Genomic DNA, 140534 nt, shown 5'->3' with positions numbered 1-140534 from the left:
CCTATTGTCAGTGATATCAACTTTAATAACAACGTCTCTCTTTTTTGCAATATTTTTCAAGCAACCTATATTTGACAACAGCATAATAAAACTGGAAATTCTGTTTTTTGTGCGCAATCCCCAATATTTTTAGTGGTGCCTATATTGGCCACCCCTATGAAAAAAAATCTGGAGGCGCCACTGATAGATAAGCGGAAGAAAATGGATGGATACTTAGGATAATACAGAGCCAGTACTTGGCACTCCCAAAGCTTTACAGACGTTTTTCCAGAATCCTGTTTCTCTTTCAACACGTTCTTCTTCCACCTGGTTCTGAGAGAGTTTTATGCGTGAGAAACGAAGAAGACGGACCATCTTTAAAGAAATAAACCTCGCTTTAAACAAACGGGATTGCTTGCCAAGGTAACACAGTTGGGCACGTGCGCGCACACCTGCCGCAGTTTGAGTTTAATTAAACTCTCTTTGCCCGTCTCCTCAGTTCAAACCAAACCAGACTCCGGTGTGCTGTCGCTGGGATGGCTGAACCCCGGAGAGTTCAGCTGTTTACTCTCAGCAGTGATGCGCCCTCTTCTAACTCGCCTTCGACCCACAGGTGTCCGTCAGGGGTTCCGCAGATGGAAGAATCCCGCTCAGATCGACCCGCTGACACTGAAACAGTCCGGCTCGTCCTCACATTATTTGAGCCCGACGAGCGGAGCTTCCCGGAGTTCAGCTATAGGCAGCTTGTTGATGACAAGGTGGGATTAAGTCACGACCTCCACCCTCCTAACCTGTAACCAGTTAAGATACAAACAGACCCGTGACTGTAGTTAGTCTGGGTTAAGTAGGCTAAATATTTTTTAGGCTTTTGGCTAACCACATGAAATTGTAAACCATTTAAGGTATTACACACACAAAAAGCAGTTCAGTTTTAATTCAGTTGGAACTGCATTGCTAATTCAGCAGCAGCCTTTGCTTAGTTTCAAAAGTGGGTTAAAAAACTAACTTTTTAAAGCCAGAGCTGGGTTTAAAAGTTAGATAATAGTCAAAGTGGGACAAAGATCTGCTTTAACACTCACAGTGGGAGTAAATTGCTATTCTGAATGACTTGATTTGTTAATCTCATGAAAAACTAATAAACATGCTGGTTGCATTGGAGCCAGACATGTGTTCAATTTCCTGTAAAACAATGGCTGGCATGGCATTTAATGGGTTTCAGATAAGTCAGTCAAAAATTGAAGGACCACTGAGCAGACTAGAGGAGGAAGAAAAGAGGGAGAACGATGAAGTCGCTGCCATTGCAAGGAAGTTGGAAGAAAAATATGTGAGTAGCCTTTTACTCTTGTAAACATGTAAACAGATTTTGTTTGGGGGGGGGGGTTTCGGTGTTTTTTGTGAGGGTTGATGGGTGCTTGTCTACAGCTGGGTGGCCCAGAGGTCAGCCTGGACACGATAACCTGAGAATCCAATACAATGTGATAAAGAGAACGTTCATATATTAAGGCTTAATAAATTATGTTCACTTTTGGTAACACAGGTTGTGCCTCCGAAAGCAGCCTGTTACTCCCTTTGTTATTTAAAAAACAAATTACCTTATTAACCTATAAGATTAAACTGATGTGTGAACAGAAGGTGGCAATCACTATGATAAATATTTGTAAATGGTGCAGTAATGTTATGCTTCCTCTCAATACAGGGTGCCAAACCTAAGAAAAAAAAGGACCGCATCCAGGACTTGATCGACATCGGATTTGGTTATGATGACGAGGATTCTTTCATTGACAACTCTGAGGCTGTGAGTCGGTGTTAGAACACCTTTTGAAATTTCTCACAGCTGGTATAAACTCGTCCTTGCCTGCTGTGCTGCACAAAAAGACGGTTTGATTTCTAGATTATGACAATGACCTCACTCACCACTGAGTAAATGTTCTTTCTGCTTAAGCATTAGCTCGCTGCTGCACGTGAAAGCTCTCAACAGCCATCATGTGTACTGCTTGTGGTTATACAGTCCCTCAATAGTTTCTGTAATTGTATTACATACTGCTTTTAGTATGACGAGTTCGTGCCATGCTCCATCACCACCAAATTTGGTGGGTTCTATGTGAATTCGGGCGTGCTGCAGTTCCGCCAGGCCTCTGACACCGAAGACGATGACCTCACAGCCGAAGAGGAAACGATTGAGATGACAAAAGTAAGCAGTAAGAGTACATGACTGGCTGCGCTGAATATTTTGGCAAATCTGCTAAATAGATTTAAAAGGAAATTTTGCACCAACATTTTGGTTCTTTATAACGTTTTTGAGTTGTTTAACATGCCTTTGAACAATTTCCCAGAAACGTAAACTGAATAATGATCAGGAGAAGCCAGGGAAGAAGCTGTGCAGAGCAGATGGAGCGATAAAAAGCAACATGGATCATAAGTTAAGGTGAGGCTGACCAAAGTTAGATACTGATGCTGTAAAGCTGACTTAACAACACTAAATTGTTCCCTTGTAATTTTCTTGTTTTGTAGCTCTATGTCTGAAATTGGGCAGACTGATGAGATGGAGATCAAAAAGAAGAAAAAGGCTGTTAGGACTCTGAGCGTCACCAGCATGCTGAAAAAGTTTCAAAAAGAAAAGGAGAGAGAGAGACAGAAGAGAGCGAGGGACAAGGCAGCTGCAAATCTGGGTGCAACAGTAACCCCTCTGTTTCCTGCAGATGCAGGTGGGGGTGGAGGCATGGGGCTAACTGACCCTCTTCTCAGTTTAATTGGTTCAACCAATGACCAAGCTCTGATTCAAGCAGCCAGCACAGTAGATTTTGATATTGATCTGGACTCTCTGTTAGAAGTCAGTGAAGAGATCTCATCGCCTAAATCACTTCCTCAACCAGCATTAGAGATGCAGCTGATCCAAAGCAAAACGGATGATTCCGTGCAGCTCGACACCTTTTCTGATCCCAAAACCCGAACTTCAACTTCAAAGAATAATTTTCTGGAGAAATGTGAACCAGAGCAAACCCAGCTTGTGTCAGATTCCAGTTCTACATCACAGAGCGCCCCGCTGCCAGAGGGACTTCCTCCAGCACTGAAAGACAGCATTAGAAACCTCACAGTGGTGAGATGTTATGTATTTCTGCTGAAAGGAAATGCCTGTGCACACTGTATAGGTTGACAAACTGATTGCAGTTTAATGAGCAATGTTTACACTGATTTTTAGGCGGCCAAGATATCAGAGGGAGAGTCAAAACTCAAGTTCTTCAGTCCAGATATCAACTCAATCCTGCTAGAGTGAGTTCTCCCAAGTGAACATATTCAAATGTAAAACCATTAACAGTGAACAGAACATATTTCTCTTTGCAAGTTTAAGCGAAAGTCCTTCAGCACAGACATGCACAGCATACAAACTGCTGCTATTATTATTATTATTATTATTATTATTATTATTTTAAAGAATGATGCTGAATTTAAGGGCAAAGAATTAAAAACAAAAAGAAATGAGGAATAATAATCTTGTCATGGAGATGGTGCGTCTATATAAGGCCAGGCTGAGTGTGTGTATGTATGTAGATATAGTGATAGATATACCTCAATGACTCATTCTTTCAGAAACTACTAGGAAGTGGTATTTATTTATATTAGGTGATCACGTTTTGTGGAACTTGAATGCTCGTGTAAGAAAAAGTTGGACAGTGCCTGCTTCAAGTTCAGGTATTGACCTGCAAACCTTGATCTTGACCTTAAATTTGCTACACACGTGATTATCTGATCAAAAATCTTGTTATACCTATACTCATGCCTAAGATTTCAAATAATCTCCTTCGCAAATTTTAACCGGTTTACACACAGATTAGCATGGCATACAAAGATAGTAGCTATGTAGGTGCAGCGTCACAAAGCCGCTTTTATGGCTGCATGCTCAAAGGTATACAAAGCAGTATATAACTCACTAACCCTTTAACTAAATGTGTACCTGTTCCACCTGAGATATTGAGTGTGGTGTTTAAATGCATGTTTCTGCTCTTGGTGTTTCGGCACAGCATTGAGTTACAGTGTCGGGAGCAGAGTGGGTCACTGCGCTCCAAGGTGTACACACACCTGTCGTCTTTCCTGCCCTGTAGCAGAGATACGCTTCTCAAACGTGTAAAGAAACTGCTAATCGCACAAGTGGTGAGTGTGCTCATGTGTTCAGCTGCATTTCTATTACAGAGTTGTAAATTATTTATACTTGTGTGACCTGCTTTTTATGCCCTCTTGATAAGGGGGAGCCCCCTGGGGTGGAAAATCCCATGCAGAAACTTAAAGATGCCATTGGAAGATCTATGCCTGAGCAGATTTCATGTTTCAATGAAGAATGTCAGGCGTATGAACAAGTCAAGACTTCAAAGTAAGTTCATTTATTCTTGGAAAATGGAGGTGAGACTATCAGCTACTAGTGTCTATAATTTTATTTAACAAAATAAAATCTCCTTTCCTACTTACCACGTTGTCTCATCTCCCATTCTTAGCCACAGTTGTGGCTGTATTTAAATATTACAATCTTTTCTTATGGCTGACACAACCAAATTGTACAATTTCAAAAAGGCAGATGCGACATGAGCATTACTCTACAGCATGTACATGCAACTGCTAGGCTGGGATCAGCATTTACTCAGCTTGAACAGCACTCTGGCTTCTAGGCTAGCTTAGCATTAGCATGTTGGCTGTGCAGGTGCTTGCAAAGAGAATTGGACTACTGGAAACCATCCCTAGCCCTCTGTGATAATGGCATTTTCTGTTTATCTAAAGAGCAACAGAGGACAATGATGAGGAGAAAACTGGGAGAAAAGCAGGTCCTAAGAAAGTGTTCAAGTGGAATGAGGAGATCAGGTAAGCTGTAAAGATCAATCACGTGTTAACATGTTTTATTTCAGTAAGATCTTTTAAAACTGTGCTTTAGTCCATGAAAACGGACACTTTGACCTGTTCTGTCATTTAGAGAGTGTTTGGGCCAAGTGCTGAAAGCAAAAGCAGACAATTATAAAAAGGAAAGGAAGGGGGAACAGGAGGTTGAAGAGCATCTCAAGATCTTTCTTGACAATGAGGTCAAACCGCTTTGGCCAAAAGGGTGGATGCAATCAAGGTAAACTATAATGGTGCAGTTTCAGTCCTGAAACTTTATTTTCATACTTTTAACTATACACATGTTACGACTTAAATGTCTTTTTTCTCTCTCAGGGTTCTGATGAAGGAGAGCAGGAAATTGTTACATCTCTCGTCATTACTGTGAGTGCAGCGATGGGCGGAATTAAATGCTGTTACTTGTATGAATTTCTACATAAAATGTTTAAAGTTATTTACCAAAAATGCAAGCATTGTTTCACATGTTTAGAACGAAGAAGGCCAAGTGTGAGAAGAAGCAGTCATGTTCATTCTCAGATGACTGTAATGACGATTGGGGAAATTCACCACTGACAGAAATGTCCAGAGGAGCAGCTTCTGCCTTCACCGAAGGCTCCGATAGACTCAGTTCTGTTGTTCACGAGGGTGCTGCCACGAAGAAGGGCGAGGTCAAAAAAGTGGAAATGAATGTCAGAGCCACCTCAAATGCAGAGTCGGAGAAATCTCAAGTTGATGAGACTCCCACTCATTCCCTCCTGGATCTCCTTGCTGAACAAGCCCTGGCTCAGGAGCAACACCTCCCAGGGCTCCAGGAGCTCCTAGCAGAAGTTGCAAAAACCAAGTGTTTTGTTCATCACTGGAGCTTCTCGGAGACACAGAGTTCTCCCCTACTCCCTCCTCCTCCTCCTCAGTCCAGCCCAGTTGGTTTCCCAGCACAGAGTATATGTGGTGACATTTTGCCTCAGATGCTTCAGGTTGGAGGCACCAAACATGCAGATGCTGTTCAGGTGCACAGAGTCTCTGAAGGTGATGGTGCTACAAAATGACAACCTTCAACAAAGACATGCAGTAAGTTGTATATTTTCTTTTTACTCTAACATTACAACAACTCTGAATTTAGAGTAGTGCTCCTCATGTTCAGTTTTCTTTCTGTCTTAATAAAAGGGGATGAAAAGGGGACACTCCAATGATTTAGGGAATTAATTGGATAGCAGTTTTATAGAACTGAACTAAAATGATCAGAAATGCTCAAAATGACAAAAATCAACAACCGAAGGGACATGTTTGTACTTGAAACAAAATTAATTTCAAATTCAAATCTCATATTTAGACAAAATAAAAGATGGCTGTAGCTCCAAGGTTCAAAATTGGCTCCAAAATCCTGAAACCTGCATTCTGTCTTCTAAGAGTGAGAGGATTATCCAGGATGTGTGTTAGCTAATGGTTTCTAAACGACAATGGCAGCAAAAACTTCATTGTGGGACCAAACCAGTGTGTGACATCATGGTTTAGTAGTTTACGTTTTTATCAAACGCAACACATCAATTGCTACAAGATGCTTTATGTATTCCAATAAGTTTCAATGTCAAAATAAAAGCTTTATAATCAACATTTTGTCAAGTAGATAAAATGTTTTTCTTTTTAGATGGAGCAGAATCGTTGAAGATGAACTGGGCACATGAGGTTCTAATGGAGTAGTTCTTATACTAAAATCAACAAAGTTAATGTCTTAAACTACACACTTTCACTTAATACATAATAAAGAGAGCATGTCATAGCTGTTTATTTGGTGCTTTATTTTCTTAACATTTTGTACAGCAACTGAAGGTTTTAGTAATGATTCATGTTACCAACTTGACTGAGGCTAGTAACAAATGACTCAAAACAACAAAGTTCAACTGCCTAGTCAGCTTATTTAAGCTGAAATTTATTGTGCAATGAAAGTATTGCAAGGAGTAATGCAGGAGCTATGAATAAGGATGTAAAAATAAAATGTCTCAACGAGCCTAAAGGACGATGAGGAAGTCTAAAGTTACCCAACTAAAGAGCAGGCTGTTAGCCTCTTGTACCATTTGGGTGCAGCTTTTGCTTTGACAGCTAACCCAGACAGTTTCCAAAAGGGGGTGGAGCAGGACACTTGGACAGTGGGTTGACACATACATTATGCCCAATGATTTATTTAAATTTTTTACCCTCACCCACATCAACACATTGATCCAGTTTTCCAAATCCAAAGAAAATCCTTCCAAAAACTCTTGGATTCTTTACATGGCAGGATGGGGGCGTAACTCAGCATTTCTTCAGATATCAAATAGTAATGAAACACCATTGTGATGTTCAAAAGAAAATTAAGACAACCAGATATCTTTCTGGATGCCTTTGCTGGACTGTCTCGCCTTATTTCCAGTTTCAGCTCTTTAAAAGTAAATTGTTTTTAACTAAATCATACTGCTTTCACATACCCATGAACACTGAGTGATTAAGGACTAAAATGTGAATTTCTTTCTAGAGAAGCTTTCAGTCTGGAAGATGTGAACTTTGCCTTTTGGGCAGATAACAAAGGCAGCTTACGGTAGTTACATAAGAATATGTACCTGGACAGAAGTTCAGCAACAAAACGATTAAAAAGAACAACTAGAGAGCATAATCTGCTTTTAGTGAGACTCCACTGTCTTTGAAATGCACATAAAGACATTCAAATTCAAAGCTGAGCCTTAAGGACACAAGGAATGACACAGCAATGAACATTTCTCTGCATTTTCTACAGCAGGAGCACTTTTATCCAAGTAACGTGGAAAGAGGAACTTTTAAGGTTTTACACGTGAGTTATCATCTGGGTAAGAAGAACAAGCAGCAAGAAATGTCCACAACAGCTGTTTGCAGTTCCTGGAAAGCAGAAGAAACAGTTTTCAGCACAAGATTACTCCAAACCTTCAGTTTAGGATTCTTCTCATTTACATGATCATATATCAGAACAAAAGCTTTCTCAAACTCCAGGAAGGATGATTTGGAACAATGAAAGTAGAAATGTTAACAGGGAGCATTAATTGTGTTCAGTAGTAATGCAGACAACCCTACCTCTGGCAGGAAGGATTTTCACTTCCACTGTGAAGTTTTTTGAAAATAATCCTTTAGCTTGGATTGTGTAATTTCCAGCATCCTTTTTATTTAAATGAGAGGGTGGGGCAACTATCTGCCCATTTCTGAACCAGGTCACTGATGGCTGAGGGTTTCCTGTCACCTCACATGGGAATCTCTCGCCCTCTGTCACCTTAAGTTTTACAGGACAGCTAAGCTGTGGTGCAACTGAAACAAGGAAAAACAATCAGTGGAAGAAAAGACACCTAATACATTTTATCTAACGAAAGAAGCTCTGTTTGTTCACTTTTCTAGTAAGAAGAAAAATATGGTTTAAGCAGTTCTATGTAACACTTTACAGCTGACGGTATATGACTGGAGAACAAAGAGTGCAGTTTCATTTGAAGTAGTTTATATATGTGATTCTTGAAATTGCAGGAGGAAACATTACACAACAGCTTTATATTGCCTCATTAAAATGCTTCTTGAGTGATAAACTGGTTTGTAGAGCAGAAAGTCTTCAGTCATGTTATTAACAGTGCATATATTGTGACTATGGCAGAAGCTCTGGTGGTCATTTTCCACAGTCAATAAGTAAATAAATATTAGGATTATCCATCACCTGAACTGTGTTGATATGTTCTTTGCTGTGTTTTCTGCACGGTTGTCACTCCCATGTAAAAAAGCAATTTTGGAAATGCTGTTGTGGCTTTACCATAATATTGCATCCTGCGCACTGAGCAGATCAGGTTATACTTACAGAGCTGTTATGCTGTTTTAAGCTTTGATAACCATATGCACATTAAATGTAGCCTGGGTAAGTAGTTGTTCAGTGATGCTGGGAAAGCTCCAGGTGGCAGAACTGGAGCTCAAAATGTACGTGTTTTAAATGGATGCTGCAGTGTTTGAAGCAAATAGCTTGCATCTACCCTTTTGGCCTTACAGAAAAAGCAAAGAGGGATCCTAAAGATGTGGAGAGGGGAAAAAGAACTAAAGGGGAAATTAAAAAACAGAATCCACATAAATTCCAAAAATTTGTAGCGCAGATCACTGGTTTCACTTACAGAGTCTTTGTGACGCCATCACTGGAAGGTGCTGTGGTCCTTCAGGTCCCAGCTCAAGTTTGGCTTCACACCAGTACTGAGCTTCAGTGTCTTCTTTACTGGATACGATGTTCAGAGTGAAGCTCTGAGTCACTGGTTTCTTCTCACTGGATGTATTCGAGTGCATCTGAGCCAGCATTTTCTCCCCTCTGTAGAAGGTCACGAGGACATTTTCAGCAGGCGCAACCTCTGTAACGTGGCACTGTAGAGTATACCGATCACCCTCAAACGGTGACTCACTGTGATTTAGAAATGTGATGGATACTCTGTCTGGAGGCTCTGTGGAGAGAGGTTGGCATATCAGCCATGTAAAGTGCTTCATGCATGTCAGAAGGATAATGCTGTTGACTTACTGTAGACTATTAGGGTGAGTTTACTGTAACACTGTCCTCCCTGTTCAGATAGGGCAAAACACACAGGCTTGATGGTCCAGTCAGTCATCTTCTCAACACTCCAGATCAGAAAACCTTGTGATGTAAAGTTAGGACGGTTCTGGAGTGGCAAAGGGTAACAAATCGCAAAGCTATTCAGATTTTTTTCTTTTTTCCTCAAGTGAAGGCAATGAACAATAAACACAATTTTTTTTGTGTGTGTGTGTGTGTGTGTGTGTGTGTGTGTGTGTGTGTGTGTGTGTGTGTGTGTGTGTGTGTTCATCACACTCAAGTGTCAGCCCATTAAACTAATTTTAATATTAACAAGTAAACAAAATGCTGTTTCTAAATGGTGTTTATTATTAAGGGGAAATTAACTGTGGTGTATCACGTCTTTGAAAAGCGGAGTTCAACGTCTGTAGCCATACACAGGTCTGATTACTGCCACACCTGTGCTCGATCAAATCTCTTAAATAGGACCTGCCTGACAAAGTAGAGTAGACCAAAAAGTCCTCCAAAACTAGAAATCATGCTGCGATCGAAGGAAATTCGGGTACAAGTGAGAAACGATGTAACTCAGATCTCAGTCTGGATAAGGTTATAAAGCCATTTCTAAAGCTATGGGACTCCAGCGAGCCACAGTGAAAGACATTATCCACAAATGGCGAAAACATGGAACAGTGGTGAACTTTCACTGGCTGAACAAAGTTACCCCAGAACGGTAGGCCTCTCTTGCTTCAGTTCAGTGTTCATGACATCACCATAAGGTAGAGACTGGGCAAAAATGTCCCCAAATGGTTCCAAGATGAAAACCACTGCTGAGCAAAAGGAACATAAAGGCGTAGTTCAGTTTTCCAGAAAACATCGTGATGATCTCCAAGCCTTGAAAAATGGTCAGACTGGGTGTGTCCCATTACTTGTGGCATAAAAGTAACTCAGCATTTCAGAAAAGGAACGACATACCAACAGTAAAACGTTGTGGCAGTAATGTGATGGTTCAGTGCTGCTTTGTTGCCTAGGGATCTGGGAGACTTGATCTGGTAAATGGAACCATGGATCTACCAAAACATCTTGAAGGAGAATATCCAGCCATCTGTTTGTGTCCTCAAGCTGAAGAGCACTTGGTTTTTGCAGAAAGACAGTGATCCAAAACACTCCAGCAAGTCCACCTCTAACTTAAGAAAAAGAGCAGGACTGCTTTGGAGTCCTGACCTGAATCAGATTAAGATGCTGTGGCATGACCTTAAAAAGGTAATTCATGCTTGAAAACCCTTGATTTTGGCTGAATTACAACAATTCTGCAAAGACAAGTGGTCCAAAATTCCTCCAAAGTGCTGTAAAAGACTCATTGCCAGTGATCACAAATGTTTGATTGCAGTTGTTGCTGCTTAGGGTTGCCCAACCAGTTATTAGGTTTAGGGGGCAATCACTTTTTTACAAAGAACAATGTAGGTGGACCTCCAAAACTAGTTCATGCATTTATTACATCTAGGCTCGATGACGGTAATTCATTATTATAAGGATGCCTTAAAAACTCCCTGAAATGCCTTTACTTGAGGTGAAATGCTGCAGCAAGAATACTGACATAGACTAGTAAGAGAGTACATATTTCTTCTATATTGTCTTCTCTTCATTGGCTCCCTGTTAAATCCAGAATCAGATTCAAAATCATCATTCCAAAATACGTCTTTTAAGAATTTTTAGTACTGTATCACCCCATCAGATCACTTCACAGTCAGACTGAGTTCACATGTGGTTCCTAGAGTATTAAAAAGTAGAATGGGAGACAGTCTCCAGCTTTCGGGCTCCTCTTTGGTGGAACCAGTTCCTAGTTTGAATTTAGGAGACAGATTCCTTCTTTACTTTTAAGTTTACTCTTAAGACTTTCCTTATTGACAATTATGCTGAAATTATGCTCTCTTCCACAGTGTCTTTTTTTTCCTGTGTCCTTCTCTTCACCCCCAACCAATCTCAACAATTGCCTGCCCCTCCCTGGGCATGGTTCTTCCATGGGTTTCTTCTCGTTAAAAAGTTTTTCCTATATAAATAATATTGAATTGAATTTACCTTCACCACTTCTGCTGCTTCCATGGTAACCTTTTCATCTGTCTTCCTCTGATTTACACATCTATCCTGTTTTGGTTGTACTTTCATTCCTCTTCTCCTCTGAGCATACCTCCACGTCTCCAGGTTCTTTTCCACCTACTCCATACTCTCACTACTGATCACAATTTCATTAGTGAGCATCATAGTCCATGCAGACTCCAGCCTCGCCTCATCTGTCAGACTATCAATCACTACTGTCAACAAGAAGTGGCTCACAGCCGATCCCTGATGTACTCACACCTCACCAATGTCTCGCTGTCCTCAGACATTTCTGGCACCATCCTTGCATCTTCTGCCATTCCTGACTTCTTCAGGCAGTACCCCAGTTCCTATCTTGGCACCCTATCATGTCCTTTAGATCCACAAACACAGTGCAACTCTCAATACTTCTCAGTCAACGCCCTCAAAGCAAATACTGCATCTGCAGTGCTCTTTCTTTATTTCCCAATACACTTCACACTTATCATAACTCTCTTTGCATTGGATATGAAGTTGTGAAGACTGTGTGATGAAAATATACAGCTCTCTTATATAAAACTACAAAGTGAGGATATAAGCCTTATATTTAGTTTAGTTAGTGGGTGTTGTTTGGTTCTCAACATATAAAACACTGTGTATAATCAAACACTGATTAACCTACCAGTGGGACTTCCCAACCAATGCCAAAATACCCCATTCTTTGTATGGAGCAGTTAGCTTTGACTGGATCTCCAAACCTGTTAAAGGAGATACACAATTAATTCCCTCAGACACGCAGATGATTCTGTTAATTTGGTGACATTTTCTTGACGTTGCCTCTTACATTTCAATACAAGTCATGACAGCAACTGAAATATTTAATAGTTGGAAATTGATCCAAGATAAAAATCAGAGTGCTGATCTTTGCACCATAGATTTCAGAAGCTCAACACAAGGTCAAAACCTCGTGAACCTTTCTGAACAATGAAATACCACAAGGTCACCATGTCTGAGTGACACCAAGCTATCATTTTACTGTCCAAAAAGGCTTTAAACTGCACAGATGAGTGAACAGCAAGTTAGTGCACACAGACTCTTATCACTGACCACCTACGTCAGCCTGAAATAATCACTCACTCTTTTTTGCCATACCTGACCACCACAGTGGAGGGTGATATCTTTAGAGGGCAGAGGACACTTTGTGTTGATTCTCCAGGTGTGATGGGAGAAGCGACAAGGCTGACATTTGGAAAGGGAAGTGCGAATTCTGGTGGAAGAGATGGTGTGCTAGTGAAAACAGGGTATGAAGTACCTGAGGTTAAGGGAGTGGGAGAAAGAGCAAGATATAATAAGTCATGAAAGTAAACACTGTGTACTGTATCTTTAAGGTCTGTGCAAAATCATTTTGCACTTTTATTTTTATCAGAAATCCACACAACATGTTTTAACTAAGAAATAAAAAAGATCTAATTTTCCTCGCTTTACTATAATAATCCAAGTCTTTAGTTGCTAAAGCTTTCCTTACGAATGTCAGCTTATGCAACTTTAGACTGCATGTTGTACCTTTCTGTCTAAGTTCAATCTGTGGGGCAGCAATACTGTAAAACCTTGTGTTACGTGTACTTTTTTTTTAATAAACTGGAAGAAAACCTCAAAATACTATAAAATATTTCATGCAGGCTCAATCATCCAGGTAAGGAAATCCCAAAATGTTGATTCTGTTCATCTGGATGTAGAGTTTTCAGTGGGAGAAACTCTAGCAACTTCTTCAGTTGAGACTGAATGAGGAACAAACGTTTCTCCCACTGAAAACGCTACATCCAGATGAACAGAATCAACTTTTTGGGGTTTATCCATTGTGCTTGTTAAAAAAAAAAAAAAAAAAACTGTTAAAAATTCATTGTGAGCTTTCTGAAAATGAAAGTAGCTACAAAAACACTGCAGACAGTGACTTTTTAAATGTACTTTTTTTTAAAAATGTTTATTTATTTATATTATTTATTATTTTGCCTCTGTACACCACCACAATGGATTTTTAAATGTATTTAAATAAAGTGTTCTTAATACTTGGAGGAAAATCCTTTAATCACTCCCTGGATTTTCGAACCCATGGACAATTACTGTGTTCCCTCCCTTGAGATGCTTTGCCAGGCCGTTTCTGCAACCACTCGCACCCCATTTGTGCGTCTCTCTGCATTCAGTTTTATCTTCAGTCACTGAAAAGCTGCTCTGCTGGGAGTTGCGGTATGCTTTGAGTCAAAATCTATTTACGCTGTGAAGCACTGTCTTATAAAATTTGGCTGAACTTGGGCAGAGAGCCCTTTACGCTTCAGGATTCATCCTGCTGCTTTTATCAGCAGTCAGTTAGCGGTATGGATCCTGATGTCACACAGTGGAAATTTGTATTTATCTTGTATATTGTTTTTATTCTGATTTTTAGTGTTTATTTATGAGTGTTGTTTTGTTTGCATGGTTTTATTCTGTTTCTATTGCATGGTTTTTAGTGTTTTATGTGACATGGTTTTTATCCACTGTGGACTGGCTGCACATGGGACAAATTAGCTGATAGGGACCACCTTCTGAGGCAGGGGTGTGTCCAGAGGTGGCCTATCAGCTGTGTAAAGACCTTTTAAATACAGGCTAGCTGAGCACTGAAGGAGAGAGGCTGGAAGGTTAATGCGAGATGGCCAGTGTGATGCGGCGACCAAGTCCTGACCTCATGGAACGGCAACAGTAAGAGACAACGCGTGTGATTGGCAGCAGGGCAGAGGTTTACCTCTGCCTGCATTTGTGAGTAGGGTCTCTACTGTTGTTTACTGGGTGCAGCTGGATTGGGAGAGGGTCACCATGGCCATGAGCCAGGGCCGCTTCTGGGACCATTGTTCTGGCCCCTATTTGTTATGTTGCAGGACACCGACGCAAGGGGAGCTGTGGCGGTGGTCACATTATGGTTTCGGGTGCAGAACGCAAGCCGGGCTGGGAAGTGATGGGCCAGCGGAAGGACAAGAAGATGGGTGGCTCTTTCTTGTCTGCTGAAGACGGGGCTGGCGTGGACTCTGCTCTAAAGGAGGAATTCCTGGCCTGCTGATGGACCCATAATGAACATGTGGCCTAATTATAGCAGGGGGGTTTTAGTGAATGTAGAAAATGGTAGTTTTACAGGTTTTAGAATTGTTTTTAGTAGAGAGCAAACATTTTATTACATACATTTTAAGGGTGTTTTTATTTGTGCTCCCTGGCCTAGTAATAAACTGTTTCTGATCAGACCTGCTTCCTCTCTGTGCCCGTGGTATCTGACTCGCTTGCTCCCCCTTGTATTTTAAAGAATCTTTCTTTTTAGCGTGACATTCTGGCGCGACCGCTTTAGTGTTCGCCACGCGCTACACTTACACTGGATCCATACCGTGCCATAACAGTAAACGGCTTATGAAATGAAACACATTACATCATCTGTAAAACATGGTGGAGAGAATGCCATAAGATGGAAAAACAGAACATTAAGGAGGATACTGTACATGTAGACCTAACACACTGAATACCTGTGATGTTAAACCCAATACTATAAATAAAAACATGAATAAAAGGATGGGTCTCCTCCTATGTTTGTCCTGGCACTGTAACTCACATGATCTCATGAGTATTTTTTTTTCTCGGTCTTAACACAATACATGCAAGGGTCAATTAAATTTTGCCATCTCATGAAATAATACTCATTTTAGCTGATCTATTGTGAACTATTGTTTCATAGCATGCTGAATACACCCAGTGTGTTCCTCTGAGGAAGGAAGGACACCCTGCCCAAATCGTAAGAACTCGCTCCTCTTTTCAATTGACCATTGTTCCATCGAGTCCTGGGGTTGTTCTCCTGCCTATCAGATGATCTCACTGGCAGTAGGCGTGCCGGCTGTCAAAATTTATAGTTGTGTTTCCCATGTGCCACTCTGCAACGTGAACAATGCAGTACAACTGCCAGCTGGGTCAGCTTACAGAGAGCGTAGTCTCCGGACCAAACCAGGATCACAAGTCTCAAAACCTGAAGGATCAATGACGTCTTTTTTTTCCTGATTTGCAGATCTTTGGGGATGCTTCCATCCCCAAAGATGGGATGGAAATCTTTAAGGAAAAGCCTGCGTTCAAAATGTGAATGGGAAGTACTGTCAGCTAAGTCTGTCTAAGAATCACAAATTCAAATTTCTTCAGATGCAGAATGGAGCTTTACATGTGTAGATAATGTTTTGTGTTATGTTTTCAAATGTCTCATGTTTGATATGATCATGTGTAACCGCTTTGAATCCTCTCTAACAGCATATTACGTTTTTTTAAAGTTAAATAGTTTCCTACAATTTTGGAAAAACCTGAGCTGAAATGCTTGGATTGGGTTAGCAGAGTAAAAAAAGTAACTTTACCCTCAGAAAAGTGATCACATGTCATTTTTAACTACAAATCAATTTGCCTCAGGGGTTCTTACAAGCGCAGCCACCACACTCTGCCCAGTCATCTTCAGTCCCAGTTATCTCTCTTGTCACACTCTTTAACCTTACTTTTTAACCTTATCTGCTTCTATCGCCCAATTGGCTTCTACACTGAACAGGTTCTTCTCATCAGAGCTGCCCACTGCACCCACTCAGCCATCAGTTCACTCACCTGAGTGGAAGAGCTGAAACAGCATGAGCGCAACGGCCCATCCAGGAGAAGCCATCCTTCTTCTATGTCACGTTAACAGCTGATCGATGCTGACGGTGCCACAGCCTGAGACTTATGAGGTAGCAGTGGGTTCTTTTAGTTTATGTGGAACTGTGGGGTGTGTGAGTGTGTGTGTATGTGTGTGTGAGTGAGTGAGTGAGTGAGTGAGTGCACATGTGGGTGTGGGGTGTGTGTATTTGCTTTGCTTCTGTGTGTCTGAAGTTGATGACGAGGGAGTTCCTTTGCTCTGGCCTCTGAAACCCACCATGGGCGTTCTCTGTTGGTATATGAAGAGAGGAAGGAAGGGAGGGTCAAGAAAAATGAAGTGTAGTGTTGCAACGTGGAGGGCAAGAATGTGTGTGTGTGTGTCTGTGTGTGTGTGCGCGTGTGTGTCTCTATGAGAGAGAAAGAGAGAGTAGTTACATAGCAATACACTGATACAGAGCTTTTGAGAATAAAAATAATCATCCCATTGATGTGTTATACTGGGGGGAAAAAGCACTAAAAAATCAGCTTCAATCAGCTAACAACATCTGATTGGTTTTTTCCCTTTTTTTTCTTCCACCATATAATCTATATATGACTCCTATTTATGTCTTAATGTCAATAATAGCGCCTCTCTTTCACTCATAAGCACAGCTTTTATGCTGAAGCATATCGTTAGTATAGGAAATTCCACAAAACTTGTCACTGACTCAACAGTTTTTTGTTTTGGGGTCTTTGAGCTCGTTGTTTTTGTTTTTATAGTCTGCATTACAGGCTTCATTGTCTCGGTTCCACTGATTCATACACTGACCAGAATTACGCACGGCTCTAAACATGCAGGGTGAAACCGGGGCAGAGCCAATTATGCACTCCTTCTGATAACATTTCCCCCACTGATTGCAGCTAAACCAACGCAAGATTATCAAAACCGCATCAGTTACAAAACAAAGAATTCTTTCACAGCGTTAAATTTAGTATAATTTGCAGGAAATTGCATGCCGGTAAATCAAGTTTGTGTGGTTCATTTAAATATGCTCCTCCCAGGAGCGTGTTTGAGAGAGAAACCGTGGGGTAGACTGGGGTTGGGTATCACACTTTTTACTCTTTGATGAACTGCTGTTCATTCATTCATCTATGACACTCTGAAATTTTGACCCCATAGCTGGGTTAGCTGTCAGAAGGAATGGGGTTGATTGTCCCTATAGCTAACAATGGAGTTTTAGTAGAAAACAGTGATTTTAAAGTGGGGGACAGGTTAACTGGAAACACTAAATTGCCCATAGGTGTGAATGTGGGAGTGAATGTGATTGTGATTGGATGTCTCTGTCTGTGTTAGCCCTGTGACAGACTGGCGACCTGTCCAGGGTGTACTCTGCCTCTCGCCCTAAGACAGCTGGGATAGGCTCCATCAACCCCTGCAACCCTGAAAAGGAGAAGAGGAAGTGGATGGATGGATGGATGGATGGATGGATGGATGGATGGATGGATGGATGGATGGATGGATGGATGGATGGACAGTGATTTTAAAAAGTATAACATTTAATTTTTTTCAAGATAATGACACAAACATACAACATACAACACAAACAACTGAGAACATTTCCACGTTGCAATAGTAGGCAAGTCAGTGTAAACATGTGATAACAGAAACGAACTCCATTAATATTGAACTGACTCTGAACTGCTCTCCATTTTAAGTCTTATTGCATTCTGGATCATCTGGGTTCAGGGCTGGACTGACACTGGCATATTTTGGTAATGGTGGCCCACTGTGTTTATTAATATGATATGTGAAAGTGCATAACATACTAGAGGATATATGTTCATGTGGTGTGATTTCAAAAATTAAAATAAAACACAGCAGCCTACAAGGAAGAGAGTAACATGTTAAACAACTGATATGCTCTTTCACTGCTCAGGGATTCATCCTGGGAGAGATGGCAACAGTATCACAAAAAGAGCTCCTCATCAAAGTGGCACAGTTTTATTTTTATTCTATTTTTTTGCTACTTTGGGGGAAAATTTTAGACATTACTTATACATTTTCATAAGTTCTGTTAAAACCTGTTGTAATCTTGTGTTGATTTCTTTTAAAAGGCTTAACATCACTAAAGTACTTTTAAGCCACACAACTGTGTTTGTCTGGTTTCTTTGCCATTCATGTACCAGAGCTCTAAGAGTCGTTCTTAATCTTCTGATACTAGCCCAAATTACTCATTACCTTGGTAATTATCCATCAGCACTGTGTATATATACCTCCACGTAAGTGCTACAAGAGGTAGTAGTAAGCTTTATGATCATCCAGGTGGATGTCAGCAACAACACAAAATAACAGTAAACACAAATCACAAATGTGAAGAATGCCTGTTAAATCCACACCAATGAAAGGTACATCCCTGGAACATCAATGGGGGAAAAGGTACCTTAAGGAGAGAGAGTCTGGCAGACACAACACTTGTATTATAACAGATTTAATGACTAAAATAAAGAAATAGACGTTTTTACACAAATAACACATAACGCTATAGGCTAATATTATTATGCATGTTTTAAGTCTCACTGAAGAAAAAAAAAGTCTTGTGATAATTTCCTATGTGGAGTATTTGCACACTTTGACCCAGATACTATTTATTGAAGATGTGTCTCTAATCATATTTTGTCATTTTTTTATATTTTCTGTTTTAATTCATTATTATTATTATAATTATTATAATTATTATTATTATTGTGTGATCTTTTTATGCAACAACAACACGCCCGATCCATGAAAATGATAAAATACTTTGTGCATGTTCCACAAACTGACCACTGCAAAATGAGCAGACTGTGACGTGACCTGCCCTCTGTGGCAGTGACAGACAATGTACTAGTGATGGGATTTCCGGCTCCTTTTAGAGAACCGGCTCTTTCGGCTCGGCTCACTAAAAAGAGCCGGCTCTTTCGGCTCCGAACCGGCTCTTCAGGTTGTTTTGTTGCTTTAATTAATTTATTATTAACAATAATATAAAATTATGCACAAAAGGAATTACTAATGTAAGTAGTGGTTTTATTTATATATGTTTATATATAAATATATGCGGTGGCCCCTAGAGACAAAGCATGTACAAACCCCAAAACAGATTTCTAGCGTTAACTGAACTTCCAAAACAGAGCTACCTACAGTAGCGGTTTTTGATACGGGCGACACGGGCGGTTGCCCAGGGCGGCATCGTGGTGGGGGGCGGCATCACAGGCATCGGCAAAAAAAAATAAAAAATAAAAAATTGCTCGTACTCATGCTGCCCCGACATCAGCCAGCGCATATTGGGAATGGCATAAGCACCGATCGGTTTTCTATCGCCCATTTGCTGGGAGTAAGAGCGCCCTCCGTTTGCGAGGTGCGCCTGCTGCTTGCGGCACAGGGAGGAGAGGGCGGGGCGGCGGGGGATTCTCTGACCGGCTGGAGCAGTATCTAATAACCAACTCGCAAAATAAAACAAAATAAAAACAAAACAACAAACACGAAAACACCAGACATCATGATACAGACTTATAATTTGCACCGATGTTTTTTCGAAATTCTATACGCGAAAAGTAAACGCAAGAGCCCTCGGTGCGCCTGCTCGCTGCTGAAGTCAAAGTAAACTTTATTGTCATCTCCGCTACAGTCCAGTAAATAGAGAGACGAGACGATGAGGCTCCAGTTACAACAGTGCAAGTAAACAAACAATAAATATAAGAAGAGTAAGAAAATAAGGACCGCCACTGGTTACCTAGATCACTTAAATTACACAGTTGAAAGCATATGTGTATTGTTTGTGCACTCACATATATATATTCAAATAATTTAAAAACAATGTTCATTTACCTGTTATTACCACACACCAAATCCGGTCATTGGTACTTGCTGGCTTGTGTAGCCACTAGGTAACAAAAGCTCAACACTGCGCCCTAGCATCCTGGAGCACTTCTGTTGTGTTTTGTACGTGCTTTGAGTTTTTTTACGTGTTTTGGAGTTTTTACGTGTTTTGGAGTTTTTACATGCTTTGTCTGTAGGGGCCACCGTAAATATACTTTTATTTATTCACGCCACATAAAATATAATAAATAAATCATATAATACAAAAATCAAATATTCACATTTCAACTTTTAACTATTTAAATTTTCAGCTTTTTCCTTTTACAAATTTAAAGTGAAACAACACAAAACACTGCAAACCACAACACAATTAAATATAAACTAAAATATGAAAACAAAAAGAAGATGCATATTCTCTGTCATATGGGCCTGCATGAATAAACTTTCTGAATCCTTTATCATCTGCAACCGAAAATAGTTGTGGATGATTACTATACCTTTCTAATGTGACCTTGTTGTCCCTGGCTGTCTTTCTCTGTCTCTCCCTCCTCTGTTCCTGTGCTACTGAGTGTGTAACTACCTGTTGTGTTCTGTAATGTTTATATCATATTGCACCACTAGAGGGTGGTGTCGCAAAATAAGAGTAAAGCGGAGTCGGTAAAGGTTTAGAGATAGAAAACAGTTAGATGGCTAGCTGATAACTGATGTGTGTCACTGCTACCTCTTCGATGTTAGTCTGTGCTGAATTCATTAAAGAGCACTGTTCTTCATGAGGATTGGTTTATTACCGGCCGCTACTACATTTTGGCGACGAGTAACCCCTGCGTGTTTTTTTTTTCTGCTTTGAGTTTTTTTGCTGAGTCATCATGGCTGCAAACGTCCATCCGCCGCCGATGTTTTTGCCTTGCCCTGGAGATCCTGCTTTGCCATTCAACATGTGGATGCGTATGTTCAACAATTATTTGCTTGTGATCAATGCAACAGGGAATGCTTGGCCTGAAGCACGAAGAAGAGCTACTTTACTTCACTGCTTAGGAACCGAGGGACAAAGGATTTTCTACTCACTGCCAAACACAGGTGACACTTTCGCCTCTGCTGTTACTGCCCTAGAACAATACTTTTCACCCAAGGTAAATGTTGTTGTGGAAAGACATGCTTTCAGACAGCAAACACAAGCTTCACATGAGACTGTTATCCAGTATGTGGCGAGCTTGCGTGACCTTGCTTCTAAATGTGAGTTTGATGACAGGACAGAAGAAATGATCCGTGATCAGCTAGTTGAACATGTGTCTAGCCCCAGCATAAGAGAAAGACTCTTGCTGGAACCTGATTTGACACTAGATAAAGCTGTTACACTGGCAACACAAATGGAATCTGCAGTTCAACAAGCTAAATCCATAGCTGCAGACAGTAGTACCCCAGTCCAAGCTGTGCAGTCTCACTCGCACTCCATGCAGAGGAAACATAAGTACAATGCTCACCCTGCAAAGCCATCTCATGCAACAAAAACATCTAAGAACTGTTTTATATGTGGTTCAAACAGTCATTTAGCCAACTTTCGTCAGTGTCCTGCTGCCAAAGCTACTTGTAAACTGTGTCATAAAATTTGACATTTTGCTCGTGTCTGCTGCTCATCCAAGACAAGAGATGTACGGGAAGTCCATTTACCAAAACTCACAGTCCTTTACTTAACAGATCCTTCTCATGCATCAAAAGGATTGCAATGCAGCATAAATGTGAGAACACCTACCTCATCAGCTAAGGACATTGAACTGATTGTGGACACAGGTTCTGCAGTTTCTATCCTGCCTAACCACATCTACGAAGAGCACTTCAGTGGTACGCCACTAAAACCACCTGACCTTCAACTAGTTACATACACGAAGGCAATACTGTTCTACCTCCATGTACTGATCCTACTGCTTCTGTGATGTCTACAAATCCATCACCTGCTTCTTGCATCCCTGCTGCCCCAGATATTGGCTGCGTGCGTGCCTTTGTGCATAAAGTGAAAGTTGACCCAACAGTCAAACCTGTGCGTCAGAAGCTGCGACGTCTCCCGTTTGCTGTGAGGGCTTCAGTTTCAGCAGAACTGGATCGTTTACTCAAAGCTGGTGTCATTGAACGGATTGATGCATCACCATGGGTATCCCCAATTGTTGTGACAGGACGGAAAACTGGTGGAATAAGGCTGTGTGCAGACCTCCGTGAACCAAACAAAGCTGTGATCACTGATTGCTACCCCTTACCACATGTGGATGAATTGTTTGCCAGCTTACAGGGTGCAAAAGTGTTTTCTACAATTGATCTTGCAAATGCATACTACCAGCTGCCCCTGCATGAAGATAGCAGAGATTTGACAGCATTCATTACACATGATGGACTCTTCAGATTCTGCAGAGTACCTTATGGACTGGCCTCTGCCCCCTCAGCTTTTCAGAAAATGATGGCTGAAATCCTTAAAGACCTCCCAGGTGTCCAAAACTACCTGGATGACCTTACTGTCTACAGTAAAAGTGCAGCTGAGCATGACCAAAACCTTAGCACTGTCCTGCAGAAGCTCAAAGATGCTGGACTTGTGCTTAACGAAAACAAATGCCATTTTAGGAAGACATCGCTACGCTTCCTAGGTCATGTTGTCACTGCTGATGGCATTCTTCCTGATGAGGAGCATATTGATGCTGTTTTGAGAGCCCCTCCCCCATCTGATACTGTTGCTCTGAGATCCTTCCTGGGCTTGGTGTCATGGTACTCCAAGTTCTTGCCAAACTTTGCAACTGTTGTAGCCCCTATGCGTGCCTGTGCTAACGACAAGAACACCTTCACATGGACTTTAGATGCACAAGCGAGCTTTGAAGAAGTAAAAAAACTCCTGGTGAATAGTCCTGCACTGCTACTGTTTGACCCTGCCTTGTGTGTCGTGATCTCTACTGATGCAAGTGACTATGGGCTTGGTGCTGTATTTGCTCAAGTGCAACCTGATGGCACAGAAAAACCTGTGGCGTTTACTTCCCGCACAATGTCTGCAACAGAACAAAAGTACTCAACTGTTGAAAAAGAAGCTTATGCTTGTGTGTGGGCTGCAGAGAAATTGAGAACGTATTTGTGGGGCCGACGTTTTACTCTGCGGACAGACCACCAAGCTCTGACAACGCTGCTGAGCACCAAAGGGATTAATAGGGCTGGAATGCGCATCGCCCGCTGGTCTGCCCGCCTCCTGTGTTTTGACTATGATGTTATTTACCGCCCAGGTTCTCAGAACTATACAGCTGACTATCTCTCTCGCCTGCCCCTGCCTGTTTCTTCCCATCCTACATCGGATGCAGATCATGAAATGGTAGCCCAAGTTTCTGCTGCCATGTCCTCTCTTCCAGTTGCGGACTTTGACTCTGCCTGTTCAACTTGCCCTGAACTGGTTGCTTTGCGTTCACAAATACAAAGCGGCTGGCCTGCCTCAATCAAAGCACTTGATGTCACGCTTGCACCTTACTACAAAATCCGTAATGAACTCTCAACCCTAAGTGATTATGTTCTCAGAGGCTCAAGGCTCATTGCACCACTTTCAGTGAGACCTAAACTGATTGCGCTGGCACATGAAAGTCACCAAGGGATTGTGCGCACAAAACAAAGACTACGAGATCTCTACTGGTGGCCAAAAATGGACTCACAAGTCCAGTCTGCCATAACCTCATGCCTCCTTTGCCAGTCCAATGACAAAACTGCACATACTAATCCTGCTCCTCTCCAACCCGTCCCACTGCCTGATGGACCGTGGAAAAAACTTGGTCTTGACATTGTTGGGCCTTTTGATACTGCAATACCTGCTTGTAGATACGTCATAACATTGACTGACTACTACTCCAAATGGCCTGAGCTTGCCTTTTCACCTTCTGCTACTACTGATGATGTCATTCAGTTCCTCTCATCTGTCTTTAGTCGTCATGGCAACCCAGAGAACATCGTAACTGACAATGGTACACAGTTCACCTCTGCAATGTTCACCTCATTCCTTCAGAATAGAGGCATCTCCCACAGCAGAACATCTGTCTACTACCCAGGTGCAAACGGAGCAATCGAACGGTTTCATCGTGCCCTCCGCACCTGTATCCAGACATCAATCCAGCAGTCGAAACCATGGAAGGCGACTGTGCTGGATTGGCTTCAAGTTTACCGTGCAACGCAGCATGCAACTACTTCCCTCTCTCCCTATGAACTCCTGTATGGCAGGAAGATGCGTACTAAACTGGATGTCCTCCCTTTGCCTCCTGCTGTGTCTCCACTGGATGACGTTGCACGTCACTCAGTTCAGAAATATCAGTTGAAAATGCAACGTTACACTGATGGTAGGCGTCACGCACGGAAACCTTCTTTTCTACCAGGAGAGAGTGTGAGGATAAGGAAACCCCACCATGTCCCTAAAGGACATCCCAGATTTACCCCTCCTGTAACAGTAACAAAAGCCAAAGGCTTGAATGCCTTCTTGCTGAGTGATGGGAAGATTTGGAATGCCACTCATCTAGCACGCGGTCGCCCAGTGACTGAAAAGAACGCTGACACTGCTAGGTTGCACCACACCCAGACTGGCTCACCTACTGCCAGAAGACTGCCCCGCGTCAAGTATAAGCCTCGTTGGCACAAAGACTATATTGTACCATAATAGGTTGCTTGAAAAAGGACATTAGAGAAATGTCATTACTTGTTCTATTTTGGGTTTAAGAAGAACTGATTTCCTGCCACCAATGCACTAAGAAAAAATTGTAATGGAAAAACTGGAATAATTTCTTTTTATTTTACAATTTCAGGCTTATTTAGCTTTTCTAGTTGTAGTATTCTGATGGTATAACTATTGCAACATTTAAGTTCACCAGTGTATGTTTGGTTTGCTAAACAGTGAATTACTTTATTTCTGTACTACGCTATTTGGTGAACTCTTTTTATAAAGAGAGAGGAGATGTTGTGTTCTGTAATGTTTATATCATATTGCACCACTAGAGGGTGGTGTCGCAAAATAAGAGTAAAGCGGAGTTGGTAAAGGTTTAGAGATAGAATACAGTTAGATGGCTAGCTGATAACTGATGTGTGTCACTGCTACCTCTTCGATGTTAGTCTGTGCTAGGGTTGCCAACCGTCCCTTAAAATACGGAATCGTCCCGTATTTCGAAACAAAAGTACACGTCCCGTATTGAGCTAATAAGGGACGCACTTTGTCCCGTAATACAGTGAGAATCAAAAGTAGTCTATAACTTTTAATGGAATTAACGCTTTGTTTGAAAACATAATTCCCAGCCCCTCTCCTGCTTTGTGACCAATGAGCTGACAGCACACTTATGACAATTCGAGTATGACAATTCAGATTACCGCTCATCTCATTGGTCGAGGAAAGGTCGCTTGCGGAGAAAATACCGGAAGACAACAGATGACCACAACAAGAAGCATGGCCAACAGGGGAACAAACGCCGACTCTGCGGTGCAAGTCTCGGATGACAGTACACCTAAAGCTGGGCAAACACTGTGCGATTTTTTTCAGTCACGTTATTCAGCTCCTGCTCAAACTGCACGATTGACTCGCAGGGGTTAGAAGTTGGTAGGTCACGATGCAGGTCTCACACTATACCGCCCGATGCTCTGATGCGACCTGAGTGCTCACACTGTGCCTCCATAAAATGAAGGTTATAACAGATAATCTGTCGCTCGCTCTCTCTGTCTTTCACTCACACAGACACACCACCACCATCAACTTTGCTAAATTGCTAATGAAAAACATTGATCAGGCAGCTGTGATTGAGCAGCAGTGTAGATCCAACTATTTTCACGGAATGTTTGTTCCCCTCAGAGAAAGGGAAGAATGGGAAAAGGAAAACACCTGGCTGGAAAACGTTAATATGGGCATGTGCAGTGAATATCAGCGCTATGTGGCCAGAAGTGTGATAATATAATTTATTTTGTGTAATAAACAACTGCAAGGATAGATGATTACAACAAATTGATGACTAATACATAAAAGTAATACATAGATGAATAATGATGATGAGTTATGATGCGTAATCATGGGAACAAGCGGGTTTACAAACAGGCGCAGCTGATTAGAAAAGCTGAAATAATACCTCAACTGAAGCCAATTGTACTAAATGCACTAAATGTGCACTGTTACAAGAATATTTTTCTTTCTATTGTTTTCTATTATTTTAAGTTAAGCAGGACAGAGTGCTTTTAAAGAAAGATTTACCGTACTTATATTCTCAAAAGTTAAGCATGACAGGCTTCTGTTTAAGAAAGAGACCTGTTTTACTGTGTTAATGTTGTCATTTTGAGCTAAAAATAAATGGCTAAATGATCATTTGTTTCACATGTGTTCATATCACAAAGAATAGAATATGCATCTACTTAAATCAACTTCAAGTCAAATGGTTAAAAAAATAATTTCACACACAAAAAAAGAGCTAGAAAATTCACCACACTGGGAAGGGTGAAGACAACTGGGTCGCCCGGCCCTGGCCACGAGGTGTCCCTTATTTATTTTTCAGGGAGTTGGCAACCCTAGTCTGTGCTGAATTCATTAAAGAGCACTGTTCTTCATGAGGATTGGTTTATTACCGGCCACTACTACACTACCGCCCCTCCCCCCTCTTCCCAGCGCAAAGCACAAGGCTCATGCGGAGTGAAGCGGAAAAAAAGTGGGAGAGAGAGGGCGAGAGAAAGAAAAAAAGAACCCAGGGCTTGTGATAAGAGCCGGCTCGCGTCGTTCACATCAAAGACCCGGCTCTAAGAGCCATTTAGTTCGTGACCGACACATCACTACAATGTACCAGCCAACCCCTCAGTCGCTCAGGCACATCTGTACAGCAGCTGTTTTTTACCGGCAGAATCACAAGGAGGACAAAATGTTCCGTTTATGTGACTATAGACATAAGACGTATAAACACAACGGGATTATATATAAACTAGTTGTATCTTGACCAAGTACGGCTGTGCACACATTAAGTCATAATACGTTCACTACGTGTTGAGTAGTCACTCCTGACGTAGTCCTGTAGGTTTCGCAGAACTTTCCCGGTAGAGGGTTTGAAACCGAAAGCACTCGTTTGCGCCATTTTCTTTACATCCTTTGCTTGGTGCTATATCGGCGGGTCAGTGACGAGGTGAGTTCTTTGATTCATAAAATTCCCCAAAGTTAAAATGCACATCTTTGGAGGTTTAATAACGTCTGTGCGCTGCGATACAAAATGAAACAGGAGGAGCTAGAAAGGATGACGGAGACTTGAACTTGACTTTCTTGTTGTTTACTTTCGCTCTGTGTGCAGCTTTACATCGGATGTGAACGAACGCAGACATTGAGAGCATATAGTGACCGATGTATGATCCAGATCCAGATGTGGTTCATTAGCAGGTTTTAGAAGTTGTATTAGCACTGCTATTAATTCACTGACGTGGTGACGCTGATTTACTTCCTCGTTGTCTGCGATCCCACTAAACACAGCGACGAAAAATGAAACTACTGCACGACTAGCTTCAGTGTTTTAAACTAGTCCTTCAGGTTTATTTAAATTCATTTGAGCCCATGTTCAGGGAGGGGAAGTCACCTGATGCAACTGGTTGGCGGGAGGAAGAGAGGACCGAGGAGACACTGGAAGAGAGCCAGAGGGTTTGGGGCTAGCATATAGCATACATATAAAAATGTGATCACACTGTTGAGTACAACTTTGGTTCCTCGTAGACTTTTTCAAAACATCCTTTGAATAAAAGCAGAAAGTAAAAACCATATTTAAAAACAACAACATAATAAATAAATGTTTTATTCCATGCACACATCAGATTTGCAAAGGATTTTCTTGGTGGACTTATTGTAGTAGTCTCTGTTGTGTTCACAGAACCTTAAAAATACAGAAGATTTACACCAGAAAAGTTACACTCACATGTTTTTTCTTTATAATATTTAAAAGTTCAATATTCTAAGCTAAGCAACCATTAACCGAGGAGTTAACTGCACAACACTTTTAAGTATTCCTATTATTTTTATGATAATGGGGGCAGTGACACTTAAATGCCTTATTGTTGTTTTATAGATCATCTTGAACAAACTGAATGTGGTGTAATATACTTTAAAATAGACAGATAGTTACAGACATGAATTTTCTGATCAACTAAGCCCATAAAGGAATGAAAGTATTTATTTAAAAGAAACAGAGCTCATTTTCTCTCTCTCTCGTTTGTTCAGTGAGCAGACATGCTGGTCCCAGAGCTGCTCTTAGAAAAACTGCAAGACCTGACTAATGATGAGTATAAACATTTTAAGTGGTACCTCGCCATGAAGATCGTGGACAGCTGCAAACCAATTCCAAAGAGCAAACTCGAGGGCCAAGACCGTATGGACACTGTGAGTTGTATGATAGACAGCTACGGTGAAGCGACGGCTGTGAAAGTCTCTGTCGCGATCCTGAGGAAAATGAATGTCAACAACATCGCAGACGACTTAGAGGGCAAGTTTGAAGGTGCGGTGAATGCAGAGTTTCTTAAACTCACCTGTAACTGACAATCTGTTTGTGGTCTGCCTCTGTGCAGACATTACCACTGATTCTCTGCTTCTTTGTCCTTTCAGCTGTAGAGGGCAGAGCAGCTGCATCCTCTGGATCCTCTACTTTAAATCCTACCGCTGGAGCCACGATGTCGGCTCAGCAGGGAGGAGTGGTTTTTGCCCCCACGGTCACCGGTAGCAGCACCGCACCTATGAATATAAACTTCTACCAAAAATAATCTCAATGGAGATTAAAGCGGAGGGCACAATATAGTTTGTAATTATTTCTTTCCTTTACATGAAATGAAATTAATGTTAACTGGTGATTCTGAATAAGGCCGAGTTATGAGCTGTGTCAGCCCTGTGATAGATGGGGATCTTCTCACGCAGTCCATCTGCTGGATGTTTTCATGTAGCTTACACGGTGCAATCACATGTTCCTTTCAACACAGAAATGCCCGGCATATCTAAGGTCTTCTAATGATGCCAGTAATTGTTACAGCTACATATGATGCCATGTAAAGAATATACTCCAGAACCACGAATGTACTCTGTTTACAATTTGCAGTCATTAAAGTCTGATTTTAAAAAAGTAAATCCCGGGAGGGAGTAACAAAGAGAGACACTTACACGTACGGGCATATTCATGTTTTTTTTGCTACCAACAGGCTACTTTTACAGCAGACATATTGCTTGACATAATTGTTCAGGCAACAGTAACAACTAATTACCGATGGTAATACAGTCGACCCCTGTCAGGTATTCGTGAACACTCTTACAGTTGTAGAAGTGTTCACGCGTAGCTGTAAGCCAAATATTTTAAGGGCAATATTGTAAGATGACTTTGAAATCATATAAAGTGTTTTAGATTAAGATATATTTGGTGTTTGAACTATTAAAATAGGCAGTTATAAGCGTTTTTAGAGGGGTTCTCAAGTATTTGCGGCAGTTGTGGTCCCAAATCACCACGACTACCGGGAGTCGACTGTATAACAAACACACAGGGTCATTTAGGGTTCTTTATCCTCCTTTATCATGAAACAGCATGAGTTATATCCCAGAACCCTGAAAATAAAGCCTGAATGATATTGAGCCACTATTCATTTTAATCTTTATTCCTGTGATTTATCTGTTGTAACACGTACAAATGTCCACCTGTGCTTTGCTGTTTCAACAAACTCTGAAATGTTCAGATTAAATCAGGCCTGTTAAGCTGTGTATGTAAACGTGTCAGGAGTTACTCGTACTTTCATCTGAGGTCAGCAGGTGAAGCTGTGTTTTTGATGTTTCTGTGTCATCCACTTCTTGATATTGTACTCATAAACATACATAGTGGTTACATCTTCCAACAAACTGATGCACTCACATGAACTTACAATCAATCTATTAAAAATACATAAGTTTGTGCGCCGGTTTGTGGAAGCCGGCATGTTTCCTTTGTATATGGTGGCCGAGACGGACATCTTCCTTCTGACTAGTCGGATTTCATCTGTAGCTGAAGACCGGATACATATGTTGCACCCCAAAGGTGGAGAAGAAGAGAAGTTGTGCCATTTAAATTCATGTCTGTGCCATTGGACTCAAGATATGAAGGATCATACCTTTGTTTTATTGTAAGACGAGAAGTTCCCCAAGGAAATAAAAAGCGACGACACCACCGGCGTCATAATAAAATATCATCCTCTTCCTCCTCACCTCAAACCTTGGTTGCCATGGGTTACAGTGTAAATGTAATGTTTTTAATTACTCTCAGCTGACTAAGACATGTTTGTCCTATATAATCACTGAGGCTACGATTAGGTACTTGAATTGAAACTAAATCTGTTGACCACAATCCCTAATCTGACATCAATAGAATCAATAGAAAATTCCATGCATCATTCTTGTGGGAAGTTTCACTCTGTGGTCAGCACATGTGCTTTATCGTAAATTTGTGTATTTTCATAAGTGTGATTGTTACAGAAATAGGAATATCAAATATTACCCTTACTTCTAGATAGATAGAACTTTATTAATCCCTCGGGTGGGTTCCTCTGGGAAATTCGATTTCCAAAAAAGCACAGCACCGACAGAAGTTACAGAGTTACAGAATATTACACACACATATATATAAATACAGAGACAATATAAATAAAATATACGAAGGGGATAAATAGAATAAATAGGAATAAAAAATTTAAAAAAAAGAGGAATTAAGACTGTGATAATAATCAAGTCTCTATCGAGCATCTCTATAAATTTGCTGATCTCTCCTGTTCACATATCACCATCCAGGAAATGGTTTTCTTTCTCTTTGGCCTCCACACACTTCATCAAGCTGTCTGACTGCAGCAAACCTCTCACCATAGACTGCTGGCTGGTGTGTGTGTGCACATGTTGCTGTGTGCAGAGCAGCACTTGGACAAGACATAAACAGTAGATCAAGAAAAACTGGTGTAAATGGCTGTAAAAAAATGTATTTATTTTTTTTAATTAAAGTTGGTCAAATTATTTTAAAAGATAATCAAATTACAATGTAAAAAGAATTGAATAATATGCAATCAGTTATCTATATTACTGAACCATTATACCTGCTCAGGCCCAAGCACCAGAATGACACGAATAGCAAAGAGCCAATGAGCACCGAGCTCCTAAAGAGCCAGATGTGTACCTCAGGAGTTGGTGTAGACCAGGGGTGGGGAACTCAAGGCCCAGTGTCCTGCAGGTTTTAGATATCACTCTGGGTTAACACATCTGAATCAAATGATTAGTTCATTACCAGGCCTCTGGAGAACTTCAAGATATATTGAGGCCATATTAGCCATTTAAATCAGCTGTTTGGATCAAGGACACATCTAAAACCTGCAGCACACCGGCTCTCAAGGCCTGGAGTCCCCCCACCAGGGGTGTAGACTCCAGCCAAACAACAGCAACAACTAAAAGCAGGAGTCACATACAAGTTCAGCTATAATGGTGATAATACATCAGTTGTTTAGTCAGTTGTTGTAGATTTACTGTTGTGTGAAAAAGAAATTACACCCGCATTCATTTTCACAATTTTAAATATCAGGATATATTAAAAATACATCTGGACATCTTAGCAGCCTCTATCCATCAATCTTTAAAGGGTTATTAGTTATTTCCAAATAATTTGAAACTCATCATATTACAGTGAGAAAGTTTATTCCCAGGTGAAAAAAATATTCAAGACAGCTGCAAAGCTTCTCATGACTGGAAGTCCCAGAAAATCCCCCTTAGTGACTTTTTTTCTCGTGGCCACAAATAAGTATTTCGTGGGCACGTTATACTATTTCGACGGCACGAAGTAGTATTTTGTGGCCACAATTTATTTATTTTTTGGACCATGTCATCAGAGGGGCTATAAAAATGATCTTGTTTGAACAATAATCGCGATTTGTGGACAATACAAATAACGTGTACAGAGAATATAGAACATTTGTTGAGTGAGACAACAAAACGTAAACTCGTAGTTTGAATGTCTGAAACAATAAAAGCTCCACGTGTCAAAAGTTCATCTCCGCAACGTAACAACAGAGAGACTGTATCCGACGTGGAGGGTCATTCTAATCACGTGAACTCATTTTAGCCGGAAGCTTAGTGGCAGGGCTGAACCACGTGATCAAAATCTAGGACAACTCATATAAGGTGTAGTCAGATCCTTGAACAACATTTATCGTTTTCTGACACAAAATTAGTACAGAAAAGCGGGTTGTACGGGTGGGCAGTTTTAAAGCCTACATTGCTCCGGTTGCTTGCGCAGAGTGTTGTCTATATCTCGGCTGTGAGCCCGCAGCAGCTGACGCTCTTGTCCGCACCTTAATCAACGTTTTGTTCTTGACACCAGACCAGGAAGTCAGATCGTGACGCCTACAAGCTAGCTGTTACCTTAAGCGATGACAGCAGAAAGGAATTCGAAAACAAGATACATGGTTGTAGTTTGATAGTAAACGACGCCGTTTAAGAGCCGGAAAGCTAAGCTGAAAGATTCTAACTCTCGCATTTGACCTGGTTTACATTCAAGTCTGCTATCTAGCTTGTTATTTAGCCACCTGGAAGGATTGACGCTCCCTAGTATTAGCAGCTAGTTACCGCTAGCGAGTCAGCGATGGCGGTGGGGCACAGAGTCTGCTTTGTGGCTGGATTTTTATTCATATTACTTCTGCCTGGGTGCGAAGCAAGAATACACAAGCTTACATTGACGGTAAGGCAACAAATTATGACAGCGCTAGCTCGGGAGCTAATGGCGTGTTGTTTTCCTCTGCTCCCGTCGAGCGTCTTACTACTCAATTCGTATGTTGTAATTAATTCTAATGGCAGAGGACAGTCCAAACATAATGTCGCGTTGGGTTTTGTTATGGGCGCACGAGAAAAGCTACCAAAGCTTCTTAAATCTGAGTCTTAGGAGACATGTTTACTGACTGAACCACAACAGCTGAGCTCTACTTGTTTGTTCTTACAACCAGAATGAAATTCGCCACACCATCGACCTCAACGACTTTGGCTTCTACGCTAACGGAACTCTGGATGTCTACCTGCATTCACTGCAAGTCCCGGAGACTTCAGTGGACTTCAGCAAGTACCCAGTAAGTCCGGTGTGTGTGTTTGGTTATATGCGGTGGTTCATTGACCTTTCTTTTCAACAGGTGGCATTGTGTTCTTCAAAACGATAGAATTGAATTACAAAAAGAAAGATGATAATAATAATAATAATAATAATAATAATAATAATAATAATAATAATAAAAAAAAGCAGGAACAAATTCAAGCTAGAGGTAATGTTGTACCAGGCAGTACCGTTAGATGTACGGTTTTATATATTAATATGAAATGGCACATCTATTACAGATGTGCAATTCCATTTCTATTTATCATTTGTTTGCATAAAACCTTTAAATCTGAGGCCACATTTGAATACAACTATGTCAAAATGTTCTCCAGCCTCTCCATAAATGTAAATCCACATCTGTAATTCGGGACAGGTGCATCAACAGTTGTTTGACTTTGAATATGAAAAATAAAAATAAAAACAACTAGCAGTCCTGTAAAGACCCATGAAACTTATCATATGTGGTCAAACTAAAACAAAAGTTGAATGAAAAGAACATTTTCTTCATCTTTGTTACTAAGAATTTCACTCAAAATATGCCTTTTGGACAGAGACTCAAAATTAATGCGTGATTGGAAATGAAGGCTCTGAGTTTGCGTTACTTTATCTGTGGAATTTTTCAGTTTTTGTTAATAATTGTACAGCCTCTTGGGTTTTAATAAACAGGTTCACCGTAGCAGATCCATAATCAAACCCACAGTCGCTGTCCATTTTGTGTAAATGGACAGCAAATTATAATCATCAACAGGTTTAATTAATTAAAAAAAATTTAACACTGAGGTTTTGAAGGGAAAAAATGTAACTATATGTTTGTTAACTGCTTGTTAAAGAATTAATATCTTGACTCGATTAGGCTGCAGACAGAGTTAATGAAGTATTTTTGGCCCAGCTAACATATTTGTGTTGTTATTTTGTGGATTCTCTATGTAATGTGGCAATATTTTCTTCTATTTTTGTATATTTTATACAGTGTGTAAAGTGTTTGTTAGGTTTACCTAAAAGATTAATTCTGTTCATCTGGATGTAGCGTTTTCACTGAGAAAACTGTTTCGTCACTCATCCAAGTGACTTCTTCAGTGTCAGCTGACTCCAGGTTTCCCCAACTTTATAAACAGTACATTTGCACAATGACTGAAACTAGCACCACTCATGAAGGCCAAAGATCAGTGGTTATGAGAATTTGCATATTCATTATCAGGAGACTGACCTCACAGCCCAGAACATCTTTTTAGCAAAGATTTCTATTTATCTTGGTACAGAAGCAAAAATAATGAATAGAAACAAAATAAACAGACAACAAAATTGGTCTCAGAACCATTTATCAGGCTAATAGTTCATTTAAAACAAAAGGATTCAATCTGACCTTTTTTCAAATTTTATTTATTTATTTTTCCCCAATGATTCATCAGACTGAAGGACTAATGAGCTAAAACATAAATGAAATCCATCCAGTTATTCACATTTCATTAGAACGGCCACTTCTCCTACAGTATTAATCAGGATTTAATCAAACCATCACGCAACGATCATCTAATGGGTCTTCACCTGAATTACTCAGCTGCAAGGTCTCAACAAAATGTGCTGTTTTGTGGGGAACAGCCTGTTAATTGTGACTATTCATGGGTCAGATGAGCTACTACGTCGCTGACATTTTTTGTTGTTTTTGTTGTTTTGTTTGTTTTGGGGGTTGTTTTTTTTTTAAATATAGGGGAAAAAACATACAATGAAAGTATGCATGAACATTGCCTTTAATAAGCCTCTCTTCCTAGACAGTTGTTGTTAAACATTCGAGTGCACTGTAAGCAGTGTGACCGCTGAAGTAATGTAGTGGAGTGCTCGAAACAACAGTGAGTCGGGCTAACCTGACACAAAAGTCATGAAGCAGCAGCAGTGAGCTCATCAACCTTTGGTCTTGTGTTTGCGATGGTGTCAAGTGTCATGTTTTAAGAGCTGATTTGACAGTAAAAACTTGCAGATTGAGTTAGTGTGATAAAATATGTGTTATAAAATAAATAGAGATTTGAATCAGCTGCTTTTAACCCTACTGATTAACGTAATCCCACTTTCTTAAGGTTGGGTTCAGCCTGTCCAGATCGCGTGTTAATGGAGTCTTGTCCTACACAGTAAGTACATCACCATAAATATTTCTGTCAGCATTGTACATCATTATTTTCAGACCTTTCAAAATTAGTTGTGCAATCATGTAGGACAAGGACGGCCTTTTGTTGAAATGCACTTATGAAAGTTTTGTTATTATGAATACAGGTGTTGAGTGAGTGTTTGTGTGACGTTTCCCCCTCTAGGCAGAGGATTTGAAGAAATGTCTGCTCACTCAAAATGCGACCAATGCCGAGCCTCTCATTCGTTTTCTCATTAATATCAAGAACCAAAGGTGTGGATGTTTCAGCACTAATATTCAAAAATGTTTGTTACAGTGCCGTCGGCAGCTCAGTGTGTGGAGGCTAACTGTATAATTTGTGTTTGTGTAGCGTCAGTGTGGATGCTGTGAATAAACAAGACAACATACTGATTGCGAAGGAAAAGGTTGAAGCAGATAAAGGTTAGTGTTGGCCACACAAATACCAAAATTTGGATTTTGCTTCCTTCAGTGGCATCATTTAAACAAAGTACACTTTAAATTTCTATCCCACCCCAAAAACAGTTCTATTTAAAGTGTTCTATTAAAGGCTTGTCTTTATTTATTTTTTGATAAAGAGAAGAGTAACTCAGATGTATTCATCAAGGTTCTTCTGTTTTTGTGATAAAGGAGCAGGTCTTAAGAAGTGTTTGTTTATGGTATTTACATAATATGTCAAATGTAAGGTAATTTCATAGTCTCTGATATATTTTACACAGTGTAAGGATTTTCATCAAATGCACTTGTAGCTCTTTCCCACTAGTACTTACTCTGCTCGACTCGACTCTGTTTTTATCATTTGCCATCACAGTCGAGTGTCAACCAATGTGCGTGGGATCTTCATAACAACGTGGCTGAAAGTGCTGTTATGTCATTTATATGTGGAACAAACGGCACAACAATGGCGGGCGTCGAAGCGATTTGTATAGCTACTATTCAGCGTGTGGCTTTTTGTCACAGTCTGAAACCACAGTGTTGATTTTTGTGAACAAGACGCTCTCACGACTCAAACACTGACATCACTGACTAACCAATCGGTGTTATGCAGTCTGTTAACATCATTTTTGGATCACCTCTGATTTGTGTGGAACTCCGGCTGAGTAGGCACTAAAAAAAGTACCTGGTACTACAAGCCTAAGCCGAGTCAAGTAGGTACTAGTGGAAAGAGGCATTGCTATTATACTGTCCTTTGTTTTCATTCGACTTTGCCTTTGTTTTTGTTTTCTTGATATGAAAGCATCCACCTGTGTATAGAATGCTCGGAATAAACTAAATTTCTACCTTTGTGCCTGGCATCTGCACTTGTGCTCTGTAGATCAGGAGAAAGTCAAACGTGATTCAGAACAACAATCAAAAAATCAGGATAAGTCAGCGGAGCACCAAGACAAACGGAGCGATGACAAGAAACCAGAGCAGGCTGTGCAGAACCCTGAAGCTGTTAACGTGACAGGGACATTCAATGTATGTTTTTCTTGTTTTTTGTTATTTTGGTCTATTTTTAGTTTGATTTTAATCCCAAAATTAATTTCTACGCTGTATTTCATTTTAGCTCAGCAGTCGCCACCATGTGACTTTAGATTTGGAAAAAAACGGCAGCATCTACAGCTTCAGTGTAAGAAAATCCTCCTTATCCAGTATGCTCAGGCATGTTTAAGGGCAGGATTGTCTCTGACAGGAAGTGTTTTCTCTTTCTCTCAACAGTTCCGCATACGGTTTGGCTCAGAGGCGGAGGGCCTGTACAGCTTGAAGTTCCACTACTGTCGAAACAGCGAGCCGGGATTTAACGAGCCCTACTCGTTTGCAGTGAGTTGAGTATTTTTGAGTTTATAAAATGCACACTCACGTGCGTGTGTCTGCTTACCATGTTGCGTGCATCACAGGTTGAAGTGAGGGAGAAGAATCCCCATGGCTTCCTCTCTGCAGCGGAAATCCCTCTGCCTCGCCTTTATCTTTATATGGCTGGAGTTTTCTTCATTGCTGCTCTGGTCTGGGTGTACAATCTCATGAAGCACAGGTACACGGGCACAATGAAGTAATAGTGAACCACACTGTTTTGCAGGATTGGAAATTAAAAAAAAAAAAATCACTTGCATAATCTGGGAAGCTCTTGCTACAAAGTGTATGATGGAAGAATACGGTTAGGGCCACTGGCTCATATGACCCCATACTAAAGTGAACACAGTTTGTAGTGTTTATTGTTATAATCACTCTAACATGAAGCATGACAATATTTGCTAATTGACACTAATTAGATCATTAAGCATAGGATCCTGTTCACACCTCAGTGGAAGACTGTGGCACAGTCACTGTTTTACAGTGGGTGTTGAGTAACTTCAAGTACTTCACACTCACTACAAGGAACTTTTAGTTTATAAAGTTTAAAAAAAAAAAGACTTTGGCTTCTTTGACACATCATACTTGACAACGCAGCCCAAATACATTTTTTAAGAAGATATCTGAAGTATTTGCTCCAATCATGACAGTGAAAGAGCACTAGCTACCACTGGCCTTCCTCTAGATCCCACTAGTGCCCCGCAGGACTCTACAGACATGCCCATAGATGCTGCAGCCTTCCCACTAAAGGAACATAAAGCAGGTTTACAGTGAGTGATTTACTAAAACGTGTTGTCCTTTAGCCAACTTGGCAGCTATAGCTCTGGCAGAGTGTTCTGCTGTGGCTTACTGTTGCTCTGGAAGTGCTCATAGCCCAGAATATAAGGAAGAAAGAAGGAAAATTGAGTTACAGAATAAAAACATGCGACCCCATGAACTGCTGGATTTATTAAAGATGGCTGAAACGCTTTCTGTGCTGACATGGCTCGAGCTTAGCTAACAGGTTTGCATTCCCAAAAAAAAAGACAGACTAACAAAACTGAGCTGCAGAGGTCATACAGTATCCTGCCCCAAAGCATTTGCCCAACATTTTCAATTGCTTGACTAAAATTTACATCATAACTAATTATTTGGATGAACCTTAAGCAGTAGGAATAAAAGCATTTCCTGCAGTGTTTAAACATCTCTCTTCTGTGCTTGTTTGCAGTTACAGTGTGTTCAAGATCCACTGGCTGATGGCAGCGCTAGCCTTCACAAAGTCCATGTCACTGGTTTTCCACAGTGTAAGTGCATCACCACCACAGCACAGTCTTGAGTTTGAATCCTCTCATAAAAAGAGACTCACTGAATTCTGCCTCTGTCCCCGTCTCTCTCAGATCAACTATTACTTCATCAACACTAAGGGGCATCCTATTGAGGGCTGGGCCATCATGTATTATATAACACACCTGTAAGCAGAACCTCAGCAGAATCGGTGTCTTAGCCTAGGTTGTATTTGATTTGTATTACATACAAAAAATGTTTGTATCCTTCCCAGGCTAAAGGGGGCGCTCCTGTTCATCACACTGGCGCTGATTGGTACCGGCTGGGCTTTCGTGAAATACATCCTGTCCGACAAGGAGAAGAAGATCTTCATGATCGTCATTCCTCTGCAGGTGAGCAGCAAATCAAATGGTGTTTGGGTGATTTTTATGTGTATTTGCTTTGATGGCTCGCCGGTCGTGCTGCAGGTCCTGGCTAACGTCGCATACATCATCATCGAGTCTACAGAGGAGGGCTCCAGCGAGTACTACGTGTGGAAGGAGATCCTCTTTCTGGTGGACCTTATCTGCTGTGGAGCCATCCTTTTCCCTGTTGTGTGGTCAGTGTGATATCTGTTATTGAATTACATTTTAGTCCCAAATTAGTTTTGGGGGCTAGTGTTTAAAGTTACTAAGATTTCTGGGATAAGAGGATCAGTATGGGAAAGTGGAGCATGTTTGATAGAGTAGAACGCCCAGAATAATTCAACTTCATGAAAAAAATGAGAGGGGACCAAAAGCATTGCCGTCCAGCCCTGCCTACTTGATGAAACAGTCATGAAAATTTTCAGTTTGAAGTTATGAAACAAGAGATAAGTAGTTTCTTGTAATTCGAAATGAACTTTGTGTTACGTGGTGTATGCATGCAAGTTTGCCCCAAATAGCAGATTCATTGTATAACACGTCTGTCTTTAAAGGTCAATCCGTCACCTACAAGAGGCTTCTAGCACCGATGGCAAAGGTGAGTCCTGCTGCAACTACAGGGCTTTAATAGGTGGAGAGGTTTTGTTCTGTGTTTAACTTGGTGCATGTTTCTTTCAGCTGCCATGAATTTGGAGAAGCTCAAGCTCTTCCGCCATTATTATGTGATGGTAAGAAGGCCAGTATTTTGCTGTTGTTCTGTGACCCTCCATTCATCTGAACAATCGGACCAGTAATAGATTTACCAGTTACACTGAAAACTTGCCTCTGACAATGTTTTTTAGCAAAGCAAAATTAATCCTGAGGAAAAGGAAGATTTTAGTGTGATCGATATTTTTTTTTTTTGTTTAACCGTGCAAATTTAAAGAGTTCTTACTGAAATGTTTTCTGTCATTTTAGATCGTGTGTTACATCTACTTTACAAGGATCATAGCCATTCTGCTCAAATTCACTATGCCTTTCCAGTGGCAGTGGTGCTATGAGGTAAGACGATGACGGTGCAGCTACAGCAGTTGTTTGAAAAAAGTCGAGGACGGTCTGTGCTCTCTGAATCAACAATGACTGGCAATACTTGCCTGATGTGAGCTGGTATAAATCTGCCAGCACATTACTTATTTAAAGCCCTTTATTAAAGAGCACTGTATTCCCCTCTGAGGCCTGATGGGATATTAGCGTTGCTTGAAGAATGTGAAACAGCGCATATGTTAAAAAGGCCCTGTGCTACTTATTTGTTTGCAAAGAAATTTTCCGGATGTTGTGGACAGTGTTAAGACACTTTCTCCTGTCTGTTATTAAACGCACTGTTTCTTCTTCAGTTTCTGGTGGAGGTGTCGACTCTCATCTTCTTTGTGTTGACGGGCTACAAGTTTCGCCCAGCATCCAATAACCCCTATCTCCAGCTTCCCCAGGACGAGGACGACGTCGAGAATGATGAAGTGTAAGCGTGACACGTCTGTATGAGCCCACACCTGGCATTTAAATAACTTATCCTGTTACTGAGTTCTTACCTGATTAATTTATACTTGGAGAAGTTATAGAAAGTAGCATGTCTTCAAAGTATGGTTGAAGTAGCCAAATCTCCGTATGAGTCTTTTATTGAGATTTGGTTTTTTGTCCTCATTAACACAAAGTGAAAACACTGATATCGCATAGCATGTGTGCGGTGTGATCATAAATGAATATTGAAGAAAACATTACTTTATGAGTGATGGTGCTGAAAGAGCTGAAACTATTCTAGTGGTGCTGACTGTCTATTTAGTTCCATCACATAAGGAGGAGGCTCGTGTGGGTAATGTGTGGCTAAGCGTTTGTTTTTCTGTGATTTCCATAAGATTTAATAATTCCGACTGAACTAAGATGAAGGTTGAGAAAGTGTTTGCCATTAAAAGTGCTGCTGCTCTTCTGTTTGTGTCCAGAGTGACTGAGTCAGGTGCACTCGAGGGCATTTCCAAAGTCAAGAAGACGTCCAACGGACGCGATCGCCAGAAAGAGTCCACCTTGTGAGCAGGAAGCTGCATCTTTGGGAGCGGCCAACTAAACATCCCGAGGCCAGCTGACAGAAAGGGGTACACACACACACGGACCAAGGCTCCCCACTTCCAGTGACAGCTCTCCCATTGAAACTCTTTCTGTGGTTGCAGTGGTTGTGCCCACTGTCTGGCTATGCAAAAAAAAAAAAGAAAAGAAACGGACTAACTTATTGGACGCTCTCTGTTTCCCTTAAATGCTCCACCTAAAAACTGAGAGGTACTGAGATACAACCACATGGACGGGTGGAGATATGAAAAGGAGCTCTGATGTTCTGTATGTTTCATTTCTCTCTCCCCCTCCAAAGATAATTTTTTAGACACTTTCTTTTGAGTGTGTTTATAGCAGCTATTTAAAACGGTACTTCTGCGAGCCTCTTAGCTGTAACTATTCCTGTGCAGAGTGTGTTTAGTGTGTGAGTGAAAGTGAGACGACACAGGATTTGGCTACCCCCGCCTCCCCACCCCAGTGACAATAGCCCATACTCAGGTGAAAGGCTAATCAGTATATTTCAAATTTAAGCATCCGTCTCGTGTTTCATTCCCATTGTTCACGGGTCATAAAAATCCCACTTTATCACCACACAGTACCGTAGGTTTTTTTTTTTCCTCTTACATGTATGATTTGTATATTGAAATATATGGTTAACAAGAAGTTGTATATTTCAATATAGATTGACTTATTACATATTGAAATGTTATATTTCAGTATTATTGTTGATGTTGGAGACTTAAGCGTTCCTCCCAGCCCGTCACTCGGACTGCTGCTGTAATTTAGTGCTTTAGTGGTTTCAGGACAACTCCAGTACACCTCTGTGAATACAACCAATATGGTGACATGTGAAGATGTAGGCAGATGAACAGTTTTTTTTTCTCTAAAATAAGCAGAGAAGTTTGCCCTCTGCGTTTTCAATGACGGCCTTGTTCTTTACAACCCCTCCCCCCCCATCTCTCGTTTGGCATTGCTGTGCCAACTGGGCAGAGAAGTGACCTAACTGATCATTTTTGAATTTGCCTGCTTTTGGTTTTACCTTTCTGCTCTTGATGTGAAGCTTATTTTATGAATTATTGGTTTGATATTAGGTTTTGAAAAGATCAGCAATGTGTGTGCAGCCAAACTGGGTGGATGGCCATTTGTAAATAAGACTGCTGACACAAAAGGAGGCACTTAACACTTTGCTGAGCAGTGCAGAGAGGCTTTGTGGAGCGCTTTAGACAGTTCGGGTTCAATCAGATTTTTTTTCCTCTTTTTGGATAGACAAACAGGTGTGGCGATGAGGAAAGACTACTGAGATTTTACTCCAATCACTCGGTGCAGGGATGACCCCAGTACCTTGGAGGGAAGGATTTAGCAGTGGGTGAAGTTCACTTTAGTTTCAGTGAAAACATTTTTTTAATTGTTACAGAGAGCTGTTTGGTGTCTGTATCAGCTGTCACAATAAAGTTCTGCAAAGTTCTCCGATTACACTGTTATGTATATGTCATTTTTGGGGTTTTAAACTGCATAGCTTGCACTAAAATAATCAAGATGGGAAAAGAATTGTGCTCCAAGCATGAAGAAAAGTGGGGAACCTGCAGAAGGAGTCACATTTGCCCCGAGCTTTGGCTCCTCCTGTGCCTGGTAAAGGGGCACCGACTTGACGGAGCTCCTTCAGAGGCCCACACATTCAGCTGCTGTCTGCACACACACAGTAGTACTCTGCATGAGTCAGCTGATTGTGATGCTTACAACATGTTGAGGGTCTGACCTGCTGTTTCTTCATTTACATGATATGTAAAGTAACTACTGAGCAGGTTTTGCATGACAGCCGCCAAACCTTTCCTGCCCATCTGTTTATTTAAATTACATCTGCCTCAACGTTAAAGGTGATTTATGGTACTCTCGTGCTTCACATCATGTAGTTCTTTAAGTACAGTGACTTCATGTTCAAGAAAAAAGTTTGAGATTATCTGAGCTTTGTGACATTTTGTATTATCCTGCTGGAAACAGCAATCAGAAGATGCATACCATCTGGTCAGAAAGGTATTGACCTGGTCAGCAACAGTACTCAGGTAGGCTGTGGTGTTTAACTGATGCTCAGTTGCCACCAAGGGGTCCAAAGAGTTCAATGCTTTGGACTTTCAGCAGGTCATCTTGACGATGCTTTCATGCCTAAATGCACCTAAATGCTTGAAAATGTAAGGGAACTCTTTGAAAACACATTAGATCTCAATGAAGGCGAAAAATCAGTGCAAGTTAGGAATACCTTCTTTTTCTTAACCCTTTACAGCCGAACGGAGCGGGCACGCTCTGTTTTGCGTAACTATTTTTAAATCCCGGTAGCTCTGCAACCAAGTAAGCTAGCGCAATAATTTTTTTTGCATATGAAACTGGAGGAGTTGTACTTACATCTTATGCCATCAGCTTGTCCTAGGTCACAGTTTCCTTCCACATATAGCTTTGCAAAAACTGCATAAAAATCACTTGCAGCAACAAAAACATGATATTCCAGAAACACGCTTCGCCGATCCATCAGCTGTTTGTAACACTTCCTACGTCCATCAGCGCGAACTATCACATGACCGCATGACCTGCCCGAAACCGGAAGTGACGTCATTTTGCGGAAATGTAGTTTTTTACGATCGGGGCCTTATGAGCTTGTGTTTTACTTGTTATGTGTTTTAAAAAGTTATGTTTGACTTTATGACTTTCTGTGTCATTTCTGGGATGCTTAAGACTCATATTGCACTGCTGGAAATAGTTTATTTTGATGCATATGCTGTTATTTTGCAAATTTGCACTATAATATTTATTTTCGTTTTTCCTGCAGTATATAAAAATTGGTGTATTTCAAAAATAAAACTATGAAGACACTCAAAATAAATTTCCTGTGGTGGGAAACTAGTTTGTAACTTTTTTGTATTTACAGTTTTGAGGGATAAGCCTCTTAAATTTCTCTAACTAGAAATATATGTTAAAAAAACAAAAACGATTTTCAATTTTTTTGTAGTTTATTGCACTTTTTTGCAATTTATGTAATTACTATGCACCTAATACAGACATATTATTAAAGTTTGGGCTATAATGGATGTATTGATGTATAGCAACTTGAAATGCTCCCAAAAATGGCTCCACAGCATGTAAAAATATAATATAAGCTCTGGCGAACTTGGTTCTATGGTAGGTCTTAAAGGGTTAACTTAGTAACATTTTTGCCCTTAAGAGCAAAATTAGATAGAACTAAACACTGGTTAAACACCAGACCCTGCTCTCTGACTTCCTCCTGAGGTTCATTCGAAGAGTTCCTGCAGTGGGAAATTACCTAAGTTAAGCAGATTTCTTGGGCAAAGTTGCAAAAATGAACCCATCCATGTAAAACAAACTAGTTAATAATGTAAATGTAAACTAGTACGCTATTTTATAAATGAAGCAACCCAAGGAATTATATCACCTTCAGCTTACTATGCACACACAATTACATTTTTTTTTTTTTTTTTTTTTTTTTTAAGCAGCAACATTTTGTACAGCAAGAATGGCAGTCATTTAATGTGGAGCAGCACACTCTGAGAGCAGTGGGCCGGACCAGTCAAACGCCCTTTCTGTCAGTGTAAAGATGTCCTGTTTATTTTTTTTGTTACTGTTGGCCTAATGTTTAAAAATATATAGTGTAAATTGAAAAAAACAAACACTATAAGCACTGTTTCCTGTCATTGTCAATGGGGGATGTGTCCATCTGTAGGCAAAGCTGTAAAGCTAATGTGAATAAAGTTAAAAGTACAAAATCTAGCATGCCAGTGTATATATTTTCCAAAAGCCGAGTGGGCCGGATTGGAGTCTTTGCCGGAAGATTCTGGGCCCCGGGCCTTAAGTTTGTCACCCTTGCTGTAGAGCAGTATACATGTGGGATCTCCATCCTTACTTTAACCCTTGCTTGCACAGCAGGCAGTGATTCATTACTAATGGAAAATTTCGAAGCGGAAAAAACCCCAGAAACGGGATACAGTTGGCAGTCTCGAGGCTGCTCCGCCCCTCCGTTCTGCGAGCTGCAGGCAGACGCCGGTGCTCACTGCAGTCACTCCGCAGTGCATCCAGCATCAGACTGCAGTCTCCTCACACCGCGCCTCCCTGCGCTCCCCTGGCAGGTGGACACTTATAGAAGCACGCGGGGTCGCGACCATGTAAGTATCATCTCGAGTATCTTCTAGTTTAAGAAACCGTTCGGTGATGGTGATGTTTGTGATAGTAGTTGACTGTTATTTTGCAGGAGTTTTTGCGGCGTTGCGCACAGGTAAAGTTGATTTGTTTGCGTCATCGTTTATCGGCTGCAGGAAAATGCATTTCAAGCTGCTCTAATACATCAGTGTTAATAATAATAATAATAATAATAATAATAATAATAATAATAATAATAATAATAATAAAAACAACAACAATGAAGATCACCGATGAGCTCATTTGGATACAGTCCGCCCGGTTACTACATCACCTGTATCTGTGAAACGCCCTTCCTCTTTAACGCCTTTTTTGTAAAGTTGGAATAAAATTAGGATCTGAACAGGTTGTGATCACAGCGGGATGCGATGAGCTGCCGATCCCGGTTCTTCCTTGACCTCGAAATGCCTTTGGATTGATTTAGAAAAGACCCAGCCTGATGATGCAGCAGATTCCTTCGCTCTCTCCCTGTTTGCGTCGCACTGAGGCAGGAAAACGTGTCCTGTTTCACCTCCGCAGTGCAAACACGCCGGGATGCAGCACAGCAGGCCAACTCCGATTTCTGCAGTCTAGCACCTTTAAAAAAAAAAAAAAAAAATCTGTCGTTATCATTGTCTTTCATTTTAGAACAGCAGTCCTTTGATTATTTAGAGAAACTGTAGAGTTATTTTACCCACACAACATCCTTTCGCTACAAAATCATTAATGCTGTTTCTTTCTTCATCACTCTTTTAACTTGTACACAGACAGTTCTCTTAGTTGTTTCCCATCAAATGATTCTTTGATACTCATGAGACTTTTTCCTCTTTGTTATGTAAATCATTTGCAAACATCATTGCCTTGTGTGTCCTCCCACAGGGCTTTCATCTCAATCTTTGCTATTCTGGCCCTTGTGGTCTCAGCTGAAGGCAGTGTTGGGTAGGTGGAACACTTCGTGCAGATTGCATTACAAACCTATGATGGCACTGAAATGTTCCGGTTTCAGTTCCACGCTATGGTTTTCAAACATGGCTTTAAAGTGGAGGTTTGTGTCCTCTCAAGGAGGAAACTTTATTCTTTTATCAGTTATTTACAAGTTTCTGACCACTTATAAAATGTGTTCAATGTGCTGCCCATTGTGTTGGATTGTCAATGCAACCCTCTTCTCCCACTCTGCACACACTGATAGCAACACCGCAGGAGAAATGCCAGCACAGGCATCCAGTATCCGTAGTTTCAGGTGCTGCACATCTTCACACCGTAGACAATTGCCTTCAGATGACCCCAAAGATAAAAGTCTAAGGGGGTCAGATCGGGAGACCTTAGGGGCCATTCAACTGGCCCACGACGACCAGTCCACTTTCCAGGAAACTGTTCATCTAGGAATGCTCGGACCTGGCACCCATAATGTGGTGGTGCACCATCCTGCTGGAAAAACTCAGGGAACGTGCCAGCTTCAGTGCACAAAGAGGGAAACACATCATCATGTAGCAATTTCAAATATCCAGTGGCCTTGAGGTTTCCATTGATGAAGAATGGACCCACTATCGTTGTACCCCATATACCACACCAAACCATCACTTCTGTTGTTCTAACAGTTTTGGAGGGATCCATCCAATGTGGGTTAGTGTCAGACCAATAGCGGTGGTTTTGTTTGTTAACTTCACCATTCACATAAAAGTTTGCCTCATCACTGAACAAAATCTTCTGCATGAACTGAGGGTCCTGTTCCAATTTTTGTTTTGCCCATTCTGCAAATTCTGTGCGCCGATCTGGGTCAGCCTCGCTGAGATGCGGCAGTAGCTGGAGTTTGTAAGGGTGCCATTTGTGAGTAGCTAATATCCGCTGAAGGGATGTTCGACTGATGCCACTCTCCAGTGACATGCGGCGAGTGCTACGCTGTGGGCTCTTGCTGAATGAAGCTAGGACAGCCACTGATGTTTCTTCATTAGTGACAGTTTTCTTGCGTCCACATTTTGGCAAATCCAACACTGAACCAGTTTCACGAAACTTAGCAAGCAGTTTGCTAACTGTAGCATGGGAGATGGGTGGTCTCGTAGGGTGTCTTGCATTGAAATCTGCTGCAATGACCCGGTTACTGCGTTCACCAGATATCAACACAATTTCGATCCGCTCCTCACGTGTTAACCTGTTCGACATGTCAATGGCTGTGAACAAAGAGAAACTTGTAAATAACTCATGAAAGAATAACGTTACGTTGAAACCAAGCACACCATTGTTTTTCTTGTGACATTACCAATAAGTTTGATGTGTCACATGGCCCTCTTCCTATTGAAAAAACAAAAGTTGTATCCAAGATGGCCGACTTCCAAATGGCCACCATGGTCACCACCCACCTTGAGGAGTTTGCCCCCTCACATATACTAATGTGCCACAAACAGGACTTTAATATTACCAACCATTCCAATGTTATTATGGTGTATCCATATAAATGGCCCACCCTGTACATTGAATGTTTATGGAGCTTCATAGTAGGCACAAGTCAGCTGAATTCATCCCCAGTTTCTTTATGAACCTGACTTTTTCTGACCACGTAGCGCTGCTGGACAATTAATGTAATTTATCAGTGTTCTTGTTGCAGACCCAGTACCAACAGCAGCTACTGCACAGAGTCAAAGGAATGTCTGGAATATGAGCTGATCTGCAAAACGGATGAATATGAAGTGAGTGAAAGCTCTCAGCAGACAGCAGTGCAACACGCGTTTCCGACTCGTCAAGCTCGTATTTCTCACATACCGTGTGCTTATGCGCGTTCGTGTCCAGGTGCGGCACTACAGCCCCACTCGCTGGGTGTCAACAGATGCTGAAGCCTATTTCATGGGAGTGGGTGCGGCCATGGCTTTCAGGAGACTCTTCCAGTATATTACCGGAAGCAACGAAGGAGGTAAGAAGTCGATATACAGGAGGTCAAATTGAGCTTTGATGAAGTGCATCAGTGTTTGGAATGATGATGACGGTGGTCATTCAGGTGTCCAGATGGACATGACCGCTCCTGTCCTGGTCAAGATCCCAGAGAAGACCAAGATGTGGGAGCCTGCTATCTACACGCTCAACTTCCCACTGCCGTCAGCCTATCAGGACAACCCTCCAGCACCCACTAATGACAAGGTAAGCCCTCGAATTGCCCTTGCCTCTACTGAGGTCAAACGCTGTTTATCCTGCCGGTAACTGTGTAATTCAATCAGTGATTTTCAGCTTTCAGATCAATAGAGATCATTGACGAGTGCGCGGTACTTAGTGCGGCTGGCCCTGCTGCTGCTCTCACTCAGCAGAATAGAAATGCATAGTGCTGAGTCAGCAAGGCGCCAGTGCTCTCTGTGTTTTCTGATTCTTAACAGACGAATCAGCCAATCACATGGCAGGAACTCATGCGTGTAAGCATGTAGAGATGGCATCCGAATTTAAGTGAGCCAGACTACTTTAAGCTGACAGGAAGGCAACAGTAACTTAAATAACCGCTTGTTACAATCAAGGTTTTCAGAAGAGCATCTCTGAATGTACGTCACACTGAATCTTGAAGCAGATGCGCTATAGCAACACAAGACCACACCTGAAGTGCCATTCCTGTCAGCTAACAAATGGACACTGATCTGATCTCTGATCTGATGAGTCTCCATTTCTGCTGTAACATTCAGATGTTTGTTGTAAAAAAACACGAACACATGGATCCATCCCCCCCTGTGTCAGTGGTTTAGGGTGGTGGTTATGTGTGGGGGATACTTCTGTGCTGGAAAGAATTGGGGCGCAGTATAAGCAAGGTGTACCTACTAAGGCTTCCAGGTAGTGTGTGTATAACGTTACAATGATCAACACACTTGTTTCAAGCAGTTTATTTTTAAACTATCGACTCTGTGTGCTGTCAGTGACAGCAGATGGTCGTCTTAGTTCCACAGCTCTTGAGGACACGGGAGGCTTTTTAAGGCCCAGTGTAACAATTATTTTGAACAGTGTATCGTGCAAAATTTCTCTAGTTGATCCCACAAATAAAAGGATCAAATTGTATATAAGTGTAAGAGTTTCTATTATATATCTAAAGCTACTCTGCTGCCCTTCCACTTTGTTTTCCACATGTATTTCACTGTGCTGGATTCTTCTCTGCATCCATCGCACAGCTGTATTTCACTGAGATGCCAGAGATGGACGTGTACGTGAGGAGTTACGGAGGCTGGATGCTGTCGGTCACCTCCAGACTTCACGCCCACCTGCTGACCAAAGAGCTAACCAGAGTTCGAGCTTTGTACAACCACAGCTATCACTACGGCGTCGGCTACGACAGGTGCTACGCATGTCTCATTTCTAATTTTCTTTGAGGGAATCGCTCATGACTGTGTCATCATGTGGTTCTTTTTGCTCTAGTCCATGTTGTGCACTCATTAAACAGTATTATCTGGACTTGTACTGCTGCACAAGGCATCGTCGCCTACTTCCAACTTTTATGTTCATGTCTCTTCTTCGTTTCTTGTGCGTAGCCCCTTGAAGCTGTTGAACAGGCACAACGAGGTGTGGTACGTGGCCGAGGGCGAGCCAGTTTGCTCAGATCCACACGAGCCGACACCTGCGCACACACCCCGTCCGACTCCCACCAACTCGCCCACAGACTTCCCCTTCGAGCCTCTCCCAGACAGCCTCTCTGATTCCCCCTCACTCACTACCTCCGACCTGTCCTCAAACACCACGTCCAACTCCACCTCACAGATGCCCTCTGACACACCCACTCTGTCCCCATCAAACACTCCACCCAGTTCTCCATCTGATCTGCCTGCTCAAGCTGCATTCAGCAATCCCCAAACGTCCACCCAGAACCTGCTGGAACCGGCATCCAACTCCTCCGATCCCACCTCTGTGAGCCCGTCGCTGGAGCCCCAGTCTGGCACCACTCTGTCGAACAGCGTGGCTACCAGCCCCGAGGAGACACCGGCCGACACTGAGCCTGTGGTCGAGCCAAACGATGCTCATTAGCAGCAGTCAGATGTGATTCAAGCAGCTTTTCCAGATATATTTCTATGTAATCTAAACAGAAAGCAAACAGTGGAGGTGCTTGAGTCTGCGTGTGACAGACGGACCTGCTGTTCCTCTCCTTTTCCTCCTTTTCTCACTATACCCCTACTTATGGCACCGAGTGTTTAACTGTGTGTTCTATCGCAGCTTTGCACCTGCAGCTTCTCGAATCACTGATCACGTGCACTTCCACTTTGTCATTCCAATCTTATCCCACTGCTCCAGCGTAGATTTAAGTGAAATCTATGTATTAGTTAGAAGGTTAGTAATCTGAGTTATTGTGCTGGTTGATAGATGAAATGCTGGAACGAATTAATAGGCCAGACTTAATTATCTCAATGCTCAGTTTCACACTGAAGTTCTTAATATTTACTGCCTGGGTGCAACTTTCTAAAAGTTCATGCGTTCAACTTCTTCATCACTTTCGTGATGTATGTGGCAACATATTCATTTTGCATTTTCATTGGGATCTTTCTTGCAATCTTAGACACTAACTAATAATACAAACAGCTCCCAGATTATGACTTTGTATTTCACTTTTCTTTCCAGTATGTTGGCCCAGAAGAACCCCCAAAACTGCAGCCATATGATTTGTCAGCTCCAAACTTAGATCTGTGCAATCAAATATTTACCAAAAATACCTTTCCTTTGCAATACATTTAACCAGTATGTTATGGGAATTTATAGAGTAATCAAATTTCAACATTTATACCTGAACAGTATGATTGTTGAAAGTAAAACTGGACTCCTTGGCTCTGGCCTTTAGTTTTTCGATTAATGTTTCAAAACCTTTAAAATTACTTTCCCTGCTAAACTTGACCAAAAATAAGAAATGTTTTGTATGTTCTGTTACTTTAAAGTGGTCAGAAGTGTTTCTCACCACTAGGGATTGCTGTAGAGCAGTGCTACGTCTCAAACTCTCTGAGCAATCTTGGTTCTGACAAGGTGGAACTACTGAAGTGGCCAGTTAGTGTATTTCTGGTAATCTCTATACATGTCCATATAGTACATGGTACTGTAAGCAAGGGTGATACAACAAGAGTGGTAACGGCTAATAATAATAATATGCCACATCTTTATCAGTAAAGAAGAAAGTCACTATCATTATGTTAACGTAAGCAGCTATTTAGCTTTGTGTGTGTTTTAGGGAGTAGGAGATCAGTGTTTCAGCCATCAAGGATGTAAACGTCTTGGTAAGAAATACTGAAAGTTAAAACTGTGTTTATCTGTAAAGGAAATTGTTATATTTAATGTAATTTAGCACTGTGTAGAAATTAAGAAGTTCAGTCTGCCCTCATGTAAAATCTTGATTAGTCATATTTTCTCTAGAAAATCACTCCACAACCACGTTGCTGTAGCCATGTCTGTGTGGGTTCTCTCTGTTTAGCTTTTAGCCCAGCAGTGGCACTGCTTTGCGTCTGCTTAAGTGTGACCTACAGTTTCAACCAACTGCAGTAAGACTGCTCCAAAGATCTCAAAGAATCCCAGTTGATCAAACCAACGCAATAAAATTGACATGTTAATGAATTACATCCTCTATTGATGCATCTCCGAGCTACGTGCTGTATATATACACAATATATATACATTCTGTTTCTGATGAAGATGCAATAAAATAAACATGAACTCATGTTGGACTCATTTTGTTGCTGATGGTCTGGACTCCACTGACTAAAATGTTCAATTTTCCTTTTATTCATTTGTCAGTGAGCACAACTGAAGGGGAATCGACCCAAATGGTCTCCCACATGTATTCTGGTTCTGTTCACATGGAACGGCATCTCCCTTGCAACCAGGAGAAATGGATCAAAACCTATAAAAAAGCAAGGCTGGAGCGCACCTGCACCCCTGTAGCAACTTTGTCAATATTTGTGAATGAGAATTTTATGAATGAATGAGAATAGTATTATATCGTTAGCAATGTATTGTGATAATATCATATCATGGGGTGTTTGGTGATTCCCACGTCAAAGCCAAGCACTGAGGTTGGCAACCTGCGGCTCACGAGCCACTGTACCGTAACCGTAAGCCTATTTATACATTTACTATGTATCATTAATACATGTACATTAATCTATCCTGTCCTAATTACATGTAACATCCTTGTTACCCGAGATTGCTGCTCTTTTTCTCCCTTCATTTGGAAGGAGCCACAACAGCGCTTTTGAAGCTGAAGGTTGCTAATGGCTGGCCTAGCCAATAGCGAGGCTCTAAAAGAGCCAATAAGCGACTTTAGGTCAGTTATATGAAATGATCTTGTCTTCTCAGTAAGATGAGGTCACATGCTGTAAGTGTGAGAAACGACAACAATGAAAAGTTTGATCAGTGGAGTTTAATCCAGTTTGTTATTTCATACATGTATGCTGGTTTGAAAGAGACCAGTTTCACTGTGTGCACTCAACCAAGAGCAGAGAACCGTTTCAGTAACATTAAGTCCATTCTGACTTCACCTTAACAAATGCTTTTGAATCCCTAATGAATCTTTTTAGGTGTTTTGGTGCTTAAACATACTGCCCTGTGACATTCATCAACTGTATAGAGATTTTCCTTTTTTGCTGCAATGGGAAGTTTCTACTGCAGAAGGTGTGTCATTATAATGAAATGACTGCTGGCCATCTTTGAATATGACAGACCACGTGTGGTGTAAAACCAGCAAAAGGTAATTCACTTGTCCTTCTCATAAAACAAGACACGAGTTCCTTCTTTAATATTATGAACAGCAGGTAAATATTTAAAGCAACGGTGTCATCTTGCAAATAGTGCGTTTCACTGTTGTTTCTTTGCTATGTAGCAAAATTGCTCTGCTATGTTCATTCTCGCAGTGTTCAATCGTTTCCCTGAGTCACTGACCAGGTTTCTGTCTTCTAATGTCCATGTAATTGTGTTAACTATGGAGGGACAAGGAAAATGAAGTGTGGTGTGGTCTGGCCACCGGCCTTACACTTGTTTTATTTTATTAAGCATCAAATATTTAAAATGGGGTTTAAAAAATGTTTATTTTTAAATTAATACTGGGAAATTTTTGTTGTTTTTTTTTTTTTAAACAAAAGAAATGGGACACATCTGTGTGGGCTCCATTAAAGCTGAATGATATATACAGACCTTTTCCCCATTTTCAAGAAAGACCTTAGAGTTTCTCAGTCAAAGAGTGGTCCGATTGCATTAATAAAGCATGGCTCCACGGTAGAAGTTCAGGTGGCTTAGCTGGCCTGCCTGCAGTCCAGACCTGCCACATTATGAAACAAAAAATAAAGAAAGAATAGAATAGAATAGAAAAGAACAGAAAATATGACAGAGGCTCTGAACTGTTGAGAAGTTCAAGGTCTACATCAACCTAGAAAATATTTTGCTTCCAACACAGTTCAAAGAGCATAATTTATAGATGAGCTTATGCAATGCAACCCACGATTTGTAAGCAATTTCATTTTTTTGTTATTTAGGCTTTATGCATTTCTTTATGCGTTGGTGTCAGAATGTGTGGCAGCTGATGTGATCTAGTTGCAAAATGGTCTCCAGTTTATTGTTAGTTTCACAAATGTGAAAGACTTTCTTTATTTTAATGAAAGATTCATTAGGGAATACAAAGATGGCAACGCTTGGAACTCCAGTCTGTATCAATCTCTTCCCAAGAGCACAACAATTCAGGTACTTCTAGACATAAGCTTGTTTATGACACGTCATTCTCAAGATTTGATAAGTCCAAGTATACAAAAGTTGTTTAAATTGGCATCTAATGCTCACATACCATCAATATAGTTTCATCAAAACCACAAGTTTCCACTGTGATCTTATTTTGAAATAAGCTTATACCACGTACAGTAAATAACCATTCATGCTGTGGTAATCATCTCTGAGAACCGCTACACATTTACAGATGTCCAAAAGAAAAAGCTCGCCTCTGCTATATGTATCACATGGTTATGGCTATCTTTCATCTTGCAAAACAAATGTGCTTTATCCACCCACTAAGAGTTACTGGTAGAATTAACGTCATACACAACGAAGGTCCCGTCAGACACTCTGACGTGAAGGCATTTTCTCTGTCGTTTGGCTTTGTGTAAAAAACTGGTGTTTTACTTAAGGGGAGGACTGGCTAGCAATCGGTAATTTCATGAAGTTTTTCAGGAAACAACTATTTTCTTTCAAAAGAAAAAAACATGTTTGTATTTTCAAACAATGAAAGTGTACGTAAGGAGACTTTTTAAAAGTAACTAATCCTTGAGTAATTACAAAACCTTCCTCTGTGTCAGTGTGCTGCTCCTGTCTCAAAGTTGTGCTGTTGACACTTTCGTGCACATGAAGGGGAGTACAAATCGCTCCAATTTCTTTTTTTCTATTTCTTGTAAAATCTGAGGCCAACAGAGGTAAGGTGTTTTTTACAGGCCTGTCAGTGTGCACGTATGTTTTTCGTGTTTCACTTCAGTTTGACTGTAATTACAGTGTATTTAGAGTGTTTTCATCATCCATGTGCCACTGTGTGTACTGGATCTCACTTGGAAGTGACAGCCTTCTTAGTAACACTTGCTCTCCTGCTTCCTCCACCTCCCGCTCCTCCTCCTTGCCAGAGATGGCTGGGGATGGTGAAGGCGTCCACGCTCATGCCCATCGTTTTAGAGGGGATGGCACTAAACTGCTTCCTGTCTGAGCTGTATTTGTAGATGGACTCCACCTGAATGGAGCTAACCGTCCGTGGGCCCACCCCAGCCAATCGCGCAAGCTCCTGGGTGTCAGGGTTCATGGTGTAAACGCCTCGAAACTGGCAGCTGGAATCGCGGAAGAGGATGAGGAAGTGGTTGGCAGGACTCTTCTCCATTTCCTGAAGTTGGAAAAACATGAATAAAAGATGCAGTAAGCATGTTGCATCTGTGAGTATGGTCTACACCAGGCATGTCTAAAGTCTGGCCCGGGGGCTGATCACAGACATCGGTCAGATTTTACACGGCCCTCGCTCCTACCTTTAAAATGCATTATTTATGGCCTGCCACCACTAACAGAATTAATAAAGTGTCATTTCTTCTCACCTCAGTGTAGCAACCTCAGTAAGTCACTGAGCTACTGATATTCAGCTTCAGGAGATAATTCTGTTATTCTACTCTCTATATGTGAATGAAAAGCAGATTTATTTTGTTAAGGCTTCAAAACCAGATCACCATAATGAAAATGTTTGTGTTAGTAAAGTAAAATGTAAAAAACAGCACAATGTTTATGCTTCAAAAAAGGACGTGAAGGATTATGGGTGATTTTAATAAATATGGCGCCTACAGTTACAGAAATAGCAGAATTCACAATGAGCTTGATTAAAAGTGAAGTAAAATGAGTCCTCTACCTCAACAATCTTGTTTTTTTGAGACTCGTTGACCTTCCCTGCGAGGCAGCAGCGAGAGAGCGCGTTGTGAATGATGAATTTATTGGACTTGAAACTTGGTTCCTTGAAGAGTTTTGGACCTGAAATGTAAAAAAACAAAACAGACACGCTGGTTTTTGCAGACCAACTACAGCTGAAAGCACTTGGCTATTGCTTACAAGTACAAAGGAACCGAGTGATCGCGTTGGACCTGCTTAACGTTGTACCTGAGTATTCTGGGGCAGGTGAAGTTCCATTTGAACCACTCTCCGAGTCCTTCTCTCCATTTGTCAGTCTGCTTGGTGTTACACAACCTGAAGGTGAATCAGGGCGGGTGCTGCAGAGAAACCAAGAGTGCCCTGGTCGCATTATGACATCATAATAGACAGCAGAGGTAGGCAGATTGATCCAAATATCGTTAGTATCAATATGAATGTTGATACTGTATTTAAAATCTCGCTGTGTTGATAAACTGCCCTATAAGACGCTCGTGAAAAAACAACAAATTGTTGCATTATTGATGTCAACAGATTTGCCAGCATCAGGAAGTACAGGTAGTATATTTTCTAGCATGCCGGCTACTTCCTGATGGATTGGAGCAATGTATTGAACATAGAGGATAGAAACAAACTAAATTATTGAAAAACTATAAATAAATCTGCAATCCACAACCAGAATTTTCTTTTCTGAAAATTTTGAGTTAGTAAGTTAAATAACTCAAAGGTAGGTATCAATATTTAAGTTAATAAGAACAAAAACAAATCCTATTTTTTCTGACTTTCTAACTTTATCACTGGAATTTCTGATATTTCACTCGGATGCAAACACCTGGCCAACTAACCAATGCTGCAATTTCTTAAGCTATGCTTGTGCTGCTGCGACCTGACAATGCAGCAGTGTACCTGCGGACTCGCTTTGTGGGGTCACCACCATTGTTTCCTGGTTCGTCTGTGGCTGCCAGGTTGAGTGAGGAGTGAGAATAGACTCTGGTCAACTTAGTACCTGGGGAAGCAAATGGTAGAACATAAAAATATTTCAGTCATTCAAATAGTGTAGAAATACTTTTTTCGAAACTATTTTGGCTTTACCAGTCGCTCCCTTGGCGGGACTCAGAGATAGCTGCGTTTCCTCTCTGGTCATGCTGCGAGGCCGGGAGCGGCTTTTCTTAGTGGGAGTTCGTCCTTGGTTAGTCGATTTTTGCTTAAGAACTTTGTCCAGGTCCTCCATGAGTCTGAGTTGTTGCCGCCATGCGTACTCCCCCCGTGTAAAATCTCCACGGCGAGCTGGAGTAGCCGGAGGTGTAGGAGAAGGTGAGGTCGTGGCTGCAGGAGGTGTGCTGGAAGGTGATGCCGCTTTTTTTTCTGAGGATGCTAGTCTAAACCCAACCAAACAAATTTAGGTTAATTTTACACACGTGCAGCTCAAATTTGGACTTGTTAATCAACAAATTCAAGAAAAGCAAATCTGTGGGGATTTACTTTGTATAGTTGCTTTCACAAATTTATAGAAACACTACCTGATTTCCCTTTCTTGCTCATTCCACTGTCTCCTCTTCTTTAGTTCCTCTGTTCTCTTCTGCTGTCGTTCTAACAGTACCGCTCTACGTTGAGCCATCTCCCCTTCACTGTGAACCTCGTCCTACAAACAAAGAAGCATGTAATTCATGTGCATCCAAAATACACTTTTCCTTGTCCATTCTCTTTTGCAAGAACTCACCTTGAAAAAAAATCCAATTCCTCCTTTGGCTCCCACTTCGTTCTGCTCTTCACCTGGTTCTAACATCTCCGCCTCTCTTGCATCTCCGCCTTTCGATCCAATTTGTTCTTTTGGCACATCGCTGTCTTCTATTGCCAAATTTAGTCGCTCTATTGGATCCAAAGGTTCGGCAGGGAGTCGTTCTGCAGGTTCCACAGCGGATTCTGTGTGGTCGCTCATGGAATCGGAGGAGAACTCCTGCCCCTCATCAGTTGGTTCATCGCTTCCCCCCTCTGGTCCCCCAAGAGATGATAATGATACTTCAATCAGGCTGCATTGCTTTCCCGCACCCGCGGCTCTTCCTCCTTCACCTCCTGTGCTGTACGCAGCAGACATGGACAAAGTCTCACTTTCAAATGAGCACTCAGAAGGAGCACCAGAGCTGCTCCCTCCAGCAGCTCTTAGACGATCTTGCCTGGGTTGCGGCAACCCTCCAATGACCCCTGTGTCTTCCTGCTCCAACTCCAGGCTAAACTGGGTGGGTGTTTCACTTGAGCCTGTGTCCGAGGTGCTCTCAGCGGCCTGTGGCTGCTGGGTAGCCTGGGGAGACTCCTGGGGAGTCCGGGGTCCACCGATACGGAAGGAAGAAGAGGTCTGTACCTGACACTTGCTGGGCGACACGCGCCGCAGGTGTGGGAGTGTGTCCACAGTTTGGGTTGGTGTCAAGACGCGATTGAGCGGAGGGAATTTAAGTTCGGAAGGCCGTGGGTGAGGCTGGTGTTGGATACGTGGATGGTGTTTGGGGCTACGGGGAGTGGACTGACTCTTAGTGCGAGAAGCTGGGCAGGAGGAAGATATAATAGTTTTTGGTGATGTGGAAGAGGAAACAAGATGAGACCGGCGTGATGGGGAAGAAGCAGATGGAGCATTGGAACCAGCAGGAATCACCCAAGCTTTACTGGTAGTCCTGGTTGGGGTTTTTGTCGGAGTTCTTGGTGGTGTTTTTGTTGGAGTGTGAGGAGGGGTTTTGGATGGTGTTTTGGTATTACTTCTAGTTGTTGATTTTGGAGTTGTTCTGAGCATATTTTTGGGTCTTTGGTTGCTCATGAGTTGCTGTTGCTGCTCGGTAAGTTTCTGCATGTCCTTCTGTAGCGACTGCAGAGCCTCACTGAGTTTCTGCACCACCTCGTTGTATTCCACTAAAACGGCTTCCCCCACTTTCTCTGTTCCTTTTTCTATCTCTGATCCTTTCTTACTTTCAATAGAGAATGTGACCTGTTTCTCTAACCGCGGAGGATTGGAAACAGATGGCTTTTCTTTCTCCTCCTCCTGTTTCAGTTGTTCCTCCATGCGAGTGAGACGCTCATCAAGGGTCAGATTATCATCCGCTGCCTCACCTCCTCCTTCTCCTTGCTCTCTTTTCAGTTGAAGGAAAGCAGTTTTTCCAAGCCGCTGCCTGTGCTTGGCAAAAATAGCTTCGATACGTCTTTTTTGAGCTTCGATGCTTTTGCGTTTTTCCTCAAGACGAACTCCCAGTTCCCAGGCCTCAGAGCCAGGTTCCGGACCTCTGGGACCTGGGCTGTCCTGGCACCCTACTGCACCTGCTGGGGTGGAGGGTGTGTTTGGAGTTGCTGGGGTTGTTGGAGTCTGAGCAGAAGCCGACTCTTCCCCAGTAGCAGCAGGGTGTCTTCTTCGGTTGTCTCGTCGCTCAGCAAAGCTCGTCATGCGTGGACTGTTGCTGGTGCTGTGGTTTCCCTGACGACCGCTACTGGGTCGTATGTTACCCGGGGCGTTTCTGGGCATATCGTCCGATGCTTCCGAGGAGTCGACGCTGCCATCTCGCAGTACAGAGTCGTCATCACGTGACATATCAGAACGTCCTGACCTCTCCCGGCTTTCTCTCCTTCCTTGCCTTTCATTGCCGCCCACTTCTCCTCCAACTGGCCGGTAGAGGATTCCGGAGCGACACGGAGCAGAGCTGCTGAGCTGGGGATTATCCTCTTCAGGCGAGTGCAAAAAGAAACCTGCTGGAGCTCCTTCAGGACGTAACCTGGGCTCTGGCCTGTCTGCCAAAGCTCCTTTCCCACCTTTCTCAGGTACCCTTCCCTTCTTCTGGTCTTTGCTGCCCGGTCTATGGACGACCTGCATCGCCTCCTCAATGGTCGGCAGCTCTCCCATTTGTGCAGTGTGTGCATATGGACCCCAGGAAGAGCGCTGCGATGGGGCTGAAGCGCTGACCAGGTGGCTGAGATCCTCCGGAGGGCTGTACGGGACACGAGTCATCCCTGCTGATGTCATCGGGGACGTCATTGCCGGGATGGCGGTGGCGAGGCTGTCAGTGCTGACGGAGCGAAAGACAGAATCTATTGGGTTTCCCATGACAATGTCAACATCACTGTCCAGGCCAAATGGGATGCTGAAAGTCACTGCTGACAGAGGACGACTGCAGAGAGGTGGGTGACAACGGAATGATGGATAAATGGATGAGTTGCACCAACAAGTATGGAAAAGCAGAGTCCACGGAAGCCAAAGTAAGAAGATTAAAAAAATTAAGATAAAATATGAGAGCAACACAACACTTACGATAGAAACCACATAAAGGGTTTAAGGATATCTACCTGATTTGTTTCTTTGTCCAGCTTTTGTTTTCTGCAAAGAAAATAACTCATAAGTCTCACACAACGGCTAATTGCACGCAAATGCAAAATAGCAATAGGCATAAAAGATGCGTGCCCAGTAACTGTTACCTGGTGAAACTGGAGAGGAGATGGGTACAAATGGTTGTTTAAAGATGAAAGAAGGAGAACCGCTGAAAAGGGACAACAGTGTTACACAACACAGCCAATTTTTGTCTGTGGCCCATCTGTTTGACTCAACAAATGGCTTGATTAGGTCCTGTTTGACTGTATTCAGATTTATTTCAGTTGAGTGTTATTTCCTACCCTGTAGTAATTTGGGTTTAGTGACTGGTCTTTTTTTTAATAATATTTCTAACCACTTTTTGTATATGTACTTGTATGTGTGGCATGCTGGTACCTGTTGCTGTTACCAGTGACGGGACTAATACAGTCAGTTAACCCTGAGACATCTGAAAGGTACAGAATGCAGTGTTACAGTCAGTGAACAAATGTGCACAAAGCCAGTAAAGCAAAGAAGTTCTTATTAACGTGGTGAAGTCACAAACCTGTGAGGTCAATGGGCTGTACGGGCTGGACAAAATCAGGTTTCTTGATCTCAAACCACTCCAGCAGCTCTGCTATGAAGCTCATGATGTTAAGCTGAGGAAAAGAGTGTGTTAGCGTGACATATGGACATTATGAAGACAGCATCAGCACTGAATACATTGCTTTAATGTCACGCCTCAGATTCAAGATAACTATATTACTATAACGATAAGATAGACCTTTCAGACATAACATTATGACCACCTGCCCAGTATGGTGTTGTTCCGCTTTGCTGCCAAAACAGCCCTGACTTGTTGAGGCACGGACTCTACTAGGCCCCTGAAGCTGTGGTATCTGCACCAAGATGTTAGCAACAGATCCGTTTACTCATGTAAGTTGCAATGTGCCTCCATGGATCAGACTTGTTTGTCCAGCACATCCCACAGGAGCTTGATTGGACTGAGATCTGGGGAATTTGGAGGCCAAGTCAACACCTCAAACTCACTGCTGTGTGCCTCCAGCCATTCCTGAATCATTTTTGTGACAGGCCATCAGGTAATGTCATGCTACAATGCTTAGGTACCTGGTACGAGTCAAAGTAACATCCACATGGATGTTAGGACCAAAGGTTTCCCAGCAGAACGTTGCTCAAAGCATCACGTTGCCTCTGCCGGCTTGGCTTCTTCCCTCACACACCATCATCCACTTGATATAAAAGAAAACGTGATTCATCAGACCAAGCCATATTCTACCATTGCTCCATGGTCCAGTTCTAATGTTCATGTGTTCATTGTTGGTGCTCTCAGTGGTGGACAGCGACCCTGACTGGTCTGCAGCTATGCAGCCGCATACACAACAAACTGTGATGAAGTCTGTACCCTGACACCTTTCTATCAGGGCGATTGTGGCTTAAGAGTTGGGAGTTCGCCTTGTAATCGGAAGGTTGCCGGTTCGAGCCCCGGCTTGGACAGTCTTGGTCGTTGTGTCCTTGGGCAAGACACTTCACCCGTTGCCTACTGGTGGTGGTCAGAGGGCCCGGTGGCGCCAGTGTCCGGCAGCCTCGCCTCTGTCAGTGCGCCCCAGGGTGGCTGTGGCTACAATGTAGCTGCCATCACCAGTGTGTGAATGGGTGGATGACAGGTTGTGTAAAGCGCTTTGGGGTCCTTAGGGACTAGAAAAGCACTATACAAATACAGGCCATTTTACCATCAGAACCAGCAGAAAGTTATTTGGCAATTTCGTAATGGACTGGTTCTTATACAGTGCTTTTCTACTCTATCTGATATTAGGCATGCAGACTGTAGCAGATCGAACCAACAACCTTCCAGTTAGTAGGTGATCCACTCTACCACCTGACCTACAATAGTTCGTCTGTTGGATCAGACCACACAGACCAGCCTTCACTCTTCACATGCATCAGGTGGCCTTGGCCGCCCATGACCCTGTTGCTGGTTCACACATTTTGACAGATACTGATCACTGCAGACTAGAAACACCCAACATGAATTTAGATGCTTTTTAAACCCTTTTTAAAGTTTAGCAGACGCTATGGCCCAATCATGCAGCCATCACAATATAGCCCTTCGCTCAAATCTGTACCCTTGCCCATTTTTCTCTTGCTAACCCATTAACTTTGAAGCCAAAGTCTTTACTTCCTCTCTAGTATATCCCACCAACTCACGCTATGATGAAGAGACGATCGGTTTAATTCACTTCACCTGTCAGTGGTCATAATGTTATACCTTTTCGCTCTAAAAGCTGGCTTCTGTTGCCCTCTAGTGGTTTAAATTGAAACCAACTGGTTTACATTCAGACCACAAACATTTTTCAGCCTATAGAAAGGATTAAGTTAGGAGTAAACACCCATACAAAGTTTCTCTGTTAACTAACAACAGTTTAATGTCAGAGACCGTGACGCTTACATGCAGAGTCAGTGGCGCGTAGAGCATATCCTCCACAGCAAGGGGGCAGCAGCTCTGCAAGCTGCTCTCACAGAACTCTTTGATCAGCTGCAGGTTGTAGAGAGAGTCAGCTACTGACATGGTATCCTTCAGACACACATCTGGAAGGAGTAAACAATGAAAAACAATGGAACAATGCTGCTTCCAGATGTTTGTCAAAGAACTTTAAATATATTTGCTTCAAATCAAGATAAAAGATGCTTTTTTTAAAGGCAAAATCTAAATAGAGAACATGAGAGGCACTATTGCGTTTTGTGACTATACTGATGTACTAAAAGTTACACGAAATGCATTAACAAGCAACATTTACAGGAAATTGTATTTTAAATTACAGCCCTATCACTTAAGCTGTTGAGTATTTTGAAGCGCACATTAACTAAATATAAATATTTCATCATCCTATCTGTACATCTATGCACATCTATGAATGTGTGTTAGTGTCTGAGTTAACGTGTACCCTCTAGAGGCAGCAAGCTGGGGCAGTAATAGTGCAGCACAGCAGCTATTGCGCAGCCGTTAGACAGATCTTTGACCGCAGAAACCAGAGGGAAAGTGGGAGTCAACTTAGACTGCACTTTGTCCTTCCTATAGCGGATCTGGATAAGAAAAGAGAGGGAAGGAGAAGAAAATTGACATAGGGGGGAAAAAGAACGTTTTGCAAAAAAAATAAAATAAGTGAGACTAAGAGTATACAGGCAGGGAAACGGGTTGTTTTTAAAGGGATTCAGAGAGAGACTCAGAAGTAGCAAAGGAAATATAAAATCAGCCAGCGTTGTGTTTCCGTCAGACAAGAAACAAAAGCATTGACTTAAAGTGTGAAGCCAGCCAAACGCCAGGAAAAACTGCAAAGAGAAGAAAAGCCCATAGAAACAAAGCACAAGACCAATGATGCCTCAAGTTTGTACACATATAGACACAGCAACCAGAAGGTGCAGTGCAACAGTTAAAAAGGGACATTGCAAACAAAGAAAAAAGACTGAAAGAAAGACGTGAAAAGGAGGATGTTTGTTTTTCGGTGTCCATGCAGTGGTAATGGGCACTGATGACACTGTGAGCCTTTGCTTCTAATTGGCATTGATTAAATGAAAAAAGTAAAAGAAGAGAAAGAAAAGGTGAGTCTCGCAGCTCAGACGCCGCATCAGTCTTTGACGTCCACATGAGATAAACAAACCCAAAAACAAGGCATCTGTAACGTAAGCTGACTGTTCCACAGCCTTGTTGGAGCAGGACAAAGAAGGCGCGTTCAGCTTCAAAGGGTAGCACGCAGTGGCGCCGTGCCTCCTATAACAAGGCTCTGTAACACACAACGATAACTATGGAGAAGTTGTGTTAAAGGCTAATGAGTTTTAAAGTGATCCATCCAGCCTCGAGGTTGGAGTGGTGGTTAGCTCGCAGTCAGCTGTACGGTCAGTCACTGGTCGACAGCGTGGTAGGTGAGGTGTGGCGATTGGTCGGTTTGTCGGTCAGTCGAGTGCAATGGTACGGGAAGCGGGGGTGGGGGGAGAGGGTGAGAGAAGAGCGAGGTGTTATACGTTACCACTGGCGGCTTATTCCCCGACTCCTTCAAACAAAAAGCGATAGCATGCTGGATGGGGGATGGCAGAGAGAGGGAAACAAGCATAAATGACAAGGGGGCCGCTCATCACGGGAACCGCCACACCAAAAAACGTCTGCTCAGGGGGGAGAGGACAGAGCGATGGAGGAGGAGGAGAGGAAGGGGACAAACCAAGGGAGCACAGATGTCTTTTAATAACCACTTAATAAAGGTCACTTCACCTCTGTCGCCTCCTTCTTCAGCAACTCCTCCTCCACCTCGCCTCTAAAAATCTGGCTCATTTTGAGATGAAACTGATGACTGAATGTAGCAACGTCAGAAACACCCAGTGTCCAAAACAGCATCAGTTGACAATAATAAGGAGTTTCGGGACATAATGGGGCAACAGATCGGTCAGCTGGTATTAAGATAAGTCTACTGGACACTTTTTATGAGGAGACAGGTAAAAGGTATGTGTGGGCATTTCCAGCAGGCACAATAATGTCAGCCGTAGCAGATGGACAGACAAAGAGGACAACAGAGAAGAGAAGAGTACACTTACGGGGACTAGTTTCCAGTACCACCGGGTGGACTGACACTGCCAGAGATCAAGGAGTGACAGAAACAAACCGAGGGGAGAAAACAGAAGAAGGGCAAGGTCAATGTTTGAAGCTGCAGCAACATAGCAATGAGGCACATACATGCTTTATTACAAGTCATCAAGCATGTGAGTATTTATGTGTTTGTTGGCGGTATTTTACCGAGTCCTGAACAGGCTGCAAGTCTGTGCAATTCTGTGACTTAGGCGGCTCTTCTTCTTCTGTGCTTTCTCTTAGCTTCTGGTTCAACTGCAAATGTAAGACAAACACTATTACAGTAGAACTCACATGATTTCAAAGTTACAATGTTTTATCACAAGAAATAAAATGTTTCTTAGCCAATGCTAGCTAACGTGCTAGCATTAGCTGATAATGAAATTATAATGATAATTTCTTTAGCTTAATTAGCAAGTTTCACTATCCCAGCTGTCATGGCGTGAGAGATGGGGGACATCATGGACTGTAAACAAGTCTGCCCATTTTACAAGATTCGTTCATTCCACGAGTCAGAAACAACAATTATCCAAGATACGTTCACAGGCTAACAACATGTGATTGACACGTCGTCCTCCCCTCTCTTGTCACGCCCAGAATCAAAACACCATTCAGTGATTGTGGAAATAGTGATGCTTTAAACCAGTAGAAACCAGTGGTTGTCATCATAGTAGTTATGTCCGTCTCTTGACAGCATCCATCTGAGGATGAAATGGTCATGTAAATCTGCATAACTTTGAATCTCAATACAATTTCATCTAGTGAGGTTTTTTTATGTCTTCTCTGCTACAAAGACCAACGCTTCTTTGTGTCAGGTTGTAAACGTGTTTATTTTTGTTGTAAAGCTGGACATTTTAACAGTCGGTGTGGATTGATTCGCTTTTGGAGCTAACCTCAGGTTGCCACTGGAGACAATGCAGAGTCTGTGGTATTTCAGCATTCAGATTCTCATGACTAGTCCTGTCAGTGATGTTGTGTTATGTGTGATAACTTAATCTAAGGCTTTAAACCAATAAAAACCATGAACTGGGACAGAAGTTGAATCTGCTGAGACCAGCAGAAATCACCGATGTTGTGTTCTCACCCTGTTGACCCAGAAGAGCAGTCCATTCTCCCACGGCGCTCCAACACCCATCTGCTCCGCCTCCACCGCCATTTTCACCTGACCCACCGTCTCTTTGGTAGCCAGTGACATCAGCGAGTCAATAAGGGCGAGGTGGGCTTTCTGCACCAATCAGGGAGAAGAAGGACCATTTAAGCACCTGAGTAGCTGGTATGACTGAGACTGAAATGTTGGCACAGTTGGAAAGGCCAGTCTGAAGATCTGACTCTTTTCCTTCCTGTAAATGATCCAATCTTACATTGGAAACCTCCTATAAAAAATGTTTTTAAATTGTATTTAAGTGACTATTCAAATGCTACCTGAGATGCTGAAAGCATTCAACTACTTGCAGGTTGAATTTAAAGTAGAAAATACGCCATCATACAAATACACAACACACACCGTTTTAATAGGGCTACTGCTAAGGTCCTCCTCTGTGACATCGGCATCCTGGACCTTCGGAGCGAAACCTTTCTTAATGAGGAACTGCAGGAGGGCAGAGTTATCAGCTGGAGACCCCTGCGATGCTGGCTGAGAGACCCCGTGTGCCTGGGCAAGCAGTGCCTGAGCTCTGCAGTAGATCTCCGGGGAGAGAAGCAGCTTGGAGACAGCCGGCTTGAGGTGCTCTTGTTCATACTGGTCCTTATAGAGCGGATCGCGCAACTCCACCGGAACGTTCTCTGAAAAGAAAAGGACATTCTCACTTTGGTTTTTGGAAGAAGAGTCCATATTAGCAAATATTAGCAGCCAACAGGTCTTCTCCTGTTGGCTGCTCTCTTTAGGGGTCACCACAGTGGATCACCTGCCTCGCTCTCATTCACATGGTGGTCAGAGCTCACTTCACAGGCCAGATTTACTAACACACTGTTCCATCACAAACTGGGTTTTTGTTGGAATTTACTAAGAGAGCACAGTGACAAGAGGTGGGAACGTAGAGCTTTTTGCAACTGACCCTGTCGCATTTGTGATTCTGGAAGTTACTCTTTCAAGGCACAAAATATAGAGAAGGGACTATTTAAATCAAGCAGATATTCTTAATTGTACAGATATTTAACACTGAATCACACCTATTACAAGGTAGCTGTAGCTAAGGAGGTAGAGCAGGTCATCTGCTGATTGGAAGGTTGGTAGTTTGATCCCTGGCTCCCTTCAGTCTGCATGCCAAATATCCTTGGGCAAGATACTAACCCGAAGTTCTTTGCTGATACATCCAATGGAGTATGAAAGCTAGTTAAAAAGCATAGAAAAAAACGTATTTGAGATTTGACTTCCACGCTATTTTGGCCTGTTCAGTAAATCTGACCTTAAATCTTCTTACAATTAGCATATTAGCTTAATGGATGCTGCTAGCATGCAAAGGTAAAGAGAAAAATTCTTTATGAAATATTTTTAACTGCCAGTTTGACCAGTAGCAGCTTTTGAAAAAGAGGTTTGAGATTAAAGCACCAACTTCTAGCTCCTCTTTACACACCGATCAGGCATTACATCATGACCACGTGTCCAATAAGGTGTTGTTCCCCTTTTGCTGGAAAAACAGCCCCGACCTTTTGAGGCATGGACCACTGAAGGTGTGCTGTGGTATCTGGCACCATGTTGTTGTCAACAGATCCTTTATCCTGCTGAAAGAGGCCACAGCCAACAGGGAATGCCGTTTCCATGAAAGGGTGTACCTGATCTGCAACAATGCTTATGCTTAAAGAAACGACGCTAGATGCAAAAGATACAACTGTGTTTAGAAATTCAAAGGACGGTCACTGAATGGTGCAAGCTGTACACTCATCTATTATCTCCAAGCCGAGATCATTGAGAATAAGAACTTGTCCACTTTATACAAGAGCTACATCTCTTAGGTGCATGTGAGCCGATATATATGAGGAGAAAACACTGAGCTTTCCTGTGCTGTGCTCTGGGAACGGTAAAAACTGCCAGATGGAATTCTGATGCAGAGAAAGGCTTTATGAAAACACTGCCCAATGTAAAATAAAGGCCGCAGCAGTCACACAGGCTGTTTGCAGCCAGCCTTGTCACATAAACTGTGGAAAAATATAAATAACTTATGGAACACACTGAAGACGTATTCCCACAATGGAAATCTGTGACGGAAAGCTACAGAATCTGACTGCAGGAGGCAATAATGTCATCATCTTCATGTACAGCTCAGCTAGGTTACCCAGACAAGAGAGTGTGTGTTTGTGAACATGTCCAGTCCGCTAGGAGTTGGTCAGTTCATAGACACATACACACTGTGACCACAAAAACACACAATTCCCTGACTGACCCATATTCCAACTTGGCATGATCTGGAAGACTGGAGTAGATTTGAAGGAACTCTCAGAGCTCGCATGACTTCCGTTCACTCTGCAGTCAGTCCCTGATCTCTTTAAGTCTCTGCCATTATTTTCTACCCCCTCACTTCTTGATCCATCCACACACATTTTCAGAGTGACCCGCAATGAGCGCCACAACTACTCTCCACTGTCGTAAGGCTTACTTATGTAACTGAAACTCCTCCTTCCTATGCTGTGGCCCATTTCTCTGAGGAGAGGAGACAAAAGATTTGACGAGCACATCGATTACACTGAGCACACACTGCAGTGCAGTGTGACACACGCGCACTGTTTTTGGGGTTGGACCCCTTTGCCTTTCAGACTCTGTAAAGAGAGCTGGGAGGAAACAGGACTTCGGTCACTATGGGAACGATGAAAATGGAAAGTGGCCATTTGTCCCAATCACAGCTGAGGCAATGAGACTGGACTGCAGAGTAGGGAACATTACAAACAGGACTGTGGAGCTATCCATTTAAATCTTTCTACCACAGTGCAAACACGTGTTTAGGGAAGCAGATATGGATTATTTTCTCCATGGATTGACCTGCTAATCATTCTAAAAACAATGAACAATGTCCAGGATAGATTTCCAGAGCCAATCTCAGACTCTTCAGACTCTTCAGATTGTTTCCTTGTGCAACCATTATCCCAGAACATGAAAAACATCCTGTTCTATCAAAGAAAAGCAGAATATTCCACGAGTTAAAATGGGAATTTGTAACATATAAGCTTGAAAACTGAGAGAAGGTACTAATGTGCTTGAATTCAAATGGTTCCTCTGTTTAGACGAATTTAAATTCATGTTGAGTTAAAGTCCACTCATCATTTCAGGGTTACATTTGCTGAAATTGATGATTTCCTTACTACCAGGGAAACCTATGAATGTCTTTCAGGACATAAATTTAAGTCACCATTATTTTGGGTTGCATCTGAAAAAGTTGAATGGTTGCTAAATCCCCAGCACTCACAGAAGGTGGTTCAGTTCTAGTTGGTGTAGACCAAACACAGAGCTAAAACTGATGTGAACACATACGCATGTGGTGACTCTCGGTTTGTCACTTCTCGTGAGTTAGAAATATTTTATTGATGATGCGTGACTCCTGCTCAGACAGGACAATCCTGCCAAAGAGGACTGACTCTCAGTGAGGCCATTTCCTGGTTAAATAAAGGTCACGGAGTCTTTACTAGAAGACTATTACCTAACTTGACTTGGAAACCACATGATACCAAGAAAAAAAATACAACTGGTTTCATAATGTCTCTGTTTGTTTTAAAGTGACACAATCATTAGATAACAGCTCTCTGCGGTCCTGTCCACTGTTTGGGTGGAATAATAAACCTCGTCAGTGTGAGGACTGTGACCGGTGCATGAATCTCATGTGCGGCTTTATTAGTGCCATTTTCTTCGGGGCTTCCATTAAAAATTCGACAAGACACCCCAGTGGACATTTTCCAGTTGACGGATAACAATGAAGCCTCCCTGCTGAGAGGCTTACAGCTCATCTCTCCTCCTCTCTGCTGTCCTGCACTGACGGGGAGGCCAGACACAAATGTGATATGAAATTCTGTCTAAAGCCATTACTGCAGCAGATAACCTGGATTATTACATGCGCAGGTTTACTACTGCTTAGTTAGCCTGCTGTGTGACATCACTGCATTAGCCAGCACAGTCTGAACCTTCCTACATGCACATTATGTGAGATTGGGTCTTGTCACATTTATCATGCTAACAGGAGGCCGGAGGTAGCCACAACACTAACCAGAGCAATAGCAGCTGGCAGGATACTGAACTGCTTCAAAATCAAATACGGTTTTGTTTTGGTCGGTTGGTCTGATCAAATGACAAAACTGCTGATTGCAGACCCAGCCACGCAGCATGATGTCACCCGATACAGAGCAGGCATAAAGTGCACAAAGACCAAAGCTGACCTAACATTTCTTTCACAGTGTAACCAAAATCTAAACAACGTGGTCTTCGTGAGAGGTGGTTTATCGCAGCAGGATGCTGCACCTACACCTGCTTACAGCATTCAGAAACCCTCTGCATTCTTTGGCCTGTTAATGCAGGGAGGAGGTGGCACTTGTGCCGGGTTTATTCAGAACTTCTTCAGGGAATGAATGCGTGTGGTGCAAGAAAGCCATCCATTGTCTTAGCAGCCCCACTGTGTCACCTTCACCACACCGTGCGTGCGTAACAGTGACACAAATATTATGCGGTCTTGACCCATTTAGAGCAGGCCCACGCATGAGCTATACATACACATTTCCCAAATCCACAAAAAAACCCAACAAATAAATTTGCCCGTCGTTACAAATCTCTCCACAGGCCTGACTGAGCCCGGCTCTGACAAAGGCTTTGTTGTCCGGTTCCTCCACGCATCACGCACCACTGAGGAGATTCCTTCTGACAAGCCTCGTGCTCACGTCAAATAATTGGCTAATATGATAACCTGCACGCGCTGTGGAAACTGCACACCCGATAGAGGGGGGAGACGCTGGCCCAGGTTGACCACGAGCATCGTCGGGGCAGAGGATGATAATGATGGATGACGCGGAGAAGGGCTTTCCTTTGAAGGCAGATAGCGGGGTTAGACGGACTCGGAGCTGCATATGGAGCGGGATACAGCGGGATAAATTATTAAGCGCCCCACCCAAGATGCGCCTCAGCTGTGGGTAGAGGCTGGAGGGTACCTGCAGAGCCGTAGGATTTCGACAGCAGCCACCGAACGCTGGCGCAGATCTTGGCTCGATTGAAGTCGTACTGGTCCAGCGGTTTGATCTCCGGCACCGAGAAGGTCTTCTTCATCGCGCTGGGAGAGTCCACCATGGCTGCGGTGTACCGCACCGAAGACACGGAGGCAGCAGCAGCAGCACCGGGGAAATGTGAGGAGGAGGGATGGAGAAGGAGGCGGGGGAGGAGGGGAAACGGAGGAGGGCTCTGCGATTTAGACTGAAGACAAACAAATGAATGATAATAAATCAGTTATCACAAACAGAGGGTTGATAATAGAAACGTGGTCTGCTGACAGATTTGTTTCTTTTAAAAAATAAATGTCACACTGGTGCCACCAAGCCGGCTCCACGCCCCCCTAAACGTCACAAATCAGCCAATGAGGATGTTTCTCAGATCGGCGATGCTCTCCGCAGCAGCACAAACAGCACTAACAAACCTCCGCTCCGGTTCACAAGAGCACATTGATGGAATTACCCGACGCCACTTTTCAGCCTGTAGACTCGGCATAAACGCGAGTAACAGCCTCCTTCCTCCACACGGCGGCGCCCTTGAGCAAGGCATCAACTCGATCACTCACACGATCACTCACTACATCTGGAAAGTATTCACAGCGCTTCGTTTGTTCCACATTGTGTCATGTTACAGCCTTATTCACGTTCATTTTCACACCGTATTCTAACGCAGTAACCTCAAAGAGAAAGTGAAAAGTTTGCGTGAAATTCTTGCAAATTTTACCCAAGCGTCACACAAATGAGTAGCTTTACTATAGCCTACCGAACCAAACTACAGAAACAAACAAAAGATTTTATGATAAAAACAAACTGAAGCACTCTGACACCCCCATGAACCTGTGAACCGAGGGCTAGACCTTACATAGATTTGTCACCCTAAGACCCTTACATGGTCTTGTTATTGATAAGTTTTTCCTCCCATGTGATAGTTAACCTAAAAACCACAGTCTGATGCTCTTATCTGGTTGGGCCCTTGGAGGTTGAAGGTTTGCATGACCACAAATTATGAAACAGCTGCCTGCAGACAGAAGAAAATGCTGAAATTCATTCAGTGCCAGCTCGGCACCCTATGAATTTAGACAACCAAAACATTTTAGCGAATATAACCAGTGTTAGGTGTTACAAACTCAGGAAACAGGAAACCACCCTGACAATCAAAACATCAGCAATGTGCTGCTAAAAAAGCCATGCTGCAGCACAGCTTAAGTCTTAACACACAAAATCTCAAAGAATCTTCGTTTTATGGAAGCATTTCTCTTGCGGCATCCAGGAAACACAAGAAAACCGTTTAAGCTTGAATGTTTTAGAAAGCTTTTGCACTGTGTAAGAAACTGCAGGAGCTAGATCTCGTGTGAGCAAACATCATGCCCAGAAACCTGCAAACTGCATCAGGAATCTGGTTGAAATGAAACTGGGTGACTCTGAGATTTCTGAGCAGAGAGGATAAAGCCGAACAAGAGAGAGTGAGAATGTGAATGATTTATCTTCTGGATCAGCGAGCTTCCGTTTTATTTCAGTTCAAACCTTCTGTGACACAGGACCCAGGGTGAGGGGGTGCTTGACATTGTGCTCAGTTGTTGTTGAAGTTCATCCAAAAAGAAAAAAAAACCCAAACAGAAAAGCACAAAGTTCAACATTGATCCACAGGGCACTCCGGTTAAATGTAAATGGACAGTTGTGTAAGTGCAAAACTGTAATCAGCAAACATACATGTCATATTCATAAGTGTCCATAATGGATTTTTAAGAGGGAGACATGCCTCTTTGACATAGCAGAAACACAAGCAGAGTCAGCTCTGGAGAATGTCACAGAACAGGTTGGTTCTTCCAGGTTTTTCTGTCTGTGTTTGGTGCATGATCACATGAAAAAAGCCCAGTCTTTGTCACAGTCAGGAGGACAGCGGTGTTATCTGATGTTGATTCTTAAGAGACTTTCCATAAGGGTAAGTGTTGTGTAAATGTTCGTTATAAGCAAGTCTCAGGTTTAAACTCGGCACAGACGACACAGAAAGTCATCCAAAACATTTGTTCGGTCTGACTGTGGAGAGCACTCGCGGTACGTAGACTTCATTACCCTGGCTTTCTGCCTGGAGGTTTTAGTATCAGATAATATAGTATGAAGAGGAACTGATCTTTGTTATACTTCTTTTACCTTTTGAAATATAAAAGTTGTCAGTTTTGATAACTCTTTCTGTTGTACTTCTACTACCAAAGCTACTTATTGTGACAGTCATTGTTGCAAATAGCAGAGACTGAAGTGATAGTCCAGAGTGGAGTAACATTAGTTTGAACAGTGATACTATTTATATGTGCATTTTGAGTGAAACCTTAAACCCTAACCCTAAGTAAATGTGACAGGAAAGTGTAATCAACACATCTTCAATGTGTGGTTTCTGGTCTGTGAATAGTATGGTAATTTCCATATATGGCTTGTGAAATTACCATACTATTCATATAAATCACCAAACTAGAAATTTAAAAGCACACTATATTTCTGTATATCTACACCTATATAAATACCTATCTATATTTACACTGGTCAAAAAATTAAAGGAACACTTAAAGACATCAGATCTCAATTGTAAAAAAAAAAACAATAATAATAAAATCTTCTGGATATCTATACTGATACGGACTGGATCATGTGTTATGAAGGAAACTACAGAGGGCTGAAGTTAAAGATACTGAATATCAAAGTGGAAAAACTATGCAGGCTAGTCCACTCTACTGAAATTTACTTGCAGTAACTCAAATTTGTCTTGCCCTCACATGCTTGTACACATGCCTTATAACATTGTAGCATGCACCCAATGAGACAACAGATGCACCCCCCCAGCTGGATCAGGGCATCACTTAGCTCCTGGACAGTCTGAGGTTCCACCTGGCTCCAATGGTGGAGCTGCCACTTCTGGTATTTTATGGTAACTGCCAATCAGCTGTCACAGTGCTGGGCAGGAGCCCACTAGAGGATGTTGAGCCTTGTTGGGCGTCTTTACCTTAGATCACCATCATTAATTAACTTTCTCCTTGACTGAGAACTAAACTCTGTAATATAATCAAATTAACCAGATGAGTAGGTAATAATCAAATACAGCCCTTTTCTAAGACCTAACACTGAAATACATTTAACCACCATCAGCTTGGAATGACCCTGCTGATGTTTTCAAATTTTGCTTATCCCAAAACTCCAAATATACTTACACATTCTTACCTGGATGACTGCGCATGCATCAAGACACAGTTACACGTTAGGAGTTTTTATTTAAACAATCTTAAAATCTAGCTTTCAAATTGTTTAGGTATTATGTATGAGGTATATTTATAGCTGTGTTAAACTGTTGTAAAAAGCTGCCAGAACAAACTTGTGCGTTTGTGCTGATCACATTTTACTTCTTCCTGCAGGTCAGCAATGGGTGGCTCCTCCTCAAAAACAACCATCTTTTGGCCGAAGAAGAAGAAATCACCTCTGAAAAAGACCTGGAGTCAACTGAAGAGGGTGCTGCCTCATAAGAAACGCAAAAAGAACGCTCTGTCGCTGGACAAACTGAGTGTGAAAAAGTCGAGGAAGGACAAGCATTCCAAGAAGAAACCGTCACTGACAGCAAACAAAGTGCCGACATTGCTGAAAGGACTCTCGATGGATTACACAAAGAAAGAGACGAGTCAAACTGGTTCACCGGGAAGGAAGGAGAAGGACAAAGGGGGGCTGGAAAGAGTTGGAGAGCAAATAAAAAAGAAACTTTCCAAGGATGAGAAGAAAGACATTACCAGTCAGACAGACACTGTTCCTCGATCTAAGGAAAATAAGGCAAATGATCCAACAAGTGAGGCAAAGGTGCCTAAAAAGAAACTCAATGAGATCATACGATCCATTCGTCCAGCTGCAAACAGATAACAACCGCCTCCAATCTGGAAGGAAGACGTGACAACTCTGTAAACAGGCCACAGTCAGCAAGATACACGTTTTTAATGGCATCACTCAGAGAGCAGATTATAATGGCAGAAAACATGTTACAGCCGTCAACGGTTCTTTTAAATATGTCAGTTTCTCCCAAAAATCAATATTAATCAGCTGCAATATTTTACTCAAAAGCTTTACTCACTTTACTCAGCAATAAAAACATTTGTGGATTATCATCCTGCTGACAAATGATGGGCTTCATCCCCCCGTAAATTACTACTGAATACTGTTACAATATCAACCATTACAATGTCATTGCAAATTTAAGTTGTATATTTCTATGACAAACATTGTAAGTGAACATTGTTTCCACTGAGCAGAGACAATTTACATTATGCAAACACAAGCAGCATGCAGTGAGTGGAAAAAAAAACTATAAATAAAAACAACAACTTGCATCTCATTCTTATATCACACTGGCTGTATATTAAAAAGAAACGCAACATTTGTAACCACATTTTTCACTGGCTGTAGATTTACAAGGCACGGCGCTCATTTTGACGAATAAAAGAAAACGAAAACTGTGCGTCATAACAGGCACGTATACCTTGAGGGATTTAAAAACAACAACAATCCATATAACATTTGTGACAGGAACACCATCTACAAATGTTAGCAAGAAAAAAAAAAAAAAAAAAAAAAAAAAGTGCTGCTGATTGGACAAAAAGTGTAAGAAACCCACTAAAATAGTTTTAAATCTTTGAACTAGTTAAAAAATATCAAACCTGATTAATCTATAACTTTAATGTTACTAAAATACTTATTAATGCCCTCAGAGTGGCCATTGGGCCCCTGTCTGAAACTATATCTGCATACACAACAGCTGACTGTTTACTCAAAATAACACAGGCCAATAAAATCCATCCTCCAGGACTTTACTGTTTACTTTTTAAATCAATCCACGTTATAAAAGTCGTGTTTCTAGTATTTTATTCACATTCTCTCTCTCTCTCACACACACACACACACACACACAATCACAAAAAGCTTTCTGGTCATGCAATTAAATAAACACCCCGAAATTTATTAAGGAGGACTTACTGCACTAGTGGTAACAACTTGGATCACATTAACTTAAGCTAAGAGTAGCCAGCAAACTACTCTTGTGTGGCTCATAACTAAAGCACAGAGCGCATTCTTTATGATTGCACATTTTCACACATTTATTCCACGGTCTGCTGTGTAGCTTTCCAGGTGTTGCTCTTCCATCACTGTTGTCACTGAGGGGGAAAAAAAAACAAAAAAAAAAAAACAACAACAACAAAAAACTGCCGAGTCACTCATGTCTCAACAGGAAACTCTCACGTGTGTCTCCCATGTTGTCCAAGTGATCCCAACAATGTGTACGCGTCTGTGCAGGGGAGGTGTTGATGGCGGGCTTGTGTTTAAATGAGAAGATCAAGCTGCTGTTATGAAGCTTCCAGCCAAAGAGTGTATCTCTTCTACCAGTAGCTGCAGAAACTGTAAACCCACAGCAGAGGTAAAACCCTTTATATAAAATAAAAAAAAATAAAAAAAAGAAAAGAAAAAAAAAAATCTACATAATCCTTGAAGAACCAGCTCAAGGCTCATTTTTGTGTACATACACAGATAAGTTCACTTAGATATGTATGTGTGCATGCCTCGAAATTTCTCAGCTGGTCTCAGTTAATCAGACTTGCAGGGATGTCCTCTGAGCTGGCACGGATGAGAGGCGCCCCGTTGCTCCTCTCTTTCGCCTTGGGGATACGAGACTTACCATTCTAGAGACAAAGGTGGAGAAACAGACAAGAGTGTGAGAAACTGAAAATGAGGTCAAAGAACCAGGAGGGTGAAGGGTTTAAAAATTATTAACAAAAAAAAAATCATGACAATGATAAGAAATGGGGATTAGATGCAACGGGGAGAATGTGAAAAATAGAGAGGGGGGAGGTGGGTGGGTTAGTCATATGAAAACTAGCAAAAAATAAAAAATAAAACCCACAAACAAACAAGCAGTTAGAAAGAGATGAATTTCATGTTCATACCCAAAGGAGCGTTTCCACACGACCTGCCATGTTTCTAAATTGCAAATTTCAGCAGTTACCGCAAAGCAACAGACACACACGACCAAACAAATTGCAGACGTACACAGATGGTGCATTTATTCTTATTAGTTGTAACAATGTACAAAATTTAAAACAAAACAAAAAAGGCCCAAAAATCACGTAAAAAACTTCCTGAATTGCTGGAACAACACCAAGGAAAAAACAAAAACAAAAAAGTACGCCTATAATATAACAATCGGTTAAAACTTTGATTTAATTAAAATCTAAATGACAAGAGGTATAATTAGGATATATATGTATAAACAGACACAATGCTGTGCTCTTTGAGAGCGCTTACAGTTAACGCGCTCTATTAAAGATGCAACTTCCTTTCAGTGGCCCAAATGCCTCTCTTTGATCTTTATGTCCCCCCCCCAAAAAAAACAAAGACAATGTTTCTGTGAATTATTTCTCACTCAAGAATGCATGTGCACACTAACAAGATAACACACTCCTTGCAGCACTTCCTCTGTACCGAGAATGTATTCTTTGAACACACATGCCAGAGTAACGAGTCAGAGGAAATGTGGCAAGAAGCATGACCCGCTAACCACCAACACACATCTGGACTGGTTTAAACACTACCACAACACAAGCTACAAAACACATGGATTAATGAAGTGCACGCAGGACACAGAAATGTTACGGTCAGCATAAACTAGAGTAATAGTTGCATCAGGCAACAGGATAATTCCAGGCATTTGGGTAATTACCAAATCTGTTTATAGCATAAGGCAGAGAGGTGATTTAACCTCACTGATTGGGATTTTGAGGAGCTATGTGAAGGTCACTCCTTGACCTTCGGTTAAAAAGTTGGCCTGGAAAATTTGGTGGCTGGATAAAAGTGCATATGCATGGAATTATATTTGTGGCCTTTATTCTGCATGAATGATGGGACACAGTGTGAACACAGATGTTTTGCGCATACACAACCAAATTTTGAACAGGTTAAGACAGAACTGAAGGTTCAAACCGTAATTCTAAGCTTTGAAGTTTGCGATATCGAGCTTAAATATTAACGACGGCAAATCAGAAACCTAAATGGGAGGGTTAGGGTTAGGGCTAGGAGTTTCTTACTAAGCAACAAACTTTGTGACGCAAAAATAAAGTCAGTGCCGAAGTGCCAAAAACTGCAGTTCTTCAAATGGACACTTGACGCCAATTCCAAGACAGTAAGTCCGCAAAGACTCCAAATTTAAATTAAAAAAAAAAAAAAAAGTTGTGTTGGTGGACTTTTGAATGGAATAATCTAACAACTAGCATGACTTGCTGTGCAGTTAATTGCACCAATAGCCTGAAAGTCTGTCTAAAATCATTGTAGCAACTTAAAATCTATCAGAATACATGTTTGCCTGTTTTATTTTTCAATTTTGTTTTAGTGTCCATGTTTAACAGATGTTGAGACAGAATTTCAGCATGATCAACAATTATTAATATAATTTTTGGCACTCCTATAAGACATCCAGTCAAAGACGCTTATTTCAGCACTACTGACACACAGGAAAGCTTATACAGTAATGTCCCTACTGGTGGCAGTTAATTAGCATGCTAAGTGGCTAATAAAGTGGCTATTTACAAAATACTTTATTTTATTTTTTTTCACTGAATGATTGATTTATTTTGAACATGACTATGTTGACTATAACAACAAAATGCACTTTAAACAATAATGAGACAAAGAAAGGGTTGGTACAGACTTAAAGGTAAACTCATTTGATCCTACCTCAATATGCAATATACATGTATAATTACATACAATTATATAAGTCTACAAACAGATATCACGCATAAAAATCCTAATAATGATGAAGCTAAACGTTGGGTTTAATTGTGCCTGTCTGTAGAATAAATGAAATGTTTTGAATATTAAAAAAAAAAAAAAAAAAGGTCATGTATCTCATTTACAGTGACAGAGGTTTTTTTTCCTTTTTTTCCCCTTCACAAAATACTTTAAGTGTCAATTTGTGAATTATGTTTGCGTCTTAATTTTTGAATTTTGTTTTTACACAGAAAAACTGCCTACAGCACTGTGTAGCTATTTAGGTAAATCTTTAGTTTTCCCAACATTTTGTAGAGTCAACTGAACAATGAACAAACTCAACATAACATTTTTGCAGCCCTGTTGTTTCTGTCTTTAGCTCGCATTCAAAAACTTTCATCGCTCTTTGGCTGTGTGCCTCTTTCTTCCCAGCTTCCACCCACTTGTCAACTCTTCAGCTCTTGACCTCCTCCATCAACAGCATCACACAGCAGTGTGTACTCTCTCAACACGTGTGGTACACATTCGAGCATGGGTTTAGATGTCGCACGTTTTCAGATTCAATACCAAAGTTAGCAAAGTCGGCTTACATTTGACAGTGAAACGGAAGGTAAATGCAAAGCAGTCGCAAACAAGACCCCACATAAATCATAGTTTAGTCTGATTTGGCCAGGTGCAACGCGCACACACAAAAGAAGTGGGGGATTTCTGAATGATGGTGACGAGTCTGCAGCTGTGAGCTGAACAGAAACAGAAAGGCCATTTGCTTTACCAGTTTCCACATTACTGACTGACACAGTCTGCCACAAATCCACACAGAGAATTTAGTGGCAGGATTAAAGTGTGAGAAACAAGAACTGAAAGAAGCACACAACCAACAGATCCTAGATTAAAAAATAATAATAATAAAAAAAAACATTGTAGAATATCAAAGTTTAAGTTATGGAACATTTGACACAAAGTCACTGTGTTGAATGAGTTCTGTGTTTTGGACCTCTGTTGGAGGTTTTCTCTGAATGTGTTTTTTCTCACATCCTTACTAAAAGAAATTCTACAAGTGCAGTGTTTGTTTACGCCTCAATAAATGCTGTGATGTGACCAATCGCCATGAACTAAACCATCTCTTGGACCAGTCAACACTGATACTACAGCGCAACAAAAAAAGCACATTTGTTTACAATCGCTCAGACAGACAAGAACACAATAACTCACATGTATGCAAAGTGCACATTAACGCCGTGCTTGTGGCTTCTGGTGCACTTCTAAAGACTAATACAATTTTCACATAATACAACCATAGACAAGCTCTCAGCTGAATATATGAAAAAAGAAAAAACAGCACAAAGGCTTTGACTGGGGAAGTGAGCACTACAGTGAAGATACGTGGTTTTTCCTAATAGAAACTTCCCCAAAATATGCACCAAAAAAAAAAAAAAAAAAAAAAAAAAAAAAGGAAAAAGTAAGCCACAACAACAATAATACTAATAATAATTAAAAAGTTATCTTTCCGCAACCCAAGTTCTCAGTATAACTGAGTGGAGACAGTAATGTGAAGCACTTTACAGACTATCCCTGCATGCTGCATTTACAGTTTTATGCAGCTGGCTCTGATCAAACTGCTTCTAACCTGTTGTTCAATTTTAACTGGAGGGAGATGTTGAGAGGTTCTGCAACATTTTACATATAAGTAATTAATTAACGAGTCTTTTCAGCTCTTTGCAGTAAGAAGCACTGAAGTGACAATAAGAATAAAAACAAACAAAAACATCGGACACCTAACTGATCAGCCTGCCTGCGCAAAGACTAGCTGTGTCTGCTCTTCCCTGATTTGTGTCGCATGTTGCCGATTTGCCAGGTCTCACTGACAGATGGATGAAACTACTGGATGCAGTGTGTAAACTGTGTGTATATAGACTGAAAACCTGGCACAAACTGGACTTTTTGCAGGCATGACATTCAGGAAATTAAACAACAAATATCTATCTATCTATCTATATGGATATTAGGGGTGCAACGATACTCATATCGATATTGAACCGTTCGATACAGTGCTTTCGGTTCGGTACGCATATGTATGAACAATACAAAATTTTTTAATTTATTTTATCAACTTTTCTTCTTACGATACTGTCTGTGTTGGGAGCTCAGTGGATCTGCGTTCAACTACTCCGCCTAGGCTGCACTGTCGAGCGCAGATCCACTGAGCGCAGCGCAAGCTAGCAAGACAGAAGCTAAGCTCGTTGCAACATGGCAAATTGAACCTCCCCCACCCTCAGTCAGATCTGGCCTTTGGAACTATTTTGGTCTTCATGTGAAGTATGACCCTGAAGGTAAGCGCGTCATGGACAAAAGTAAAACAGTATGTCGGATGTGCCACGCAATGCTCAATTACATGGGTGGGAACTACTGCGTTAGTGCAGTTTGCGCCAGCCCCATGCACGGGGCGATCCGCGGTAGCTCGTTAACGGAGATTTGCCGTGTTGTGGCGTTAACGTCATTCCAGTTCCCACTAGTGCTGACAGCACTAGTGGGAACAAAATTAATATGACCGCACATTTACGTCGACATCATCCTAGTGCAAAGACAAGTGGAAGCAGACAAAAACAACAAGCACTCATGCTACAAACTTTACCCGAATCATTTAGACAGCCGTTAGCACAGGATTCTCCTTATGGGGACCTGATATGTTTAATATGCTGCTGAGAATATAGCCCAGAAGAAGCGTATAGTATAGCTTTTATTTTGGAAAGAGCCATTTCTCTGTAATAAACTCTCTTTTTCCAAAGATGAGTGATTTCTCGATCAGATAGATTTATTATTTTATCCCTTTGTTGTTTCAGCAACATTAAATTTAAAAACTGTACGTTTGAGTTAAAATATACATTTAGAATTTTAATAAATGACAAATTAAAAAAGCATGAACATTTTTTTGTATTGAAAAAAATATCGACCCGTGACACCAAAGTATCGAACCGAACCGTGAATTTTGTGTATCGTTGCACCCCTAATGGATATATAGATAGATAAAAAAAACAAACAAAAAAAACAAAACAACAACGAGCCACATTCAGCTATGCTGCTGTCGCACATCTCTCTCAAAATATTTAGATGGACAGATCATCTGACTACAGTCAGCATGATACCAAGTGGCCTAAAATCATAAACAGTCCTTAGAGCATGTGCTTGTTTTGATTGTGATTGCTGTCATTGATTCCATTGCTCTCGGACAGTACCTCTTGCTCCACGGTGTGAAATTTAACTTCAGAGAAGCCTCTGTTCTTGTGCCTCTGAGACCAGTTGCAGCACAGGATCTCCTTGAAGGTCCTCCTCATGTCTTGGTCCCTGAAGCAGTAGATGATGGGGTTGACGAAGGAGTTGCACTCTGCCAGCACCAGACAGTATTTCTCGGGGCCTAGCACCAAACTCCTGTCACAGTTCAGACCATCGAGCAGCAGCACAACCAGTGCGGGTGTCCAGCAGACCACAAAGCAGCCTACAGAGTCAGGGGGGAGAAAGAAATTCTTTACAACTCTGTTAATTTCTAAGGGTAGGGGGAAGCATATGAGGGAACACACACACACCACACAGATTAGCCAGTTCAGTAGTCTGTTCTGTATAATATCTGCAGACTTTGGTAGCATGCTCAGCACTAATATATGCAAAACTACCAGCTGCAAAAACAGTTAAAGGATGTGAGACCACACACTCAGGTGCATAGTGGCTTTATGTGTCTCTCAGAATGATAAAATGAGGAAATGTCCTCACTGTCTTGATGATGTTGCTCGCAGGTACAAATTGTCAGCAGTGTCATGCAGGCAGAAACGAGCAGTTTTCTGTCATGCTAACAAAACTATGCAGCTCCCTGTCAGGACATGCTCTGGCTTTTCCTCAACTTCCTTACATGCCAGAGCAACTGAATCCTGGCTGCTGAGTGACGGGACAAACACTTGTGGGGTTTTTTTTGTTTGGTGTTTTTTTTTTTTTTTTTCGGGGGGGGGGGGGGGGGGGGGGGTAAATTTGGAGGAATTTAATTGAAATCAAAATAAATCAGAATGAGACAGTGAGAGTAGAGCAGCAAAGGAGAGACTAGATTAGAAAATAAGAAGAAATCAGTACCAGGAAGAGAGGAGGTAATGTGTGTGTAAAGCCTATTTTTACAGGAAAAGAGACGAGCTTGCACGGGCCGAGAAGGCTGGCTGTGTTTGATCAAGATAAACGTTTCCCGGGAAACTTTATCCTCTGCAACTTTCTCCAACTAAACTTTCAGTAGAATTCAGTAGATGGCAATGGTTTGCACTGCGATCACTTAGTCACTTAAATTATGTACACTTAGTGTTCATAATTTTTTATCATCAATAGAATTTCCAGGCACAGCCATGGTTGTCTCAGGATCTCATCTCTGCCTTTCACAGATGCTGTTGTGTTGGCCATCAGGTGGTGACCTTCAGCTTGCACTGTGATAGTTTGCAGTTGATTGCAAAGTGATCAGGATGAGAATCTACACCTCCAAATCTGAAGCCGTGGTTTTCATCCAGAAATAGTTTGAATGCTCACTCCAAGTTGCTACTTCAAGTATGTCAGTGTGTTGAGTGAAGCAGAGGACAGACTGGTGTCTACACTGTGACAGAGTTAAGCGTGAGAACAAACTGAACTGATTTACAGGTCAGTGATTTTCAGCCTCGTCCCTTGCACACAGAGATTTTTAATATTCGGGAGTGAATTAGCATCACATCGTTTGGAATGTTTTGGTTGGTTGGTTGTGAGTCCTTCACAACAAATGTTCAGCACACACACACCCCATTATTTTCTCAAAAGTAATTCAATGTATTTATATAGCACCAAATCACAGTCACCTTCAAGGCGTTTCATTTCATATTGTAAGGTAGACACTCTACAATATATATTACGGTAATTACTTGCCAGAGAGCAGTCTAAAACTTGTTATTATTATTTTCATGTTAGTCCATAATGCATTCTCATAATTACCAGTTAACAATACAAACCTTAGGCTACAGTGCAATGCACTGACACAAATCCCTGTCCTAATGAGTACACATGTAAGAGCTTTCTTTTAGTGTTTTCACAAAATAAGCAACACAAAGAAAATCTGAAAACCAGTTCAAAGATATTTTAAAGTGATCTCCATGGTGATTCTACTGTAGAAACATGAACAGGTAGAAATGGAGGATGCAGCCCGACTGCTCATCGCTGCTTTTTTTACCTGTTCAAAAGCAGTGAACAGGTAACAGGAACCGGCCTGGCTGCCGTGCTGAGGTCGGCACACGCTTTATCATCATTTTGGGTTCTTCAAAAGCTTTTCTGTTAGCGTGATGTTTTTAAATGAAGCTAAAAACGCAAAGTTATCTCCCAAACATAACTATTTGACTTGATATGTATTGTGTGCACTCCCTTACCCAGGATCATGGAGACTGTCTTCATCAGGTTCATCATGGTTTCTCTCTGTCTTGTCGTCGAAGTGTGCTGTGACATCTGCCTGCCCTTGTGCCTCACATAAAGAAAGATCCGGGTATATACGGCCACCATGATGGAGAAGGTCATCAAGTTAAGAACGGCCCAGAATATCAGGAAGCTGCGGTGGTATAGCGGTGCCATGGTGGAGCATTCACTTAGATGGCACGTGCAGTTCCAACCCATTTGGGGAACGAGGCCCATGATTATTGCCACCAGCCAAATTAACAGCATGACTATGAAAACACGCCGAGTGCTCATGCTGCTGTGTAGCTGGACGTTGAAGATAGTCTGGTGGCGCTCCACAGCCACGAATAGGAGGTTGAGGACCGAGGCTGTCAGGCTGGTATTTATCAACCCCTGACGAGTAAACCACTGGTTCGGTGATAGCTTTATAGTCCAGGGACCAGTATGAAACATCATGTGGAGATACGCAAAACCTAGGAGGAGGAAAGTGAGGAGATCTTTTAAACAGAGGTAAACTATTTACACTGTTACATTCTGAGTAGAGTCTATCGTTGTTACCAGAGCAGGACAATGAACAATCTTTACATGAAATATGAGGATGTCAGAGACTCATCGCGGTAACATGCTATCGCTGTGATCAGTACAAACTTAGTTGAAATAGTCAGGAGTACTATTAAATCAAACTCAAAAGGTTGCCTGACTGTCCAAGAATCCCCAACTTGGCATTCATGGTTTGCGTTTAAGAGATCACTGTTGCTTTTTAATGGAAACAACTGTGAGAATGTGTTTCTATTTTGCTCTACTTTCTCTTTGTGAAGGGTTTTCTGTGAACTTAAGTTATTTCACAAATGGTTTTACAAAAATAAATGGAAAAAAATTTACCTGCAAAAAGGTCTGCCAAAGCCATATTACCCAACAAGTAGTAGATGGGAAAGTGAAACCGTCTGTTTTTGAAAATGGCCGCTACTACCAAAAAGTTGGAAAAAATAACAATGAAGCAAACAATCAAGCCCAGCGTGACAATAAGAACGTCACGCTTTTTCCATTGAGTATTAATGGCTTTTCCACTGTTGTTGTAGAAAAAGTCGATGGTCTCATTGTCATGGCAGGTACCGGTTATGTTACCCATCCTGAGGCGTGAGCGGGGTGTGGGATGAGAAAAACGTTGATGAGTAGAAAGAGTAGGGTGGTGTTGCAGACGCAGAGTAGAAGGAGGAGGATTAGGGCACCACTGACACTTGCCACATTGGGAGGTTTGGAGATCGGCATGCCATTAGCTGTGCAGGTGAGGACTGGAGTTATCCAGACGTCTGAAAGCCTGGGGACTTCTCTGGATGCACATCTACATTCTGGAGAAAAAGTAGTAAGTTTGAGCAAACAATAAATTATGCATAACAGTTCAAAATCAGTGATAAGCATTTATTAACAAACTACAGAAACTGGTCATAGTGAAATGATATCCAACATAGACAGCAAATATTTAACTTAAAATTTTTAGCATTTAGAGAATAAACATTTAAAATAATATAGTTTGACAAGATTAAGGTAAGAAGGAAGTAAAGCAATATTTGGATGACAAAGTAACCAAGTATTTACCAGGTCTAAAGATGAGGTAAATACTAAGTAGACCTTATAACTTAAAGTCATGATTTGCCATTTTACTTTATTAGTCTCTCACATCACAGTGTAGGAATTTCTTTACATGGTTGTTTCAGTTCATTGCAGCTTGCAGGCAGTCATTTCCGCTCTCTTTAATTCCCGGTCAGGTTGAGGTCTGGACTTTGACTGAACCATTGCGACACCTCGATTCTTTTTTCCTTTTCCAACAAAAGTAACCGGCTGTGCTTGGGATCATTGTGCGGTTGCATCACTCAGTGCTGGCTGTCATATGACCTCACATTTGACTCTAGAATACTTTGGTATACTGATGAGTACGTGGTCAACTCGGGAACTGCAAGGTGTCCACATCTAAAAAAAAAAAATAAATCAACAACTCCACCACCACCGCGTTTGAGCAAATACATGTTTGGTTTTTATCCATATGTGGTTCTGTGCATTATGGCCAAACTACTTTACTTTGGTCTGCTCTGCACAAAGGACAATTATAGATGTTAACAGGGGCATTTTACTATGGCTATAAATCAGACTATTACTGGAAAACAGTGACAAATATGTTTATCATGCAAAATAGCTGTGGCTTTTGTCCCTTGTAGCTTATCCCGGTGTTGCCGTCCATCACAGGTCAAGCTCAAATTACAGTCAGAACATCTATGCATTTGCGCTGTCTTAACAGAGTCAAACACCAGTGCGAACAAACCATTTCTAGACGCCCTTGTACAGAGATATACAGCACTATAGCGGTAAAAGCACTGGACTCCCCCCCCAGGTTGGGGTTAAATCACCAGAAAAGCTTTTTGTATCTAGTGGCCAAACAAAATGTGATACCTAATATGGAATGAAAATTGTAAGGTATCAATAAATAATTCATTAAAATCACCTAAATAAACTAAACACCCCTACTGAGCGTTTAAAGAAAAGAAAACATCCTGCTTTTTGCCGTTATATTCTTTCACAGTGAAAAGGTAGGGCAGCAAGTTCAAACTGACTTTGCACCAATACAAATGAGCACTTTATTAACGCCACTAACCTTCATCAAATCTATGTACTGAAGGCAGCATCTAAATAGATTATCCTGACATGTGACGTTCCAATATTATCAAAAATACAGAGGCTCTTCTTCCTGTTAAACTAATGCAAACATGTTGACATGACTTATTACAATGCACTACAAAGCATGCACTCAGAGGCCAGTTTCCGAACACACACTTATTTTATAATCCTAGAAAGATAACGCTGTTCCCAAACAGGGCTAAGCTGTGATAATAAAGTTGACCCAGCCAACAAAGATAAAGCAGTATGCAAGATTTGCCCCCACGCAAGCTGTGGATAAACAGGTCACCTCCCCTTTCAGTCCTCTGATGCTTCAGTGTCGTGCTGCAGAAAATAAGTTTGAGTGCACAGCAACTATTTTCCTGTTCAATTGAACTGAAATCAATTTACATTATCAGAGAAGTAATTGCTGGAAGCGAGTCGCATCACTTTTTTGTTGTTGTTGTTCAGAACATCTCAGACTACGTGCACATCTAATCAGCTTTGTTGAAATACGTGAGTGGCATTTCTTGCATTAACTATCTGATTAATCAACTTATCTAACGCATCCTTAGCTACTGAGCCGTCTCCAGCACGTAAGCTTTAAGGTTAAGGTTTGAAGCCCCAACGAAAAGGTTGTTAGCTTTTTTTGGCAAAAAATAGAAATAAGGATCTATACATTTACCACAGAATCACATCGTAAGTAACTTTGCCCTGTACAAGCCAGAAAACCTTGATTTGTAAGAAAAGCAACGTTATACACTACGTTCATATACTATGACTGAGTAACTCCTATCTGACATGTCACAACAAGAACAGGCAAGGCTTTAAATGATTGTAACTGAAACCAAACACAGCCCAGATCAAAACGCAGCCAACAACTGACTAATCCCTTATTTAGGGTAAACCTGTACATGCTGCACAGTGTGCTCTTATTGTTGAGTCAGCAGCACAACCTCGCACAGTCTCCACTCTCCTGTGAAACGCAGCACTGCACGACAACACCGCAGTGCCGTCAGTTCCAAGTTCAACTCTCCCAACAATGGAAACAGCAGAGCTGCTCCCTGCAGAAGAGACACACCTCACAATTACACAATCCAGCTATGTAACTCAATCTTAATCCAAACACACACACACACACACACACACCCTTAGTGACCCGTTCTCCTACCAAGGATGTGTGGAAAGAAATGCCAAATTAAAAATGTGAGAAATGCAGCGGGAGTGCAAACGTCACAGGTTGGAAATGAAGTGATGGATGAGACCACTGCAGGAAAGAGGGTTCAATTTTTGATCGAGGCAACAAATTAAAACAGGTGAGGAAATTAAAAAAGAAAAAAAAAGCCTTTCCACATTCTATCCCTGTGGTGACAGAATGTGGAAGGATCCAAATGGTTAAAAGTAGTGAAACTGTGTGCATGGGAATGTGTCTGAAACTCACCGAACAACATCACAAATTTGTGGCGAGCAACAGGAAGGTAAGAAGGATGCTATTCCCTTTATGAATGCAATACTACCTCGACTACATACGACCAGCAGCTGCAGCTTTTAAAAAAAAAAAAAAAAAAGAAAAAAAAAAAAAAAAAATTCTCGTTGTTGGATTTGTGTTTTAAAGTCATACTTTAATTTTACCCATTGTACTAAGTGGACAAGTCCACTCCTTATTTTAAATGCATAATCACATTGGCCAACTCTGTTTGTAAAAGCCCAACATGGGGCGATCGTGGCTCAAGAGTTGGGAGTTCGCCTTGTAATCGGAAGGTTGCCGGTTCGAGCCCCGGCTTGGACAGTCTCGGTCGTTGTGTCCTTGGGCAAGACACTTCACCCGTTGTCTACTGGTGGTGGTCAGAGGGCCCGGTGGCGCCAGTGTCCGGCAGCCTCGCCTCTGTCAGTGCGCCCCAGGGTGGCTGTGGCTACAATGTAGCTTGCCATCACCAGTGTGTGAATGTGTGTGTGAATGGGTGGATGACTGGATATGTAAAGCGCTTTGGGGTCCTTAGGGACTAGTAAAGCGCTATATAAATACAGGCCATTTACCAGGCCATTTACATTAGTCTGCAATTGACATCGAAATGTTTACATGTGCATTGAGCCAAAGATATTAATAAAAAGACGAGCTCTTAAGTCATAATTAGATGTCCAACTGCCATTTAAGTTTCACCTGCAAACATACCTTGATTTCAGAAGGCACCTTGAGCACTATGGCTGACAGTTCTGCGAATTTGTATTTTCCTATTTCAAAAATGCACAAAACCACAACGCTTCAGTGCAAAGTGCATCTTAAGCTGCACTAAGCAGCTGCTGTCACATGATGTGCCACAACTGAAGTGCTCATCGCATTTTCTACACCGTTTTAGGCACAACAGACATGCTGCTATGTGACCAAGGTTATACAGAGGACACACAAAGTAAGTGACTAGTCAGTGAGAAGTTACTGAATAGTCTGCCTCAAGTTGGCGAGAGTGAATATCTGGTAGACAAATAATAAAAATAAAAAACTTGCTGCCTAAAAGGAAACTGACAGCATTTTCAGAATTAGGTAACTAAAAAAAATACCACTAAGTTGATAATACTTCTGTTCTGTAAAAGTGAAGCTAAAGGCACACTGCTAATGCTCACCAACAAATCGTGTTGTCTCATCTGATGTAAAGTGTAAAAATAAGATTTAACACTTTTTTGTATGTAGGACAGTTTAATGGCCAGACTTTTTGTGTCATTTCCCAAAATATCAAACTGATGCACTAATAAGAGCTTGCTACTCACACAAATTGAGAAATAATAGTAAATCTGTTGCAGCAACTCTGGTCTAGGTTGTAGACGGGTACATAAAGGTTAGCTCAACACAATGTTAGCTGGCTCAGCAAAGTCTAAAACCCTCATTGGAGATAACATGCAACGGCGGATATCAACTTCATCTTATAAGCTGGGCTTTCCTCTTCAGACTGTCTGCATGTTCAAATTAAAAAAAAAAAAAAGTTATCAGATGATGGGAAAATGGTGATAATAGAAATGTTGAAATTTACCGGAAACTGCAACACTGTCATATCTTGTAAGACAGGAAGTTAATGCTGCAAAATATTACTTAGATTTGTTAAAAATATAAACATTTTAAAACTGGTCATTTTACTGTAGCATGAATGCTCAGTGCTGGTTGTTTCAAAAGCTGCTGACTGCACATTAGACGGCTGAAACATCAAACAGAATACAGGGAGTGCAGAATTATTAGGCAAATGAGTATTTTGTCCACATCATCATCTTCATGCATGTTGTCTTACTCCAAGCTGTATAGGCTCGAAAGCCTACTACCAATTAAGCATATTAGGTGATGTGCATCTCTGTAATGAGAAGGGGTGTGGTCTAATAACATCAACACCCTATATCAGGTGTGCATAATTATTAGGCAACGTCCTTTCCTTTGGCAAAATGGGTCAAAAGAAGGACTTGACAGGCTCAGAAAAGTCAAAAATAGTGAGATATCTTGCAGAGGGATGCAGCAGTCTCAAAATTGCAAAGCTTCTGAAGCGTGATCATCGAACAATCAAGCGTTTCATTCAAAATAGTCAACAGGGTCGCAAGAAGCGTGTGGAAAAACCAAGGCGCAAAATAACTGCCCATGAACTGAGAAAAGTCAAGCGTGCAGCTGCCAAGATGCCACTTGCCACCAGTTTGGCCATATTTCAGAGCTGCAACATCACTGGAGTGCCCAAAAGCACAAGGTGTGCAATACTCAGAGACATGGCCAAGGTAAGAAAGGCTGAAAGACGACCACCACTGAACAAAACACACAAGCTGAAACGTCAAGACTGGGCCAAGAAATATCTCAAGACTGGTTTTTCTAAGGTTTTATGGACTGATGAAATGAGAGTGAGTCTTGATGGGCCAGATGGATGGGCCCGTGGCTGGATTGGTAAAGGGCAGAGAGCTCCAGTCCGACTCAGACGCCAGCAAGGTGGAGGTGGAGTACTGGTTTGGGCTGGTATCATCAAAGATGAGCTTGTGGGGCCTTTTCGGGTTGAGGATGGAGTCAAGCTCAACTCCCAGTCCTACTGCCAGTTTCTGGAAGACACCTTCTTCAAGCAGTGGTACAGGAAGAAGTCTGCATCCTTCAAGAAAAACATGATTTTCATGCAGGACGATGCTCCATCACACGCGTCCAAGTACTCCACAGCGTGGCTGGCAAGAAAGGGTATAAAAGAAGAAAAACTAATGACATGGCCACCTTGTTCACCTGATCTGAACCCCATTGAGAACCTGTGGTCCATCATCAAATGTGAGATTTACAAGGAGGGAAAACAGTACACCTCTCTGAACAGTGTCTGGGAGGCTGTGGTTGCTGCTGCAATGTTGATGGTGAACAGATCAAAACACTGACAGAATCCATGGATGGCAGGCTTTTGAGTGTCCTTGCAAAGAAAGGTGGCTATATTGGTCGCTGATTGGTTTTTGTTTTGTTTTTGAATGTCAGAAATGTATATTTGTGAATGTGGAGATGTTATATTGGTTTCACTGGTAAAAATAAATAATTGAAATGGGTATATATTTGTTTTTTGTTAAGTTGCCTAATAATTATGCACAGTAATAGTCACCTGCACACACAGATATCCCCCTAAAATAGCTAAAACTAAAAACAAACTAAAAACTACTTCCACAAACATTCAGCTTTGATATTAATGAGTTTTTTGGGTTCATTGAGAACATGGTTGTTGTTCAATAATAAAATTATTCCTCAGAAATACAACTTGCCTAACAATTCTGCACTCCCTGTACATTTAAAAAGTGTTACTATCCCGCAGTCTAATAACAGACATGTGACAATGGCTTTAGCGTGGTTGGCCGATTGGCATAATTTTTGAGTCATCAACCATTAGAGTATAATTCAAATGTTACTCAACAAAACTGCCAATGAAAACAGTACGTTTCTCAAAAATAAAAAACTTAAAATGCACTGTTCCAAATTATTACGCACAGAGTTTTGAAACATTTTATAGGTTGTAGAGAACTGAAAATGGTCATTTGTTGAATTTGCAGCATTAGTAGATCAATTTTACTGAAATCAAAAGCTATTTCAATCAAAAACATCTTAAGAGGTCAAGTTATATATTAACATAGGACCCCTTATTTGATAGCAGTTTTACAATTCTTGCATCCATGGAACTTGCAAGTTTTTGGAAAGTTTCTACTTGAATGTCTTTGCAGGATGTCAGAATAGCCTCCCAGAGCTGCTGTTTGGATGTGAACTGCATCCCACACTCAATTATTTTTTTTTTTGAGGATGCTCCAAAGGTTCTCAATAGGGTTGAGTTCAGGGAAGACTGGGGGTCACACCATGAGCTTCTCTCTTTTTATGCCGATAGCAGCCAATGATGCAGAGGTATTCCTTGTAGCATAAGATGGTGCATTGTCTTGCATGAAGATGGTTTTGTTGCAGAAGGCACAGTTCTTCTCTTTCTACCATGGAAGAAAGTGGTCAGTCAGAAACTCCACATACTTTGCAGAGGTCATTTTCACACCTTCAGGGACCCAAAAGGGGCCGACCAGCTCTCTCCCTGTGATTCCGGCTCAAAACACTACACCACCTCCTTGCTGACGTTGCAGCCTTGTTGAGACATGGTGGCCGTCCACCAACCATCCACCACTGCATCCATCTGGACCATCCAGGGTTGCACTGCACTCATCAGTGAACAAGACTGTTTGAAAACTAGTCTTCTTGTAGTTCGAGGCCCACTGCAGCTGTTTCAGCTTGTGAGCATTGGTTAGGGGTGGCCAAATATAAGGTTTATGCACAACTGCAAGTCTCTGGAGGATCCTACACCTTGATGTTCGCAGGGCTCCAGAGGCACCAGCAGCTTCAAATATGCGTTTGCTGCTTTGTAACGGCCTTTTAGCAGCTGCTCTCTTAATCTGACGTATTTGTCTGGCAGAAACCTTCATCATTGTCCCTTTATCTGCACGAACCCATGTGTGTTCTGACTCAGCCACAAATCTCTGAACATTATGGTGATCACACTTAAGTTTTTGTGAAATATCCTTTTTCTTTCCTATATTGCTTGAAAATGGTGGTCTGCTTAATAATGTGGAACATCCTTCTTTAGTAGTTTTTCCTTTAATTGGGCTCACCTGGCAAACTAATAATCATAGGTGTCCAAGATTGATTTCAATCATCCAAAGAGCTCTGAGACATGATTCCATCCATGGGTTTATTTGAACAACAACGTATTTAATCTTTATGACACTTAAACACAATTTGCATTATAATTTGGAACGTGGTGTAAAGGTGAACACTGCAGTCAGCTAACGATCAAAGCAATAACAAGAAGGTTCTTGTTCCTAGTGTTAGCCAGCAACCTCCAGCAACTACTTGACAACCGGTCAGGGAATACATATTTTCCCATGTGGTCATTAAGACTTTTTAAAATGTTTTTTTTTTTTTTTTAAATATATACTCAGTAATGGTACTCATTCACACGTGACTACTTTTGTCCTTTTATGTCAAACTTCTGGACGAATGTTCAAGAATGTAAAAATTAGGGGTGGGAATTTAATGCGTTAATTGTGATTCATTTGAAAAAACATTGTGTGAAAAAAAATTAACATATTTAATCGCACTTTACATTTCAAGCAAAGGGGAACTTTTGTTAATGCATGATTTCCTGGTATACCGATTACAGTGACACACACAGCTACAAACCCCCCCCCCCCCCCCCCAAAAAAAAACCCCAGCAGAATCAGAAGAAAGCGTGTTGCTAGGACTGAACGAAGGCAAATTTCATTTCTACAGTCTATCCAACAGAAGCCTTGATAAAAGCGTGGTTTTGTGCAAACAGAGTTTGCATAGCACTGAAGCACTTTAACTTTATGGCACCATCTAAATGCAGCACAGAAACTGTGGGAGCTGTTAGAGTTAGCAGTTTGAGTACCAACAAAAGTTGTTGGCAGGCCAAACTTGATGAAATGACTGGCTTCAGGACCAAAATTACTAAGTCAACATCAGACAAACTTACAAATTCTCTTGACTGTAGACTAGTATCAGTGGTAGAAGACAGGGGGTTAGAAAGTGTGCTACTGATTCAGATGAGCCCTGTGTTCCAGTCGAGCAGGGACCTACCCACAGATGTCAGTCCTGGTCTGCAAGTATTTGGTTAGTCCTGCCACTTCTGTCCCATGGGAGAGACTGTTCTCACTTGCAAAATACATAGTAACAAAAAAGAGAGATCTGCCTTGAGCTCTGAAAATGTGAACAGGCTAGTTTGTCTAAATAACTGGCTGAAAGAGACAGACAATAAATAAGCATGGAGGTATTGTGAGTCCAATGAGTTTGTTGTTTTTTGCACTAAAGTGTTTGATGATCACTGTTTTAGCTTAATTTACAAAAGAATGCTGGCTAAGGTTACTCGGAGTTTAAAGGTGAAGCTGGTCAAATAACCTTTTGTTTCTGCCTTTTTTAAGAAAATAAAAATGCACTTTATGTTGAAATTTTTATTATTATTACATAAAGATAATACAATTATCTGATAAACACTACAAAAATAAAGTATTATTACAGGCTCACTCTAAAGACCAAAAGTAAAACTTGGTCAGCTTAAGTCGAGCTTAAGCTGTAACAGCAGCTACAGTTCTGAACACACACCGGAAATCGTTAGGCATACGAGTACGTATGCCAAACAAATACTTGACATGTGAAAAGGAGAAAGAAGCTGATGTTAGGAAGTTGTGGGTTACAGTCTCATACCCTCCCCCTCCATTCACACATACATTTAGCAGTTTCCCCTTCCCACATTTTCTGTTGTCTTAGTGGGTTTACAACTGATACTTGTGACCTGAACACACAAGTTCACGACAACAAACCAGCTTGCATTAGAACAAAGACCAACCAACTGTCACCACCGGCTAACATTCAATTACAGCATTTCCTGCACGCCTAATTAAGACTTTTGCGCATTCCTCTAAACTTGACCACTGTGTGTGTGTGTGTGTGCGCGCGCGCGCAGCCTGTGAGTTTTCATGCATCGTGTGTCTGTGTTTGTGCGTGAAAGGACTCGACGGGATCAGTAAACACCGGTTTGAATGGAAACTGGTCATTACCAGGGGAGCCACACCCAAGGCCTTTTCTCCCTCCTCCCCTCAGTGTTGCTCTCTTTCTCCCTAAAGAAAGAGTCTTAGCTTATTGACTTCAGCCAGCCTTTCTTTAGAATAGGAAACAGTACTAGGAAATGCATGCACCCCCACAATAGCTGAAACCAATACGACGGTGTAGGCAGACACAATTGATTGTGTTTGTGACCTCTGATTCCAGGTAAAACTGAGATTGTACTTCTCTCCACAGGACCCCCTCTCTTCTACTGTGAAGTATTGACACCACTCACCATGTGTCACCTATATGGAGATTACCTTTAGCACTTTAATCACCCAGACACACGCACAGACAGCTGCTTGTTTCTCCTGATATGACTGATCCAGTCTTTGTTTCACTTTTAAAACTTAAGCTGTTTTTAACACCCCCCCCCCCCCCCCAACCCTTGTTTTTCTTTAAATCTTCATTCCCATAATTAGCATTTCCTGTAATCTTATTTTTGTTTGTTTTTAAAGCCCAAGTGAATATCTTGTAATAAAGACAGAGGACATGCACTGCTGATATGCATAAATAGTGAGACTGGATCAGGAATGTCATTTAAAATGTATATACAAGTTTGAGGTGGTGTGTGTTTACTGCATGTTTAAGACTGGGATTCAATAGGTTTGTTTCTTTTGGCGTTTTCTTTTTAACTTGTGAAAAACATGCTTTCGATGCAGTGATCATTAGCATGTCATGTCAATTCAAACCTCAGCTGACAGGCCAGGTGTAATAAAGTGCTTGAGTAGAGTAGAAAAGCACTATACAAGAACCAGTCCGTTTAACATTCACAAAATAAGGTTTGTCCTGTCACATCTTTCATATGAACACTGACACAGCCGTTCAAACTCAGTACAAAAACAAATCAGTGCTTTTTCTATACCTCTGAATTGAATAATGTGAACAGCCCTCCCTCCAAAATAACTTAGTCAAACTAAACAGGAAAAAAAAGAAAGGTTTAATACTTTCTGACACCTTGTTAGAGTGTACAAATGAGCGATGGATCAGAAAATAAGCAGACCAGAGATGTTAACTTTATGGTGGTTTATGAAGAGGCACAGATACAGTTTTACTTTGTCTCAGTACTCTGGTCCTGAAGTGAAGCTTTTCGTATGCAGATTTGCTGCTTTCGCTTTTTGGGACTTACTGTAAACTCAACACTAACTCTGTGAAGTGAACACGCCGTAACACTGTGTCCACAGACGGAACAGTTTAACTTTATTGCAGGGCTGTTTTCCTGTAGGCGACACCTGTGCTGTAAATGTGCGTTTGGCGTTTTCTTTCCTTTTCTATTTGCATATGCAGTGTGCTGTGTAGATATCCGGGAAAATAAAGGCAGAGGGAAGAAAAATGGTTGTTTTACTTTGGAAGAAAGTTAACACTGCCCTCGTAGTAAGCGTGGCAAAACTGCTTAGCTGCATTAAAAAGAAAAAAGGGAACGGCTGCTTCTCCGTAAGGTAATGAGCTCCAGACTCCTTCCGCGCAGATACCTTCGCACGCTCACGGGAGTCGCGACCTCCGCACGGAGGAAACAATGAAGCACCGTACAAACATTTCTCTTCTCCCCGGGCGCGCATTTCAAACTCGTCGCCCTCCGCTGAATTTTTTTTAATACAGAAGAAGTGTGAATGTGGAGCGGGAGACGAGTTTGAACTCACCTTTAGTCGTCTGTGAACGCCTCCAGCAGGTATAGTTATCCAGGTTAGATCTTTGCTTGTTTTCGCACCTGAGAACTCCTCCCCAGCTCACAAAGCAAAAGTGAAAAAAAAGGAAAAACCCCACAAAAACAGAGGGCCGAAAAAACTACTATGATATGGGGTTTTTTCTGTTTCTATCGAGGCTCAAGTCCACCTTTTACTTTTGAGTCTCACAAAGTTAAATACGCTCGGTCTTCTGCGTCATCTTTACTCGAACTTTTGTTTCGCTTCCGGTGGGCTTAGCATTTGTTACCTGTGCGCAGTAACTCTGTCCCAGGAGGCGTACACAGGGCGCGGCAGCCGCTCCCTCGTTTGTTCCAACTCGTTCTACTAAACGAGCAGCTTGGAGCTTTTTGGTCGTTCCTTCTGCCAACCTGCGCGTTTTTGGTATCCACCCTGTTTGGCTGGCGGTGGGGCATGTCAGCCAATGAGAGCGGAGCGTCAGAGTGATTGACAGAGTGGGCAAGGACGCTACTCAGGCGGCAGATAAAAACCAGGGATGTGGAGCTAATTTTACATCATAATACCCGAGATATCTTCATGTAAGAAAAACAACTGCAATGTGTAAAATTACACAAGTTCAGGTAGCTTGTTCATAATGTTTTTTCTATAGTGGAACATTTGCAGAAACGTTTCTGGCATAATTAATCAATAGAAAAACCTGTGAAACGTACGACAGAAACAGTTAAAAGTTTAAATTCTATTCCCTCTTTCACATTAATAATAATAATAATAATAATAATAATAATAATAATAATAATAATAATAATAAAAGCAAAGCTTTTCAGTGGGCCACATTGTAGTCTCTGCTGAGCTGATTTTGGCACCTGGGCCTTATGTTTGACACCCCTGATATAAACTAAAGTAGCAGGTGAACTGTAAATGATCACGTGGTTTGTAGTGAGCTTTAAGGCTGGATGTGTCTGTCACGTCTGATGTATTGTAGTAGTAAAGGCTCAAAGTAATCAAAGCTGTGTAAACCTCAGTCAATCTTTGCAACCAAGACAGCTGAGTTCCTCTGATTTTTTTTCTTCCTTTGTGAATTAGTTTATTATTTTTGATCTTTCTCAATTACTTTGTTGATCAGTTTCAATTCAGTTTTTTTTTTCATTTGTTCCAACAGGACAAAATGCACACTGTGAAAGAGAGCCAGAGATTAATAATAACTAATGATTACACGCTTAATGATTAACTAATGATATTATATGTATATAATTTTAGAATGTTTAAGCATGTTTAAGCATGTTATAAGAATAATGTTGTATAATGTATGTTCCTAGCTTGATTTATATGCTATGTTTGTTTTAGATATCAAATAAAGATTCTCAGTTGTTATATGTGAATGTGTTTTCTTTGACTGAAATATATGAAAAGATTTTTAATTAATTTTCAATTGTATTTTGAAATATATTTTGAAATGTATTTCAAAATATATTTCAAAATATATTTTGTTACCGTATGGGAAGTCATATGCATGTTGTATATTTACTCAGTCTCAAATCTATAACTGCAAATTTGGCCAAAGTGGAAGTGGCAAAAAAAAAAACTGCAGTTCCTCTGATGACCACTTGAGGCTGGCTCCAAAAGAACACCCCAAAAAGGCCCCCAAAGTATTTGGTGCTAATTTTTACTTCGTAAAAACCACACAGGATGGGATTTTTTTTTAAAGCTCACCTTTTTAATGCTTACCAAGGTTTTACAGCACATTTGCGTGCTGGCCACTTTGATTGACTACTTTGACTTGCAGTGTCTGCTAGGCCTCACCTTTATAATTGAGCTGGAACTCTCACTTGTGTTTGTGATATTGGTCCAGGAAGTTGGTGCTTTAGTTTTGGTGAGTGAAATTCCAGGAATTGCTGTTAGTTAACACTAATTAGCAGGTGTGTGTTGCAGTGTGTGTGTCACACCCATACAATATATGGATGTCGACCGCTACATCCATATATTGCTAGTGTTACATGCTAGGGTTAGCTAAAAACTTAGCACTCAAACTCTTTGAAAGTAGAAGTTTTGAAATTTCTGGTTTTTGAAACCCTTCAAAATATGGAGTACAAAACCACTGGATGATGTCACAGGGTCTACGTTCATGTTTCATATCTGCAAAACCTCGAGGCCTCAAAATGAGGCCTTTAGTAGCGCTTTTTTATACAGTCTGTGGATTAGCATCCCGCCTTAAACTTTGCATGAGCACATTGGGCGCAGATCATACTTCCTTTGACCTCTCAGTTAATCTAATAAAAAAGTATTCAAGTAAAAAAATGGTACCTTGGATTACCTCAAGCTTCTGTTTTGTACAGTTATAATGAGCACAGAAACCTCCACGTACACAAGTGGGCTAACAGGTTAAGTGTATGTTTCTGGCTTAATGCCCGAAACTGACTAAAGAGTGTCAGAATGTCTTCTGCTGTTTAGGAGTAGACTAGGCGAACGTATAGCTGAAGATCAATTGTTTGCACTGAGGATCACTGCATTCATTTTTTTGGTGCTCCAGAGGGACTATCAAAAGTACAAACAACCTTATAATGAAAATAAGATGAGAATAAAGAAGGGGAAAAGATAAGGAGGAACTAAAAGAAAGACTGCACAAAGACAGAGACAGAAGACACATGGCAAATTGAATACCCCTTCCTGTTTACACCAGTGACCCACTTTGTGGTTGGTTAGGATGTGAGAAATGGTTCAGACATGTTTCTTCAGCATGTTCAATCTGCTTTCCTTATTAGGCGGGTTGCATTTCACAATGTGTGTCCAGTGTGTGGTTGTTCCAGCACTCACAGTTTCCAGTTAGCTGTATTGGGCTCCTCCATTTCCTTATTTCCTCCCAGTGTCAGAGGCAGCTGGCCGGAGGCTGGGTATGCCGTAGTCATAGAGAAAAGGATGCCGATTGCCGTCTGTTTCTTCCGCACCTGTTTGACAGTGTGCAAACTCTAACAAATCTCTAATATTATGGTGTAACACAGAGCAGGCCAAGGTTACCAGCAGGCCAGAGCAGTATGATATTAAATTTAATGGTTGAAATTTTGTGTTACTGCACTATGAGTTATGTTTTACAGCAGATTTCCTGGTAAGTGGACATTAAACAGTGGCAAGAAAACAGGGCTTGTCTCACAAATTCAGCAATAAGATTCATTCACAGCTGATTGAAATTTTGGGGAAATGTGATTATCGCACATATCCTGTAAGATCTCTTGGCTCTTCAGCTCTGCAGTGATAATAGCAATTCTGTGCCGGTAACCAATAAAAAGCAACCAATCTCAGAGTGGTAATCTTTTAGGATATGGAGAGCTGGGGAATCCAGAGGGAGGGCGACCTGATTGGATGTTTTGTGCTTTTCATACAGTTTTTTGATGAGGTATAAACTGTTTTGCAGATAAAGTGTGGATTTCAGCCAGTATTGTGTTTATTATAGTCTAAACCGAGGCTGTTTAACTAATTTTGTATTTTGGGGCCGTAACAGTGAAACTCCCCTTTCACACAGTGTAAAGAAATGTAACCATGCATTTAACCCCTGCAATATCTTAACATAAGAAAAAGAGGTTTCAACAGTATGTTTTTATACATGACAACAGTACAAACGCTGCTGGAGTTAATGAAAGAAATCTGTCAGTGTGACTTTTTGGACTTTAAACAGGACGTTTTTGTGAATTCACAGAAAGTTTCCTGTGGAAATTTCATACTGTGGACACATTGGGGAAAAAAGAGAACTTTCTGGAGAGGATAGTGAAAAATAGAACTTCTGTACTTTAATTGTTTAGAAATTGCTTTAATGTAGGATGAATGCTCATGGTGGAAGTCTTTATCTGGAGGTTCACCATTGGCATCCTGTGCTTTTCACCCCTGTGACAGGTGTGAAAGAGTCTGGAGACACCATGGAGAACATTTTATTGCCTAACATCGTTCAGTATGACCAGTTTGACCAGTTTGTAATTGATTGTCTGGGGAAACATATCCATTGAGGGACACGTAGACTAAGTAACAGCACTCCTGCCATAACGTATTGGGATGAAACCCTTGGACCCTTGGTCCCAGAGCATCTCTGGGACATTATGCTTTGTTTCATCCGAGGCACCTCAGACTGTCCTGGAGCTTATTGGCGCTCTTATCCAGATCTGGGCGGAGCTCCCCCAGGACACCATCCGTTGTCTAATTAGGAACATGCGCTGATGTGGTTCAGCCTTCTGTAACTTGATGATTTTCATTTCTATCAAACAACCCAACATTCTTTTGTGCCTAACACATTACCATATCAATATAGATATCCTGGTATCCATTAAAAATGATATGCATAACCATGTGTCTGGTGGTAACGTGGCACTGAATTAATTCACCAAATATTCCTAAAACTTTCAACAGGACAGCACGAAAGAGGACTTCATGTGAAATCATCAGTGGTTGTCAGCTGTTTAACTTTTGATTTAGTGCATTGAAATCACCGTCACTCATGTTCTTGTCACAAGCTGGTCATGTGCACTTTACAGAAAGGGGAAATTTTTAATCTCAGTGGGCTGCATGTGAATAAAGTTGTTTGAGACATGAGACCAACCCTTGTTTATGTTTACAAGGCAAGTAGCAGAACTAGTACAATGTTTTACCTTCCACCACCGATAGATTTTTACTAGATTATGGGAACTTTATACAATTTGGAAGCGATAACATAAACACATCGGGGCACTGGTTTAGGTCAGCGTGTTGAGTGGGCGCCCACATGGCTGAGAGCGGCCGGCCCGGGTTCAAATCTGACCCGTGGCCCTGCACAACAGATACATCAGAATACTAAATATATATTAATGTGGTCATCTTGTCTGAAAATCTACATTTCCTAAGAATAAAGTGGAAACTATGGGCAGAGCAGTATTACTTGCTCTGCCTGTTTCTTTAGTACGGACCTCATCACCAGACATCCCCAAAATATTCCATATTCCAGCGGTTAGCCTCCTGATCCCCACATTGCCTCCAACATTTAGAGTCTCCTCCTGAAAAATAGGCTTTCTGTTTCTGTGTAATGAAGGAAGAAATTCAAACATTTCTATCAAAAACTTTGCTATATTTGAGAGTGTACATTTCCATTGTAATTTAGTTCCAACTACTGTTTTTTGCTCGTAACTGCTTTGTTTCTCCTCCTTTAAACATTTTTTGTTGGTTTTCTAGCCCTGGCACTGGTGTTCAGGGTATCATCGTGTGGTTTTGATTGGTGATATTTGTAAAATGAATGATCCTAAATCTTTTGTGCAGATGTTTAGTGTTACCTCACTGTTGTGTCCTTTTTTGTACGGAAAACGCCAAGCTGTAATTACTTTTTCAAAGACAAGGCTAGAGAAATATGAAATATGAACTTTGGTTTAGCTTTTCTGGGCTACATGCTATGTGCCAGTGCCGTTTAGGTATCATCAGGCAATGCAAAAGCAAGGCCAAAAGGTTACTTGGAAACGAGCCCTGTGTTGCTAAAAATATCCAAGCAGGAAAAAAAGAGAAAGAAAAGAGGAGCTCTATTTAGAACAGGATGGAGGAAGAGGCGGAAAAAGGAAAGGTTGTGTCGATCCCAAGACAACAACCTGGCAAAGACAGCAGACATGCTTGAGAGAGATTTATCGAGGAGGGTGTAGACCTTTTCAGCCAGTGTGTGTGTGTGTGTGTGTGTGTGTGTGTGTGTGTGTGTGTGTGTGTGCTGAAACAGCAGATCACCTCCCACAAGCAAACCATGTGCAACACAAAGCAGAGCATGAGAACTAGTTGCGTGTAAGCAGGAGAATGCATTAGTGAGTGTGTTTGTGTGTTTTTGACAGAACCATGTGGGGTCTTGTGCAATGTGTTCAGCTCTGGATCGTGGCTGGGTGTTTGCGTGTCCGTAAATGTCATATGGACTTGTTTATTGTCATCTGGCATCAATTTTGGTAGAACCTTGATGTCCCAATGACTTCCCTTGTAATTGATTTCCAAGCCTGAGTGCTTTTAATGTCATTAACGGGAAGACTGAGGCAGTTCTTACTCAATCTGGGTGTGGGGGAGGAAACCATACATGTAGGGTAGAAGTTGTGTGCTGAATATTTGTAAATCCCCACCCCCGCGCTAGGACACACATGCCCCTTACGTGCAAATGGAGCATATTTCCTCTAAAAACACGACAGGTGTTTTGTGAAAACTTTGCGATTAACGTACAGACTTTGAACAGCTTTGAACAATCAACAGCTTTGACACAAGTATTACATGAATTGTTTTGGAATTACAGGCCCCAAACTAATTGGATAAACTGAAGTCACTAAAAATGGGGAAATCTGCAAGTTTGGAAACCCCAAACTTCACCAGAAGTCTCCCTCGAGTTGTCTTGCAAGGCCTTTACTGTGGCTGCCTTCAGTAGACATTTGTTTGTGGGTCTGTGCTTTTACATTTTCTTCTTCATATGAAAGCACTGTTAGCTGGACTGAGGTCAGGTCAATAAAATGAATCTGTCTGTTTTGCAGCACTGGACTGAATCGAAGCTGTACACCCTTCTGAATTCATGCTGCTGCTTCTATCTGCAACCACATCATTAGTAACCACTGCAGACTCAGATCTACCGTCAGCCATCAAGCTATTACGCATCTTCAACCGTGTTTGGGAAAGGATGTGGTGTGCTTTAGATAGTCGTCTCCTCTTTTACATCTTAACACTCTTCATCGTTCTAAATATGACGTCTGCTCTGAACCTGGTGTTCTCAAGTTTCAACTTTGCTCTCAACTTTAGGACAACTCCGTGTGTTTAAATTAAGTCTTTTGCTTTGTTCCTGACTTTGCTAAATGTTGTGAAGTGCTTTTTCCTTGCAATGGAAACAATTCTGTGATCATCTGCTTTAGTCATATCCTTCAAACCTTTGATGTTGAGTTCACTCTCTACTGTTTGCTGTTTTCAGTGAGTGACGGCTCTCTGGGTGAAAATGCCTTGCTGATTTCAGACAGAAAATTTTGGTAAGAGCAGCACGGTGGAGCAGTGGTTAGCACGGTTGCCTCACAGCAAGAAGAAGGTCAATTTCACCATCAGACCAAGGCCAAGGTATTTCTGTAAAGAGTTTACATGTTCTCCCCGTGTTTCCATGGTTTCTATCCAGGTATGCTGACCCAAGGCTACAATTCACCAAAACTGGACATGGAAGACTGTAAAAAGGTTTCCTGGTCTGATGAGTCTCAGTTTCTGAAATATGAAACATGGATGGTGTGGGGGATATTTTCTTGGCACACTTTGGGCCCAATAGTATCAACTGAGCATCGTTTAAATGCTGACCATTTCCCTTGCTTAATGACCACAAACTAGGCATCTTCTTAATGGCTGCTCACAGCGGGATAATGCGCGGTATCACAAAGCTCAGATCATCTAAACTTCTGATCGAGCACCTTTGGAATGTGGTGGAACGAAAGATTAGCATCGTGAATGTACAGCTAAGAAGCCTGCAGCAGATGTGTATGAGTATTGTCTCAATATGGACCAAACCTCTGTGGAATCTTTCCAGCACATTGTTAAATCTGTGCCATGAAAAATGAATTGTTCCGAAGGCAGAACCACCGACCTTCCAATTGGTAGATTGGTAGCTCTACCACCCGAGTCACAGTCGGTGAGTGTACATATAATCAGTTACAAGTGCTTGGCAGTACAAAGGGCCCTGTTTTACTGGGCCAAGGGAAAGTTTGGGGAAACACTTCTTTCAAGATGCCTTAAGAATATCGTGCAAAGGTTTCACAAAACAGCACTAAATCAAATGTAAACGTAAACTTGTGCCTCAACATGCTGAGTAAACATGTTTCATCTTTTGCAGAAGACATAAAAATGTGCACATGAGCAGAAGAGACAAAAATGCAAAGGGCTGTGCTCCTCTGGTTCATAAGTGGATCACATGACTTGTCTGCGACAACATGCAGCTTGCCTGACTGACTCAGGTTCTTAGAATGTGTTGCCACATGTAGTAGAAAAGAGCTCTTGCCGTTCCACTTTAATTAATTTATTTACACAAAAACACTCCAAGACTGTCCTTTCAAGATCCCCACTTTCACTCCTGCTTATCTGGAGGTGCACGCAGTTTGTCCTGGGCATCCCTTATTTTTATGCTAACTTCTTGTCATCCTCTCACAGGTATGACTTGTCACAGGTATGACTTGTGTAAATGCAGGAAAACTTGTCAGTTTTCCTGCATTTACACACACTGCCCTCTCTTCCAAGTGGAGTATTTGGAAATGCGTTGGTTTCTGTCCCGCCCTGAATTTAATTCAAACCATTTAAAAGCTATGCAACACAACGATTTGAAAGTCAAATATGCAGAGGACAGGAAAAGCCTTCTCCCTGCTCAGTATGATAAAGAAACAAAGCAGATCCTTGCTGCAGCAGCAGGTTTATCAGCTGCTCAAGGCCATGGGAGACTAGATTTAGGATACAGTTTAAATAAAACTGTCCACGTTATTTTATCCACACAAAGGCTTCAGATGTGTAGTACTGGAGGGCCAGGGCTTGATTCAAACTGTAGAGCAGAAGTGTTTGAATGCTGGCTCTGTCGCTGACATAGCTGTTAACTTTAAGAGATGTGAATCACAAGTTGTTGTGCTATAAAAACTAATTCAGACTCATTTAACACCTTAAACACACTGAAACTACATCTCCCTGTATGTATTCAGTTTACAGTTGTGTCGTACTGCCATAGAGTAGTGGTTAAGGGTCGAACTAAAGGATGTTGTATCAGGAAGAGCAGCTACCTGCTGCAGTGACCCTTGTTCCAAGAGAACAACTAAAAGTAGCACAGTTTGTATCTGCGGTCTACACTACGAACAGCCATGTGCATTTGTGAGGTCAGACAGTGATGCTGGATGAGAAGGCCTGGCTTGCAGTCTGCTGTAATTCATCCCAAAGGTGTTCTATGGGTTAAGGTCAGGACTCTGTGCTGGCCAGTGAAGTTCTTCCACACCAACCTCGCTCATCGATGTCTTTGTGCACTGGTGTGCAGTCGTGTTGCAACATGGATCCTCTGTGGAGGTCATCAAGAGCACCAAATTCCTTGGTGTTCTGGGAGAGAACCTCACCTGGACCCTCAACACCAGCTCCATAAGTAAGAAAGTGTCTCTACCTCACACGGGACCTGAGAAAAGCCCATCTCCCAACATTCTCATCACCATCTGCAGAGGGACTATCGAGAGCATCCTGAGCAGCTGCATCACTGTGCATGGTAACTGCATCGTATTGGATCACAATACCCTACAACGGATAGTGTGAACAGCTGAGAAGTTCATTGGAGCATGTCTTCCCTCCATCACAGACACCTATCGCACCCGCTGCATCCACAAAGCCACCAGCGTTGTGCACTTCTCACACACACTCTTCACCCTGCTGCCTTCTGGCAAGAGGTACCGGAGCATTCATGCCCTCACTGCCAGACTGCGAAACAGTTTCTTTCCCCAAGCCATCAGACTCCTGAACACTCAGTGACTGGACAGACACACATGCATACCCTCATACACGTCACTACCTCAAGCACTTATCTGCACAATCTCATACACACACATGCACATCTTCATACACGAAGTTACTTTTTGCACAATGCTCAGTCTTTTTGCATAACCCACTGTCATTGTTGCACTTTTCTATTGCACTGTTGTGTCTGCACCATTCTGTTGTGTCTGCACCGTTCTGTTGTGTCTGCACCATTCTGTTGTGTCTGCACCATTCTGTTGTGTCTGGTGTTTTTGTTTTTTGCACACTTGCACTTTATGGAGGCCTGTGTTGATTGTCCCTTATATGTAGCACCATGATCTTGGAGGAGCGTTGTCTTGCTTCACTGCGTACTGTACCACTGCACATGGTTGAAATGAGTTGGGAGCATGTTCCTTTCACTGGTGCTAAGGGGCGGAGCCAAACTCCGCTCGGCCATAGAAACCCATTCCATGAAGCTCTCTACGCACTGAAAGTCTTTAGTGATGTTGGCAACCTCTGTGTACTATGTGTCTCTGACTTTATGTAACCTATCACTTCCACATTGTTAAAATACCACTGACAGTTGACTGTGGAATATTTAGAAATTTCATGACTGGACTTGCTGCGATCCTATCACGGTACCATGCTGGAATTCACTGAGCTCCTGAGAGCAACCATTCTTTCCCAGATGTTTGCAGAACCAGTCTGCATGCCTAGGTGATTTTTACATTTACTTGATTTTTTTACACCTGTGGTCGTCAAAGCGATTAGAAGATGTGAATTCAGTGATTTGGATTGGTGAGTAAATACTTTTTCTTGGCAATAAAGTTTCTCTGGCTTTCACATTCACAGAACTAAAACTGCAAAAATGTATTATTGCTTGATTTTTAAACAGTTGAGACAGGATGGCTGCTAAGGTTTTCACTTGTGTTTCTGTGTATTTGTGCAAGTGATCATAGCAAAATGTGTTGTTGTCACCTTGCGTCACAGCAACCTCCACAAATGCATTTTTGAGTACTTGACAGGTTTTAACATGTATGTGGAAAGACTCCACCAGTTTAGTTGAGTCACGTAATGTTGAAATAAAATTGAAGGCCAACTTCTACACAATGGTTGTGATCTGAACCATGAGTGCTGAGGAAGAGGTGACAGTAGATGGCAAAATTAGCCACAGTCATTCTTTTCGTTTGTACATAAGTGTGACTGTGCCCGCTTTAAGGTTCTGGTCTGTTTATTATTTAAATGTCACTATGCAATTTTCAACAACCGCCAGCATTAGGCTAATATAAACATTCAGTTTCAGACAGTTCTCTTTCAAACCCTCTTTTCAGTGTCTCACTGTTGGGAACACTCTGTTAACGCTGCACTAAGCACCTGCAGGTTGATCACTACACTGATTTGAGCCTCAAGTGGAGTCTTTCATTATGAAATACAAATGCATTTATATTTTGGTATTATAAATGGATTTATAACAGCAAAAAAGAAATGCAGCATCATTCACATTCCTCCTCTCTCCTGAATGGTAATGCAAGTGTTCTCTTAGCAGACGCTAGCATGGGTTGTGTCTGCACTGCTTAGTCTCTACCGAATATTCAGGTTGATTGAGCTCCAGACAAACCTTGCCTTTTTGCAATAGTAAAGAACATAGCTCCGCCCTGACACAAGCATCACAGCTGCCAGTCATCACAGCTGAATCTTGTAACAGGTGTTATGTTTATCATCATCAGACAATACCTGATTGGGACCTTTTTAGTCAGGCTATATTTAAAAAAAAATAAAATAAAAAAATTTAGAATTGCTAGAACTGCTACAGGTTGATGTGAACACAACAGTCTATCTGCGTTGGCTTTGCGACCTGCCCAGAGGGGAACCTTTCCCCCACCCCACCCCGATAAGAGGTCAAACAGACATTTGGAATGAGGTAACTGGGCCAAAGTGTGAAGTCTGCATAGGACATAAAGCACATGTACCATCCAGGAGGTGCACAGAGTGGAGCTGTACTGTAACAATGACTCTTCAGTGAGCAAAATGATGGAACAGCCCCCCCCCTTGGCAGACAGTGGATAACTAAAGTTCACTTGTTTGTAGACTCAACCAATAAAACAAAAAACCATGAACACCCAAATATTTTTTAAATATTATTTTAATACTTTTCTTTAAAAAACAAACAAACAAACAAACAAAAAAAAAAAAGATGTTGTACTCCATAATCTGAACAAGATGAATCTATTGACCTCAATGCCTCACTCACCAACATACCAACACATTGTTCTGGGTAAAAGAAAAAAAAAAAAACATAGCAAAGGGAAAAGAAACTTATAAACAGTTAAATATGAAAACGGAAAGGAAGTAGAACATTAAAAAAAGGAGAAGAAGAAGAAGAAGACGTGATTATAGAGTCAGAAACACTCATGGATCAGTGGGCCAACCAACAGACAGTCGGGGGGAGGGGAAAGAAAAAAAAAAAAAAAGCTCAGTTTCCAAACACAATGGCATACAACATCCCAAAACTGTTACCGTGGATGATAAAAACATCTCAGAAATAAGAGCTAAAAACAACAGAATCAGAACCTATTATACAGACTGCAGAAGCTGGGAACGAGATAGTGGAAGATGAGACGGCAAAGAGACTAAAAACATGAACATGATGAATAAAAATAACAAATCCATAAAAGAACACAAGTAATCAATGAGTCAAGAGCGGATTCATCGGACAACTGGAGCATGATGGGAGGGGGCTACTAAAGTAGTCGCATAAGATGATTGGTGGAACCGCTTCAAACTAGTACAGAGCAAACTACTGCATGGTTTTTAAAAAAAAAAAAAAAAAAAAAAGGGGGGGGGGGGACAGGAAAATTAAATAGCAGTAAAAACAAAACCTTTCATATAAAGTGAAAAGAAGTACACATAAAAAAAAAGAAGAAGAAAGAAAGTGAATGACGTTTCAGCACTCGATAGATTGGTTTTGGCATAGAGTTAAGAAAAACAAAACCAGAGGAGAGAGAAAAAAGGTGTGTGTGAGAGAACACATCTTTTCAATAGAATCATAAAAAAGTTTTTCTTCTTCTTTACAGTAATTTCTACAAAATCAAAACCAGAGCTCAGAGATGAACACCGAGACGAGCTTTGCTCCCCGCAATCCAAATCCTTCTCATCTTCCTTTTTCCTGTTGACTTTTCATCGTATAGAATATATATATTTATATATCTATATTTATACGTATTTGTTTCTATTTATATATATAATATGTATAATTTGTGGGGTGCAATCATTAGTTTACAGGCCGGAGCACTAAGGCGAAGGACACGTTGAAATTTTTTTGTTTAAATGTGGTGACTGGCTCTTTCCTTGCTGCTCTCTTCAACCTCTTCTGTTGGTAACTGGAGAAAGAGAGAAGCTGAAGGATGTAAAGGTCTTAGAAAAAGGGTTTGAATAGAGCCATGGCGGGGGGGTTTCCCCCATCCCCACGGTGCCTTAAGAAGAAACAACAGATGACCGCTCAACCTGGCAAACGTGAGCACCCCGGCCCGACCCTCCCAGTTAAAAAAAAAAAAAAAAAAAAATCCAACTTAAAAATAAAATAAGAGACAAGATCCAGAGAGAAAACTAAAAGCATTATTATTCATTCATCTGTGTGTTTTAACCCCATCTTTTCATACATGCTTTTTACTGTTTTTTTTTTTTTTCCTCTTTAAATATAGATGCTCAGTCCCCTCCTTTTCATCATATCCTCATATGGGGTGGGGGGCAACCATTTGGACCTGTTGGCCATGGTGATCAAGAACCTACAACCAGAGACACCAAGCCGGGGAAGGGGGGGACAAACAAAAACAAAAAACAAACAAACAAAAGGGGGGCTTGTTATTTTAATTTCACTTCCCCTCATCTCTCATTCACGACACAAACCAGCTGTTTCAACTGCTGAGAGAAAGGGACAGTTAGTACTGAGTCTGTGTATGCAGATGTGTGCATTTGTGTAAGCAGCGACCGTGTGCGTCACAGCACGGGTGTTTGGAAGCGATCTGCAAATCTGCTTCTTGTGAGTCTACGGGGTCCTGCTCTCGTGCCTTCCTCTCAGAACAGATTCTCTTCAAAAATTGCCATCAGGTCACTCTGGAAATTGATGTCAATGGTGTCTGCCATCTGCGGAGGAACCAGAGGACGAGAAGCAGCATGAAAGATAGATTCTAAAAAGAAATTGATAAAATAATTCCCTCCCTCTTCCCCCCCTTTTCTCTCCCATACCGCCTCTCTCCTGCGCCTCTCCTGTGCCTCACGCCGTGCCGTCGCCCTGTCCTGGTTGAGCGTGTTCTGTGAAGCGGAGGTGGGTGGGGGGGCTTGTGATTGTGTAGGTGGGGCCTGCGGAGAGTGAGTGGGAGGAGTCGAAGCTGGAGGAACTGGAGCGTGCGGCGACTGCTGATTTGGGCGACGGCGGTCGTCATCTGGCACTCGGCGAAACGGCTCCGCCGTGTCCTTGTCGTCACGGCTGCGACAACAAGCAAACAAAAAGTGAGACAGCTGGCAGTCAGCACTGCATGATGCCCATAAATGATTCCCATCAAGGTCACACTCAAATACAACCTAACCAACAGCAGATTCTTTCGTCCAGTTAACCTGAACCTCGTTTTGCATCGAGGGTCACATACAACCCACTTTGATCTTAAGTGAGTGAAACTCGACTTTCTGTCAGTTTAACTACACGTTCAATCCCTGCAATGTCTTAAGACAAGATGAAGCAGTGCAATGTACACTGTCCCATGTTAATAAAATAATATTTTTTATTGATTTTTACTTTTCTCCTTGTACCTTTCGTGCAGCTCATGCTTTGTAGTCGTTTCAGTATTCTGGGAAAACCAACCCAAAACGTAGCAGCTGATTCACAACCGGAGCAACCCACTTTCAAGGTTTCACATCAAAGTGTGAGAGTTCACACTTACTCACAGTTGACTTGTAAGTTTGGCGGAAATGTCTGACATTTACATCAGCTGGCAGGATACTAAGCTGTGTGATACTAAACCATTAAATGAGCAAAAGCAATAAAGTGGTGATGAGCGCGATATTTATGACTGTTTAAGTCAAGCTAAATTCTAATAGGATTACAGCTTCTGACGCGTTTCCCTGGTCACACATTACCTGCTAACCTCCCACTCACCGTAGCTTCTCTTGCTCCCTCCTGGCCTGTTCAGCCTGTGCTTTCAGCTGTCTCTCTCTCTCCTCCTTCTCTCTCGCGACCTGCTTGTATCTTTCAAAGCTGTCGCTTGAAGAGCGCACCGAGAACGCCGGTGTGGACTGGGACTTTTGAGCCAGGCTGGCCCAAGAACCCATGTTCTTTATCTTGACCTCCTATAAAAAGAAAAGAAACAAACAGAAAAACCAGGTCAAGTTTTAAAAAAGGCCAAAATGAAGGACAGAAAAAAGAAACCAGGAAGGACAGTCTGGTTTAATGTGGCTTATGAAATTATTCTCTCATCTCAGGCTTCTACACACCTGTGCCTTCTTGGGAGTGATGGGAGTTTTGGGTTCTTGCTTGATTTTGTTGTCCTGCTGGGAGCAGGGTGGTGCAGGCGAGTCTGCCAAATGCGAAATGGGACGAGAGCCATCCATCGGCTTTATATCTAACCCTGTGAGAGACAAAGAAAGAGTAACTCTACATACTACACCCTTTAAGCCACGTCGACACTAATTTCCATTTTAAAATCCAACAACCTTTGCGAGCTTTAGCTGGGAAACTTTTTATTTGGAATCTCCAGGATTAGTTTGTGGTGTGTTCGTTTGGACAGACATTAGTTCTGAACAGCTGTTAAAATACTTTGCAATGAAAACAACACTTGACTCAATGCTGCTTCCATAAGCTGGCTATAGGGAACTGTGGGAGAATGCATACAAAAGCCTTCTGGATTCGATATATACAGTGGTCCCTTGCTATAATGCGGTTCACCTTTCGTGGCCTCGCTGTTTGCGGATTTATTTATTTTTTGTTTGTAATTTTGCTGTTAACCATGTCAAATTCACATAAATCTTCGATGGCTAGTAGTGGTGCAACGGATCACGGTTCATCCGTAATCTGAACCGATCCCACTCCACGGTTTGGTACGCACGTGATCCGAAGATTCGAAAAAGAAGAAAAAAAAAAAAGTATGTGTATGGTGCGCATGGTGGGTCTGTCAAGAGATAGTTATGGCCAGCGCTAGCGATCCAAATGGAGGAGCAGAGGGGTTTGCGGCATTTAAGCAACCCTTTGCTGCCCAATCCGAGCGGGCTAAAGCTATTACAAAAGCTATTGGGGTGTTTAGCTGCAGACGGGAGGCCGTATGCCATTGTGCAAAACAAGGGGTTTAAACTATGATCAACGTGCTTGAGCCACGCTATGATATCCCGCTCGCGTCCACTTTAGTGGCAAGATCGTTCCAAGCATGTATGAGCGGGAAAAGATTTAGGTTGTGGCTGAACTGTCCTAGGCGTCTTCTGTTGCCCTAACTACTACAAAAGCTCATGATATCACAGCGGAGTGCGATATAATGAGCGTTATGTATTATTGTAGGGTCTACCTTACAATAATAAAGTGCCTTGATGCGACTGTTATTGTGATTTGGCGCTTTATAAATAAAATTGAATTGGTAGATACAAAGACTGTACTGCCCTATTTTGTACCATAATTTCTTTTTAATAATTGCGTGGGATGAGTCTTGAGTTGAATGTTTTTAACAGGAAAAAAAATACTTCAATAAGTAAATGTTAAATTTTTGTCTTTTTTCGCTGATCTGAAAATTGATCCGATCCGTGACTTAAAACCGTGATCCGATCCGAACCGTGAGATTTTTGATCCGTTGCACCACTAATGGCTACCAGTGTCAGTACAAGTGCTGTACTGTATGTTTGCAGGTTTTCTACCCAACAAACACAACAATGTTGACGAAACGTTTTGCACCATCACAGGTACCTCCAGTAGCACCCAAAAGGCAGAGGAAGATGCTAACCATCGCACAAAAAGTAGGACTTCTGGTAGAAGTTACCGTATGTTTCGGACCACAAGGCACACTGGATTATAAGGTGCATTAAGCAAAACAAAACAGTCAGATAAGTCAAACTTTACTCAACTCATTGTTTTTGCTTCCTCTACCTCCGTACCATTGACTCACTAATGTTGAATTCTCTTGCAGCTGCTCTATTCCCGTGTTCTGGAACTGAAAACAGGGTTTGATCTTTGGTTTCATTCTATAATACTAAACTTGTTTTTCTACGAAAGTTTGAACTTTGAGATTGTTTAAAAGTGTGAAAATGTTCATGCCTGCCTGAAAAAAAGTGTATAAAGTGTGTAGTGAGGGGTTTTACAGCCTTAACACATCTATAATAATTGCAAAAAATAAAACTGGCTACTTCGCGATTTCACCTTTCGTGGGTTATTTTTAGAATGTAACTCGATAAACGAGGGACCGCTGACCAATGAGGTTTGAGCACAACAAAAAAAATGCAAAAAGTTACCTGCAGCTAAATGTATGATTCTTTTTATTCACATACGACTGGATTGTAAAACAGACACATACACACTTTTGCACTCACTGTGTTTGTTGTCTGGTTTGTGTGCATCCTGACGAACGCCTGGGCTGAAGGGCGAGGGTGGCAGCACTGGTGACTGGGAAAGCTTCTCTTCTTTGATCCCCATGTTTGACCTCTGCTCCTACACAGGATGAACAACCACTTTTGTCAAATTGCTTCTTTTTAACATTTGAACTGATTATTGTACTTGTTTGTACTCACTCGTTCAAACTATACATTTAAACATAAGATGAGGAGAGGCATTAACTTCCAATCCAGACAGACAAACAGTACAAAGTCAATGCTAAATCACTTACATGCTTCTTGGTCTGTGGAGGCGACTGTTGTCCCATTGAATGGAACGCAGGCATCGGAGGAGAGTGCATCATCAGCGGAGAGGGGCAACCTGCAAAAACATCGGTGTCCCATCATTTAATTAAATGCCTCATTTAATGTGTGCCTACAGTGATTATGTCTAATCGGTACCAAGCATTAGGGTCGACACAACGTGCAGTGATTTGTAACTTTCAAGTATTGTTTTACTGTGCTGTTATGCAACAGGAGCAGCCTCATGTTTTCAGCTGTGACCACAGGTCACATGATAGATGCCTTGCAACATGTAGCAATGTTTTAAAAGACAGAGATTTTTTTTTTAATTTATTTAACCTTTATTTAACCAGGAATGTCCCGTTGAGATCAAAGACCTCTTTTTCAAGGGAGTCCTGGCCAAGAGGCAGCACATTTCAAGACAAATACATTTTGCTCCACACTATGGCCAAGTGCAGATATGACACAATATGTTGGGATAAGTTTTACTTGGTACAGTTCACTGACAAAGACTGCGAATGGGCTGTGGTGAGATCTGTGGTCTAGGTCTGTTTGTGATCTGCTCAGTCTGTCGACAGCAGTGGAGGGAAATTGACTGGAAAGAAGCAGCTGTCAGCAGAGCAGCTATCTGAATGTGTGTGACCATGAGGCATTAAGACACCTTACCTGTTGTGAAAGGCTCCACTTTGCTTTGTGGCGATGGCTGCTGTTGGTGCTGTTGCAGCTGCTGTACCTTCTGCTGCAGCACCCCGCCCTTCTGCTGCTGCTGCGGTGTTGACGTGTGCGTATGCGGGAACGACTGCTGCATGTACGCTTGGCCTGAGCCGTGTCTCTGCGTCAGAACGGGGGCGGCTGTTGTCATGACCTGCGCATGCAGTGGCGGCCCCAGCTGCACGGGAGAATGCGTGTGCAGCGTTTGCGTGGGGGCTCTGGGCTGAAGTGACTGCAGGAGGCTGTGGACCTGGCTGAGCGGTGGGGTCTCAGAGCTGGTGGGCGTTGGCTCCTCGTCGTCCTCCAGCAGGGCTTGGGGAGGCTGCGCCGAGAGGGTGCCCAGGATGCCGTGGGATGGCGGTGACGGGACGCGAGGGCGGGGGACAGGCTGTGGGGGGAGGGTGAGAGGAAGCGAGGGCTGAAGCTGAGGTGAGGAAGCTGGAGGCATTGAAGGGAGGGAGGATGGAGGAGGCTGTGCAGGTTTGGGTGGAAGTGGCGCTGCACGGTTGCTAGGTCTTGATGGTTGCTGGGGAAGAGCATTATGGATTGCTGTAAACATAGGAGAGAAAAATGGGAAAGGCATGAATGTAAAGAACACAGGAAACAGGAGGATGTGTATATCATGAAAGCTCCAGCTCTTCAAGCTTCACCTCTCATTAGACTGAAATATTTCACCATTTCCCTACATATAGATTACAGACATATTTAAAAAAAACAACACACAACAACCTTGCAAATGTAATTATCTGCTCTTCCTTCCTTGGCTTACTCAAACACTTTAAACTACTAGACACTACGCAATGGCAGCATGTCACTTTGGAATAATTCAGCCATTTATTGTTTTAAAAGAAGCGATACTGGAGGAGAAGGTAGAGAAGAGGAAACTGCATTAAACAGAGCTGCTGCTGAAGGAGCAGAACTCCAAGAGAGAGAAGAAGAAAGTCCAGACTAGCAAGCGTTGATGTGTGTTTTGAGTAGCTGACATGAGCCTCCAGCTTGAAAACATTTACAGTTAATAGTGTTGCTCAATACAATAAAACCAAAAATACTGCTGCCCCCACTCCTCATTCTCATAGTAGATGATAGTAGATAAATTTAAAAATCTATGGTGATTTTCAGAAAAGTGGACCTCCTTGACCTTGAGGTCGAGGTCACTGAGGTTCGAACTTGTCTAAGATTTTTAGCAACTGTACCTATGATATCAATTTGAAAATCGTACGCCACCTCATTCTTGAATTATTGTATTCACAAGAGAAGAAAAACACTATGGACAGTTCCAGGAGTTTAGAATCTAAATTTTTATAGCAGTGATTTTACTTACTTTATTTTGACTGACGAAGCAAGCAGTCTGAACAATTAACAATTAACTGTTAAGTTGTAACAGAAGACGGCAGCTGTCTTCTGAATAAATGGAACAGTCATTTTTTGGTGATAAACATATAATTATCTCCAGCTATTAAAAGATGTACTGTCACAATAAAGGAGGCCTATTATGCACACTTCAAGCTATACGCTTTAATTCTTAGAGACTTAAAGAATAACTGGTATAAAATGATCCTCATTTAGTCCACCCTCTGAAACATCCCAATATAATTCCCTTTGCTCTCTCTTTAAGGAAGTTTTGCTCTGATTGGCTGCCCACTGATAACAAAGAGTAGTTGGGTGTAACCTCTTGCTCCACTCTCTGTAACATCAGAGCTAAAAGCATGGGAGAAAAAAGTGCCTTAAACAAATTATTTGAACAGCCTGACAGTCTGAAGCTTTTAGCACGCATGTAGTTCTTGGACAGACACTGAACTCATTACTCCAGAGTTGTGTTTGAGGATGTATCAGTACATAGATGGCCAAAAATACGGGAAAGCATAAAAATCCACCTTTTTTTGGCTCTTGATGAAGTGAATACAGAGTTGTTAGCAGAGTCCTGTTCTGGTGGACGTACCTGGAGAAGGGATGATGGGATGTTGGTTTAGGAAAGGGTGCGTCTCAGAAGGCGTCTGGTTGGTGGGCGCGTTGGTATTGAGGAGGCCAGAGGCAACAGGAGCACTGGCAGTAGTAATGGTTGCATTAGGCTCTGTGTTGGACTGCGTCAGGTGAGAATTCATGAAGTGGGCCAGAGGGTCAAATCCTGAGGCCAATAGCTGGGAGGAATCCAGAGAGGGGACAGGGACAGGGAGGGAAATAGCTGGAGCCGGGATATATGGTGGTTTGGACTGGACCACCTGAGGCTGTGTCTGAGGTTGAAGCTGAGGCTGAAGCTGTGTCTGAAGCTGAAGCTGTGTCTGAAGCTGTGACTGAGGCTGAAGCTGAGGCTGCTGTGGCTGAGAAGTGACTGGGCCCACTCCACTACCAATGAACTGGTGCTGCGGTCTCTTGGTGTCCTTGTTAGCTGAAGTCTTCTTCGGTTGCTTGGGAACCAGCCCTGTACAGACAGCACAATATGAAATGAAGAAATATAACATGTTGAAGACAAAACCTAGGACTCTGCTGGTGCAGACTGCCGAGTGTATATTACCACTGTCAGAGTCTTCACTATCTGAGGAGTCACTGCTGCCTGAAGATGAGGATCCTGTCTTCATCTTTGTCACATTTGGCATTTCCAGAGGCTTCTCTGCTGCAAAAAAGAGCCACAGCATTCAGAGATTAAACAGAATATTGTTCACATAATCCAATATAACAGAAGCAGCGACACATCTTCCAAAAGAAACTATCAATATGTGAAAGTAAGATTGCACCCAGATAACGTTAACTGGAAAGCATGGGGAACAAAGACTTAAAAACAAGAGCTCGCATGAGAATCTTTGGAATTACGAACCTTATGTGAAAGTGTTTTAAAAAAGGTTCTAAATGTGCAAAAAGCCTACCTGATGGTTTTTTCTTCTTCCTGAGGCAGCTTGAGACATACTTCTCTAGCTCTCTCAGCGTGGAGGGCTTCAGTGTCTCAAAGTCAATCTCAATCTCATCCGGATTGGAGTTTTTCAGCGACGGCTCACGGGTTTGGATTATGTGCACGACACGGCCCAGCTTGTCTCCGGGCAACTTATTGATATCGAGGCTCAGCTGGCGCTTCTCCTCATACGACATTGGCTTGCACCTGTCAGCAGACATGTCTGGAGGAGGACGCATTACAATAGGTTTACAATAGTCCCAGGCATGCATATCAACAAAACTCAATCATATGTTCTTTAATTAACGCACCGATGTCAACATCTTCAAGAGAAGCCGAAGGGACGAGAGGGGTCGGCCCAGGCTGAGGGGGCACAGCAGGCCGGGGATTTTTAACTCCTTCTTTTTTACTGTAAATGAGAAGTTCTTTGATGAGCTCCATGCAGTGCAGGTACAATAACCTGAGTTTTACGTCTGGAAAACCTACCTGGGCTTTTTCCTGTCTTTCTTTGCACTGATAGGTTCTTTACTACTTTTGCTTTTCTTAGATGCCTGAAGCATTGCAAGCGGGAGAGTCTCCAAAGGTTCCTCTGCTCCCACTTTTTTCTTGTGCTTTTCTTTCTTCTTTTCCTTCTTCTCCCTCTCTTTCTTCTTGGGCTTGCTGACCTGTGGCTGGGAGAGCGCTGCCAGCTGCTCATGGACAGCTTTAAGCTGAAACACACACACACACACACACACATTTGTGTGTTAAAGAGATGATAAGCCTCTGCACATTTGATTCTCCAGCATTCAGCCGTGTTTTACTCAGACCATTCTACACGGCCAACCCAACTCTTGTGTCTAATTAGCCAACCTCCCCTTAACTTTCCCTCATCTAACCTGTTCCTGTAACTCAGCTAATCGCTGTTTCCTTTCTTGTTCCGAGTCTCCTCCTGAAGACTCTGATTCTGAGGAGCTCGAGCTCTCATCTTCCGAGGCGGCAGAAGGAGGTGGGACTTGTCGAGTGGAGGGGGCAGGGTGGAGAGCTGATGACGGGGTGGGAACAGGGACTGGCTCCTCTGGGTCATCGGGCATTTTGGCGAAACGCATCTCAAACACGTCCTGTAAGATTGAAGGACAGCAAGAAAAGCTGTCAGCTCGAGTGGAGCAACAGACACGTTCAGATACTGTGCTATTTGGTGAACTGGCCCTTTACGGGTTCAAATCTCTATTTTAGAAGCTCTTCTAAAACTGTTAAATCACACTAGCTTTTTATGCTGTACACCATAGACTTTTTTTTTAACCCTCTATGTGAATTTCCTCCATTTCTTTGTCGCAGAAGGTCAGCAGCTCAAACACAAGGCAAGCTTTATCAGATATGTAACTGCAATAGAGGATGCAACATGTAATATGTAAGCAGCCTATGAATAAGAGAAGAGCTGACTGCTGGAAGTCATCGAGGTTGTACTCGAGTTTGTGCTGCTTAATTAACTGCTGTGCATGCTAGGGCTGTTCGATATAACGATATATATCGGCTGACGATATAAAAACTATCGTTTCATTTTACGCTATCGTTTGTTTCGTGGTGTCGCAAAATAAACTGTTTACGGCAATATTTTTTCACCGTTTTGATGGTCACTGTAGTGGCTATATTAATTTCTTAAAGTTCTCTCTTTCTCTTATACTTAATATAACCACACTACGGACGGACAAGCGCCTGTTTTTATGCGTTGCGGTTAGCAACAACGACGGTAAAACCATCGCGTGTCCGCTTGTTTATGTTCCACATAAACCTTTCACAATAAAGCTCAAGATCCTGTTGAGACTTTTCAAAATAAACTGAATCACGTGAAAAAGTATGCAGAGTGTTTACGGATGAGAAGCAAAAAAGAGCCGCCGGGTGTCAAAAAAATAAACCTTAGACTCAAACGTTAGAGCAGGCTTTTCCCCGCAGCACGCCGTGTAATAAATACTCACAAAGAAAACGGCGGCCGTTACAACCTGTCTAAAAATGTGTAGTTTCATGCATCGGTTAAAACACTCGACTCCAGCTACACGACGCCCAGCTGGAAACACTTCAGCTACCCGAGATTCACAGAATTTACAGAAAATGTTAAATTTTTGTGATTTATATCGTTATTGGGTAGATGTTTAATATCGGGATATGAGATTTTGGTCATATCGCACAGCCCAAGTGCATGCTCTTTTTCTCTCACTTTACTTTGGTGCTGACTTAAAAGTTTTCTACATAAGAAAAACTACTCTGTAACCTACAGCAGTCATCAATCAACACCAGCTTGATAGATGCTGCAAAGGTGTACTGCTTTACAAAGAAAACAATCCTGCAATCATCCACTTGGGTTCTGCAATGATCTTCAGGCCTGAATTTAGCCAATCCCAAAATCTCTGCTGTCTCACTGATAGGTCATCTCTGACTTTCTTTTTTCCAGCTTAATGTTTATGGTTTAACTTAAAAGTCTTTTACTTACACCAAAACCTCTTTGTTACACATATCAAGAGTTCAGATCAGCAGCTACAAAATGCAAATCAAACACATGGAATAAACAATAAGATGTTAAAACTCATTAAGATGTCATGATATAACGAGGAAATTGTCCACATCCACACACTGCAAAGCATGTCACCTAACAATCAAACCTTTGTACAATAAGATCAAAATTGTGTGGGCACAGAAGGTTATGAACTTTATGTGATTGTTCAAAACTTTTCTATGAGATTTTGGTAAGAGCTTTTTTTTCAAATTTAGAGGGCGGTCTAAAGACTTTTGCACATATAGGTTATATAATGTAGGTTACGGTTTGCAGTGTGTGAAATGTGTGGTTTACCTGTAATTTGCGCGCCATGGCAACCACATCGTGGTCTGGAGGGTTGTATTTGTAACAGTTCGAGAACATCAACCTGACGTCTGCTGCAAATTCTTGAGCATCTCTGTACTGTCTGTTGTCCAGCTTTTTCTGGAGGGGATTAAAAAAACAAAACAGTAGCGATCAAAATTCTGCAAATTTAAAGACACACGAGACATGCACGTTGGCAATTTAAAAGTTGACTTATCAAGCTGAAGCTTAGCTATTTATTTGGGATTACCTAGTTTACATCCTCTTGATTATTATTCACTGTCTGACGTTTGTGTGGCTCATTAGTTGTTTAAATGTTTGTGGTAAAAAGATTAAATAAAAGCAAACTAAACAAAGAAATCCAGCAAAATGTCAAAAAGCTTTGGTATCAAGAGCAAATTTTATCACAGGCAGACTCAGGCTGAAACCTTCCTAACTATAAAAACAGGTTTGTACATGTTGTAATAAAATCACCTTGATGGTGCTGAGATCCATGGGGTGCTTGATGATTTCATGGTAGTCGTGGAGACCGAGAGCTTTTGCATCAACAGGTTTGTAAAAAGGCCAGGCATATGCCACGTGTTTCTTAGACAGCATCTCTCTGACGAGGCGTGCACACCAACGTAACTGCTCCTGGCGCTTCGGTGTTCCTGACCCTCCCATCTCCAAGACTCCTCCAAGTTGATGCTGAGAGTCTGGCTGTGATGCTTCTCTTTTGGGCTGCTTTGATGGGCGGCTGCTGTCTCTGCGCGGCCGGGTCTCGGCAGAAATGGGAGACGATTCACTGAGCTGATCGTTGGCGGTGGGTGTCGTGGTATCAGCTTTCCTCTTCTGGCTCTTCTTCTGCTGTTGGAACAGAAGAGTTTAGAGGTCACAGTCTGGAAAAAGGAAAAAAAAAAAACCACATCAGCAAGTGTCTTTGCAACAATAGATGTCGTCTTACCTTGATGAGAGCAGGCGAACTTTGCAGTATGGGGGCAGTAGGATGGAGGCCTGGGTGAGTCACAGTCGGAGGTGGAACTGAAGTCATTCCCTGGGCCAGGACGTCTGAAGTGGTGAGGGAGAATGGAGGCCCCAGATGGGGCGCATGGTTTGTGGTTGTTGGAGGCACACGGGGAAGGTGAGGTTGGGCTAGACTCTGGGCCAGAGTCTGGACCAGAGGCTGGGCCAGAGGCTGGGCCAAGGGCTGAGCCAGGGGCTGGACCAGAGGCTGGACCGGAGGCTGGACCGGAGGCTGGACCAGAGGCTGGACCAGAGGCTGGACCAGAGGCTGGACCAGCACCTGGTCCAACCTCAGGGGTAAGGCAGGAGAACCTTGGGGGGCGGGTGCAGCACGGGTATGTGGAGTGGTTGAAGGGGACGAAAAGCCTCGTGTATGCGGGGTGGTAGAGGGGGATGATGAGTCATGTCCTGAATCTGATTTTGAAATCAGACCTAGAAGGAAGAACACGAGAGCAGCACAAAGACAAAACTTTAGCATAGCTAAACATTAGGTCAACAGGTTGTAAAGCAGATCACCAACAGGCATGACATAACCAAAACCTGATTTCCCAATAAAAGTTCCATATGAGGTGTGGCTGATTTAGTGGGTGGCGGAGAGCAGACAACAATGAAACCAAACATACCAGCTGAGCTGGCTAGATTAGCAGCATTTGCATATCACTGCTGGTGACGCATGGAAACTCTTCCATGAAGTCTTAAGTGTACACCAGGAAGTAGAATCACATCCTCTGGCATCAAGTTGGAGTACCAATTCTACTGAGGGAAAGCAGCAAGAAGAATTCTTCTGCTTCACAGAAAAACAAATGAACGATGCTAAAATAATACCCGTGTCCTGCCTGCCTCCTCTGCGTCCCTTTGTAACCACAGCAATCTCAGTCTCCTCCTGCGGCATCTCTGTAATCTTTTGGAGAAAGAGCTTTTCCAAGGCTTCTGCCATTAGGACAATATCATCCCCGGGCTAAACACACAAACAGATGAAAACCACAGAGCACATTAGCCACAATCCATGTCTCTTAATGTCGCTGAGCAGGGCAGTCACATGTGTGCGGAAAATCTAATGTGGCTGACCTTGTTGTAGATGTAGCAGTTTGTGAACATGGTGTTAAAGTCTTGGATACACTCCTGGGCATTCCAGTAGTAGTTGTTCTCCAGGCGTTTTTTAATCGTGCCCATGTCCATAGGATTCTTTATGATCTTATAATAGTCCTTAAAGAAGAGCAGGGAAACGAGTATTAGTATTTTAGCTAGACAGAAGAATAATTAAGAGAGTTGAAAGAAAACATTAGAATTAAAAGCTCATCCAGTTCCTCAAGGGAATGACATTCATATGAAAACTGGCTATTCCCTGCACAAGTTTAAATACTATGCTAATAGGATCCTAAAGAATTATATTTACCATGTAAAGTAACTCAGGAAAGCTGCTCAGGATTATAGACTGAACTCAGTTTATGGGTTACTGAATAGACAAAAGGCTAGTGAAATTCCATTCTCAAGCCCGGCGCTCAGCATTTTCCTTGTCACCATCTTTGTGTTTTGAATTTGGATAATCCTCCTTTCCGACTCTCATAATGACTATTTACTGAATGAATGTGAAACTAGTGAAATAGCCCACAAAATTATCAGAGGTCAAAGATTAAGGGAGCCGAGCACCATTTTCCAAATACATTTTTAGAGACTTTGGAATCTTTTTTGCATTCATTTTAATGGACATTAAAGAAACTCTAGGTTTAAAGCACTTCTGTTTTCATACATAGAAGACATCCATTTATTTTCTTTGAATATTCCTCCAAAAATTACCTCCCATCTTTTTTTTTTTTCTCCAAACCAATTTTCCTTGATTTCAATGGAAAATATCTTGAGTTCAGGGAAAGGTTTTCAGGAAAACTAATATGAACTTACTGCCATATTAAAACTACAACATTCAGAAGATGGACTAAAAAATTGTTACAATAATCTGAATTATCCTGTTGCAGGTCATGTAAACCTCACTGAGCTTCACTGAGTGAATGGGTAAATGCAGAGAGGAATTTCCCCACGGGGATCAATAAAGTATACATTATTATTATTATAAACAACAACAAAAACAACAACAACAGATGAAAAATATCACTTCATTACAAAAGTCTCAATTTTTAAGAAAAAAAAGGAACGCAGGTCAGAGCGGAGCCCTACATAAACCTGCTTCTCAGTAATACCACTGTTACTGAGGACAACTGAACTTCTCTCTGCTTGGATCTGTTACAAACTAATATCTATCAATATACAACTACTTATGAAACAGTGAATGTGTTTTTAAACATACTGTGTCTAACTGCACTTACTGTGAAGTATCACAACAAAACAAAATAACCCAGACTGATGTGTGCTTTCAGTTATGTGGCACAGTAACAGTGTCTTAATTAAGAAATCAGAGGCTCAAGATTTGGAGGTAAATAAAGTTTTGTAGTCTTCTGCACATGGCACGGGTCAGCTGTTACTCACAGATTTCACGTTTATATTGTGAAATAGTTCATAATGAGATGGAGGCTTGATCCAGCTCTCCTCTGGATCAATCCTGCACTCCACCTGAGTCTCAGTCACAATGTCACACAGTCCTGACAGTTTCTATCAGCTACCCAAAAACAGAACGATCCTCCTTCGGCTGCCTGTCATTGATCTGAACTGCTGAACAGATCTGTGCTTACCCTGTAATACGCTTCTCATTAGTACATTACTCAGTCCTTCATGGTGTCTGCTGCTTCTTGAGCCTCTAATTTGTGCTTTTCTTGACAGAATTTTGGTTGCTATTGAAATAAACTGGCTGCTTCTTTGTATCTAAATCACTGCACTGTTAGTAGATCACCCTCCAATCACAGCATAGGGCTGGGCGATATGACCCAAAATTCATATCTCGATATTTTTTAGCTGGATGGCGATATAAGATATATATCTCGATATTTTTTTTTTAAGCCATAAAGTAAGAACAAAAAGAGAGTTCTTAGTCAAAGCTGTGTCCCAGATGTCACACAGGCACTTTTATTAACATACAGCACAGATGTACATGAAAAATTACTCAAAATTAAATTATGAGCATTCATTAAATAATCATGCTCCATAAATAAAAGAAAACAAGGTTGTTTTTGTGCTAAACAAAGAGCTCACAATTGTGCAGTCAAAATATAAACTAAAAGACGCTGAGCGTAATAACAAAGACAGATTTCACAGCTGCTCTGTTCCCAAGTTTTACTGTGTGACTGACAGCCTGGAGTTTGAAATCCGCTTCATAACCACGTCTCTTACAGGTGCCATTTATGGTCCTTATACACACACAATACGGTAATATTACGTTGATGCACAGTACGTATCACTCCGCGAAGCTCCTCGGTAGCCGTAATGCGCCGACAACCTATCAAGCGGTGCAGCTCCGTAGCTTACCAAAGTCGTACTCAAACATTTTGACAGATTGCTGAGCGCCGTGTACCACATAAAATCGGTTCGCGGCCACCAAGCACAACCAGAATTCATACATAAGGCGCGCTATCAACTTTTGAGAGAATGAAAGGATTTTAGGGTTAGCGCTGTTAGCTCGTTAGCGCGGTTAGCTCGTTAGCACGTTGACGCCGTCCAGCCCCACGCATGGGGCGATGCGCAGTAACTCGTTAACGGAGATTTGCCGTGTCCGTCTTGTCGCTGCCTGCACGTGAAGCGATGGGGGAGGAGGGGGAGTTGTCTTCAGTGAAGGCGAGGCGGAGTAACGTTACGTAGAGACAAAAGTGGACGAAAGAGAGGCAAACTTGCGGCTCCACAACTATAATTATAACGTAACATAGACTATATCGATATAAAGGATATTGTCACATCTTATATCTCGTATAAAAATATATCGATATGTTTTAAAAACTCGATATATCGCCCAGCTCTATCACAGCACATAATTTAACAACAGCAAAAACAGCAGTCACAGCCCTAGATGCATCCTTAACATCCTCCCTCTGAAAAACCAACACCTGCAGCAAAAAGTCAGTGCCAAGACTAAAGGTACTACCTTGTGTGTCTCCTTGGTAACCATAACTAGAAGACCACAGAAGACTGCAGGAGAGTTTTTTTCCCTACTTAACTGAAATAGTCAATGTGACGTGTCGCAAAGTGTCAAATGAGGAAATGCAGAAAAGAAAAACACACTTTCTGAAAAGCAGAAAAGGCAGCGACGTGTTTTACTGCAGGGTGCCACCATCACCGGGTCCTACTGTGTGAAACTTTGCATATGGAATTCATTTACTAGTTGTTACAGAGCTATCTTTGTGCTCAACTCTTATTGCACACACACTGAAACAAACACACACACACACGTGACTCACAGGCAAATTGAGTTTGATGGCATCTACAGGAGCCTGGAAGGGCCAGGCAAAATTGTGTTTCCATAATGTCTTCAATACCACTTTTTGCAAGTACTGAAAAAGAGCAAAAACAAAAAAAATAATTATACACACATTAAATAAGTGAAACTGACATTTCACTAGCAGACATGGTTCACAAATCAACGTCCTACTACCTGCAGCTGGTTGGTCTGTCGTTTGGGTCTGGAGGGGTTCCATGTTTCGGGGGGTGGAGGGTTGAAGGGGATAGGCGGTGGGGCGGAGGTAGGGTTCTGGCTGCTGCCTGCCTCCAGTCCGTCCCCCATCGCAGAGGTGGGCTGCAGTGACTGAGCAGACACTTTAGGCAGATTGGACCTGGCAGGGGCAGGTGGGACCGGGGGGAACCCCTTCAGGCCATTCCACTCCTCACGTGACTCTCTGAAAGAACCACAGAGGAAAACATTATCTCTGCAGCCGTTATGAGAATTTTGACATGACTTTCTCAGAATGTATCCCACATTTAGCATTACTGCCACACGTTGAATCTGAACTCCTATCACCCCACTATCTAGATCAGACCACTTTTTACACGTTCTGTCTCAATTATCTGTCTCACGACTAGGGATGGGTACTGGTAATGGCACCGGTTCTGACATAAACGGTAGTAACCAGACCGAAAAGCAGCGCACATGTCGGTGCTTTTTTTCCTGAGATGTCATACACTTTAGATTCTAGCCAATCGTTTGGCGTACCTGGGCCCGCCTTTCAGAGGATAGTAGGCGGGCCCAGGTACGTATGTTCTTTTAGAGCAGAGCTACAGAATAAAAAGTCTGGCTGTACTTCACAGCAAAAGATGCAAACTCAGCAGCCTGCAACAAGTGCTTTAAGGTGATACTGTGCAGGAGGTAACTCCTCGAATCTGATGAAACACCTGGCGACGTATAGCATTTTGTTAAAAGCCGAGAAATGCACCGTATTTGATAGCTTGCTGCGAGACCTCACACCGTGCACATCTACTGCGGGTGTGCTGCCTGTTATCGGACCCGGAGTTAGCAACATCCCCCAAAAACCCAAAGAGGAGAGTCCTGGCCCCTAGCCCTGCCAGTGTAGCAGAAATGATGACGGATGATGATGGCAGCAGCAGCCGTTCTTCTCTGGGTCAGTAGCTTAATGTTGTTCGTGTGTAATTTACATTGATTAGGCTAACCACGTTATTACATTAATGTATGTAAGGTGAACTAGCAAACACCGTTGTAGTTACATGCGGCTGTTTTCTTGTTTGATGGCAGATACTCCCTTCACCCTGGCCAAAAAGGCTAAAATGACCAAAGAAAAAGTGGGAAACAGCTAAACATGAGAGGTTTTTGGACAAAATTGGTGTTTTTTCCATTGATTAAGCACTGCTTCTAGCCAAGAGTGATACCATATATGCTCTATAGCTGCAGAAAAGGCTAACATTGTTATCTTTTTACAAAAAAACCCCAGCTGAACATGAGAGGTTTTTGGACAAAGTGTGTGTTCTCCATTCTTTAAGCACCGGTTCGAGCACTGTTAAGCACCGGCACCGTTTCAAAAGTACCGGTTTGGTACTGGTATCGGATAAAACCTAAACGATACCCATCCCTACTCACGACCACAACCCAGTGTGAGCATTTTCTTCTACAGTACATCGCCAAAGGTCTCTGCGTGAGAAAGAGAGGCAACTTGGCAAAGGGTCAATCTTTTTCACCCCGCTCAAGAAAACAATAAAGATCTCATCTTTGACACATTCACTGCTCTTTAAGCTGTGACTCAAACTCAGTATCTGATTTTGTCATCACGTGCTTGAAACTACTACGCGAAAACTGGGATCAGGCACTGAGGACTCAACGTGTGTTTATGTGCACAAACAAAAAGCATGCATTCCACATCAACATCAAACTCTTAGTTTAAAGCATCTGGGAATAAATATTGAATCATTGCTTAAGATCAAATACCGTTATGACTGTTAACCTGCAAAGTTTCTGATCCATCAAATGGAAGCAGAAAGTGTAAACACATTACATGCTTCACCAGCTATAAAATATCCACAAACAATGCAGAGCATTTACTTGTCCTAAAAGCACAAAGACTACAAAACAAATCCATAGCTTGGAGTATTTTTTTTTTTAAATCAATCATGCATTTGTAATTTAGGCAAAACAACAAAAATGCACTAATATTTACAGAAGGAATTGACTGAACAGCTCAACAGGATGAGGCAGAACTTCAAATGCATACCTTATCTAAGACTCAGGTTTTGTTAGTAATATCAGAAATTTTGTAATATTAATAATAACTATACACAAGGCAAGATAAAACTGGGGTTCAGGTTTAAGAATGCCTTGGTAAAGTCTGATTGATGGAAATGTTTTATGATAATGGCGACTTTTTAAAAGCTGAAAACACAATGTAAGTGTATTTACTTTCTAATCACAGATGAAAAACAAACAAACAAACAAACTGGTAATTATCTTGCAGAAAAAACTCATCATTAAACTCTCTCAACTCAAAGGCCAATTATTTTTGGTGGACTTACATGTTTGTAGCTGTGCAGCTGTGGTCTAAAGCAGTTGTGTGATCATATCTCAGTTGGGGAGGTGGCAACTTCCCAGGGTGATGTGGGATGTTTGTTAGTGACACGCTGCGGCAGCATAAAAACCACAACACACAGAGAGTCGAGTGTCACACCTGTGAGAGACCGAGATAACAAATTGAATTAGAGTCAATTTATGTAGTTTGTTAGATTTTGTTCGTGCAAACTGCCCTTTTTCAAAATTGAAACTGTCACAATAGAAAACAACACTTCCACATCACAAAACACAGAATTGAAAGCCCTCATCTGGATGATACAGGCACATCACTCTTCTTTATCCCAGTCAACATCTAGTACATGGAGCAGTTTGCAACAATAACTCAGGATTTCGGGGAGGGGGCGTCCTATATATGCATGTTTTCATAGGTCTTTTGTGCTACTGTTTATGTACAGCAAACTTAGAACAAATTAGGTGACAGGAGCTAATATGGTACTCTTTTGCATTAAAACTGAACTCTGCCTGACCTACAACCTTGGCATGCTTCAGATTACCTTTGGTACCCGCTGAGATCAAAGGTCAAAGGAATTTCTGAGTAAGACAAAATGAATGAATCAGAGACAACAGCTAACATTTAGTTTGTTATCACCCTGACAGTTTCTTCTACTAAAGACCAAAAGCTTTATTTACATCTCTTTCTATGCCTGTTACCCGTTACAGATCCATATTCCAGCTACAGATCCGTCATTAGTTTAAAAAAAACAAAAACAAACAAACATTAAATAAGTGAATAATTGTTCCCTACATTTACCAGTTAAGTGGATTGCATGTTGATAACTACCTTATCAATGAATATAGACGTGTAATATATGCATAATAATTCTAACTGGGCAGCAGTTAGCACTGCAGCGAGTGCTTGAGACAAAATAAATAAATATTGCGGGAAAATACACGAAAGACCAAGTCATTCTCCAAACTACGTAACTGCATAGAACTACACACAACATACACAGCACGTTAAGAACGCAGCAGTGTCGCAGGTAATCTGATCAACAACAAATCAAATATTCTATCGATAAAGCCACTAGACGTAACGATACTGCGAAATGTATCACATACTGCTACTACTTAGTATCTACCAGTAACCGGATCATAAAAACGACCCAATTTGTTGCAAAACAACTTTACTCCTCAGCTTTTCCTTTGCTAACCTTCCATGTCGGCGCATCGCCATTTCCACTATGCTCAAGTGACAGCTGCGCACGTAAACTGCGTTTCAGAATACAACTTTGACGGGATTGATATTCTCGAAATGACGTACGTCACATTTCACATGAGCTTCTGCGCCATAGCGCCTTTACTACGCTACCAAGAGAACGTAACTTGTGTCACGAATACGGCCTACGGGGCTACAAACAAACAGCCTAGCAGCTAGCTCGCTAGCATGTTAGCGACATGTAGCTAACGTGCACACTGACAACAGACAGCGCCCGCTGCTACAAAAACGACCTTTACGCGAGCGTTAAAAGGAGAAAGACACAACGCAGAATATGTACAACAACACCAAGTCGCTCGCGCCTAAAAGCTAAAAAAATGAGCTGTATCGCGTGCCCGAACCGGTGCAAGGCCTTGCGAAGACAGCTCATGCTCCGCTTCCCGAAGCGCTCACTGAGCGCGCGGGAAATATGCCACCGATGCCCGCTGTAAGCGTTTTATCTGATCCCCGGGGTCGTAAGCTTTCGTTTGATGTACGAACGTAAGCCACACGAAGGCGAAAAATGATATTTTTACCTTCTTCAGTCGGTTGTCAGCGTTCACAGACCTTCCTCGCCCCAAATCCAGAACAAACAGTCCCGTTTCACGTCAATGACGTCAGACGCACGGGGGGCAGGCCAACAAATGTCACCTACAACTCCTCCCCTCTCTCCTGGGTTAACATCACGCAATAGCTTGTAATCATTTCAGTCAGGAGACAGGTCGGTGTTCACTTTACTAAACGAGTGGGTCTAAATATATAACCGAGTAAAAAGTGCGCGTACACTAAAACCTGTTTTTAGTTAGTAGAAAACAAGCTGACAGCTTAAATGTGCACGGCACGTAGGCCACCGAGCTGACATCTGTTTCCTCTGTAAATACGTTTTCTACAAACTATAGAGAACACAACGGAAGTTAAAAGCATTTCTAAAACTTGACAATTTGTTATACAGCTTATCGACCTACTGCAAATAACCTTTTATTGCCCGATTTGATCTCAGGCCCGTGTGCGCACGGTTGTTGTGCGTAATTAGATGTTTAGATCTTGATGGGAGCGGGGTCTTCCAGATGTAATGCTGTGTGAGTGGCATGAGGGCTCATTCTACTGTTTGGTAAGTGTGAAAGTCATGAAGATGTCAATCCAGCTGAATACTGATGGAGATAATGGCGGTAAATTGTGCTTTTCTGCCTTTTCCTGTGTCCTAGAAGATATTATACCACTCATGTTTATGAAAACTGTTATCAGTGCTTGGGTAGGAGGGAGTAGGTACACCACCTAGTGGTTGGGATGGTGTTAAATTAAAGCACAGTATCAAAACAACCTCTGCAACAGGTTATCAGAATTGTGGTCAACAGTCTGCATCAAAATGTGCAAAATTAGCAGTGAATATGTACACATCACAAATGTGATAAGTCTGGTTGTTAGATGATTTGCTTTTGATACCCTGCTCAGTTTACGTTAAAGGTCTACACATGCAGTCCTTCTCCAATTCAAACTTACTGGCCACTTCATTAAGTATGTTTGTTCACCAGCTTGTTAACACAAATATCTCAACTAACCATATGGCAATATCTCAGTGCATTTGGGCATGTAGACATGGCCAAGACGACCTGCTGAAATCCAGACTTCAGTGACTTTAAACGTGGAATGGTTGTTAATGCTAGATGGGCATTGCTGATGGTCTGGATTTTCCCGCACAGCCATCTCGAGAGTTTACAAAGGATGCTCTGAAACAGAAAATATCCAGCGAGTGGCAGCTCTCTGTGAAAAACTGCCTTGTTGAGGTTAGATGTTTACGGCATGTGCAGAAGAGCATCTCTGAATGTGTAACATGTTAAATGTTGAACTACACTAGCAGCACTAACTTGTACACATCTTTCTTGTGTAAATGTAAATGCCTGTGTTATTATGTATTACACACAACGGAGAGATCGCAAACTGTGTTTCATTGTTCTTATAATAAAGACATGTAGAAAAAGAGAGCGATTCTTTTCTATTCAGAAGACCACACCAGATGCAACTCCTGTCAACTAAGAACAGGAAACTGAGGTCAGTTTGCACAGGATAAATCAACAAGACTGGAAAAATATTGTTGGTCTGATGAGCGGATTGCTGCTGTGATATTTCGACAGGCTCGGAGTTTGGTGTAAACCACATGAAAGCACAGATCCATCCTGCCTTCTCTCGATGCTTCAGGAGGCTGGTGGCATTATAGTGTTAGGGTAATTTTTTTTGGCACACTTTCTCAAACATAATAATGAGCTCTCTGTACTCAAATCACCTCAACAGTCACCATATCTCAATCCAATAGAGCACCTTAGGGCTGTGATGTAACAGGAGATTCAGCTGCCATCATCATTATGAATCAAAAATCCACGAGCAGCGTTTCCAGCACCTCGTTGAATCGTTGCCACAAATTAGTAAAGGCACCTTTTAAGCAGCCACTGAGTTAATTTCACTTTTATTTAGGAATTAACACAAAGAAACTGATTTAGTCAACGAGTTTATTTCTTTCCCAGACCGAGATGAAACTAAAACGACTGAAAATATTCCAAATGATATTCAAAATGTTGCACGCTTATTCTACAAACAGTCCCCTCAATCATCTCAGGCAGCCCCACCTGCAGAGTTAAAAAGCCCTCCTCCTAATAGATTTATCCAAAAGCTTGGAAAACAGTCATTCATCAATACTGGGAAAGGCCTGAAAGCCATAACAATGTGTAAACTCTGGACCCCCCCCCCCCCCCAAAAAGTACACAATATATCTCAATGTTACAATAGCCGCAATTTCTTAATTCTAAACAACTTACATTTTAACAAAAAGGCACAACAACAACAAAAAAATTTACTTTGACGTTTTCATAAATATGCTCATGTGTCTTCTTGCCAATGTTGAAATGAAAAGTCCAACAATGCCTCTCATGTCTGCACCGAGTACAAAGCTATTCCTGGGAACAGATCAGTTCAGCATTGAGACTGAGGAAGGGTAAACCACACGTCCGGTCTACTCTCATATTTAAAAAGAAGTCTACCCCTAACTTTGTATGCATGCAGAAGACAAGAGTTACTATTTTTGACATTTGCTTTCATGTAAATCTCTGCAAGAAAGTGAAGAAGAAGAGCAGTAGACAAAATGTGCAACTGCTTTTTATCAAACTCAAACAACAAGCTCAGACTGACAGTGAAACATGACGGGAGCAGGTATATGTAATCCACAATACATGTGGCAGTCAAACTGGACAGTACAGGTCATAGACTGGTCCAAACAGATGTTCAGATGGAAAGGTTACTCTCTCACTCTCTCTCTCTCACACAGTGCAGAAATCATTCATGATCATTGGCATCTTCCTCTTCGTGCACTGCTGCCTCCAATCCTTCATCTCCAAAGTCACCGTGTAATCCCTCTTCACCAATCTCATCATGAACCACATATCCCTCATCCTCTTCCTCCCCAATTTCAAAACCTTCCTCTTCATCCTGGTTCTCCTCATTCTTGTTCCCCTGCTCCTCCTCCATCTTTTGCTCCTCCTCCATCTTTTCCTCCCCCTCTTCTTCCGTGCCTGCTGCTGCTACTGCTGCTGCTTCTTCTGATGCTGCTGCTTCTTCTGATGCTGCTGCTTCTTCTGATGCTGCTGCTTCTTCTGATGCTGCTGCTGCTGCTTCTGATGTTGCTGCTGCTTCAGCAGTCTCTCCTGCTTCTCCTTCGACCACCTCTTTGCTAATCTCCCCCTCAGGAGCAGGCTCATCTTTGGCAGGTTCTCCTTCCGCCTGGCTCTCTGCCGCTTCGCCTGTGACCAACTCCGATACGTCCATTGCCATGCTGTCTTCTGGATCCTGTTCATCTTGGTTACCAGTGAACGGGTTCTCACCCTGACGAAATAAAAAGAATTGAGAAAAATAATGACATTTTGACCCACTGCACTCATGGTCAGTTATGCATGTTTGCATCAGACAGTTTCTGCACGCTACAACCCATACAGCTGATGCAAACCTCCAAAGTGTTATGTTATTAATCAGATTTTTTCCAAGTATAAGTTCCCTTTTTTCTTAACAGTGCATTTACTGACACGACTGGTCTTTTGTTCTTTGTGTTTACAAATAAATAAATAAATATATACATACAAGTAGTTGGTGCATATTTATAATCACATTTATTTCTGATGCAAGCCCACACAGGACTCTGTGCATACCTTGAGGTAGCTCTCCAGCTTCTTGCCAATGAGTTTGTGGTTAAGGATGCTTCGAGCAACCGACAGACTGGCCCGCTTGGACTGCTCCATCATACCCTTCAAATAAACAACATTTCCATGTCAGAACAAAACATCGTAAACAATAGCCTCAGCTCTGTGGCACCATTTATAAAATTAGTGCAGGACTTCGCAGAGTTACTGCATTTTAAAAAAAAAAAAAAAAAAAAAAAAAAAAAAGGGCACTGCACAAACGGAGTGGATGGGACAAACTGTTACCCCATCGTCTGACAGTCTGAAGTTGTAAATGTTTTCTGATAAGGCAGAATCAATATTAGCCAACCTCTGGCCTTCAGTGCTTCAGTGAAAAGGTCAGCAGCAATGTCTCTACAGAAATCAGGACCCAGTTTCACACAGCCTACAAACATTGCTGTGTAAGCAGCTTCATATACAAATCATTTTCTTCTACTGTCTACATCTGCCAATTAAATGAAACATTCTGCAGAATGACAGGACGGTGTAGTTGGAAGAAAACAGTTACTACATGAAACTGGTCACAACAACATTTGTGACTTTCTCAATGATGCTGAAATTATTATTATTTTTGGATGCACTGCGTGCTATTTAGATCCATTTATACGGCCGATATCTCCAGAACCAGACAAGCCACACCAAAATAATAACGATGATACCCGAAGGACGGCGATAAAAATAAAAGGGCACTGATTTGAATGTAGTATTGTACTTTTAAACATATAGGCTTGTGGGGCAGTCCATTTGCAGAAGACCTGCTGTACCTTGCGGTTGTAGTTGTGGTCAGGAGACTTGATGTGTTTCTGTATCAGGTGGGGCTGCATGGGAATGAAAAGGTCACATGCTGCACAGTGAGCAGCTTCCACCTTCCTCATAAAGTGCTCCATTCCAAGCTCTGTACAAGCGTGAGAGAAATATCTGTAGTGAGCAATCTATGCGCATCTTCAGTTCAACACACAGCAGGAGTTTCTGCTTACCCCTGGTGAGGTCCTGCTCTTTGTACACCTGGCAGATTGCAGCACTGTGGTTCTCCAGCTGGCTCACCCTCTCCTCTGTCTTCTTAAACTTATTCTGCAAATACTCCTACAAACGAAAGGTTTTTTTTCAGTTTACAGTTCATCAAACGTTTACCTCGCCCAATATCTTTACTCTTGCATACATGTATAAATCACGCGTCGGCTCTGGAAGATCACTGCATAAATATTTCAGCAGATTCAACCAGAAGTGTTTTTCCATTTAACCACACTCCAAATTGTTTTAGTATATTTACAACAAGCACTTGTTGCACTGTAACATTTCTAAAAGCCTATGATTGGCAAGTTTCTTCAGTTTCGGTTCTTCATTAATCATAAATATGACTTCCAATAAATTTGAGTTACCTGCAAAAAGTCTGTAGTGGGCTTGGACAACTGGCTGGAAAGGAACTTAAAGTGGTCCTTGTGGAAGCGACTCTCAAGATGAGCCTCCATTTCTTCCTTGTAGAACGAACGGAACTTGCACACAGAACATGCAAACATCACCCTGGAAAAATATTTAAAGTCTTAGTGAAAAAAGCCCATCAGAAAGAGCCACAGGTGAGATTGAAAACAAAAACAGCAAATGAGAGTTGAAAGAACTTTCTAGGAGTTTGTAAATTCACCTTTCCAGGAATCCTCGTCTCTTCCTCATTTTTGGGTGTCTGTCCTGACCCTGGGCCGGTGTCTGTTTGCCCTGTGGCTTTTTCTTCTCTTCCAGTTTGGATGCAGCTAATCAGGAGCAAGAGTGCAGAAGACACGTATAGGAACAACCCCAATCAAAAACAAACAAACAAACAAACAAAAAACCCCCCACAAAAAAACAAAACCCCAAAACAAACAAAAACAGAGACAGTGTAAATTGTAAATAAATTATTTAACTGTATAGAAATAATTAAAGAAATAATGAAACACAATATCAAAAGATTCAGAGAATCTGGAGAAACCTCTATACGCAAAGAAAAAACCCAAAAACTAATGCTGGGTTTCCACAATATTCAGTTAACTCAAACTAATAATTAAAAAAAAAAAAAAAAAAAAAAATCAGTGAGGAGTCACTGGAGTTAAGCTTACCTTTATCACCTTCTTCAGCAGGTTTTGTCTCCTGCAAAGAAAAATATTCATTACTCAAAGAAATTAAAAAAAAAAAAAAAAAAGTCAAAAATAGCTCCATCATCTGAACTTAACAGATGTGTATTGCTGGATGTAGTCATGCTGTCATAAATATTTGCAACACATATTCAACTCAAATCTGTGACATTGTTTGATCATGAAGGAAAAAAAGAACATCGCATTTAGCCTTTTTGTCTGTTTTGTAAAACCTCCTCATCCTCATTTACATTTAAATTATTATTTCCATCTGAAACTGTACACCGGTTGCTTAAAGCAATTTCCTGGGACAAGTTAATTAGATCCTAAAGTAATACAATAAACCTTTAAAATGCCACTGTTGACAAAAGGCTGATCCACTAACCGCAGCAGCTGTTGTCTTTGGCTCACCACCATCGCCGTTTTTCTCTGGTTGCTCTAAGAACACGGAGCACACACATAAGACCAAGAAAGACACCAAAATATCTGCCAAGTAATGAGGTCTTTTGAGAATAGCACACAGTCGACAAAAACAGTACCTTGCGTAGCCTCTGACTCGGCACTGTCCGTCTTGTTCATCTTCGACTCTGGCTCATCACCTGATGTCGGGGTCTGCTTTCTTTTCTTCTGAATATCCCGCTGTGGCTTCACCTGCTACAGTACACAGAAATCAGTTTGCACACAAATGCATTTAGTGATAATAAAAATAAATACAAACCTGGACAATACACCTTCAACTTAGAATTAAACACTAATAGATGCTAGACTTAATGTTTGGCAATGTTCATATTCTCCTCGTGGCATTTCCACATCAATAGTGTTAGCCTCATCTTAAGACAAGCCAGAATTGGGGCAAAGGAAAGAAAAGGGAAAAATCTATCTAAGCTACTTAATGAAAAAAAAAAAAAAAAAAAATCAACATCCGGACAGTTATCAGGGCAATGAATTGTGTGGGGAGATGTGGGATTTGTCGTTACTGTGGATGCAGGGCAGTTACTTTCTTCTGGAACTAGAAGGGCAAGTGATACTGTAAATATGTGTTGGGCACTATCTGTGACAAACTGCTTTAGGTAGCAAATAGCAGGCACAGGCAGTTTAGCAAGACTTGCCAGTTGACTGAGAATACAAAAGGAGGGAATTAGAAAGGGCTTAACTTTTTCCAGGTATCTGAGGAGGTCTTATTTGGCTGGAGGTACTTACTTTGTTAAGGGGTCTCTTGCGGCCTCGCTGCCGGCCAGCCCGTGGGCCCCCTCCAAAATGCCTCCCAGGAAAGTCGTGAGGCCCTTGAGTAGAACCCTGGAAGCCCCCACTCTCAGGGTACATGCGGTTGGACAGGAGGGAAGGGAGCTTTCCTCTACCACCTCCTGGAGAGTGGCCACGGTGGGACTGGCCACCGCTACCACTTCCCCGCAAACCTCCGCTTAATGGAGTGGGGTCTGACCTGCGGTTTCCAAACCCTCCAGTAGCTCCTCGACCCCCGGCGCTTCCACCCCTTCTGGGGGAACGTCGGCCTGCTCCAGCCCATCCTCCACCTCCAGAACCTCCTCCTTGGGGACTGGTGAAGGACTCCCTCATATTCTGTCGCATTTTAGCGACTCCATAGGAAGAGGAGGGGCTGTCAAAGCCTCCTCCTCCTCCTAGCCCAAGTCCCCCTCCGAAGCCCTGGCCTCCTCGCTGACTCAACAGCATGCTGTCCTCCCGGCCATCACCAAAACCATAGCTACCGCCGCCAGATCTGTAGAGATCTCGGGAGGAGGCAAAAGCGGAGGAGCGCGAGTCGAATGACTCGTACTGGTCAAACCTGCAGGAGGGAGGAAGAGGGTTGGTAGAGAAGAGCAGAGAGCAAGGGAGGCAGAGGGGCAGCCAGGTTTGGATTTCTCCACCTGCTATTCCTTCTCCTCTGTGGTCTCGCTTTCTCCATGTTTTCTTGTCACTCCCAGCTTCATTTCAGAAAACAAATTAGATCAAAAATTAATGATCCACAACAACTTAAACACTGTGCTTGTGGTACATTGAAAGGTTATTCCTCTTGTTTTTAAAATCTCAAGTCTACTGCAGATTAGGGAAATGCAGTTAATTTTTTAAGCCTCCCTCCTTTTTAAAGGATGGGCTGTAAAACCCTGAACAGACATGAACATGGTCCATCAGAATCCACAAGAAGTAAAGTGTCCTGGGAACTGACTCAATTACAATAAATACTGATGAAAAGGGGTTTATATACAAAAAAAACAAAACATATATACTGGGCATTTTTCAAGGGGAGATTGTGTTTCTGTAAATACATTGAGCATCCTTCAATAAACATTTCAGCTTAACAAGGCATTATCAGGGCACCTGTAAACCCATCTCTCTTCAGTAACCTAAAGCCAGAAGACAGGGTTAGGTCACACAGAGGATGAGAGAAACAACGTGTGTAAACACAAACACAAAGCCGGGACAAAAGCAATGCTCAGAGTTTTAAATAAAGATGGATTGGCTTTATATGCAACAATGTCAGTTTGTAACAAATGGAAAAGCTGGTCTGTAACTGCACCTCCAACAGGGGACCATGCATTTCACAATGTCTTTGGTTTAAAGGATCACATCATCATTTTCTTCTCAATAAATGAGGGATACTGCAGCATAGCAAATGGGAGCAAACAATGCATCCTCAGATGCCGAGGCATTCAAATGCAGCCTGGACGATACGATCTTCTCATCAAGCGGGAATTGAGGCAACTTGTTTCCAACAAGGATTGAGTGCAACAGTAATGCCGTAACAAAGACTAAAACAGCACAATTTACTGGTGCAACCTCAACAATTTCCAAAGGATATCAACTCTCCAAGTCTCTGCAAACAGTGGTATACCTTTGTTTGTTTTACCCCCAACCACTGTGAATAACTGTTCTTCAGAATCAGTGGAGAATCGCAAGCTAGGAGGGCAGCCAGGTGTGAATTGGTCCTAATGCTGGACTTTAAAATTAGAACGGCTATTAGAAGGCCTAAGCATTTACTGAGACAACTGTAGAACAAAGTGGTAACTTGACATCAGCCAGACATGACGTGACACTAAGAGACGATGCGCTCAAGCAACCAGAGGGCCAAATTTGTTATGCAAATTTGGCACATATTCAGGTGCATGGATGTGTGGGAATGATACCCTACTAAGAAAGATGGTATGAAGCATAAAAAGGAAAGTACTGTTACCTGTCACTCCGACCCCCTTTAAACCCCCCCTCCAACTGAGTGAGCATGTCCAAGCGCTGGTTAATCTTAGCAATGACTGCATCTGCATGGGTGCCCGTCGATGAGAGCAGAGATGCTCCCGAGAGCCCTCTTTTCATGTGGCTGCTGCCACCTCCATAGCCTCCGAGTCCAGACATGGAATCCTTATAACCTCCCCCGTGCATATCGAAACCACCAGAACCTAGTAAAGGGGGTGGGGCAAAAAGAATAACACACTCCCTGTGAGGAAACAAATTAATTAAACAGAATAAACATGCACTACTTACTTGCTTCATGAATAGCAGTAATTCAGGGCTGAGTGTACCAACTTACCTCTGCTTCCAGAACCGCCACCTCCCCAACTGGAGTAACCTACAAAAAGAGAGAATATGGACTGATAATACAAACGCACTGGGAATTTTATACTAACAGGTCCACAAGCATGTGCGGATTTATTACAAGGAGCTGTTCAATAGCGCAAATCGTTCAAAAGCATAGGAAGGTGGAATCCACTGCTATAACTATAACCATTTGACAATTGATTTGCAAGCTTTCTGTCTTAATAGAGTTGTGCAGTTCAGAAAGGAACAGCAATTAAATCCAAAGACTAAGAGGCATCTTCTCAGAGGCGGCCATTTTATCAGCTAGCCTTTAAACTATTCCGACATTGACTCCATTTTAAAAGAATAAGCTAACGAACTTTGGCAGAGCAAGTGACAAACCGCCCAAGGCCCATAAAGCCGTCTGCGTTAGCATCGCTAGCAAACAATCTGCCCGACAGCGAGATGGGCCGCGTAGCTAGCAGTGTTTCATTAATCGTGGCCGATGGGCCTAGCGTAACGCTGACGATTTTTTTTTAATTTTCGCTAAAACAAACCTACTGGTACTTGTCAGATTTTGTAATAACTGGTAAGAAAATACAACACGACTACTGTTTAGCTAGGTATTTGTTTCAGGCTGCAACCGGCTAAAGGCTGGCTCTTATGCTGGGGAGGTTTTTTTTGGTTGTTTTTTTTTTAAACGGCATTAGCTTAGCTAACGGCTAACAAACTGGTCATGTTTCAGGGGAACAAAGCATGTGGCTAACTGGGTAACTATCAATATCTATAGCCAAATGTGAAACAAAAGCTAAACAGATTATATTTACCAGAGCCGTAACCCCTGCCTTCCATGATATTTTGTGCGCTGTTTGGACGAAACAAGCAACACGAGCGGCTACAGATCCAAGAAAAGAGTAGCTGCTTGTAGCAAAATGTATCGAGCAAAGTCCGACACGTCAAAACCACGTGACCGACAAGGCCTCGTTACGTCACTGGTATGCCAATAATAGAATATGAAGGTGAATATATATTAAATATAAAATTGTTTTAAATATCAATAATAGATTTAATGAAGGCAAGAAGAATGTCACCACCGTATCCTGGTCTTGACCAAAGGCTACATGTGTAGTGTAACGCCCATAAATGTAGAGATTAATATTGAATAATCAATCTATCAGTCAATCAAAGACTCAGTGTACTATATACAGAGGTATACAGTTTGCCCTGAATTGAAACATCTTAACTATGTACATACACAAAATATGTTAAACAGAGTATTTGCTTCTGTAAATATAAATATTGCCAGTAAATCTTCATCAGCTGTCATTTGAGGTGCACAATAAAATGTCTAATATATGTATATGTGTATATCTTCCGACAGAAGACGAGACTGTTATCACACACATTTAAGATTAGGAAATCTTAAATATTTCATCTCTTCAAAGCACAAAGACCAGTGTTAAATTGACTCCCACAGAATCATTTTCAACACTTTTTCAGGGTTTACATAGTCCACACTCTTTAGAATTAAATCCACATTTTTAAAATAGTTAAAATATTTAACACTGTGCCAGACTTCATGTTTTAACTCTCAAAACAGAGTTAAAATAACACTTTAGAGACTGAATAAGTGACTCTGCTGAGATACAATTTTTAACCTTCTGTCTTCTATCTATTGTTGAAAGTTATCAAAAGTATATC

The 140534-nt window shown here is 41.8% G+C and overlaps 9 protein-coding genes and 2 long non-coding RNA genes across 24 annotated transcripts; 6 read left to right on the top strand and 5 right to left on the bottom strand.

Annotated features, from left to right (window-relative positions):
• The first annotated feature begins 191 nt into the window (after window positions 1-191).
• On the top strand, window positions 192-8571 carry LOC101481333 (ubinuclein-1). 3 transcript variants are annotated; one of them, XM_004569069.6, is made up of 15 exons: window positions 192-402; window positions 479-737; window positions 1199-1303; window positions 1676-1774; window positions 2030-2170; window positions 2313-2404; window positions 2491-3076; window positions 3179-3249; window positions 3999-4128; window positions 4221-4345; window positions 4747-4827; window positions 4937-5080; window positions 5176-5223; window positions 5330-5907; window positions 7607-8571. In XM_004569069.6, the coding sequence occupies exons 1-14, from the start codon at window positions 326-328 to the stop codon at window positions 5883-5885; spliced, it is 2514 nt and encodes an 837-aa protein (XP_004569126.1). In that variant the 5' UTR covers window positions 192-325; the 3' UTR covers window positions 5886-5907; window positions 7607-8571. The 3 variants fall into 3 exon arrangements, with proteins under 3 accessions (XP_004569126.1, XP_004569127.1, XP_004569125.1); XM_004569070.2 differs by lacking the exon at window positions 7607-8571 and adding an exon at window positions 6485-6616 and having other exon boundaries at window positions 193-402; window positions 593-737; XM_004569068.2 differs by lacking the exon at window positions 7607-8571 and adding an exon at window positions 6485-6616 and having other exon boundaries at window positions 193-402.
• On the bottom strand, window positions 6617-16367 carry LOC101480636 (hemicentin-1). 3 transcript variants are annotated; one of them, XM_076884693.1, is made up of 7 exons: window positions 16105-16367; window positions 12608-12772; window positions 12138-12213; window positions 9374-9413; window positions 8982-9299; window positions 7918-8145; window positions 6617-7725 (listed from the first exon to the last, which is right to left on the bottom strand). In XM_076884693.1, exons 1-7 carry the CDS (start codon window positions 16152-16154, stop codon window positions 7655-7657), a joined length of 948 nt encoding a protein of 315 aa, XP_076740808.1. In that variant the 5' UTR covers window positions 16155-16367; the 3' UTR covers window positions 6617-7654. The 3 variants fall into 3 exon arrangements, with proteins under 3 accessions (XP_076740808.1, XP_076740807.1, XP_076740806.1); XM_076884692.1 differs by having other exon boundaries at window positions 9374-9512; window positions 12608-12722; window positions 16100-16365; XM_076884691.1 differs by having other exon boundaries at window positions 9374-9512; window positions 16105-16364.
• A 10518-nt stretch (window positions 16368-26885) lies between these two features.
• On the top strand, window positions 26886-29693 carry LOC143418969 (caspase b-like). Its single transcript, XM_076884694.1, has 3 exons — window positions 26886-27100; window positions 28177-28450; window positions 28558-29693. Exons 2-3 carry the CDS (start codon window positions 28186-28188, stop codon window positions 28710-28712), a joined length of 420 nt encoding a protein of 139 aa, XP_076740809.1. The 5' UTR covers window positions 26886-27100; window positions 28177-28185; the 3' UTR covers window positions 28713-29693.
• A 2382-nt stretch (window positions 29694-32075) lies between these two features.
• Window positions 32076-42262, top strand: gpr108 (G protein-coupled receptor 108). Its single transcript, XM_004569072.4, has 18 exons — window positions 32076-32674; window positions 32937-33056; window positions 35152-35202; window positions 35383-35471; window positions 35569-35639; window positions 36532-36677; window positions 36766-36828; window positions 36918-37019; window positions 37097-37230; window positions 38257-38332; window positions 38426-38499; window positions 38587-38704; window positions 38780-38910; window positions 39268-39311; window positions 39392-39441; window positions 39671-39754; window positions 40087-40208; window positions 40687-42262. Exons 1-18 carry the CDS (start codon window positions 32579-32581, stop codon window positions 40772-40774), a joined length of 1659 nt encoding a protein of 552 aa, XP_004569129.1. The 5' UTR covers window positions 32076-32578; the 3' UTR covers window positions 40775-42262.
• A 2527-nt stretch (window positions 42263-44789) lies between these two features.
• soul5l (heme-binding protein soul5, like) lies at window positions 44790-51617 on the top strand. Its single transcript, XM_004569073.4, has 7 exons — window positions 44790-44955; window positions 45848-45907; window positions 47571-47652; window positions 47753-47873; window positions 47958-48097; window positions 49102-49265; window positions 49459-51617. Coding segments are annotated over exons 1-7 (1059 nt in total). The 5' UTR covers window positions 44790-44953; the 3' UTR covers window positions 49949-51617.
• Window positions 51618-52310: 693 nt separating this feature from the next.
• Window positions 52311-70766, bottom strand: LOC101464568 (calmodulin-regulated spectrin-associated protein 3). Of its 3 annotated transcripts, none has more exons than XM_012924062.3 (19): window positions 70399-70766; window positions 65783-66060; window positions 65363-65503; window positions 64447-64533; window positions 64248-64283; window positions 63689-63736; window positions 62609-62747; window positions 62113-62252; window positions 60211-60304; window positions 60063-60114; window positions 59774-59835; window positions 59645-59675; window positions 57048-59469; window positions 56848-56969; window positions 56420-56706; window positions 56234-56333; window positions 55559-55668; window positions 55314-55432; window positions 52311-54803 (listed from the first exon to the last, which is right to left on the bottom strand). In XM_012924062.3, the coding sequence occupies exons 1-19, from the start codon at window positions 70532-70534 to the stop codon at window positions 54477-54479; spliced, it is 4731 nt and encodes a 1576-aa protein (XP_012779516.2). In that variant the 5' UTR covers window positions 70535-70766; the 3' UTR covers window positions 52311-54476. The 3 variants fall into 3 exon arrangements, with proteins under 3 accessions (XP_012779516.2, XP_076740805.1, XP_012779517.2); XM_076884690.1 differs by having other exon boundaries at window positions 57048-59367; XM_012924063.3 differs by lacking the exon at window positions 63689-63736.
• A 1492-nt stretch (window positions 70767-72258) lies between these two features.
• Window positions 72259-74815, top strand: LOC143418968 (uncharacterized). Its single transcript, XR_013098917.1, has 2 exons — window positions 72259-72394; window positions 73854-74815. It is a non-coding gene; the product is annotated as an uncharacterized LOC143418968 (long non-coding RNA).
• Window positions 74399-96489, bottom strand: LOC101482875 (lysophosphatidic acid receptor 2). 5 transcript variants are annotated; one of them, XR_013098916.1, is made up of 6 exons: window positions 96091-96489; window positions 84556-85015; window positions 83652-84146; window positions 81471-81730; window positions 75999-76154; window positions 74399-75873 (listed from the first exon to the last, which is right to left on the bottom strand). XR_013098916.1 is itself a non-coding variant. In XM_076884689.1 (6 exons), exons 3-6 carry the CDS (start codon window positions 84800-84802, stop codon window positions 76056-76058), a joined length of 1101 nt encoding a protein of 366 aa, XP_076740804.1. In that variant the 5' UTR covers window positions 84803-85022; window positions 85352-85641; window positions 96091-96489; the 3' UTR covers window positions 74399-76055. The 5 variants fall into 5 exon arrangements, 4 of the variants coding, with proteins under 4 accessions (XP_076740804.1, XP_004569131.2, XP_076740803.1 ...); XM_076884689.1 differs by adding an exon at window positions 85352-85641 and having other exon boundaries at window positions 74399-76154; window positions 84556-85022; XM_004569074.6 differs by having other exon boundaries at window positions 76035-76154.
• A 9578-nt stretch (window positions 96490-106067) lies between these two features.
• Window positions 106068-113245, top strand: LOC143418967 (uncharacterized). Its single transcript, XR_013098915.1, has 3 exons — window positions 106068-106350; window positions 112489-112602; window positions 112713-113245. It is a non-coding gene; the product is annotated as an uncharacterized LOC143418967 (long non-coding RNA).
• LOC101483850 (bromodomain-containing protein 4) lies at window positions 109154-129616 on the bottom strand. 4 transcript variants are annotated; one of them, XM_004569082.4, is made up of 22 exons: window positions 129523-129616; window positions 127737-127888; window positions 125377-125617; window positions 125183-125275; window positions 121914-122051; window positions 121671-121803; window positions 120787-121277; window positions 120318-120689; window positions 119835-119963; window positions 117889-118110; window positions 117497-117720; window positions 117322-117419; window positions 116988-117233; window positions 116639-116737; window positions 116066-116545; window positions 114082-114675; window positions 113406-113494; window positions 113113-113230; window positions 111040-111173; window positions 110705-110895; window positions 109798-110038; window positions 109154-109695 (listed from the first exon to the last, which is right to left on the bottom strand). In XM_004569082.4, exons 3-22 carry the CDS (start codon window positions 125503-125505, stop codon window positions 109627-109629), a joined length of 4290 nt encoding a protein of 1429 aa, XP_004569139.3. In that variant the 5' UTR covers window positions 125506-125617; window positions 127737-127888; window positions 129523-129616; the 3' UTR covers window positions 109154-109626. The 4 variants fall into 4 exon arrangements, with proteins under 4 accessions (XP_004569139.3, XP_012779529.3, XP_012779530.3 ...); XM_012924075.3 differs by having other exon boundaries at window positions 116639-116734; XM_012924076.3 differs by having other exon boundaries at window positions 120318-120686.
• A 1860-nt stretch (window positions 129617-131476) lies between these two features.
• On the bottom strand, window positions 131477-139819 carry akap8l (A kinase (PRKA) anchor protein 8-like). Its single transcript, XM_024802853.2, has 13 exons — window positions 139661-139819; window positions 138847-138885; window positions 138496-138715; window positions 136509-137109; window positions 135848-135962; window positions 135694-135746; window positions 135294-135324; window positions 134846-134951; window positions 134586-134727; window positions 134184-134289; window positions 133971-134101; window positions 133177-133272; window positions 131477-132856 (listed from the first exon to the last, which is right to left on the bottom strand). The coding sequence occupies exons 1-13, from the start codon at window positions 139683-139685 to the stop codon at window positions 132311-132313; spliced, it is 2211 nt and encodes a 736-aa protein (XP_024658621.2). The 5' UTR covers window positions 139686-139819; the 3' UTR covers window positions 131477-132310.
• Window positions 139820-140534: the final 715 nt, after the last annotated feature.

The sequence above is a fragment of the Maylandia zebra genome, linkage group LG6, assembly GCF_041146795.1.
Source record: "Maylandia zebra isolate NMK-2024a linkage group LG6, Mzebra_GT3a, whole genome shotgun sequence".
NCBI lineage: Eukaryota > Metazoa > Chordata > Actinopteri > Cichliformes > Cichlidae > Maylandia > Maylandia zebra.
Note: the sequence above shows the minus strand (reverse complement) of the source record. Positions and strands in the feature narration are given on the sequence as shown.

Excerpts from the sequence above, each read along its gene's own strand:
- soul5l (XM_004569073.4), top strand. Across the intron at positions 47,653-47,752 it reads GCAAAACGGATGAATATGAA|GTGCGGCACTACAGCCCCAC; the intron begins GTGAGTGAAAGC and ends GTTCGTGTCCAG. Across the intron at positions 48,098-49,101 it reads CAGCACCCACTAATGACAAG|CTGTATTTCACTGAGATGCC; the intron begins GTAAGCCCTCGA and ends TCCATCGCACAG.
- LOC101481333 (XM_004569069.6), top strand. The coding sequence starts at position 326 with ATGCGTGAGAAACGAAGAAGACGGACCATCTTTAAAGAAATAAACCTC. Across the intron at positions 738-1,198 it reads GGCAGCTTGTTGATGACAAG|ATAAGTCAGTCAAAAATTGA; the intron begins GTGGGATTAAGT and ends AATGGGTTTCAG. Across the intron at positions 2,405-2,490 it reads AACATGGATCATAAGTTAAG|CTCTATGTCTGAAATTGGGC; the intron begins GTGAGGCTGACC and ends CTTGTTTTGTAG.
- LOC101480636 (XM_076884691.1), bottom strand. The coding sequence starts at position 16,154 with ATGGCTTCTCCTGGATGGGCCGTTGCGCTCATGCTGTTTCAGCTCTTC. Across the intron at positions 9,300-9,373 it reads ACTCACCCTAATAGTCTACA|AGCCTCCAGACAGAGTATCC; the intron begins GTAAGTCAACAG and ends CTCTCTCCACAG. Across the intron at positions 7,726-7,917 it reads GAAAATCCTTCCTGCCAGAG|GAACTGCAAACAGCTGTTGT; the intron begins GTAGGGTTGTCT and ends TCTGCTTTCCAG.
- gpr108 (XM_004569072.4), top strand. The coding sequence starts at position 32,579 with ATGGCGGTGGGGCACAGAGTCTGCTTTGTGGCTGGATTTTTATTCATA. Across the intron at positions 35,640-36,531 it reads AAAGGTTGAAGCAGATAAAG|ATCAGGAGAAAGTCAAACGT; the intron begins GTTAGTGTTGGC and ends TGTGCTCTGTAG. Across the intron at positions 39,755-40,086 it reads AGTGGCAGTGGTGCTATGAG|TTTCTGGTGGAGGTGTCGAC; the intron begins GTAAGACGATGA and ends TTTCTTCTTCAG.
- LOC101483850 (XM_004569082.4), bottom strand. The coding sequence starts at position 125,505 with ATGGGGGACGGACTGGAGGCAGGCAGCAGCCAGAACCCTACCTCCGCC. Across the intron at positions 119,964-120,317 it reads TGGATCTCAGCACCATCAAG|AAAAAGCTGGACAACAGACA; the intron begins GTGATTTTATTA and ends AATCCCCTCCAG. Across the intron at positions 113,495-114,081 it reads AGTGGAGCCTTTCACAACAG|GTTGCCCCTCTCCGCTGATG; the intron begins GTAAGGTGTCTT and ends ATGTTTTTGCAG.
- LOC101482875 (XM_076884689.1), bottom strand. The coding sequence starts at position 84,802 with ATGGGTAACATAACCGGTACCTGCCATGACAATGAGACCATCGACTTT. Across the intron at positions 84,147-84,555 it reads TTTGGCAGACCTTTTTGCAG|GTTTTGCGTATCTCCACATG; the intron begins GTAAATTTTTTT and ends TCCTCCTCCTAG. Across the intron at positions 76,155-81,470 it reads TTCACACCGTGGAGCAAGAG|AATGGTAAGTCTCGTATCCC; the intron begins GTACTGTCCGAG and ends CTTTGTCTCTAG.
- akap8l (XM_024802853.2), bottom strand. The coding sequence starts at position 139,685 with ATGGAAGGCAGGGGTTACGGCTCTG. Across the intron at positions 137,110-138,495 it reads AAAGGGGGTCGGAGTGACAG|GTTTGACCAGTACGAGTCAT; the intron begins GTAACAGTACTT and ends TCCCTCCTGCAG. Across the intron at positions 135,325-135,693 it reads CAAAGACAACAGCTGCTGCG|GAGACAAAACCTGCTGAAGA; the intron begins GTTAGTGGATCA and ends TTTTCTTTGCAG.
- LOC101464568 (XM_012924062.3), bottom strand. The coding sequence starts at position 70,534 with ATGGTGGACTCTCCCAGCGCGATGAAGAAGACCTTCTCGGTGCCGGAG. Across the intron at positions 63,737-64,247 it reads GGTACTGGAAACTAGTCCCC|CATGCTATCGCTTTTTGTTT; the intron begins GTAAGTGTACTC and ends TCCCCCATCCAG. Across the intron at positions 62,748-63,688 it reads CGGGGAATAAGCCGCCAGTG|ATCCGCTATAGGAAGGACAA; the intron begins GTAACGTATAAC and ends TTTCTTATCCAG.
- LOC143418969 (XM_076884694.1), top strand. The coding sequence starts at position 28,186 with ATGCTGGTCCCAGAGCTGCTCTTAGAAAAACTGCAAGACCTGACTAAT. Across the intron at positions 28,451-28,557 it reads CTTAGAGGGCAAGTTTGAAG|CTGTAGAGGGCAGAGCAGCT; the intron begins GTGCGGTGAATG and ends TTGTCCTTTCAG.